The following is a 138,259-nucleotide window of genomic DNA, read 5'->3' on the forward strand; positions in this document are numbered from 1 at the left end:
ACAAGATACTGCAGAAATGAATCCAGAAAGAGAGGAAAATGTCAATATGGCAGCTTTGATGTCATTAATGATGCAGATGAACAAGACAATGGAAGAGAATACGAAAAAAATGGAACAAAAAATGGAAGAGAATTCAAAAGAAGTCAAAGAAGACATAAAAAAAATAAAACAGAAAATGGAAGAGAATTCAAAAGAAGTCAAAGAGGACATGAAAAAAATGGAACAGAAATTGGAAGAGAATTATAGAAAATTAGAAAAGAAAATAGAAGATAATAATAATAAAATTGTAAAGCAAATAGAAAAACTAATGAATAAAAAACTTGAAGCTGCAGAGAAAAAAGTAGCAAATGAAATAAAAAATATTCAGAATGACTACAAGAAAAGGATAGAAAATGAGAGGACAGAAGTAAAGAGGATTATTCAAGATAATAAGATAGATATAGAACAGAAAATAGAGTTGCAGAAATGTAACTTAGAAGTAAAAATTAACGAAGACAGGAGAAACACAGAAGAAAAATTAGACGATATACAACAAAATATCCAAATAAATAGTAATCAAATAAGAAATGTGGAACAGAGAATAGATCATATTTCACAAATGAGAGACATAGGGAGACCTTACTTAAATTTAACAAATGAGACTGGGATTAAATTCTCTGGTAATATAAAAAAATTGCATCCTAGAGTATACATAAATAGTTTAAAACATAAATTAAGATTTGTGAATAATATTAATGATATTAAAGATTATATTAGAGTGACATTAAATGACAATGCAGCAACTTGGTTTGCTAGTATTGAAAATGATTTAGATAACTTTCAAACATTTGAAAATAAATTTTTAAATTATTATTGGGGTGAATTAGAGCAAGCAAAGTTTAGAGAAATTCTATATTTTGGAAAGTATAATCAAAATTTAAAATCAAATATGGTAGATTATGCATTGAAATTGATAACAGTTGCAAAATATTTAGAACCACCACTTAGAGAGGATGAAACAGTCTTAAATGTATCTAGACATTTTGATGCTGATGTTGTGCAAACCGTAACTGTACAAAATATTCAAACAATAGATAGTTTTATTAATTTTATTCAAAGAATACAAAGAGGCAATATGACAAGTAATAATAACAACAGAAAAAACAATAATAACTTTCAATATAATAAAAATGATAATCAACAATATAGACAATCATATAATAATTATAGATATGGTAATAATTTACAAAATTTTAATAATAATAACAGTAATTATAATAGACAACATTTTAATAACAGTACTAATAATAATAGACAAGATTTTAACAATAGAAGAAATACAGATCGACCTAACTATAACAGACAGGTAAATTGTGTACGAAGGAATAGAAGCGGCGAAGACAGGGAACAAAATAGTACAAGGCAAGAAAATGTGAGTAGAAGTCATAGTAGGGAAAGACATAGGACATCAGATCCAAGTGGTCAGATACAATCTGACAATTCTAATAATCAAAATTTTGTTCAGTAAACTTTCTGAATTACAAGTTAGGCCATTGCTATTATGAAAAACCTTCTGAATTTATTTCTTTAGATGAAGATAAAATTATTGACTCTATTAATTTAATTTATATAAATGCTTTGGCCAAAAATAAAATGATTAAAATTATGATAGATACTGGTTCAGAAAGTACTTTAGTTTCGGAGAATTTTATTTTTAATACATTAAAACTATCAGATATAATAAAGATTCCAAAAATTAAAATTGATGGTGCAAATAATAAGAAGTTGGGTGAAATTGATAAACTAGCCAATTTTAAAATTAATATTCTTAATAAAGAAATTAATATGCAAGGATTTATTGTCAAGGATTTATGTGTTGATATATTAATGGGAAATGATGAATTGGAAAAGAAGAAAGTAAAGATAGATTTTGAAAAAAAAATGGTAACTTTGGAAGGGCAAATAATTAAATTTATGCAGAAAGATGAGGTGGAAGAAGGAATAAGAGTTGATAGGATATTATTAAAAGAAAATAATGATGTTTATGAAGAAGAAATGTATTTTGATGATAGGGAAATATCCCAAAAGAATGTAAAGAATAATTATTGTAGTGAATATTTAAGGAATGGAAATTTTAAGCAGATGGATGCCTACGAGGTGGAGTGCGTAAAATTGGAAGCAAGGAATAATGAGTACATAATGAAGAATAATGTTATTTGTAAAGAAGAAGATATGATGCAAGTTTTAAATTGCCCTGAAGAATATAAATCAATAGTCGTTTCCATATTGCAGCAACACAAGGGACTTGTCAATAAAGAAAATAGAATTGCACAAAATTATATCCATAGTATAAAAGTTAAAGAAGAAAAAGATTTTAAAACAAAATCATACCCAATACCATATAAATACAGAGAAGAAGTAAACAAAACAATTAATAATATGGTAGAAGATGGAATCATTGAGAAGGCAGACACACGTTTTATTAACCCCATAGTAGTAGTACAAAAAAGATCAGGTGAAATCAGGTTATGTTTGAATGCAAGGAATATTAACAAGATCACTGAAAAGCAATTTGAAGCACCAATGAGTATAGATGGAATATTAGGAAGAATTACAGGAATGTCATTTTTCACTAAAATCGATTTACAGCATAGTTTCTGGTTAATACCTCTAGAAAGAAAAAGTAGACAGTATACAGGATTTCAGATAGATGGAGTAGTATATCAATTCAAAGTAGTACCATTTGGACTTCAATCATCTTGCAGTGCTCTATGTAGATGTCTTCATGATATTTTGGATCAATATGAACATTTTGTAATTCACTACATTGATGATATATTAATTTTTTCTAAAACGGCTGAAGATCATGAGAAACACCTAAAAATTATAATAAATAGATTAGACAAAGTTGGACTAAAAATAAATCAAGAAAAATGTACATTTTTTCAAAAAGAAGTAATATATCTAGGTTATAAACTTAATACTAAGGGAATCGAAATGGATCCAGAACGGACACAAGTCATTCAGGAATATAAAACACCACACAATTTAAGACCTTTAAGAGGATTCATTGGAATAATTAATTATTATAAAAGGATGATACCAGATCTAACTATAAAAGAAATTTCATTACTTGAACTACTGAGAAAAGGTGTAAAATGGAGATGGGATCAGAGAAAAGAACTAGCATTCCAAGAGATTAAAAACATTTTTCTGTCAAATTTGAAAATATACTATCCTGACTACACACAGCCATTCATATTAAGAACAGATGCATCAATAGAGAGATTATCAGGGGTATTATTACAAATACATGATGGGGTCGAATACCCAATACAATTCATTTCAAGAATTACAAAGCCACATGAAAAGGGTTACTCAGTTTCAGAATTAGAACTAGCAAGTATAATACACTGTGTCACAAAATTAAGATTTTATTTGTTGGGTAATGAATTTACAATAGAAACAGATCACCAAGCTTTAACATCTATATTAAATAACAAATATGGAAACAGTAGAATACATCGGTGGAGTCTAATATTGAGTGAATACTCATTTCAAATCAAATACATTTCTGGAAAATCCAATATAGTGGCAGATGCTTTATCAAGGTTAGAAAATACATCACAAAAAGGGCAGCGAACAATAAAAATTGGATTAAATCAATTAGTAGAAAGTACTGGATTATATTCTAAAGAAGAAATTATAAGAGATCAGATCAATTTGAGTGAAAAACAAAAAGTCCTTAGGAAAGATGGGGTATATTATAAAATAATAAATGACATAGAAGTATATGTAATAACTAGAACTTTAGCAAAGAAAATATTGAAAAATTTACATAACAATTACATGCATATTGGTTCAAGAAAGCTATGGATGCTATTTAAGGACAATTATTTTGCAAAGAGTGACATAAGTATAGCAAAAGAAATTACTACCCAATGCCAAATATGTCAAATAAACAAAGAAAAGAATTTCAAAAACCAGAACACATATAGATCTAATGTTGTATATGAAAAACTAAATACAGTGTCCATGGATTTTATTTCAAATTTAGTTGCAAGTCCAACAGGAAAAAAGCATATACTAGTGATAATTGATTTATATACAAAATTTATTAAACTATATCCCTGCTCAAGAACAAATGTTAAAACATTGAAATTATATATTAATCAATTTTTCGAAGAAATAGGACCATTTAGAAATTGCATAATAGATAATGCTACATATTTTAACAACCAAAAATTTCAAGCATTTTGTGAGAAAAAGGGAATCAACATTCATTTTACAAGTATCAGACATCCTCAGGCAAATCCTGCAGAAAGATATATTAAAGAAGTTATAAAATATTTAAGAATAGTGTGCCAAGATCAACATGAAACGTGGCAGCAACATATACCACAAGTAGAATATTTTTTAAATAATACACATAATTTAAATACAGAGGAAGTACCAGAATATTTAATGTTTGGCCATATAGGAAACAGAAAATGGATTAGTGAATATAATCAGGATATGTTAGAACAAGTAATGCAGAAAGTGAATAACCGAATTAGGAGGAAAGCTGAAAAATATATCAGAAGACAAAATCGAAAAATAAAAAAACCAATCACATTTCAAAAGGGAGATAAAGTGTTAATTCGTTCACTTAGAAAAAGTAATGTTAAAGAAAACCGTTGTAAGAAATTGCAACCAATATATGAAGGTCCATACAGAATTGAAAATCAGAACGGACTAAATGGTTATGTGTTAATAGATGCAGAGAACAGACTAAGAGGCATGTTCCATATCAACGACATCTTTAAGTATTATGAAGAGAATGAATAATGTTTTTTATACTTTTAACATTAATAATAACAACTGTTACTGATATATCCATTTTATTCAATAGACTTGATTTGTTAAATAAATGGTAGATTTCATTATTGTGAATCAATTTGACATCATACTTGTAGTCTTGTACATATGGAAATTATTTTGTACCCTAAAAATCATAATTTGGGGTTAGATACAAAATTGATTTTATAAATGTCTTTCTAATATAATAAAGTGTAAAACTTACCAATTCATATGGATGAAAGCCTTTTGAATGGAAATAATTCCTAGATTTGTATCCTAACATCCATGGTAAAATGTAGTAAACACAAACATACAACACACAAACTTCTATTTGACATGACAGTTTGACATAGACAGCGAACAGAGTAGTACTTAATAGAACAAATGTTAAATAAGAAATTAAATTAGTGGACAAGAAAATTAATATTTAAAAAAATAATAAGTAAATTATTTATTTTATATATTATTTTGGGGTATTGATATGATATGGGAGGAATAAAAATGTTTAAAGAAAATAATTTATAAGTTATATACTAGATAATATTAGATATAACAAGTATTTGGTTATTTTAAGAAGTTATATACTAGAGAATTTAATAAAAATATATTTATGTGAGGGCATTTTTAAGAAATTAGCATATAAAAAGTATTTTTTTAGTAATTATAATGTTGTAGATATATTTAAGTGAGCCATGTGACTAGGCAACCAGATATACATACTCTGAAGTGACGTTTAAGAATAATTACGAATATAAAGTGGGGTTATAATGATAATATGTTTTTTAAAATGTGTAATTTATTAAATTAGAGTGTTATTTACTTATTCAAGTGTATATTCTGATCTGAAAAGCCTAAATGCCAACAAAACTCTCGATAGATAAGTAAGGAATTCTCTAGATCACCGGAGATGGCTTTGTTTGCGAAATGTATTGTTCCAGAAAATTCTTTAGATATAGATGGAACAAATCGAACATGATTTATTGCCAGATGATTCTAGAACAGAAAAAAAAGATATAAATACCCGGTGATTTGGATTAGAAACGATCAGTTATGAGTGACAGTTACTATGAGTCCAGTTTATTATGAAAGTTAGTAGACACATTTAGTTAGTGAAGTCAATTGTTCAGAATTTTCAAGATAGTCAGTCAGAAAGTTTAGTAAGAAAGTCCATTCAGTCCAATCAGTTAGAGTTCATTCAGTTAGTAAGAAGAATTCAAATCAGTTATAATTGTTTAATATAGTCAGTTAAATCAAAAGTAAGAAACAGTATAAAGAAAATATTGAAGATTAAAAATTTTGTTATGTATAAATGATAATTGAATAATATATTTAATTAAATAAAATTAAATAATATATTTGGTGATTGGATATTGGTATATAGAAAAGAAGAATAAATATAAATGCTGTTTGCTGGTTTGCTTGGTGGTTTATAAATGCTGTGAAGAAAAATATCTTAAATTGGTGGAAGCTGATAATTGGAAAAAGTAATTTCATAAAAACAAGGATAACCGAAGCTGAGAAGAAGACATTTGAGTGGTGATTATAATCTATATAGTGGAAAACAGTTCATTTAGGCATTCAGTGACAGAAAGGTACAAAATTTTGTTAATATAATTTAGTGAGTGTCATAACAATTTCAATTTTGAAGATAGTTTGTTTAAATTTTACATTGTCTATAGAATTTAATTAGTTTCATAAGAATTTCAATTTAAAGATAGTTTATTTTAAATTTACATTGGCTAGGTTAGATATATATGTGTTTCATAATAGATATAATAAAGATAATTAAAAAAAAATACTTACAAACTAATTCTTTGAGAACCGCGATAAAAACCCTATATATTATATTATTAAAAATACTCATTGCTCATCATTCAAACAAACAATACATCATAACAATATATATATATATATATATATATATATATATATATATATATATATATATATATATATATATATTATAATAGGTAATTACAGTTCTTGGTTGATATTGACTTTGAAGGTACTCGTAACACGACAGTTCGTAACCACACAAATGGTAACGAACAATTTGTAACGCCGTCAATATATAACAACGACACTTCGTAAATATGAATATTTGTAACTGAATAATTCGTAACGTCAAAATTGAATTAAGTATTCTGTTTATTTTTTTGTTAATATTTCGTGGAGAAATATTTTTTGATAATTCATTTATATTTTATATTTTTTATATTCTGGTGTTTTAAAATAAATATAATCTACCTGTAACCTGTAACAGCAAACGCAATTGTCAATAGAAGGGACAGTAAGTTGGTCCCTTCTAATATACCTTCAGTTTACATATAGGTAAGAGGTTTAAGCCTATAACTGAGAACTATTATAGCGCGCATGTTTAAATTATTATAATAAATGAATCAACATACTTTTAGAATTATATATCTTGATATACTTTCTCGTCGTTTATCGTCACTTTTAGCTTTCTGCATGTTCTAAAAGGTGGTTACGCCAATAAACCCTTAAACTTTTTATGTTTTTCAATGATAAAATTAAAACTGATAAAATTTATAGAAAAATAGTTATAAAATGTTTGAATAAGTATTATACATCAAAAAAACTTTTCAGTCCCTTGCTTTTTGAGTCTCACGAACATGGTATATTTTAGCCTAATATCGTGGTTTAATTCGACGCACTATTTAAGAATATGTTACTTTTATGTCTTTATGTAACTACTGAGTCTGTTCTCTTCAATCTAGAATGAATTTTTTTTAAATATTGCTTAGTAGTAGGAAGAAGGGGAAGCTCTATTTGACTTCTTTTGTCTATTAAATAAAACAGGCGAAAACAAAATATAAAAGGAAAATTGTATAGGGATATTTATGAAAAAAAAATTAAAAAATTTATTTAAATGATAATTTCTCGACTGTTCTAGTAACCATTCAAATTTCGTCATTTTGTGTCATGTGGAACAATTTCACCCAATCATGTCAACATTAGACTGATAATTGCATTCAGTGAAATTTTCACTCAGCCTTCGGCTTCGTGCTGTTACCAAGGAACGAGCTTTGGATTGTCATGAAATTATCTCGTCTGATATCAATGTCCCAGGGATATTACTACTGATAATAAAATTAATATAGTTTTTGTATGCTATTTTAGGTCCTCCGGGTTTACCAGGTTATCCAGGAATGAAAGGTGAACCTGGTATGCCAGGTTTAGTGGGAGCGAAAGGTGTTAAAGGTACAGTATTATTTTTAGTATGTTTTTATACATGGTTAGCAATATTTAAGTTAACCCATTTACGGCCAAAGTTGCGTAAGCGCAACCTTTATTGTTAATTTTTTTTTGGCCCGAAAATAATTTTTTTAATGTTCTCTTTTTATTGAAGTAACATTTCAATAGATTGAGGTATATAGTATCATTTTTCTTTTGATAAAAATATTACTTTTTAAATATTTTAAGATTATTATAATTTTGCATAATTTAATGATTTATGCACATCTTCATACAAAAAATTTTTCCGATACTAATTATAAACTTAATTCATATTTTGTATTCTATAATTATAAAAATATGTTGAAATTTTTATTATTCTAAAAACTTATTCATTCATACTTTAAAAATAAGGTCTATAATTGCATGTTTATACGATGGATTCGTATACGCACCTTTGGCCGAAACCATATTATATTTTTTTCGTAGACTAAACAATCTGAAATTACGATCTCGTCAATAGTCAATACTATTATATTTGCTTTTTTCTTGACTTAAATCAGTTTGAAAGTTTCCTTGTGTTTATTTGTTTTATATTCCATATAAGTTGAAATAAGGTAAGCTAAATTATTATCATATGAATGCGTGTATATAGTAGTAGTATATTTTTAGTAGGGCATGTTTTTGTTTATTTTAGTAAATTCTCGAAATAGGTAATGAAGAGGGCACTAATTACTAAAGAGTTAATGGCTTTGTTAGAAGAAGACTCAGACTGTGAAAATGCTGACTCACTTGATGTGGTTTATGTGCCGCCGGAAACAGATGAAATTTCCGATGTAGAAGACATTGATGATAATATTATTGGTACAGAAGGAATAAAAACAGATTTTTGCAGGTATATATGAAATACAAGTGAATGGGAATTCTGATGATGATATTCCTCTGAACCACAGATCAAAACGTCCAAAGAAAGAACCAGGCAAAAATAATAAATCCAAATTTGTCCCAAGTTGGGTAAAAACAGATACTTCTTCGTACTCGGCAGTAATTCAACATCAGTCTGATCGATATTTAGAAAATATAAAAGCCAACCATGGAGGCAAGTAACATTGAAGTTTTTTTACTCTTTTTTGATAAAGAAGTAAGTGAGAGCATTCGATATTTTACAAATATTTATGCATCGCAGAATAACCGCCACAGATTTAAAAAAATTTATTGGCATATGTATATTATCTGGTTATCACAGTCTGCCTCAACTTGATATGTATTGGTCGAAGGATGAGGATAAAGAAGCGAACATTGTAAGAGAAAGCATGAGCCGACATAGATTTCGTTCAATCAAACAGAACATACATTTGTCAGAAACACCTTACTGAATAAAAATGATAAATTTGCAAAATTGTCACCAATTTTTGAAATAATTAACCGAAAGTTTGCACAAAATTGGAGTCTTTGCAAAAAATCTTTCCATTGACGAGGAAATGGTTCCATATTTCGGGCGACATTCGTGCAAAATGGCCACATTGTAAAAAGAGACGATAATAGTGCAAGAAGAAAATGTCGGATGTGCAAAAGTAATACTATTTATTTATGTAAAAAGTGTACAGTGCATCTACACCCCGAATGTTTCGAAAATTTTTATCTTAAAATTTAATTTACAGTTAAGATACAATATGTTCCTTTTTTAAAAATTGTATGCGTATTCGGCCAAAGGTGCGTATACGCACCCACCTGTTTTTCCTTTCATGAGAAAAAAAAATTCTTTTTGGTTGTAAATTAGTCTTAATTTATGTGTTTTTAATCCAATCTAATAAATCAATTGTCAAATTTCTCTTTGTTTATTGTCTTGGCCCTTAATGGGTTAATAAATTTTGATTGTACATTCAGAAAACAAACCTATTAACCTTAAGCTTTAAAGGGGTTTTGTTACATACAGAAATAATCATTATTTATTTACAAAAGTCGTTACATAAAATTTTCTTTTTATATATATATATATCAGAATATTTATGTCAATACATCCACAATTCCACAAATCTCGTTCTTTCATTTGTTTTTACTCAGTCGAACCATACTGCACACCTCAAATTTTGTTATTTTAAATAAATATTTAGACTATTCAAGACTATTTTATGCTTGGAGTTTCCCAGTTATCTGATCTAATCTTAATCAGTTACAATAATATTATTACTCAACGCTATGCCCTAATGGAAATCTACATTAACATCTCCTTGTTTTCAACTTGATGCTTTATAATGTATCTGTTGCTGGTTTGCCTTGTATAAGTTTAAATTTATACAATAAATGTCCCTTTCTTTAGATATGCTTCTATCTTCTTTATATGCTTCTATCTATTAATTTAAACCATCTTTCCATAGTTTGGTATTATGTTTTCCACTAAGTAGTTTGGTATTATTTTTCATACGTTGTAAAATATTTTGTATAATATATGAAAAGAAAATTATCCTCAAACTATCACAGTTCAATTTTTTTGTACCTTTATGATAGTAACTGCTTTTGAGGTAACTAAATAAGTGTTTCTGCATAGTCAGCTCACCGTTTTATTAAATTAATTTATTTTTCCATTAATTAAAAGAAATTCGTAAAAATGTTTAAATCAATCATAACCCTAATAAACTATAATATAAACTGAATATTAACGTCTGTTATAGAAAAATTATAAATATCCCAAAAGTACGGTATTTGCCAAAATAATAGAGTCTAAATTTAGACAGCCGTGAAATATCGCACTCACCTACTTATTTAATTGGTCCTATTTCAAATTGGACAAAGACTAAACGTTGCAAACAAACGTTTAAGAGAAGTTTACTGTAGACGAGTGTAGAGTCTCGTATACGGAAATTCCGGTTTCTTAACAAAGGTATGGTTTGCAGACAAAAGTCACGTTCACCTTAACGGTTGTATTGTTAGAATATATACTCAACTTTTTGAATTTAAATGTCATTTTAGAGAAAACACTCCACAGTGAATGAGTTATCATTTGGTGTGCTGTATTTGGAAATTGTAACAAAAATTGTACAGATGGGTTTTTGTGGTAAGCACCAATTTAACAAGAATGGGGGGTTGGCGGATGCAGTTGCCAATATAACAAAGATGAAAGAGATGTGCTCACACGTCTCTTTGCTGTGCTAACACAATATTGTCAGACTTAGTGCCGCTTGGTTGGCAGGTTATGCCAGAGGATGACCAATTAAACTCAGGAAGAATTCGGCCAATTTGCATGCCTCTAAAAGAGAGTTGGCTGGAAATGAATATGAACAACTAAAGAACACTTAAATAAAGAATAAACTAAAAAAATGTGGGCGCCAGGAATTATCAAGGTTACTTCCCAAATATATTGCTGCAATAGTGGCTTTAAGTAAGTTATAAAAATAGTAGGAAAAAAATACTAATAAAACAAATATTATGTACAACCATTGATTGAATAACCCAAACGGGTTATTCAATCAACGGTACAACCCAATTTAATCCCTACTTTGTAATAAAAAATATACAATTTACGATTAATTTAACCTATATCACTACCCTTCACTTAGTATGTACATCCTAAGCCTAACTTTAAATATATTGACATCTTCAATTATAAATTATAAACCCTTGTATTTAAACCTTAGCAACAAATTATAATAAAATAAAAAAACTAAAACACTTTTAGTTTTTTAAGCTTTAAAAGTACAACCTACTCGCCTACAAAAAATATTTCTACACTTCTGGTGGGACACTTTCCGTGTTATCGAGCCCTAGGTGACTTGACATGCTGGAGTGTCTTCCAAAATTTTCGTACACATATTTACACATATTTATAAAATACATATTTGTTGGCATTCATTTACCCACCATTACATTACGACATCTAAATATTGGGATTTCTCCTTTGGCTAATCGAGCACTGGTTACCTCTACTGGATTTCCTATTCGACCTGCACATAGCGTACCAGTGCAATAAATTTTACGTGCTAGGAGATGGTTCGCCAACACAAAACTGTTATAAAAGTTGTCCATATAGGTAGGATGTTCAGAGTTAAAAAACTGTTTCGCAATTTCCAGAACAATTGTAACGGAATATCCTTTTAGCAGCCATTTTATTATTAAAAAAGTCTATGACTGTTCTTATTTTATAACGCCGATCTGTAGGAAAAACGTTAGGACATATTGGATTCCGAGCGAAATTTAAACATCTTAAAAATAAAGAAAAATGTATAAATACCTAGTATTTCGTATTTCTGAAATGACTTTTTGTTATTCAGCTATTATAAATGTGTTCCATAGGAGTGAAAATTTTGAGGTCGGTTAACATTTAGTACAAAAATTACCAGATCACTTTTTTATTTTAGTTATAGAGTACAGTGAAATTATAAACAAAAATTTTACAAAGTATTTTAGAAATAAATACAAAAAACAATAATGATTAAACATTTATTAAACTAACTTATATCATAATGAAATATATTTTTTTCGTTTTAGGTGAACCTGCAGCTTGTGCGTATGTTTAACCAAGAGGAAAAAATTAATTCGATTAAAAATTTACCTATATTTTGTTACATCTTACATTTAACTAAAATGAAATAAAACTTATGAAAAAGGTGTTTATTTTTAAATAAACCTATTGAATTACAAATAAAAAACAAAAGTGAAAGTTTAAAAAAACTAAACAACATTATCGCTATATCATATATATATATATATATATATATATATATATATATATATATATATATATATATATATATATATATATATATATATTATTTGGTGAGTTAACAAAAAAATGTTTTTCTTTATAGTTCAACTTTGTAAGATATTTTGTCTTTTTTAGCAGCTATTGATAAAAATTGTAAACACAATTGAAAGCTCGAGATATTAAATAGTTAACCAATAGCCCCTTTTATTGACTCCAACCCATCAAAAACATTTATATATTTTTTCCAAACGAGTCACAAGTACTTCTTTTTATTTACTCTTATATATATATATATATATATATATATATATATATATATATATATATATATATATATATATATATATATATATATATATATATATATATATAAGTATGTAGTCAAAATCAATGTAATACACCAAAATAATGAAGAGTTGCAATGATAAGAAATATTAGAAAAAGATTACACTGGAGTCAAAAAAACCCAGGCGCATAAATCGTTCGGTGTAACTTGTGCATGTCTGCCTCATTTGACGATTACTTTTACGTAAATTCAGTTATAAGCCGACTACGTTGATAGAGAGTCCATGTGCCACATAAGTTTGTTGCATAATTTGCTGTGACGATTTTAGTGGAGCTATGGGTACTTTAGACCCCAGTGTTCGTTTAAAGGTTGTTAAAATTTTGAAGTGATTCTTTGTTATTTACTAGTATGACAGATAATTCTTAAAGAAAATATCAGAGTCCACTGACAACAAAAACATTAAATTAGTAAATAAAACATTAGAATAAGAAGCTGAAAACTTGTGGGTTTCAACCTGAATGAAGATCCTATGAACCTTTTGAATGAGGATGAACCTGAGACCGTCGAATAGGTTTTTGGAGACTTATCAGATGAAGAAGAAAATATTGTGTTCCCAAACATCAGTCTGACACTGATAACGAACCAAGTGGTAATAATGAAAAAGAACAACGAAAACTCAGTACCTCACAAAGAAATATCGCGAGTATATTAAGAAAAATGGTCATAGTTGGACCACACAGGCACCAACATGACAGACAAGGACGTCCGATAAGGGATAATATCGTTTTACATTTGCCAGGTCTAAAAAATAAAGCAAGAAATGTTAGTTGCCCAATTGGATCTAAGAATTTCCTATTTTCTTAAGAAATTATGAAGATTATTGTGTTGCATGCAAATTAAGAAAATCTTAGGAAGTGTCACAACATGGAAGTAAAAGCATTTATTGGGTTGCTGTATCTTGCTGGTGCATTACGAGTCTTAAATTGTAATTTGATGAGCTTTAGTCCAAACATGGGACGTTTTTATAAATAATTGCAAACTATACAATTTATAAGCAGCTCGCGAGTTTTCGTGGAAAATGTCCAATCTGCATTGACAAAGTGATGATGATAAATGATTTAAATGCTGAATATTATGCATGGTTTATATGCTGAATGCTAGTCCATACGTTGGAACCATGGACGTATAAATAAAGAAGGACCGGGCTATTTACATCTTTACATGAAGTCATGAGATCGTCACAGTCATAGTCACAAATCCCTAATTTGACGTTGTCAAATTATTTTTTTTCCAAGTCAATCTTCGAAATGATTTTCGATTTTTAGTATAATTTATTTTTAATTTATAAATAAAAATGTATTATCTAGTTAGTATAAACTATTTTTAGATATACTCATTTCGCCACCAAGGAATTAACAGAAAAACATTAATTTTTTAATTTATTAAAAGAAAATATATTCTGATAATCTTAAATTTTTGTAAAATATCATCATCGGTAATATAAATCAATCATAGCGATTTGAGGAAAAGGAACATGGCGTTGTATTGTTTACCTTTGAGTTGATTATTTCCTTATTTGGACATTTTCTTTGAACTATATTTGAACTAATTTGAAAATAGTTAATAGTTAAGTGTAATAATGGTGCGTAACTGTGTTGTATGCAGGAAAACTGCATATTTACATCCAGAACTGTCATTTCATTCGTAAGTATTAAAAACATTGGAATTACGTCCATGGGCGTAGTACAGGGATGTGATATTACTTAATTCTTGACATGAATAATTGGAGAATACTATACACTATTGGAAGACACTATAATTGCTATAAATATATTAATTTCAATGAAATATCATATGCAGATTCCCAGTTAAGAATCGACAGATGCTGGATATGTGGTTGTCTGTGTTCGGCTTAAATAAAGAACAAATAACCAAAACTGCTATGGTCTGCTCAGAACACTTTAGAAAACATGATCTAATTATACAACTAAGTGAACGCGTTAATTTGAAGAAAGGAACTGTTCCAATAAATATTTATCATAAATCACCAGAACCAAGGTAACTATAACGAATTTCTATGTAATTTACCATACAGAGTATAATAAATATAATTCATACTCATAGCATATTCCATAATTCTAATAGCATGTCTTTTTTCTTTTTTTTTATTAATTCAATGTTTCAGTTCTACAAATGATATGTAAAATAAATAGCTTCGAGTAGTATTGATAAGGATGATTTTTATGGACCTTCAAAAAGGTGAGTTTGTATCGAATTTATTTATTAAATTTACAAATAAAATCTAAATGTGGATTTTGATTACTTATTTAATTTTAATATTAAAATTACTCACACTATTTTAGGTGTTTCATTGATACTGACGAATGTAATATGGAGACAGACTTGGGCTTTAATGTAAAATCTAATTCTCCTAAACTGTTAAAAAGGAGGTGAGTTTTGGCTTAATTTTGTATAAGATTATTTCAATCTTAAACCAATTTTAATATTTTTCTTTAATGTACATAAATTGAATATTGTAGATGTTTAAATGCCAATGAAGAAAACAAGGAATATATAGATATAGAAAACGCATCTTCGAGCATCATTACAGCATCAGAAACTGAAACTGTAGAGTTGTTACTTGGTGATAATACTTTTTCATATGTTCCACGTAATATTTATAAAAAGTGAGTTTTACGTTTAATTTATAAAAACAAGGATTATAACTATAAAAACCTAATTATATGTTTTAGAAATTAAACCGTTGAAGACATGTCTAGTAGCGATTTTTTAACACCTGAAAAGGCCAAGAAACATTTTAGAGTATTAAATAATACTGTTAAGAGTCAAAAAAGTAAAATAAAGTATTTACAACAATCTGTAAGAAGACTGAGATCAAAAATTATATCTCTAGAATCACTTTTAACATTATTGAAAAAATGGCTTTTGATTGTGTAAATCACGACATTTTGATAAAAAAACTAAATTTCTACGGAATTCGAGGTATTTCTTTGAATTGGTTCCAATCTTGCTTGAGAAATAGGAAACAAATAGTTAAAGCAAATGATACTGACTCTAGTCACAAAAGCATTGTATGTGGAGTACTGGGTCCTCTACTTTTCCTTATCTTTATAAATGACATCACTAACTTAAAAATCGATGGAAATTTTTTTCTTTTTGTTGATGATACCAGTATTACCTGGAAGAACTCTAATATTGTAACTCTTCATGCAATTATAACTTAAAATAAAAACCTGGTCCGACTCTAATTTACTCTCTATTAACGTGAATAAGACAGTAGCATTATCCTCTAAAGGAGCTCTTCAACTCTTGCCTCTCAATAACAGCCAGATCAGTATCGTTGATTCTATAAAATTTTATGGTATTTTTACAGACAGCAACCTTAAATAGTTCTTTTATATCGATTTGTTAAGTAGGAAACTAGTTTCAGCCTGCTATGCAATAAGATCTGTTTCGAAGGAAATCAATTTAGCATCTTCCAAAATAACATATTTTTCTTTGTTCGAGTCTCATCTTCGATATGACCTTCCTTTTTGCGGTTCTAGTAGAGCTGCCCAATTTAATGTTTTTAAATTACAAAAAAAAGCAATACGGTATCTTTTTGGCCTCAAAAGAATAACACATTGTAGAAGCTACCGCAAAAATCACGGGATTTTAACTCTTCCCCCTGTGTATATTCTAGAAATTGTTTTCGTAATTGGTAAACCCTATATGTTTTTCCAGCAAGATCCAATCATGACTTCTCCACCAGAAATTCAACCTTTGATGTGTATTTATCGATCTCGTCCACTGAGTCAGTAAAGAAATCTATATTATATTCGGCAAAAAAATTATATAATTATCTCCCTTTGCAACTTAAATCTACAACTTCCGTAAATTGACAAAAGCCTCACTATCTGAAAGACCATATTATTCAGTGGAAGAGTTTCTTAACGACAAACTAAGAAATTTAAGTATGTTTAGGTACAAGCAACTAAAGTATTTATATATGTATATATATATATATATATATATATATATATATATATATATATTGTTATGATGTGTTTTTTGTTTGAATGATGAGCAATGAGTATTTTTAATAATATAATATATAGGGTTTTTATCGCGGTTCTCAAAGAATTAGCTTGTAAGTACTTTTTTAAATTATCTTTATTATAACTATTATGAAACACACATATATATCTAACCTAGCCAATGTAAATTTAAAATAAACTATCTTTAAATTGATGTTCTTATAAAACTAATTAAATTCTATAGACAATGTTAAATTTAAACAAACTATCTTCAAAATTGAAATTGTTATAACACTAACTAAATTATATTAACAAAATTTTGTACCTTTCTTTCACTGAATGCCTAAATGAACTGTTTTCCACTATATAGATTCTAATCACCACTGAATGTCTTCGTACTTCGGTTATCCTTGTTTTTGTGAAATTACTTTTTCCAATTATCAGCTTCTACCAATTTAAGATATATTTTTCTTCACCAGCATTTATACACCACCAAGCAAACCAGCAAACACCATTTATATTTATTCTTCTTTTTAATATACCAATATCCAATTATTGTAAGTTGATTTATACTAATCTCCAATCATAATATAATTTTAATTCCTTCCAATGTCCATCCAATATTCTTCTAATATACTTTTATAATCTTCAATAATTATTTGTGTATAATTATAAATGTGCATTAAATATATGCATAATTTTTAATCTTCATTTAACTCACTATATTAAACAATTGGACTATTTGTACCTGATTCACTGACTCCAACTAACTTTCATATTTCTTACTAAACTTTTCTGACTGACTTCTTGAAAATTCTGAACAATTTACGTCACTAACTAAATGTGTCTACTAACTTTCATAATGAACTGGCCTGACTTCTGACTAAAAACTGCCATCTTGAATCCAAATCACGGGTATTTATATGTTTTTGGATATTCTAGAATCATCTGGTAAGAAATCATGTTCGATTTCGTTCTATTTCTTCGATATGGATGTTCTCGAAAAAAATATCTGTTCCATCCACCGACATAATCATTATTCCAGGATGTTCGACCGTAAACAATGGTCACACTCTGCACTCTGGAGAATTCGTTAATGTTCCATTGATAATTTTGTTGACATTTAGGCTTTTCAGATCAGAATAAACATTCAAATTAGTAAATAACACTCTAATTTAATAAAATACACATTTCAAACAATATATTATTATAACCCCACTTTATATTCCCAATTATTTCCTAAAATGTCACTTGGAGAGTAAGTATATCTGTCTATCACTCACTGTATAGTTGGTTGCCTATGCACATGACTCACTTAAATATATTTACAACATTAAAATACAACTTTTTACAATTATTATATGCTAATTTCTTAAAATGCCCTCACATAAATATATTTTTATAAAATTCTCTAGTATATAACTTATTTAAAACAACCAAATATCTTATATTATGTAGTATATAACTTATAAATTATTTTCTATAAACCCCAATCGTCACAATATATATATATATATATATATATATATATATATATATATATATATATATATATATATATATATATATATATATATATTTGGGTATCACATGCAGCAACTAAAACTTCTTCGTAAGGTTTTATTATGCAATTTGCAATTTAGTTAGAATTTGTATATTTTACTATGTTTTATTTTGTGATATTGGCAATTTTTGTAATTTTAGTAAATTTTAATTGTTATTGTTATTTTTTTTTACTTTTTGTAAGCTTTGTCCATAAAATTGTACAATTTTCAGTGACAATAAAGCATATTTCTATTTTAGAACCCTACCCGTTCCATAAGGTTTAATGTGTTTTATATTTTGTTATATATGTGGTTTGTTGATTATGTTTTGTTAAACAATAGTTTATGTTTTCTTATGTTTATTAATATTTTCTTTAATACATATTCCTGAACTTTTATCTTTCTTCTGTCTACTGCTATGTCTAACGTGACATACTAATGTTGCCAACTAACAATTAAGCTGGAGTTATACACCATAATTCACTATATTTTTTCAACGTATCACTCACTGGATAAGAGAAGAACATACTTAATACCCTAAACAGGTTCATGTTTGGGGAAGAATTTTTTAAACTTTTTATTGCTTGTGTATTATTTTAGTTTAAATAAAATATTATATAAAGTACTTCGCGATTTTATTTACTCCATCTTTATTCTTTTGTGTAAATCAATTTTTATAAATATATTTCTATACACTGAAAATTAAAATTATTTATCGTTCATTGTTTCTCACTTATTCAAAATATTTTATATGTTTACGATACTAAAAATAAAAACAATCAAACCAATAGTCATTATTTATTCAAATAAAAAAAGTGTTTCAAATACCTTTCAATTATTGGAAGGTACGCCGCTGACTGAACGGGAAATGTCACAGTCTATCACCTCGCCTCTTTACCAGAGCCTATAAACTTTTCGACTTCAAATTTAGGTGAACAGAGTGCAAGGCATGCCCAGTCCATCTTTATTTATACGTCCATGGTTGGAACAGTTGATGTTGATAATAATGAATCAGTTCCTACATATTATATCAGAAAATTTTTTGAACCAATATACGTTACTCACTGTAACATAACAATTTATAACTGGTTTACGTCAATACCTCTACATAAACAAATGATAGAATAGTATCAGCTGATAATCTTTAAAACGTTGCGAAAAAATAAAAAACCTATCTACGAAGAGTAGATGTACAACGTTTGGATCACTATAGAGATAGGGAAATCAAAGTGTTAGAGAGAGAAGTACCTTTTAGTGAGTAAGAGTGAGATAGATGACGCCACAGACATTATGTCGAAGGAATCTCCTACTACCATAATTCAACTATTTTCCGCTAGTTGGCGCTATTTTTAAATTAAAATATTAAATAAATAAATAAATTATTATAAAAATGAAATAACTAAAACAAATAAAGATTGTAGATATGTAGTGCCTAAGTACGCTCTTCTTCTTTTTGTCAACTGTTTATTTTTCTTTTTGTTCTTTCCGCAACTGCCAATTCTTCTTCTTTTTCCGTAGAGTCATGGACAATAAAGATTGTAGGTACGTAATGCCTAAACGGCTTAACGTAAAGAGATATGGGAGGTATCGTGTGACAAGTCGGCATCAGTAATTCGCCATTTTTACTTCAAATTAAATTTATAAAATATTTTTGTAGTTTAACTATTATTTAAATTAATAAAATTATAAATTTTCGGTCATAATGTATGAGGGATAGTTGGAAAGGAGCAAAGCCAATAGGTACAATCATGTAGAAGAATTAAACAAAGCCACGAACCATAAAGGCCTTAGATAGGTAGTGCCTAAAGAACTTAACGTACTGGAATATGCAAGGTATCATGTGATAGGGCTAAATAAATAGATTTAGATAGTATAGAAAAATTAAACATAACATCATGCCATAAAGGCTTTAAATATGTATCTACATGCTTATTGTATAGCATTTCTAAATTCTTTGGATATGTATTGAAATCCCATCGTATTTGTTAAAATATCAGTGAATAATTTTAGTGTATTTCATTTCCCATTCGTACCTATTAAAACACCGAATTCTTCCAACTCATCTTTACGTCGCCGAAGTTAATTTAAACTATTTTTAGAGTTGTTTATATTTCTTTGATATTTTTCTTTGATCGAAACCGCTAAATATTCTGCGTTTTAAATAAATATTTCAGTTTATATGTTTTATTTATGCTAAGTTAAGCGAATGAATTTAAAAGATTATTAGATCACTCTCAATGAGGCCGCTGTCAAAGGCAGTGGGTTTTGGTGTTAGTCCGAATTTTTCTTTTAATTCGTAATGTTTTTTTTTTTCGTTTTTCGTCTTTTGTCATAGGAAAATGTGCAGTATAGTAGCAGTGTGGAGTTTTAAGTGCAGTTACTGAGGTTGAAATCGGTAACTAGAGTGGGCAGACGTTTTAGTGTGTCGGTAAAAAGACCGGCAAAAATTTGTCGAAAATAGTAAAATGTACTCTATGTAATACGTCAGTTTAGAAAAGAGTCATCACTATTTCTAATTTTTTAAGTACCTAAGGGATTTGTGTTGCCTGAAATAATTCCGAAAGATAACCACATGTTGCCGTTGTGTCCAGTTTTATATATTCCTGTTTTTTAAGAAGCCCAGCCCAAAGTTTTTGTTCCAAACTTTCAATCTCAAGTTTTTATTTGTCCCAAGAAGCCGTCCCAGAGTATCCCTCACAATTTGGACATTAATTTGTTCGTGTGGCAGGGAGTTTAAATTGCAGTTCCCAACCCTCACAAATTTTAGTGCTTATTTTATGTGAAATCAACTATTTGTGCTTTCCTTTTAAAGTAACAACAGACATATTTTAAAAATTATAATAATAATTGCTTTCATAATTAAATAATAGATAATAAAAATAAAAGGTTTTAATAATTTATTGGTCATGTAAATCTTCGGGTGTGGCTATTCTGTCAATCTAATTGTTTTTTGTCATCAAAATGAAATGTTGACATATGACAGCTAGCCTTTAATTTGTTGTGACATTTTTTTTATTTTTTGTTTGTTTGTAGAAAACGTTAACCTTTCTGGGATTTTCATTTTAAAAACATATCTTTAATTTTGAAAATCTATTTCTGCCAGTTATAAATAACCTAATTACAGTTTTGTAAGTTTTGTAGCAATTCCCACTTGTGAGTTTGTAAACAGAGAGGATATATGTAAGTTTTGTTTTATTTTGGTATAAATCCATGTAATTATAAATATCGTACTTATCTGTATATGTAAGTGTTTGTTTGAGACAGAAATAAATGTTTATTTCATTTCTCTGAACTATTTTGTTGCTTTATTTTAGAATAAGCTTCTAACCCTTTGATGTTTTTTTTATTTTAAGGATATTTTTCCTAAATCCACCAAGTTTAGGATTCTTCGAAGCGGCGTCCTCCCTTTCAAATAGCTAGAAGTCTTTTTCTTGTTGTCCCTATTTGCCCAGTTGTCCAGGAGATTTATGTAAGTATCCCTTTGTTTCATTTTTTTGGAGTTGCCCCAATCCGACACTTCCGCATAAGTTTCGATTTGTTTTGCTTGCCCTTGTTTAGAGACAGAAAAATTAGTCTAAAAAGAAGGTCTGTAAGAGAAGAAATAACGCAAAATTTCAAAGCAAAAGTCTTTAGTGAAAGCAAAAATTTAGTTTATAATAATTCGACAGAGAAAATTACATATATAAGGGAAAGTAGCCTAATTTCGGATACCATTTACAATTAGTGTCATATTTTTCACCTAATAACACATTTTAAACTTTTATCTACTCAAGAGTACTTGCAGAGTAATATGAAAACTAATTTTATTATCATAGACAATTTATTGAAAATCTTTTTTACAAAAAATATTGTTCAATAAAATTAGTGCTTTTGTATGTCAAAAATTTTAGGGCTCCTAATTTCGGATACCCTATCCGAAATTAAGACACCATTTTGTTCATCATAAGAATAGTTACACATCTTGACAAAAGTCGCAAATATAGGTTTTCTTCTTATCAGCATTGGCGCACATCTCATGACACCACTTGAAGCACTTTATACACCTTATCCACTTCTCACCGTGTGTATCTTCGGAATATAAACTGTCACAAAACATACATTCTGTGTCTCCATCTTCATCGTCTACATCCATATCAGAATCATCATCCAAAATAAGGTCATCACCAGGATGTGAAGTGTCACTACTACTCGATTCAATTTTTTTCTTTTGCTTTTTTTGGCGTGGAGTTTTTTTTCTGTTGACTTGATTTAATTCGTTGCTTATTTTTGGTTTCTTTTCTTTCAAAGACTTTTTTCTTTCTTGTTCGGCTACACTTCGTTCAAGTTCATCTTTATAAGGTGTACTAGTTATTATCCAACTAGAACCTTTTCGAGGATTTTTTTGTTTGTTTGTTTGTGAGGTATAACTGCAAGAAGGCAGTGGACTAATATCCTCAGCTCTTATCATAGTTGCCGTAGTTTCAGTTGCATTTCCATTGGATGATTTATTTGTTAAGTTATGTTTTGGAGGTGTTCTTTCGATAATGCTTTGTGGTTCTGGTCTTGACTGACCTCTTGTTGGTAATACTTCCCCATGATTTTGATTTATGGGTGGTGGTGTTCTTTCTCTTTGTCTCTCCATTATAAAATCGTGATCAGAAAAGTTATTTTTATTAAAAGGATATATTCCAGATTTGCGAAAACCATTCGCGGAAATTTCTGCAGTAGCACTTTTCAAATATGCCGGGCACATAAGCTTACAAATTTGATACGAGTTTATGGTGCGTCCAGGATTTTGCCTTAACCACATCTCAATTTGTTGCGAATAATATGTTTTAAATGGTGACATAAAAGACAAATCTAGAGGTTGTAGTTTGTGTGAACTGTGCGGCGGGATACACAAAATTGTAACGAAATTTGCACGTCCTGCTTCTATCACATCTATATTTCTTGTGTGGCTGTAGTGACCATCAAGAATAAGCAGCACTGGGTCTTCACGGGATGGTTTCACGTGAGCTACGAAATGCTGTAGCCATTGGGAAAAAATGTGCTGCTGAATCCAACCTGATGGATGGCAAGCTGCAATAGAGCCAGGCGGCGATCCATCTAATAATTCCACTTTCATGTTCTTTCTTGGAAACACAAATAATGGAGGGACAAACCCACCAGCAGCATTCATACAAAATACAACAGTAACTAATGCGCCTCTTTCAGTCGCGGTAACAGATCCAACCTGTTTTTTTCCTTTTAATGTTATAACACGAGTATTCTTGGACTGAACCGTTGTTATGCCGCTTTCATCAACGTTATAAACTCTTGCGGGGTTGAAGTTAACTTTTTCCATTGACTTTTCTAAAAGATCATAGAATCTGCTGACATTTTCTGGGGTAAATCCCTTAATTCGGGCTTTCGAGATTCCTTGTGGTTTTCTAAGGGACAAAACTGCGTTTCGCCTCATAAATCCCCTTAACCATTTTTTACCGGCAGATTCGGCATGGGCAAATGGATGACGAAGACCATTTCGTAAAGCTATTTGATATGCAAGTCTCTTGATATCAGCGGTCCCAATTCCGTAAAATCGCCGGTCCATTGCTAGGCAATACGAGACTAAATCTGCTTCCATTTCTGCAGAAAGTACTGGTCTTCTTCCAATTTTAACAGCAACCAACTGCTCCGGAGTTTTATTTTCTTGCTTAACATAATCTTCCAGAGTTGATTTCGGAACAGCAAATAACTTCGAGGCTTTAAGATACCCCATTTCCTTTCCCCTGACGGCACGGATAGCACGTATCATTCGGTCTGGATCCCATTGTTTATGTTTTTTACTTGTTTTTGGCATTTTCTTCTGAAAAGAAACAAAAGTTTTTATGCTAACATGATCATCAATTTAAGGTTCCTAATTTCGGATATCCGAAATTATGGGACTTGTACTATCCGAAATTAGGAATTTTTTATTTTTAAGGTTAGGGCTCTCTAATTTATATGTGATTAAAATCTGCTTTAAATTAGTAGCAAAATCAAATAAAACAGGTTTCTAGCTTACCCCTGCCAAAAGATCAAACTTCAAACAGGAATAAAAACACGAAAAAATAGGCTTTGAAATACGACCGAAAAAAAACTGCACAATAACGTTTGGTGGTTTCGGCACTGCCATCTAACGGGGAGCAGCTCTACTACCTAAACAATTTAAGATAATGTTCTCTGTGGTATTCAGCGTAACATACGTATAGGTTTCTGTTCGCAAATAAAGAAACTTTTTTAGATACACCGCTATCCGAAATTAAGACACTATCCGAAATTAGGCTACTTTCCTCTACGTATAAACAAGTTACAAATATAAGCGAAAATGGAATGATATATGTACTAGAAAAGAACTAGTATTTATGAACTGAACTAAAAAAATATGTCTCTGTTGCGAGACTCTAACCTAATTCAACGGATAAAACACAAAGAAAAAATATCTAAAAAGGTGTGTACGAAAAACACAATCACAAAATTTCACAGCAAAAGTCTTTTAATTTAGAGTAATTCGACAGAGAAAATTTATACAAGTTAAGAATACACATAAGCAACAATAGAACGAAATAGTAGAAAAGAACTACTATGTATGAATAAAACAAAAAAAAATTGTCTCTTATGCGAGACTCTAACCAGATGCAATGTTACGATACTCTGAAACGAAAAAATCGACACATACAGACGTAAATACATCAAGAGCCAACTTAGAACCATAAATTATAACGTAAATATAAAGTAAAAGATATGATAAGATATAGTAAAGTAAAAGTAAAAATAAGATAAAGTAAAAAATAATTTATAAAGAGGCATTTACCTATATATTTTAACTGTAATAAATTTAACAGACTAGGAACTGGTTTTCTTGCTTTAAAACTGGAATACTGATATTTAAGTAATTCCCGAATTTCAAAATTTATATCAATGTCTAGTAGTAATAGTTTCTTAATATTCTACTAATAGATCATTAAATATTAGTTTTCTTGTGATTATTCACAATTATGAGGGAAAGTTTGTAGATAATATAAATAATTTGTATTTTATTAGTGTATACTTATTGTTCCAAATTGAATGTCTTAATATAACATTTGTACGTAACACTCATATTATTTTCGTATTGAAATTAATTTATATCCCAATAATTGACAATTAAAACGTATGCAGTTAAACATTAATTGATTAATTCATATTTCAATAAAACAGTTACAGACTTTAATTTATATCCAAATAATTGACAATTAAAACGTATGCAGTTAAACATTAATTGATTAAATCATATTTCAATAAAACAGTTACAGACTTTAATAATAACAAGGTAATATTCGACGAAAACTTTTTTAAATGCAAAAAAATTAATCATTTCACTTTATAACTTAAACAAACCATCGACGAACGATTTCCCGTTTTAACTTTAATGCTGAATAAATTCGACAATTAATATTTTAATATCATCGATTGAATCTTATTCTCTATATCAAATTAGATTTCAATCATAATCGATCGTAAAAAGTGGATCAAATAATACATCACAGATGATATTCTAATTAAAAGCCACCTGCGACGTATATGGGAAGATATATTAAATTGGTTTATTGTTAAAGGCATCCGTATACACGTAAATATTTCTGGTACTAGGACGATTTTTAACACTCTTAAACGTTTTTTTCATCGCTTTTCATGGCTTTTCTATGCCACTATATGTATTATGATATTAAATGCAAAAGATCTATCTTCCTGACTCGTTTGATGAATAAAATCCTATAAGAAAATCATTCTAATCCTATTTCAGGTCATTGAGGATTGAATCGTACATATAAGAGAATTAAAGAAAAAATACAAAATTACAACTAATGTCAAAAGAATAAACTATTACTGAAAAAAAAAATGATAGTATTAAATATCCGATAGAAATTATCACTTCTTCTTCAAGTGCCATCTTCGTTCCGAAGGTTGGCGATCATCAGGGCTATACGTATTTTCGAAACTGCTGACTGAAACAATTTGTTGCTGCTACAGCTATACCATTCCCGTAGATTCTTTAGCCAGGAGTTTCGTCTTCTTCCTATGGACCTTTTTCCTGCTATTTTCCCTTGCATAATTATTCGAAGCAGTTCATATCTTTTGCCTCTTGTAATGTGTCCCAAGTATTGCAGTTTTCGTTTTTTGATCGTAAATATGACTTCCTTTTCTTTATTCATTCTTCTCAAGACCTCGACATTTGTGACTCTCTCGGTCCATGATATTCTCAGGATTCTGCGATACATCCACAGTTATCACCACAAGTACATATCCAAATTATCACTACAAGTACATATTTCCTTTCGAAAAAATATTTCTAAACGTTGTAGGTCACTTAGTCATTTTCGAAAAAGGTAATGTTTTATCCTAACTCTTCAAGACGATCTTACAAAACTTTCTTGTGCATTTTCTATTCTGAACCATAAATCTGAGACTATAAGCCGAGGGTCCACAAAAAAATTCATTTGTACATTTAGTATTCCAGAATCTATCGTATCAGATCAAGGATCAGACTTTAGCTCCAATCTTTTCAAAAATGTAGCAAATCCCTTTTTAATATTTTAATATAATCGATTCAATAAATCGAATTAGATTTCAATCACCATTGATCTTAAAGTCGATCAATAACACATCACAGATGTTATTCTAATCAACAACTATCTGCGACGTATGTAGGAAGATATTAAATAAATATATTGTTAAAGATATCTGTATACATGTACATATCTCTGTTACTAGGACGATTTTAACACACTTAAAAGTTTTTTCTTAATCTCTTTTCATGGCTTTTCTCTGCCGGTATATGTATATTATGAAATTTAATGCAAAAGATCCATCTTCTAGACTTTTTCGATGTACAAAATCTTACAAACAAATCATATAAGGACATTTTTTAACACTTTTTAACGTTTTTCATTGCCTTTCATGGCTTTTCTCTCGAAGATTAATTTTCCATTTTAACTTTAATACTAAATGAATTCGAAAATTAATATTCTAATATTATCAATTCAATCTTATTCTCTAAATTCAACTAGATTTCAATCAACATTAATCTTGTTAATAATACATCCCAGATGTTACTCTAATCAGCATCCATCTATGACGTTTATAGGAAGATATATTAAATAGGTTTATCGTTAAAGTCATCTGTATGCACGCAAATATCTCTAATACTAGGATAATTTTTAAAATTCTTAAAAGTTTTTCATCTCTTTTCATGGCTTTTTTTTTCTGCCGCTATATGCATATGATATTTAATGCAAAAGATCCATCTTTCAGACTCTTTTGATGGATAAAATCCTACAAGAAAATCATTCTACTCCTGTTTTAGATAATTGAGAATATATAATCGTACAAATAAGAGAATTAAAGAAAATACACTAAATTGTAACTTATGTCATTATGTCAAAAGTATAAACCAGTAGGAAAAAAAAAATGATAAACATCCGATGAAAATTATCACTACAAGTTCATTCCCTTTTGAAAAAATATTTTTAAACATCGTAGGTCCCTTAGTCATCTTCAAAAAAGGTAATCTTTTATCCTAACTCTTCAAGACCATCTTACAAAATTTTCTTGTGCATTTCCTTGTCTGAACCACGAGTCTGAGACTTTAAGCCGAGGGTTAATAGAAAAATTCATTTGTACATTTAGTATTCCAGAATTAATCGAATTAGGTCAAAAATCAGATTTTATGTCCAATCTTTTTAAAAATGTAGCAAAACTCTTTAAAATATAGAAACTAAACTATAGCGTTTATCACCCACAGTCTAATGATGCACTGAAAAGATCTCATGCTACCTTAGTAGACTATCTAAAGCACTAATTCAAAGACAGTCAGACCAGTCGGGATGATTGGATTAATTGCGCAATTGGATTAATTCTTTTAATACGACAATACATTCGTTAACCAAATTCTCTCCATTTGAACTTCTCTTTGGTAACAAAGCTAATCTTCTAAGCTCTATCACCTAAAATCCTAAATTTATCTACAGCTATGACGATTATATAGATGCAGTTAATTCGAAATCACAAAAGTCACTCCAATTAGCAGGAGAGAATTTATTCAACTTTAAAGATATATAAAACAAAGAATAATATGGTAGAAAAGTTAAAGAAACAAAATACAATGTTGGTGATAATGTTTATCTCCTTAATAAACAAAAAACAGATAGGAAAATCTAGGAAAATTAAGTTTGAATCCCAAAGGACCGTATAAAGTAATAGATAAAATAGAAAAAAAAAAGCCGCAAAGTAGTTCATTTTAATCTCTGAAAATCAGCATTTGTGCCAGCTTAGTTGCTTCCATCCTTATCTTGGACACGTCTTTTTATACGTCAATACACCTATTGCGAAACCTCTAGGTATATATTATGAGTATTTACAACCTGTTTATTTCTATGAAAAATCATGGAATACAATAATTATTTAGACCTAATTATATTTGAAGAAAAAATTATCATTTCTCGAAAACACTTACAGAAAAATGGTTCAAAAAATCCTTCAGATACACATCCATCTATTTATAAAACTAACTTAAAACTTATAATTCAAATAATACTAGTTAGCTTGAAAGAAAGCTAAGTCTTCGCTCATTGGACATAACAGATTTCAAAAGAGGACTACTGAATATTATAAGCTCCGCTTTCAAAACATTATTGGGAAGACTGGATAATAATGATGCTAAATTTTATGACAAAGCAATCATAAAGGGAAATAATGAAGAAAAACAAATGATTGATCTTTTTTAAATAATAAATTCAAGCTGTTCAGTCAATAATCACTAATTTCAATAAAACAGTTACAGACTTAAATAATAATAGGGCAATATTTTACGAAACCTTCTCCAAATTGCAAACATATGTGGAACAATTCAAAATTTATGATTTTAAACCAGAACTTAAACAAACCATCGACGAACAATTTTTCGTCTTAATTTTAATACTAAATGAACTCGAAAACGAATATTCCAATATCATCGATTTAATCTTATTCTCTGAATCAAATTCGATTTCAATCAACATCGAATTTAAAGTCGATCAAATAATACATCACAGCAGATGTTATTCTAATCAACATCCATCTGGGTCGTATGTAGGAAGATAATATATTAAATAGGTATATTGTTAAAGGCATCTGTATACTCGCAAAATACTTCTGTTACTTAAGATGATTTTTAACCCTTTTTAACGTTTTTCATTGCTTTTCATGGCTTTTCTCTCGACGATCATTTTTCTATTTTAACTTTAATACTAAATGAACTCGAAAATTAATATTCTAATATCATCCATTCAATCTTATTTTCTAAATCAAAAACAGTTTGAACATAACATAACTCGAACATAAGTCGACGTTGATTTGACGCTGACATGACGCTGACTTGCCCCCAACTTCACGGTGCGCTTGAAGTTAGGCGCAAGCGTCGAAGACGCAAAACGAATTTATTAGTGAGCAGCAGCGGCGGCGTTTACCATAAAATCAATCAAAAAACGTCAATGAACAAAATGTGCGAAAAATGGCTCTTGATGGGTTTTGGGATGAGGACCAGTTTTTTCATGTAAATCGTCAAATAAAACACGTAATTCAGAAGTGCTGTTACAATTCATGAGCGAATATCACCATTCACCATTCGCTAATCATTTTACGTAAAGCTTTAGGTCAGATTATACCACAGACCTGTAATGCAAATTATGCTGTATTAAAAAACGAATATTTAAAAGTAAGGAAAATATTGGTTGTCTAAATAGTTTTTATTTTGAATTAGAGATTAACACCAGATGTGCTGCAGTTCCAATTTTGACCCATTTCAAAATTCATCTCTGTGAAGTAAATATTCTATACTTGTTATTGCCTTAAAATTTCATGACATTTTGCGAATTATCGGGTACATTACATACTCAAAACTATATGTGTACTGTGATAACTATTTTTTTGATTTTTTTACGAAAATATCTTAAAGCGCGGATGGGTAATCCTAGACCCAACTATCTATATTAGTAGAAATTATTTACATGAACCTCAAAAAAAGCGAATACGTTTTGAAATCAAATCACAGTGCTCTAAAAACAAATCATTTGTAAAATGCCACGCGTGTAAAAAACAGTCCATAAAAAATGCACTTCCGCGCAATATTTTTTATGTTCATTATTTAGGTAAAAGCACTATCTAGTAATGTTTTATATTGGTTTTTGAATTTTTTCCTTACCACCATTTATTATAAAATAAATGTATTATGATATTTTATTTAAAGTTTCCCTTTACATTTTCGATATATTAAAAATGACCCATCTTGAAAAATGTTCCATCTTGAACATAATTTTAAACCACCAGTGTCATGTTGTAGAAGTATATGACTGATTTTGCATTGTTTGTTACCGTAAGAAATGTGCAATCTTGAATGCCTATTTTAATTTCCTAATTAAGCCTCAAAGAGGACATCTATAATTAATTTTTCTGAAAAAATGGCTAAATCTCAGAAAATATTCGTAACTTGGCTATGTTTCTACCAATCACATTACATTATTTTTCTGTTTTTTCATCATTTAATTTTTGTTTCACCTAGTTTATAATTTCGTTACACGAAACTTTAGATTTTGGTTTTTCTCGGTCTGCTGGGAGTAATTTGAGAACGTGATGATAAAGGCACTGATGGCGGCCTGCTAGAGTCAATTGGACTGAGGCGAGACCAACTGGTTTTCTTCCTCTTAAATATGTTTTTATTTACATTAGGGATTTCGTAAGGGGGACTGGGAAAGATAAATTGTAAACCCTATTCATTCTACAAATTCGCAATCGTCAATAGAAGCACGTGTAAGCCAAACAGGGTTGTACTGATGTACGACCTATGTATCATATGATTTTTAAAAATATTTACTTTTGAAACTGTTAGTGTAAGAATTTCTTGAAATTTCATCATTATATCATAATTAAACTAAACTCTAAAAAATAACACGACCAGTAAATAACTTAACAATAACTATAACATAAATATAACACAATATTAACTTAAAAATCAACACGATACAATTTGAATTTAAAATGCTGGCGAGTTGGGATCTGTAACATGAGAATCTGTAAATTAATATTATATTTAATAAATTATATTTAATAGCCTCTTGACGAATGAGACGGCGAATATCAACACGTGCTCATGTTTACTGATGGGAATTTGGTAAACGAATAAACTTTAGTGTATATTTTGCAAGTCTTTAATTGATCTCAGTGAAGGTTTCCCAGTTTCCCACGACAAAAGAAGAATGGAAGTGCATTGCAAAGTATTTTGAAAACAAATGAAATTTCCCACATTGTTTAGGCGTGGTGGATGAAAAGCAGGTACAAATTATTCCACCAAAAAATAATGGCTCTTATTATTATAATTTTATTATAAATGACAACACAGCTTAGTTTAATGAAAATTTGCAATGCCAATTACGAGTTTGTATTATACGACTTCGGAACAAATGGCTGTATCTGACGGAGGAGTAATTGACGAAACTGTATTTTACAAAAAAATGAAAAATGGTTTTCTAAAGTTACCTTCACTTTTCAAAATTAATAATACTGACGCATTTTCACCATTTGGTTTTGTTGATGATAAAGCTTTTGCTGTATGAAGCGATTTTTAAAACCTTTCAACCGAAAGAAACTTGATAAAGACAAGTGAATAGGGATGGCGGTTTTTGACAAAACATTGGTTTTCAGTTATACCGGTTTTTTTGCTTACAGTTTAACCTGGCGGTTATAACCGGCCAAAAAAACCGGTTTTTCCAAAAGACGGTTTTCGGTTTTTTAATCCAATAGGTTACAAGTTATCTATAAATACAGAAGCACTTTCAGTTTGCTTCTGTATTTATAGAATAAACTAAAATTTGAATTATGGTTTTGTTTGGAATAATTACTTGAAAATAACAATTATAATTGGGATCCAATTATCGTCATCGTAAAAACCTAATAACCGGTTTTTACTTTAAAAATAAAAAGCCGGTAATAACCAAAACAAAAAAACAACCGATAAAACCGGTTATTGCGAAGTAAAAAAAAACAGTTTTCGGTTAAAACCGGTAGGTTTTTCCCATTCATACAAGTGAGTATTTAATTATAGACTATCGAGAAGCCGCCGTATTATAGAAAATATTTTTGGTATTTTAGTTGCACGATTCTGCATATTTCATAAGGCTATTAATACAAAATTGGAAAATGTTGAAAACGTAATAATGACATGTTGCATTTTACATAATTAATAAAAAATTTGGAATATTATACACCTGCTGTATGTTTTGATATTAAAAATCTAGACACCGGCAATATGGACATTGGTATGAGACCTGAACCAAATACATTTGCAAAATGGTCCAAAAAGACATGCTTCAGCACAAGTAAGCAGAGTCCGTGAACAATTCGTGATTTATTTTACCAGAGAAAGGTCGGTGTTGTGGCAAGATAACTCCATCTAAATAATTACTTACTATTTGTCCGCTTCCAATTTTGAGCAAAATAAAGAAAAATAATAAAAGCCTTTTGGTTTGTACACAACTTAACTATAGAAGGAGGTATATTTATAATACGTATATAATCAAATACTTACATTATTCTGGGATTAATCGTCGTCTTCCTGGGTATTATTCTCATTGCCATAATAAGAATCATCGTGATTCTCTACACTTGATATATTAGAACCTTCCACCAAGTTTCAATAATTACCATCCACGAAAACTGCATTTTGATCAGTGGTGTCCCTGGAGGACCCCCCGTAGTATTTTATGTTACGTATTTGGATATTATGTATTGTTTTTTAATTTTTGGCGCCAATTAAGGCTTTAAAGTACTATTATATACTTATCGAAAGGTCTAGTACATACGAGACTTATTTTTGAGTGACCTTGGCCTATTTATTAGATGCTTTTATTATTATATATATATATAATTATGTTGTTTTGTACTCGTTATTTAAAAGAATAGATGTACTAACAGTGCTACAAAAAACGTGTTATACGTTCACACTACGAAAATGTTCAAATGTTACCGAAAAACCCTTAACCCAAGCTGAGCTTGAGCAAATAATAAATAATTTGAGTAACATTGAAAATGACAATCAAAGCGATATAGAAATTAAAACTCTTGATGGCGATCGAGATCCCGATTTTGTGCTAGAAGAGAACAGTTCATCAGAAAATAAAGAACATATTAATGTAGATGTTGAGATATAAATTGACAAAACAAGAAAGGCGTAAAATAAATAAGTTATCGTATAACACGTTTTGTGTAGCACTGTTGGTACAATTTTGTCTTTTAAATAACAAGTACAAAATAACAAACACATAAATAAACAAAAAACTGTCGACTAACTCTGATTACTTCAGACTGAGTGCCTCGCCAAGCTGCCGGCACTGCCAGCTAATAATAAAACCATCGGATAATTAGAAATTAAAAAACAATACATAATATTCAAATATGTAACGGAAAATACTACGTGTGGTCCTCCAGGGACACCACTAATCAAAATGCAGTTTTCGTGGATGGTAATTATTGAAACTTGATGGAAGGTATTAAAAGTTGTGTAAAAGTCTTCAAAACTGAGCTATACAAAATTTCAGGGATACAATTGGCTATTATTTAACTAAAAGTTACAAAATATGGTTCTGAGGTCCCAAAAGAACCCCACGTCGTTAAAGTTGTTTATGGGTTAAACAAAATTCTCATTGGAATTGACAATAAATTTTTGTTGACGCTGTTTTTTCCTGTAGTATACTCGTACATCGTAAAGTTGCCTTTTATGAACGGTTAAGATACTCGAAGTAGGTTTTTGATTTGACGATATCAAAAACTTCTCAGAATTATTTTAATAGTTCTTATGATCTTACTATAAACTGTTTACTTCAAAATTATAGTTGCGAAAATGAAATAATTTTGTCTAATTATAAATCTTTACTTTTTGTTGTTGATATTTTATTATTCCTGGTTTATAACTTGCAGATTAGGATATATCGTCTTTTGAGCATATTTGTCTTATTACAAGATAAAACACACTTACCACTATTTAGTGTATTTCCTTTATAATAAGCAATCTAACTTTGAATTATATATGTAAGATAATAATTAAAATTGCCTTTAGTTTTACTGTTCTGTCGATGACCTTTGCAACCATTACACCATAAATTGTAATTTAGTATATTGGATAACAATAAATAAACAATAAAATTCTAAATATGATTCCAAATTTATCAAAAATTGAATAGTAAGGCGATAACCTCAACCTTTTATAAATATGGGTTAAAATAATTTAACATTAGTAAAATAATTTAGTGACAATGAGAATAACAATTTTATTTCTTGTCCTTTCTATAGCTGTAAGTATTCTTATATTTAATGTATCTTATCATTGTGTTGTCAATAATTACAGCCAGAGTCATAGCCAATATTCGAAACCAATAGGTACTAAAAGAAGAAAAAGAAGATCATTGTGTTGCCTACTTCAAACATACATACCTATTTGTAATATCATATTGTCTCTTCAGTCTTAACTCTCTGGAAGGTATGTAGTGGTCATCGCGACATAATGTAGGGTCAATTTCCATAGATGTCTGCCTCTGTCCATTTATTTTAGTCGTGTATTTCAGTAGCATAGGTTTTCCTTTTTACAATTGTCTTAGTGTTAAAAATTTACCTTACTGTAAGAAATTTTAATATCTCTGAATATTTGGTAGTTTTGTCTACAGCAATATTTGACATCTATGTTTTGTCTGCACGTGCAGTGATTAAGTTTGTATTAATTTACTAATACCAGATACAACTAGGAGTTTACAGCATCAAACCGGTCGTTCTTGATTATGTATGAATAATTGTTGTAGTGCCTGTCTATTATTCAACATATTTGACTTTCCAATTTAAATTTTTACTAATTACAGACCAAATATTTTATTTTCATTTTTCACTAGTCGTATGAGACTAACTACCTTTTTTTAAATATTCGCAAAAAAGTTCTCTCATTATATAATAAATAGTTTTGGAAACAATATAAATCCTTGCATAATACCTAATTTTGGGTGAAATTTATTTGACAATATGCTAAGCCCTTTTACTGATTTGGTATGTGTATGTGTATAGCCCACTTATAAGTATTTTAGTCCAGCAAACAAAAAATTAACTGTAAAGTAATTTGTTTCAGAACGAATCCTTGAAAAAATTGAAGTTTTGGTATGAAAATATGGATTTATGTAGAAGTATTAGTTTAAAATAACAACATCATTGTTTAAACATTAATTTTATAGCAAAAACCACCAAAAATTACTATTTTTCATTTTTTCATTGCTTCTTTTCTATTTAGAAGTTTTCATTTTGTTTATTTTTGAACGGTTATGAAAAAACAATTGATTAGAGACCTTCTAAATTACACGTGGTAAATAATTTATTTAAACATTTGCGAAAAACTGCAAAAACTTGTAGGAGCAATAAACAAAAAAAAAGCAAAAATAATAACAAAAGTATACACATAAATATTCTTACAACATTAAGGTATAGAACAGAAATCTCATGAAAAAGCTGCAGCGTGCAGAGAGAGAAAGTATTCGGTCAGAAAAGAATGGAATTTATCCGAACATTACAAAACATTGTACTCGGTAGATATTAAATGGTATTAAATTATTAAATTAAATAATAAATTTTACAATGTTGTCAATATGTGGATGATTACGGTAATATTGAGTATTTTTAGTATGTATTTACAGTTTGTCCCAAAAAATTTTATTAAAATAAAGAAAAAGTTTATCTTACATTGAAAAAAACTATTCTTAATAAAAAGCTTAGCATAGAATGAAAACAAAAATAATGATTTTGATTAACATATAATATTTACCAAATAATAGACAATTATGATGTCATTCCAATACGATTAAGAGACTTTAATTTTAAAAGATCTTACTTGGAAAACTTCATTGTTTCACTGCTAAGTGTTTAACGTTTCAAAATAAATATTTAAATAAGGCAATATTAATACTATTTTTATTATCATTTTAATATTTTAAATTATTTTAAAAATAACAGTAACACATTCAAAAACAAGCAGACAAAAGAATCGCACACAGACAGCCGATACCAAATATATCGTATTGCAACGATAAGTTAAGCATTAAGATTGCAAAAACTGTTTATATGTTTTAAATATTATTTTTGTCAATTGACCAAAAAACTTAAAAATTCCCACTTAGATACTAAATATTACCAAATTGTTTAATTTTTAACTATTAACAAAAATGTAAAATATTATGACAAGTCGTGGCATGCTAAATTTTTCTATTACTGGCCTGTATTTTTAATACTTTGTCTAGAGAGAATATTTATTTTTATCGCGTCGAATGCGTATAAGTGTTTAATATACCCTTGTTCTTAAAAGAACTTTTTTGTAATAAATTATGTTTTGGGCTATATTATTCCATAAACGAAAACGTTTTCTTTTAAACCACTCTATTCAAGTATTAGTTATATATAATACCTCTTTAAGTTTTATTGGTTTTTAGTTAAAAACGTTCTCAAGCGTACCATTTTTTTATATTTCGAACTAAAGTACACATCCCCTTTCCAATAATTAATTAGCTTATGCCTAATTTATAAAAATCCAAAGTCCCATTTTAGTTGTCAGTTGCCAGTTAATATGTAAATGTCAATATGCATTCAGGCATACATGTTTGTTGTTGTTAACATCTAGAGGAACTCACTATTTTGTGAGTCCCTCTGGCAATTCACTTGTTGCCGCTAATATTCATTCACAAGCTTATTTTGTCACATTGAGGCCAACCACCATTAGTAATATTTTTGCCAAAGAGGTAAAAATACCGTATTTTCACATCTTAAAGACCGTCTGTTTATCTCTAGGCCTACGCTCCTATCATCACAGTTCAACAAATAAATGTTATTTTGTAACGTTAATTTAGGTAAAACGAAACAATGGCTAATGATTTTCGTTCAGATTGTAGTCAAAGATTCATTTGATTTTAATTTTTTTTTAAAAGATAATAAAATTTTGATTAAAGTATTTCCATATTGTCTACTAATTATAGTATATAAATGACTGCAATTTTTTAAAGTATAAGATTTTTAATGACAGTATGTGTCAATTTGTTTTATTATTAATATGTTTTTATTAATAGACATTTTTAAGTATAAAATAAACTATGTTTATTGTTTATTTTTATTTTAAATTCATGTTTATTAAACATTTTTTTGTGACGTATTATGTTATTTTTGGGTTGATACGGTATAAATTAATTGAATTTGTTGGAATAGAAGATAATATAATAATTTTTCTAAAGTATTTTATTAAATATATAACCTTTTCTTGCAGTTTATGGTTAAATATGTCAATTTTTATAGTTTTTGTCGATAATTTTCTAATTCGTGTACTGACGTGCCTTTTTTATTGAGACAAATGTTTGTTGGGATTATTTATTCTAGAGTTCGTTCATAAATTTCAGGTTAAAACTTATTGGCGCCCATTTTATTTTACAGTTTAGCTGTATTTAGTATTTCTCTTTTTCAAACTTTTGTATTTTGTTATCTAATTAATTGTTATCGCTTATTTATCTATTTTGATCTACACTTTTTTACCATCTATTTCCTTACCCATCCCATTGAAACTCCCTGACTTGAGCAACGTGGTTATCGGTAAGTAATGTGAACGAAAAGCTATCAAGTTTTGTCAGCTTTTTCGTGACAAAGTATGAATTTTATAGTCATACAATCTTTACGGATATCGCAGGCCGCAGTACATATTTATTTGCCAAAAATAGTGTTTAGATAACATAAATTATTTTCAATAAGATGTGTGGATGAAACCTTATTCTTCTAATAACAATATGTTCTTGCAAAGGTATAACTTTAATTATTTGATTAACCTTTAAAGTCACAAAAAAATTAAATAAAAATCATTCAAACTTGTTTTTTAATAAATTCACTGTATGAATACTATACATTATATTTGGTAGGTCCTGTTTTAATAAAATAATAGATTGAAAACTGTTGAGCAGCGCTTCATCATTAAAAAAATCCCATTCCGAATCACCGTATCTTAAATTAATAATCCATAATATTTCCTATTGTTGCTTGTTGAACCAAAAATTCTTGCTCGCATTTTTTTTGCATGGTTGCATCCCCTTTGCCACTTAGTAATAGGGAAAGCGGCGAAGAATAAAATTGTTCGCATAACTCTTTTATATTATTGATACTAATTGTTATATTTTTTAAAGCTACATATGATTTAAAGCTGGCCCAGACCAGCTCACATGGATTAACATCTGAGTGATATGAAGGTTATTTTAAAATTTTATGTCCATGTTTTATTGCGATCTTATCTATTGCATAACGAACATATGTTGGTTTATGCATTTTTACTGAATCGTACAGTTCCGCCTTTAGCATACTATTGTTTCTTGGGATATTTCTGGCCTCTAACCATTTTTTTATTAATTCCTAATTATGATCTTAATTGTGATATTCAATTAGGATAGATTAATTTGTTTATTATGATAAGGTGCATTATCTATTACTACAACACTTTGTGGAGGAAGACTGGGTCCCAAAATTGACATTCTCAGTAAAATTTAGCTTGATAAAGTAAGACTTCGTAAGATTTTTAGAGGTCAAATCTCTGAAGACTGGAGTAGGCAGTTACGTAAAATTTAATTAGATCTTTTATACGATGATGAGGTATTGTGCTCATGCGGATAATTTTCTTTAAACTCCATGATATAATATTAAATAACACTAATTTAGATATAAACTATTTTTTATATCACAATTATTTTCTTACCTTTACAGTTTTTAATTTTAACACAGAGCTTTGAAAAGAACTTTTGCATAAAATAAGTTAAACTAAAACAATTAAAACAGAATACACAAATACAAAACGTAAAATTACAAAATTAAATTTAAATACCGCGAGTAAAAGAAACAATGCAACAGTGTAAAAATATTCAGCACATCACTGCATAACGTTTACTGCACGAATGGCTTTGCTCGACCCCCACTTTCCAATTTGTTTCTGCGAGTTGACTTTTTAATTTCACGAAATATTTTTTGTTAAAAAATTATTTATTTAAAAGTTATTCCAAGTGTTTAGTCGAAAGTTGTTTATTTGATAATTTTTCGACTGTTCTAACAACCATTCAAATTTCGTCATTTTGTGTCATGTGGAACAATTTCACCCAATCATGTCAACATTAGACTGATAATTGCATTCAGTGCAATTTTCAATCCCTATGACAACACGATCGAGTTTGACAACTTCATCCAAATAAATTTCAAAATGTCACGTTTCGGCAATGAGAATGTTCAAAGTATAAATGCGCTAATCAAAGAAAAAAATCCCAGAAATACAACCTACAGTCACAAATATATTTAGGGAATATTCATGGAATTTTGCTGAGGACGAGAATATAAGTTGAATGAACATAGAAGCTTAGAAGAATTGGCGTTGATACTAAAAGATTGGGCCGTCAATATGAGAAAGAAAAACGGGGACGAATTCAAAGAGGCAACGGTAAAGACAATGTGAAACGTTTCGTGCAAACTATTGCAAGAAAAGTACTATAATGATTGACCCGTTTAACAATACAGTGTTTAAACCAGCCCGAGCTGCCCGCGATGCAATCAGGAAGAAACTACAAGCAGATCCATGTAAACGTAAGGCCAGTTCAGTTTCGTTAAATGGGTCTGAAATTAACAAAATAATATTGCTTTGGGATGAAGATACCCCTGAAGGTCTTATGCGTAAATTTTACCATATTGCTGCTGTATAATTAGCGTGGCGAGGAGGAGAGGCAGTTGCTTGTCTGGTGGATTTTTTTCAAATCGAGAAAAATAACGATGACACTCCAACAAATCGCATTGAATACAATCCGGTATTCAGTAAAACGTGCCAAGGTGGTTCTAAAAGCTGTGCAAGTAGTAAATGGTTGGTTATCAATAGTGAAAGACAAAGATACCCTGTACGTCTTTTTCATAAACTGATATCAAAACGAGGCGACAATATTACCTCACCCCGACTGTTCTTAAAACCAAATCGACACTGGAAAAATGAAACTGACAAATGGTACGATAATGTACTTGTTGGAAGAAATACAATGAATGGATGGACTAAATCTTCTGATGAAGCAATTGGCTTGAATGTAAAGGAGAAAAAGATAACAAATCACTCGAATAAATCAACTGCTGTTAGCGAGTTAGCAAAAAGCGGTGTAGAAGAACAATAATTGCTAAAAATTACTGGTCATGGCAATCAGAATTCTATAAAACCATACTTGAATCTCTATCAGGAACAGCACAACAAGATTATAAATATTATGCGTGATAATAGATCTTCTATAGTACAGAACAGCAACGAATCTAATGTTAACGTAAATTTTATTAACTGTACTTTCAATAAATAAATGTTTCGTTACGTTGAGTTATGATTTTTTTTTTCGAAAAATTATCCACCAAATATCCCTCGGACATTGATGAATGCCTCATAATTTCATGACAAATTTCTCAAGCTCGTTGCTTGGTAACAGCACTCAGCCTTCAGCTTAGTGCTGTTACCAACGAACGAGCTTTCGATTGTTATGAAATGATCTCGTCTGTTATCAATGTCCTGGGAATATTACAACTGATAATAAAAAGGCGGTTGTTTTCGTCACTTTAGGACACCTTATAAAATCTAATTTTGTTCGTTTTTATTTATGTTTTCAAGATATGTAAGTAGTACTTCGGCAGTAAAAAGGTAGTAAACTTATTGGAGAAAATCTTTATAGTGCTACCTTCAAGTCAACTGAGTAAATGTTACGTGAGTACCAAAAATCACTTTATAGTATTTATATTAATATTAATATAACCTATAACGTTCCGAAGAAATAGAAACAAATCCAATTTTGGGTCAAAATCCACACCGGTTTTCGAACCGGTGATAGGGCCGGACTTATAATTAATCAACCATGACTTCGAATAAAACTATGAAGACTACTCACACTTCATCTCACGTCTCATATTCCAGTGTTGTCTACACATTTAAAGATGCAACAAAAGAACAAGCTATAATTCTTTCCAGTATTAAAGGAACTAAAGTTCATGACTATATCATCGCCGTTGGTTCACTAGTTGGTCCACGTAACGTATCCTTCGCTTCCAGAATTGCCAAAAATAGAATATGTCTATATCTATCATCTAAAAATGCAGTCGATTCACTACTACATTCCCACAAATATGTTAATATAAAAGAAACTCAAGTAGAAATAAGAAGACTTATCTCTCCAGCTCAAAGACTAGTCATATCAAATGTTTGTCCTACTGTTCCAAACTCGTTAATTGAACAAGAACTACATCAGATGGGTATAAACTTAGTCTCAAAAATAACTTTTCTTTCTAAGAGTAGGTATCATGTCGAGTTTTAGAAGGCAAATATTTATTACACATTTAGACAATATATCTATTCCTGATTCTTTCATTATCTCTTATGATAATACCAATTATCGTTTATACCTTTCTATAGAAGGATTTAACTGTACAAAATGCAAGATTATTGGTCATCAGGAAGCTGAATGCTCTAACCAAGCAAACCCCACTACTTCTAATGTATACTCAGAAACTTCTCGAAACATATTACCTACAGTAAATACATCTAATAACCAAACAGAACTACAAAGTTCTGACAAAGCTAATTCATCCACTGCTAGTGCATACCCAGAAACTTTTCAAAACACATTAATTACAATAAAATTCTTTAATAACCAAACAGAACAAATTATGGAAACTGACAATAACCTGACAGGATCCATAAGTAATAGAAGTGAAACATCTTCCTTAAAAACTCCAACATCATCAACCTCAAACAACATCAGAAATCCTAGTCCAGTAGAAATAACACCAAATCCAATTAATACAAACGTCCCTAATCAACTAAAAAGGTTCATCTCATCTTCTCAGACACTAACGAAAATACCCCACAGACCGATTCACAGATATTTACTTCTCCAGTAGTAAGCAAACCAAAAAAAAAGTCAAAAAAGTCAACCAGAAATTCCCGCGAAGAACTTTTACTTTCACTAGAGTCAATTAAAGACAAAATAGAAAACAGATCACCACCGTTTATCCTAAATTATAATGAAATATGTAACTTTCTAGAAAATACAATATATGCCAAACACCCTGAATTATTTTCAAAAGATTACTGGAATGAAACTACCGAGCTAATTGAGATCCTTAATTTTGTTCACGTTTATACCCACAATTCAAAATTAAAAAATAATATAACTAGATTTAAAAAGAAACTAAAGCCCAATAATATCTCTTCCACAGAAGAAACAAATGAACAATTATCTCAGGCAGAATTCTAACATGTTCAATTCCTTTATTTTACAGTGGAATCTTAATGGGTTTTATACCCATTTGGAACAGTTAAAACTATTAATAAATGAATTATGCCCAAAGACCTTATGTCTTCAAGAAACTCATTTTAAACAAGTTAATATAAATCTTCGAAATTATCAATGTTTTTCAAAACACAGAGTAGCACAACAGGCCAGTGGCGGAGTAGCTATCTTCATGCTCTAACCCACTGACTGTGAAAAACATCCTGCTTGATTGTCCACAATTCAAGGAAAAAAGAAGATCCCACGGATTCACAGATGATGATCTCAAGACAGTTCTCACCAAAAAAATTTCGACAGTGTTAAGCTATTTAAAAGACATCAAGTTATTCAATTTTATTTAATGTAATATTTCATGTATTTGTTATATCCACTAATAACCCTGCGCGGTTGATGTGGTTTTGTGTTTAAAGTAAAAAAAAATGACTAACCAAAATTAAGTTAAAATAATGGCCTATTTGTTGATATTTTCTTTAATAACTTTGCTAGAATCGAATATGAATTAATGCTATTTCGGTATTCGTTTAGCTGACATTTTTTGAAAGATAAAAAAAATATATTTTAAAACTTTTTTTAAACTATCTCGTACGGTTATTATATTTTTATTTTATAAATAACGAGATTTTTTAATCCGTTGTATATTATTATAATTGGCATAACAACTTTTATAAATTTTAAAAGTTTTAAGTTTATAATCTTAATAGTTATGTCACAATTTTATACTTAAAATCATTTCTTCGTTTACTAGAAGCAATAAATCTTGAAGCTGCTGCTTCACCAACGATGCGTGATGTCGCAGTGAGTTCTTTCTTGCAAATTAGTCAGATTTCCTCTCTACCGTCGTTAAATGAGCCAGGGCTCCCACATTCAGCAACATCCATAGTGAATAACGGCATGAAAAATATATTTATAAGATCGATTTATAACGTTTAAAATTAAAAATTGTTATAATAATTAAATGAAAAATTATTGAATTATAAACAGTGGTTAAAAATTTTTACCAAAAATGAAAATAAAAAGAACTTCGACACATTAGTGTTATCTGACGAATGCAATTTATAATATTAAAGAAGTAATTTCGTTTTTGTATTTAAAAACTTTTTTGAAAAACAAATTAAATAAAAAAAATATTTTCAATAAATTTAATCACGTATTATTGTAGTTTTATTTAATTGGGCATTTTAATGATTAAAAAATTCTTATAGTGCATGAGCATCATACAACTTTTTTCTCTACATAATTTACCAATTTTTTATTAAATCTATTATTTAAAAATAATACTTACATATAAATAATAGCTCTTTAGAAAAAATAATTATTTTTCGCTTGTGTAATTAATAATCGGTGACAAAAAAACATATATTCAATGATGTCACAATCCTTAAAGCTTTACCACAGGCAGCGATCATAGAATGGTAAGAGTCAAACTAACATTAGACTTAATAACAGAAAGATACAAAATGAATAGGAAGAAATCCAACCCGATATGGAACGACCCAACTAATTTAAATAAATACCAAGACAATATCAATTGAAATCCCACAACAAAATGAATGCATAAATAATGTAAATACGCTAAACGAAAATATAGTAAAAGCTATTCGAGAAGATATATATAGCTATCAATTAGCTATTATGACATGGGGAGCAGAAACTCTCACTCTCACAAAAACAACAACACTAAAAATGCGAGTGGCACAAAAGCGCATGGAAAGATCGATTCTCAGGGGAGACCTATGTTGAGCAGTGAACAGAAGGGGTTGCGTGATGATGATGAATACGCAAGTTAATTATTATAATAACAGTAATTATTATAAAATTATTAAAAATAAACTTTATAACATATTAATATGTGGAATAGCCGAACATATAATACGATGTTATACTAATAATAATTAATGTAAGGATTTTTAGGGTTTCTTGTACAATAAAAATTCCGATGATTTGAAAAAGCTATATAATAGTGTTTCTTTTACAAAAGCTCAACGTTAACTCACTAAATTAATATAATTCGAATACTGTCTTTTTGTATTCTATTCACATCTGTGTAAACCAAAATCTATACAAAACGGTTAGATCACTCAGGTCACTGATTCATCTTACTTAAATGGCCACATGTTGGGGTTTAAAAATCATATTACGGCTCCTCCAGAGACGCAGCATCAGAGGTTGGTTTGTTACAACTTCTTGTTTAGCGCGTATTAAATAATAATACACAATACAAAATAAACATCTCTATCCACGTGCACAGTGCACACTCTATATTCCAACGTCTACTTTTCAACTGTTTCTCAAGTGTGTCTACTACAAAACTGATTTATTTATAATTTTTCGAAATAGCCCATGTATACGGTGCGTATTTTTGGTGTTGTGTTGTTTATGTCTGTGTATTCTGTGAGTTTGCGCTTGGACACGGTTATGTGACTGTAATCTGTGATGGGTTGCAGATCCTCTTCCCATTCCCTTATGTTGGGAATAGGACCTGTTGTGTAGAGGATGGCTTGGTTTTCGGATGATTTAATTTCTAGGTTGAAAGGAATGTCTCCGAGAAGGTTGTGGTTATTAAGGATCATCATCATCTTTGGCTCGACAATCCTCTGTGGATCTTGGCCTGCTCTAAGATTCGTCGCCATTCTGTTCGGTTTCTGGCAACATGTTGCCATCTTCTGATTTTTAATATCCGTAAGTCGGTTTCAATTCAATCTAACCACCTAATTCGCGGTCGGCCTTTGCTTCTTCTTCCTAAAGGTGTTCCTGTAGTTAGCTTTTTAGCAATCGTAATTTCTGGCATTCGTATTATGTGTCCGGCCCATCTAAGTCGCTGTGTTTTAATAAACGTTATGGTATCTGGCTCATCAAAGAGCTGATACAATTTAAAATTATATCTTCTGCGCCACTGCCCTTGGTCGTTTATAGCTCCAAATATTTTGCGGAGTATTTTACGCTCAAATATTCCCAAAAGTCTTTTATCTTTCTGCGTTAGAGTCCATGTTTCTGCTCCATATGTAAGAACCGGCCTCAGCAATGTTTTGTATATAATAATTTTAGTTCTTCTTTGAATGTTTCTTGAGTGGAAATGCTTTTGGAGTCCATAGTACGCCCTATTTGTAAGATTTATTCGTCTTTTGATGTCTTCGCTTGTTTTATTGGTAGCAGTCAATAGCGACCCAAGGTATGTGAAGTTGTAAACACATCCAAAGCTATGACTTCCAAAGACTGTTTCTCGTTCCTCATTTGCTATCGGATCCTTTGTAACCAACATGTTCTTGGTTTTGTCTTCGTTAATGACTAGACCGACCTGTTTCGCAGCTGTTTCCAATTCTAGGAGATATTGCTCAACATCTCGCTTGCTACGCCCTATTATGTCAATGTCATCAGCATATGCTAAGACTTGTATCGATATATTGTAAATAGTACCGCCGTCCCTAATTCGTGTATCTCGGACTGCCTTTTCTAAGGCAATATTAAATAGGAGGCAAGCCAGAGCATCCCCTTGTCTGAGTCCAGCCTTTATCTCATAGGATCTAGAATTCTCTCCCTGTATTCTAACAGTGGCTTCTAAGTTAGACATTGTCATTCTCGTTAGTCAGATAAGTTTCTCTGGTATACCAAACTCATGCATTGATTGGTATAGCACTGTTCTCTTGACACTGTCGTATGCGGCCTTGAAGTCGACGAATAGGTGATGGGTTTCAATATTGAATTCTAATGTTTTCTCGAGAATCTGTCTTATTGAATTAATCTGGTCAATTTTTGATTTTTCTGGAGTGAATCCAGCTTGATATTTACCAACTATGCCCACTGGGTAAACTTGGTTATTAAGGATGCGGACAAATTTTCTCGGACTGGAAATTTTTTTGCGATTAGGGTGATGAAGTATTTGTTAGTGTGTTGTGTCTGTTTTGGAGTGATGTGTGTTGGTGTAGTATGTGTAGGTGTAATGTGGGTTGGTGTGTGTAATGTAATATGTTTTTGTTTGTGTAAGACTGAGTGATTTTGTTATTTGTGCTTGTATGTTTTGAATGCATGTGACGTGTTTGCTGGCCATTGCTTCGTGTCTATCTATAGTGATAGACACTTGTGATGTGTGTATCTGCTTATTTGTAACCTTTGTATACTTCCAAAGATCTATCTGTTGGCCAGAATCGGTATGGAAGGTTTCGGTGCGTCTGGGAAAAGTTTTTTGTATTCAGATGTTCGCAGATACAATGTAAGTTATTCCGGTGTTTTTTAATTTCAATAGCTGGTATATGTACTACAGAACAAAACCTTTTAAAAAAAGTCTATTATAGTTTTAGGTGACACCTCTACGAAATCGTAGTTCTCGAGTAAATAATGCTCAAATATAATAAACCTTACCCTACATAATCCGGGCAGTTGCACAGAACGTGTTCCGCTGTCTCGTTATCAGCCTGACAAAATTTGCAGTTCGCACTTTTTGTCGGTCCGAATATAATATTAGTAAATAAGTTATAAATAAATAGATACGAACGAATAAATTGAAAACATGACACTAAGAATACAGTTATGTGATTATCTGTAGATCATCTTATTAGTTAATTAAATGCATTACACAAATGAGATATAAAAAGGAACCAACACCCGCAAACATAGTCCTACATGTCCACTCAATAAACACACATAGACATAATGCAACATGCACGTCTACACCATACCGCATCTGTAAGCTGGATTAAAAATTATGCTTTATTGTTTTAGGGAACCTACGCCTTCACAGAGGATGAGACGAAACAAATTAGAAATATTTGTTTAAACAGAATTGGTATGAAAATCATAATAATTACATATAAGGCAACATAAGACAATATATCGTCGGTATACTGCGAAAACCAGGTAAATGTCGGAATACCGAAATCGAGAAAAAACGTTTTTAAACTTTAGTTTTTTATTGTGATTAAGCAGTCAGCTTGTTTTTGATATTAGGTATTCTAGTTAAAAATACATATATCTGAAATGATATTCTATCATTAGTTTGAAAAAGTTGAGACACCTATCTGACTAATCCTAAATTTAAGTTGGAAATGATATTACTTACCTGGTTTTACCTGTAAATCTAAATAAATCAATTACTCTTCAAATAACATATTTAACACAAATATAAGTATAATATTTTCCAGTTTTGTGATGGAGATATAAGGCTTTTACTAGGTAATAGCAATGTTTTAAGGTATTAGTCGATATTTATGACATTTAACTGGTTTTCCCTGAAAATTTTATTAACAGCTGTTTGTAGTTATAGTTATTATTTATATGAATGTGAATATTAAATATGTGGAATAAGGCACTGGAATTATGTAATGCAGATATTTGGGAGCAATGTGTCAGACCTAATGAAATTATCAAAAACCGGTATATCCGAGAGTATGGTGAATGTTGACATTCAAACAATTATAATAAATCCTGGTGATAGCTCAGATTCAGACCGTGAATCTGAGCTATCAGATTTTATTCAGTTTATTGTTATATAGTTACCCGATCTTTTATTTTAGTCTTGTTTGAAGGCATATTTGTTACTTTCTCTAAGAATATGCTATGGTATGGAGTGTTATCTATTATAATAATTGGGGATGGTTCAGACAAATTTTTTAATAGTTGGTTTGTAAACCACGATAAAAAATTTGCTTGATTCATTTCTTCATGGTAGTCCATTATAGCCGATTTAGAGGAAATATAGCCTGTGCACCCTTAATGAAGCCATTTTCATTACCAGCATGAAGAATAATATACCTACAAAAAAAATTATTTCAACACCTTCATGTTTTCAATATGATTACGGTTGTATATTATGGTGAATATAAATATATTACGGTTTTCCATCAGTTTTAATAAATTTTACACATATTTTATTCTCATCTTGCCATAAGCGACATATAGATCTATAGACCAAGTTTCATCTATAAAAACAGTTCTTCATGTTTACATTTTTTATATAATCTTAAAGTCTGCTCTTAGAGTCTGCTCTCTTCACAGCAATATGAGATTGTACCATCAGTTCTCGCCTTGAATCATATTTTAGCCATTTAAAACCAATGTCTTCCAGTACAATATTAAGTGGCATACGATAACCACTGAACAGATATTTTTCCTTCAATTGAATTCATAAATAGATCAAAGTCACATGAGTGACAAAAGAAAGAGTTGCAATTCTGACTTTTGGGTCACCAGAAAAAGACGAGTATTAGTAGGATTGTAGTTTTGATAACTCAATTTGTGAAAAATTTGGACTTGTGTCACTGTTTCACTAAAGTTGTGATATATTAAAAATATGAATTGTTTTTTATGTAATTCACTCGATAGTTTTGTATTTCTCAACAATAGGTAATATTAAATCTTCTTAACAATATTAACTTTGTTGTTGTGTCTTTTTTTAAATTTATTTATTCCCGTTCTATAATTATATTTATACTAGTAATATAAGTTCGGTATAAGGTTCAAGCTATTTAATGTTGAGTACATCAATCTTATCAATAGCGAAAAAGAATAAACAGTAATAAAAAAAAGAGTGTGTGTACTTAGTACACATGTAAGAATTTATACTTCTATTATATGATTTCAACGAAATAAATGTTTTAAACAGTTTTTTTTTTATTTAAATAATAAAGTAATTTTAATACTTACTATTTTCCAAAAAAGTCCTTAAAATAATACCAAAAATAAAAAAATAAAAAAGTAAGGCAACAACACGAGCTGTTCCATAGCTACGTGGTTCCATAGCCGTCACCCATCCAAATCTTAACCGCGTTCGACATTGCTGCTATGTGACAATAAAATAAAATTGATACAAAATTAATTATTTTAGCAGATTAATTTTTAATCTTCTTTTTATCATATTTTTATTAATCCTATTACCGACGAATACTAATCCAAATATACAAAAATTATAATAAATAATATATTTACTAAATTTAACTTTTATAAAATACATCCACCGGGATAATAACCATTTCGTAATTATTATATTGACAGTAGTAGGTGTCAGTGATAATTATCTACACATCGAAGTACGTTTCATTTAATATTTTGATTTAACTTGTGTGAAAGTGAATCATGGCGCACGGGAAAAGATAGAGTGGACGTACTATATAAGATACTTCGGGAGACAGTTGTAGTGTGCTGGATTAATGTTTTTTGTCCGTTTAAATTTGACTAAGGAACTCACCCTTTGTCTTAATCCATTAATGCCCACCGTATTTTATGTAATACGCGAGACACTGCTACATATTTCGCCATCTACTAGTCAGAAAAAAAAGTATAAATTAGCTGTTTTCCCAATATAGGTTACAGAGTAGATGATAGAAGGTAACTGTTAATCATAAAATGAGAAATTTATAACCGCTTGGCGGTGAAGAGTAATTAGTTTTGAGCCAAGATTTCTAAGGTTATATTATAGTACACCGTTTTCATTTTAGTAGAGTTTGTATGACTTTCTTGGCTTATTTTGAAAAATCTTTTGTACTGTTCAACTAAAAAGGCTTCTAAATATCGAATAGTGATATAAATAGTATTGAAATTTATACTGGTGAGTATTTTAAAGATCTTTTATTCTTGCGTATGATATATAATACGCTAGGCACTTGTGGTAACTAATCAATATTGTTTCTGTTTTAGAAAAAAATAACGAAAAAATATGATCCTAATAATCCCAAAGATGCAGAGGAATTGTTGAAAATATATGAGAGTTTAGAAGATGACGATACTTTGGCTAAGGAAATTGACCAGTGTGATGAAGTTCAACTCACGTTGTATTATCCAAATGATGGAAATGATTCTGACAGAGGTGATGCCGGAAGTGATGAGGAAAACCAGTTCAATTACACTTTTCAAAGTATTGGCCGAGGTACACTGTCTCAAAGCATGGATATTACAGCTGTTTCTAGAAAAAATACATCAATTAAGAAAACAGTGATGTCAAATACAACTGTGGCTAAAACTCACGAATCAGGTAAGAAAAGAAAAAGGGAGGTTGCAGAAATTTCACAAACTTCTGAAAACAGAAAAAAATCTATGAAAAGAATCGATCATAAGTGGGAAGAAAAAGAACTAGAGAAAGGAGCCATAAATGATGTTTTCAAAAATAATATAGAACCCCATATACTAAATGAATGGAGACAACAAAATTTGAAGCCAATCGATGTGTTTAAATTATTCTTTGATAAAAAATTTATGGACTATCTTTGCAAAGAAACGGTAAAGTATGCTTCACAAAAATCCTGCCCTTTCTCTTTGTCCGTTGATGATTTATATAAATACTTCGGCATCCTTATTCTCTCTAGATACCATCCACTGCCTTCTAGAAGAATGTATTGGGAATGTCGAGGGGACTCTCATTCACATCTAGTAAGTAATACTATGAGTCGAAACAGATTTGAACAAATTCATAGATTTTTACACTTTAACGATAATACGTTGTACCAACAAAGCAATAAAGCATTCAAAGTTCAACCCCTAATTGACCATCTAACTAAATAAACGTTTTCATCATTACCTCCAGCCAGTAACGGAAGTTTCTCAGTGGACGAAGCGATGGAGCCGTATTATGGGCATCATTCAATGAAGCAGTTTATCCGAGGAAAACCCATCCGTTACGGATATAAATTCTGGTGTGTTGCGACCAGTAAAGGTTACCTTGCAAAATTTCTTCCCTATACTGGAAGTGGAGATAAATTACAGAGCAACTCATTAGGAAGTTCCGTAACCAAAAAGCTGTGTATAGGGTTTTTACCACAAGAATCTGTTATCTATATTGATAATTTTTTTACATCTTTACCTTTACTGACAAGGTTGAGAGATGAAAAGATACACTGTATCGGCACAATTAGAAAAGACAGAATTGAAAAAGCCCCACTCAAAGAAGTAAAAAAAGAAATTCGTGGAACTTCCCACGCTCTATATAGCGAAGAACATCAGCTCACTCTTGTTCACTAGAATGACAATACTAAAGTTACTATGGCAACTAATATTTCAACTCCAGAAATATTTTACTATAGGAAACTGTAACAGATGATCCAGAAAAGACAGAAAAATTATAGCGGTCCCTCAACCAAACGTTGTGCAAATGTATAACAAGGGAATGGTTGGTGTAGACTTATTCGATAAGCTAAGAGGTTTCTATAGGATTCGAATTCGATCCAAAAAATTGTATTAGGCGATATTTAGATTTTACTTGAATAGAGCAATAGTCAACATGTGGCTTCTTCACCGCAACATTGAGGCAATTTCTTTTTAAGAATTTTACAGACGAATTTTGGAGGCCCTGCTGACAGCTCCAGATATTCCAACACCACGTGGAGTACGTCCAAAATCTTCAAAACAAGTTGCTGATGAAATTCGTTTGGATAATGTGGGTCATTTGGTGGACAAAATTGAAAAACAACGAGGGTGCGGCAAATGTGGCAAGTGTACCCAATATCGATGCATTAAATGTAATGTAGGACTTCATCCCGAGAAATGTTTTGTCAAATATCACACGTTGTAAATATTTTAAAATAAAACATATCTTATGAAATATTGTGTCCTTCATTGCCCAGCGTATGATATATCATACGTCAAAAAAAAAAGACAGTTACAAAGAAAAAAAACGTAAATTTTGCACATTTCTATTAAAAACAACCTCTTTTTATTTCATTCTGAAGTTTTGATTCAATTTTGATAATTTTTATAAAAATTTAATTTTGGGCATTAATGGGTTAATATCTTGTATATAAAATTTTAATAGAGGTGAAATAAGATATTATATTATATTAATTTTAAAGTGGCTCAGCACTACAAGTTTATTGGTTAATTTTTTTATTTATAATTGAACACTAATATATTAATCACTTTATGAACATGATTTTATCATTACAAATTTTTTAGTAGATTGATATAGTGTTTCAGTAAATCAGTAACTCGAAGTTGAAATCAGTAGATCTACTGAATGATCAATAGACCTTGTAACCCTGTGAGAGATAGTAATGGGCAACGTGTAGGCATCAAAACATGGCGGTCACATCTAAACTGGCTTCACTTTTCGAAGGTTTATTAAATGAGTGTTACCTGTCCTCTCTCTTTTCTTGTCTAAGAGGGCGAGTCATGCCAAGATTTGAATTTTTAAATAGTGAGTTTAGTGGGAGAGTAGGTTCTGTATAGTTTTGCCATCTGTAGCTTTTTCCTGATTCAGTACGATTATCTAAATTTCATCTAAATTCAATGCAAATTTTAATAATGCTATTGGTCCTATAAAACCTTTTTACAGAATATATTTTCAAAAACCGTCCACCTACTACGTTTACGACATTACTAACGCAAAATCAATGAGCATCAACCCGTATCGTATCTACTAAAAATAAATGCTTGCAGTTTCCACTATTAACATTTTAATGGTCGCTCTGTTACGTTTAGGATCACAGTCCAGTTATGCATGCGCTGATTGACACGTGTTTTATCTCTTTTCGTCCTGCATATCTTATACGCCTCCCAGGTATCGATATCGTTCCAAAAAGTTAACGATTTCACCATTCATTCACTATATGGACATCTATCTTAATAACCGAGTAATCAGCTTTTAAAATAAATAACCCACAATCTAGCATTTAAACTTAACATTTATTCATTTACAGTCTTGTAGATAGTAGGACATAGTTGTGCTTTAACTCTCAATTAGTATTTTTATATTACTCTTACAAATATGTAATATTTAAATATGTACTAGTAGGTAAGGAAGCCAATTTAAAGGGAAAACAAGGAGATCCAGGATATCCTGGTATACCGGGATTGCCAGCACCTCCAGGACCGCCAGGGCCAAAAGGAGAAAGAGCTAAAATTCCTAAATACGTGATGAGTGGTAAGAAATTTGGGTTTTTTAAATCAATCTTTTATTTCTTAAGCCTTAGTATAAGAATTTTTATTTATTTGCATTTTGTGTTTTATACTTGACTTTATGGAGTATACATTTCATCTATCTTGTACCAGTATATTGAATCTCATTCTTTGAAATGTCTCTCACTTTAGTCACTTCTTTTTTTATTTTTATTTTAACCTTTAAAATTTACGTTTAGGTTTTTTATTATTTGCATTTAATTAATATTTAGCTTTATAACTGCCAAAATAATTAAAAGTGATAATGCAATGGATATACACACAACCAAACTTATATGGAATCACCATGTATTTTAAACCAATATTTATTTCTTTCGAAGGAACTTGTTATTGTTGCGAAGAATAAAGGTTTTTACTAAAAATAAACAAACTAATAAAACAATCAGATTACACAGTCCGGCACGGTATAGATTATTTATTTTAGTTGTAAATTGAAAGAAAATAAATAAACTAACTTTTGCTTTTAAAAACGAAAATATGCCTTATGTGGGATTAACTGATGTGCAAATGGCAAAAGTTATTGGTCTTGTGGAGCAAGGAATGTCTCAGAGGGACATAAATGCAGTGGTAGGCGTAACACAAGGCGATGTGTCAAAAACCTATGCTAGGTATCAGGACTTAGGAGTAGCCAAAAAGTAACACGGCTTGCCACGATTATTTTATTGTCCAAGTAGCTGGAAGAAACTCAACAATTTCTCACCCGCAAATCCAAAAGCAGCTTTTAGAAGGTACAAGTGTGAGTGTTTGACGTGAAACGATAAGAAGAAGATTTCGTGCCCAAGGACTATACAGCAATAGATAGTGTTACGGGTTTCCGAGTTAACCATGCAGCACATGATTGATCGCCTAAATCGGTGTCTTCAGTACCAAAACTGGAAGATTGGAAATCGGTTCTTCTTCTTAGCCTTCTGTCGTCCATGTTTGGACATAGGCCTCTCCCAACTCCTTCCATCGGTCTCTATCCTGAGCAACATATTTCCAATTTGTTCCGGCTATTCTTTTAATATCATCAACCCATCTCATCTGTGGTCTTCCTCTTGGTCGTTTACTTTCGTAAGGTCTCCAATGTTGTATTGTAGTATTTCAACGTTGGTTTTTTGTCTAGCAGTGTAGCCCGCAAAGCTTCATTTAAGTTTGGCAATTTTTGTTGCTATGTCCTCGACTTTTGTTTTGGATCTTACCCAGTCGTTCCTCTTTTTATCTGACAGTCTTATATCTAACATTGCTCTTTCCATTGTTCTTTCTGTTGTGGCTAGTTTATTCACGTTTGCCTTGGTTAGGGTCCAGGTTTGACATCCATATGTCATGATAGGAAGGATGCATTGGTTGAACACTTTGCCCCTCAAGTATTGGGGTATTTTGTGGTTCTTAAGTATCCAACTTAGTTTTCCAAATCCTGCCCATGCTAGTCTTGCTCTTCTAGTAATTTCCGCACTTTGGTTCTCTTTGTCAAGTCTCAGGATTTGGCCTAGGTAGATATATTCCTGGATTTATTCTATCTCACTGCCATTTATAGTTATACGTCTGGGGTCATCTGTGTTTGTCATTGTTTTTGTTTTTTTCATATTGATTTTTAGACCGACGTATTGGGAGCTGGCTGCTAGTTTCCCCATCATAATTTGCAGTTCCTCGAATGTGATCGCTATAATCTCTACGTCGTCAGCGAATCTGAGGTGGTTTAACTTGTTATGCCATAGGTTGACCAATTTGTAGTTTTGAAGACGTCTTCTAGGGTTAGGTTGAAAAGCTTTGGCGATATTACGTCTCCTTGTCTCACTCCTCTCTTAATGGGGATGGAATTTGTATTTTCGTCTAGTTGTACGATCATAGTTACATTTTCATATATATTATGTATTAGTTGCCTATATCTCGAATCTATTCTACAATTATTAATAGCTTGTTCTATGGCCCACATCTCGATACTATCAAACGCCTTGTCATAGATGACGAAGGCAAGAAATACGGGTAGTTGGTATTCATTTGCCTTCTCTATCAATGTTCTCATTGTCAGCAGATGGTCTGATGTACTATATCCTTTGCGGAAGACAGCCTGTTCAACCCGTTGGTAATTGTCCATTTTGTAGGTTAACCGGTTGTTAACAATTCTCATAAATAGTTTGTATACTTGACTGAGCAACGATATAGGTCTATAATTATATAGATCACAGTTATCCCCTTTTTTGTGTAAGAGTATTACTAGACTCTCGTTTCAGTTTTTAGGGATCTTTCTATTATGGAGACATCTATTAAATAGCTCTGTTAGTACAGGGACTGTTAATGTCTTGTTTGTTTTCAAGAGCTCGGCAATTATACCGTCGTGTTCTCGAGCTTTATTATTTTTTAGCTCTTTTAAAGCTCTTTCTATTTCGAATCCTTTTATATGTGGTAGTACCTCTGATCCCACGTTTTTTATTTTTCTTTTGACGTTCTCCTTTGTTGTTTCATTAGGCTGGCCTTGCGAGCTGTACAAGGATGTGTAGAAGTCTTCGACAATATTTGTTATTTTATAACAAATATTGTCGAAGAACCAAATATGGTGTTTCTCTACCTTATTGTTAGCGTCTTTAATTTTGATGATTTTTTGAACTTCCAGTGCGGGTCTTAGACATTTGAAGCCTCTGTTGTTTTCAATGACTCGCTCTATTAAGTTCTCGTTCCATTTTTGTATGTCGCGTTTTAGTTCTTTTCTAATTGTTTCATTAAGTTCTCTGTATTCTTGAGTATGGCGTTTGTTTTGCGCTAGTAGTTGTCTTCTTTCCATCATTAGCTGTTTAGTTTCATTGCTTATTTTGTCTTCTTCAGTCCTTGTTTTCTTTGCGACCTGTAGTCCTGCTGCGAGAAGGTTTTTATTTAGGTTTTTATTAATCTCGTCAATTTGATCTTGATTATGTAAAGGATCAGATTTGAACTTATCCGCTAAGACCTCTAGCTCTAACTATACTATGGTCACTACCCGTTGTTACGTTGTTTATACGTTGTTTATTGTTGTGACGTCTTTAAATATTCCTTTGTTGTTTGAGAGAAAATAGTCTATTTCATTTTTGGTAGTTCCGTTAGATGCGACCCATGTCCACTTTCTGTTAGGTTTCTTTTTGTAGAAGGTATTCATAACATACATGTTTTCTTGTTCCAGGAATTTCATGAGTTTTTCTCCTCTTGTGTTTCTTGTGCCGAATCCAAAATTTTCAATCTTGTTTTCAGAGTCTTCAATCTTACTTCCAATTTTGGCGTTAAAGTCTCCCATTATTATTATTTTGGATTCTTTGTTGTTGTCTATAGCTATATATAGGAAATCGGCTAAATGTACTAATTTCAGACGAATCCAGGATTTGTGTAAAATCATATGGCCGATGAATTCGTGTACTTGGAAGGCAAGGAAGACAAGTAAAAATGAAAGCAGCCAGATCTGTTCACAGACATAAAGGAGCAAGTGTTATGTTCTGGGGAAGTAATATGGTCGGTGAAAAAACTCCTTTAATTTTCATTGAACATTTAATAATGTGATAGCTCGCAGGTATGTTGATTTGGTTCTAGAACATGTAGTTAGGCTCTGAAAAGTGCAGTGGGAAAAGAATTAATTTTCATGCATGATAATGCACCTCCACATACCAATAGAGTCACTACATACTTCCTTGAGGCACACGATATCACTATTCTGAAGTGGCCTGCTTAGCTCACCCTACCTTAATCGTATAGAGCATTTGTGGGATGTGCTTGAAAAAAGAATTGGACCTCGTCGGGATAATGCATAAAACACCGTACAGCTAATACAAGCTGCTCTTGAAGAAAGGAAACAGGCTACCACAATAAAATGTTGACAATTTGTTTAGGAGAATGTCCACGCGAATTCAAGCTTGCATAAGGTCTAGGGTTAGTAACACTGACTACTAAAAAAAAAAACATAAATAAATAAAAACAATTTGAACATCATTCCTTGTATTTTGTATGCTATTGACTTTAGAACAAATAATTTTAATTTTATTATTTAAGAATTGATGGGTTTCTTTAATTTTTATATATTGGTGATTAAATTACTTTACAATAAATATTCTTTGTCTTTGTAGGTTGTTTTTTTTTTAATTTGCTTAAAATAATAAGAAATATAAGATAATTCCATATAAGTTTGGTTGTGTGTATATTCTAATTTCAAGATATTATGAACATTTTATATTTTCTCATATAGTACTCTATTTTCCTGAATGCATACAAGACAGTTAAAAAAAAGGTTTTTTAAAACATAGTATAATATTTTGTCAACCTTGTTTTATCTTACAGGATAAATATTCATATTTGTTTCAGCCTTTCGTTTACTAAGGTTATTATTACGACGTGTTTACTTTAATTTGATTTTTAATTCTACAAGTATGTGCTTATAGATAATGGCGAATCTGTTTTGAGGTGGATATGGGAGGTGGCATTCGCAATTTTTGCAAAAATAGTTGATTCATAACTTCAGTAATAATATTTGACTGATCCTCCTTCTCATATAGGTCAGGAACATTAAAAAAAACTAAATAAGAACAGAAATAAAATAGCGACAATTAAAGTTTCTAGCTGTAAATATCGTTTTTTTAATCTGCCTGCAAAACAGCAATAAATACAAAAAGAGCAAACAAGCCTTTGCTTATCCATTATTTTACAACCACTTTCAAACCTTCATAATTCGTCTACATATAAAAACGCACGTACCCTAAAATTACTTTATGGAATTGAAATCGGACTGTTTGGACGGTCTTGCGAACGTTTTAAAATTCTAAACAATTTTATGTATGTTATTTAAATGTATTAAAATATGTTATTATATGTTATTATTTTAATTATGGCTTATAAAAAAATAGGATATTTCGGTAACTATTAGCTAACTATTAGAAAAAAATTTTTTTTGCAACATTTAAGATTTTGTTGTTATAAAGAAGTATATTTACCAAAGAATTTACAACAATTTTCTACCAATTAGGAAAATAAAAAAATAAGCCATATATGGCTTCCTATGCAATAAACCTAAAATGTACAAAAATAGACAGGTCCAAATATGGCTTCTTATAAACTTAAACTAGTTATGGTTTTTAGGAGTAAAATTATACAAAACAATTTCTATCTTTGTTTAAACAAAAAAATACGTTAGATTTAGTACATCTAACAAAAGATCTAAATTTACAGTCATTATAGCACAACAATCTTGTATCGTTCTACTGGGGAAAGTGGTCAATGGCGTCTATACGAACTTCCTTGCACTAACATTTGATAATGGTCGACTCCTTTTCTTTGGCAAACTATTCTTGCCGCCCTTGCATACATTTTCTGCAATATATTGTTTGAAGTCAAATAATGGCATATAATTTACACTCTTTTGGCGCCACAGAATCCATGCATTCGCAATGTACATGTCCAATAATGTAACTGAATCCTATAGAGTCCTAGCATGGAATCCAATAGATCACTCCTTCCATATGTATGTTATAAACATCTATTGATTTAGGACAAGGAATTTCACGATGTTCTTTGGCTTCTCGAAAATAGCGTTCTCTGGAAGTAATAGGAGAACTACCTAACTATGTTGAGAGCATGGTAACTAGTTTGTTGTCGTACCAACAAACACAAGATATTTCTACTGCATCTATAACAGCAGTTTTCTCTACCATAGTACCTCGACCATGTTTTTTTAACACTTTTGGTGTAGGCATTTGGCAGTTTGCTACTCTGTTAATTCTAGCTGTCCCTAAGGGCAGCAAACCATTTTGTGGAAAATAAACTTGTAGGTTAGGGCTGTTGAACCAATTATCAAAACATACTTTATAATTTTTGTACCGTAGGATTATACTAGTTAGTTTTGTAACTATAGTTCCACTTGCTCCAAGATTGGTGCACCATCAGGTATAACATTACTTTGCTTTTCAGCAAATATATCAAAATCGTAGCTGAATCCTAAAACTCCACTAAGTTCCAAATTTTTAAATCCCCATTTCTTGGGTTTCTTAGGCTTGTATTGTTTTAGACTGTGTCTTGTTTTAGTAGGTATGATTTGTTTATCAATAGAGAGATACTCTTCTTTAGGAACTAATAATAATTGTTCACGTATGTTCTCTACGAGATGTCTTATTTTAAAAAGTTTATCGTGATCGGATAAACCAGCTCGTATAAACTTATTTTTGTCATTGAAATGTAAACATTTTTTAATCTCTTCCCACCGATTACAACTCATAGTTTCGTATAAAAGTCGTTGGCCCAAACGTGAGTTCCAGTAGAGTCTACTAGAAGGTAATTTTAAAATTGACATAAATACGCTGATTCCAATAGATTGCTCAATTTCATACTTTGTAATATTGCCGGGTTTGTTGACGTATTCTTGCACTGATTTTAAATTTGACTCATTAACTATTAACTCCAATAAGTCGTCATTAAATAAGAATTTAAAAAAGTCTATACGACTCTCCAATCTCGGCATGCATTCTGGCCATTCAGATTCTCCCAAGAAAGCATAATCATTTTCATAATAACTCTTCAATTTTTATTCCTTCCATAATATTTTCCCTTTCTTGTTTTTAGATGTAGATATTGATTTATTTTTGTTTGCTGGTTTGAGTCCTATTAAGGTAGTTGCCCTTACATCGTCAACTTCTAATTCGGCATCAGATGTCTCTATGTCAGAATAATCAGTTTCAGATACTACTACGGACTGAAGACGTTGTTTTGTAGACGAAGAAGGTAAATATTCTTCGTCTGAATCAGTATAATCATCCTCGCTTAACCCTCCATCACTGGGAATACTGTTCACATATTTAGAACTACGACAAAATCTTTGAGGATCCATTTCTGAAAACGAATAATATCTACATAAATTACTCTTCACATGCATACAAAGCCATATATAGCTTCGACAAAATCTGTATATTTTTTACGATAATGCATAAGAAGCCATATATGGATGATCACTAAATGTCGTTTTCTCTGACAAGCCCAAGTAAATAATCATTAAATATCATCTAACTTATAAAGAACAAACACCAATTAGACATGAAATAATAAAAAAAAATTGATTACTTGTAAAACGCCGATTTTTGAAGATAAATTTTTCACTTGTTCTAAAAAATCACAATGCACAGCACATTGTAACTATATAAAATGATTGGGTTGACTTGTCTAGCAGAGTTGCCAGATTTTAAAAATTTATAGAGGTTTCCAAACAAATGTACGGTTCACGTTATGCTATACCTGCGTATGTGCTGAACTTTAAACTTACAAAAAAACTACCGCATCCATGTATGGATTTCCATGCGGTAGAGGGTTAAGGAACGGCGTTGAAAAAGACCTAAAAACCATCGGTATTGCGCGTAAAAAAGACCAAAAATATTGAGTTAAAAGAAATGATTTCAAATATCAAAATAGGTATTCTTAAACAATGTATTTTTTGACATTCAATAAAGCTATCTTCTTAATTTTTTTTAACTTAACGTAAATCGAATAGTGCCATCTAAAAGACGCCTTATCAAATGCAAAACACGCTTTAGTTTTGTTATCAATAAATTAATTTAGTTATACCTACTCCAGTCGTCAGAGATGAAAATGCCATTAAATCTTTTAAAATCATACGAACAAGCTCAATTTTTCTGAGAATGTTAGTTTTGGGATTTCAAAAAATATGCAAAAAAGTTTACTATTTCTACTCTGGGCTTTCTCCTAAAACCATCTCCCCTCGTAGGAAAAAATAATTAAATTTCGATTTAACCAGAATCTGTGCGTCACTTACCCAACCTTATATTATGTGGCGGTGTTGACCGGTTGATGTCTAAAACTTCTGCACTAGTACCTACTATTTTATTAGAAACCACCAAAAATCAAGTTTGATTTTGCAACTAAATATTAAATTTGTTATTACTTTTATTACTCAGGAAAAAAACGACTTTGATACCTTTCACAAGGAGACGTAAATACAATTTACAGGCTCCAACTATGAATGGCATCACATTAGACTATTCCAAGGAAGTAAAATATCTGGGGGTAACTCTAGATCAAAAACTCACCTGGAATAGTCATATTGAAAAAATTTTATCCAGAGCTTTGGTGGCAAGTTGACCGAAAATGACTCTCTGGTCATATAAAACAATAATTAGGCCCATGGTCACATACGCATCATTCGTATGGTGGCCAAAAACACAACAAACAACAGCTAACGCCAAGCTGCAAAAAGTGCAGCGGCTAGCTTGTCTGGGAATCACAGGGGCAATGTCAACATGCCCCACTGCAGCTCTAGAGGCGATGCTGAACCTCCCTTCCTTGCAGTTCTGCATAAGGAGGAAGGCAGTAATTACCGCCTTAAAACTGCGACAGACACAAATAATGAAACCTGGAGATCTAGTTGGCCACTTGAAAATCTTAGAAGAAGTTCCATTGGATTCTAAGGACATGCCGACAGATGCAATGCCAGTCTAATTCGACTTTAAAACACCCTTTAAAGTGGTCATAAAAAACCACCAAATGGGTGAAGAAATTAAACCAAAAGTGGAAGAAGGTTCACTTATATGGTATACGGATGGATCTAAGATAGATGAAAGGGCAGGAGTAGGAGTTACTGGGCCCAATTTCAGGCTATCTAAATCTCTTGGAAACGCCCCAACTATCTTCCAGGCAGAAATACATGCTATAGACATAAGTGCCCAAGAATGTCTCAACCGAGACACCCGTAGGGCAAAAGTCTTTATTTTATCAAACACCCAAGCCGCCTTAAAGGCTCTAAAGTCATTTACATGTTAGTCAAAGTTGGTTTGGGACTGCAAACAATCTCTCAAGAAGTTAGCGGAACGCAACAATGTAACTGTGATGTGGGTGCCAGGTCACAAGGGAATTGCAGGAAATGAGGAAGCTGACAGCCTCGCAAAAGAAGGAGCTAATACCCCATTTCAGAGTCCGGAACCCTTCTGTGGACTATCGAAAAGCCACATCAGAGAGGAACTCCGTACCTGGGAACTCAATCAAGTAAGAACATATTGGTCTAACACACCAAGACAAAGGCAAGCAAAAAGGCTCATAAAAGTGTCGCCTACTGCAACAAACCGCTTTCTCGAAATGAGTAAAAAAGATATCAAAATGGTCACTGGCCTTCTGACTGGTCACTGCCTTTTGAGATATCATCTCAAGAAGATGGGCAAATCAGATAGTGAGAACTGTCGTTTCTGTCACAATGAAAAAGAAACGGCAGACCATATACTATGCAACTGCGTAGCACTGTTCTGCAAAAGACTAAAATTCCTAGAAGAGGTCAGTCTGGCGTCCTCTGACATAGGAAACTAGTCACCTAGGAAGCTAATCAACTTCATCAGAAGTATTGGTATTCTAGAGTTTAACTAGATTAAGGTATGTACAAAAGATCTCTATAGGTCGAAGTGCGATGAGGCCGCATGGCCTTAACGACCTCACATAATCTAATCTAATCTAATCTACTCAGGACAAAACTTCCCCAACTGTCTCTCACTTGAAAGGTCAGAGTTTAATAAATGTAGGTACATAATTATAAGAGTAAACCATAAGTACAATTTGTTCAGCTTGATATCAGCTAAAGTTAATAAAGAAAATATTGAGAGAAGCAATATTGAAGAAAATCAAATATGAAAAAAGGTAAATATTAACCTTCATCGGACTGGCCGGGGTTTATTTTGACCCCAGTTCAGAATTTTTGGATGTTAGTTTATAGATCTTAATTTTTAATCGGCAGTCTTCCATTTATCTGTAGTTTATATATTGTATTGATAAAAAATTATGCCTACAAGAACATTTACTTAACGGTTATAATAAATTTAAACTTCAATTTTATAGGCTCTTCTAATACCCCTACCAGCCTTTTATGTCATGTAAAATGAATTTTAATAAAGTTGTAATAATGTGGGAGTCCCATAGATTTTACGGATTATTACCTACTATAAGTGTACTATCATTATTTTATGTAAGGGTTTTACATGTTGAAATGGGGAATTCCCCGAGCTGCGATAAAATTTAACGAAATAATATAGATATATTGAGTTCCAGTGTCAGTTGGTTTTTTGTCCTATTTGTAAATAGTGCATAAAATTCTGAACATGAGTAACGTTTCATTTATATCTAGTAGAAAGCAACTGAGTAAAGATAGACTTTTACGTTTATTTGAAAGTGGTGATCCAGAGCTTGATATCAATGAGGATACAGCAAGTGATTTAGAAGATGAAGACAATGTAACAGAGATAGAAGAAGAATATGACCTTAATATTGATCAAAGTATAGAGCAAAATGAACCAACAGTTACAAACTCCAAAGCCTTACCGGTATATTGTAACTAATTTATGTTGCTCCACTTTGGAGCATGTCCCTGATGTTATAAGATCTGTAGAGTAGTGTGAAGATAAGTTTGAAACTAAATTAAAATAAAAGTTGAAACTGAATGCAGTTCGGCTAGCTGGGTATGCTTGAGACTGGCCAGTTGATACTCAAGGTAGGGTTAAGCCTATTTGCATGCCCTGAGAAAACAGTAAAGAATAGAAAAGATGTATATTAACTAAGAAAATATAAGAATAACCAAAACGAACTAAGAGTAAGTACTGACAACAGGAATATAGGAGAGAAGAATGATTTGGGACCAGGGAAGATATTTACTGGACTCTTAGTCTAACAAACACTTCACCTAGTGACTTTATTGCTGCTGCTAACTATGTTTTCTGTAACTAAAAATAATCTTATTAAAAAAAAGAAGGTGGTTTAATAAAACAGATTATTACTTATGACCCAATTTAATAATAATAAAATAGAAAACCTGTAAACCGTAATGTGCAATTTAACTTAAATACCCTACATGAAAATCCCCTCAACAAAGTTGAGGGGATTGAGGGGTTGAATATATATATATATATATATATATATATATATATATATATATATATATATATATATATATATATATATATATATATATATATATATATATATATATATATATATATATATATATATATATATATATTATATATATATATATATATATATATATATATATATATATATATATATTGTTATGATGTGTTTTTTGTTTGAATGATGAGCAATGAGTATTTTTAATAATATAATATATAGGGTTTTTATCGCGGTTCTCAAAGAATTCCCACTTATATTCGTATTATGATTAATTTCTATCTGTCAATTACTTACTGTATAGTTGGTTGCCTAGGCACATGGCTCACTTAAATCTATTTACAACATTAAAATACAACTTTTTACAATTATTATATGATAATTTCTTAAAAATACCCTCACATAAATAATTTTTATTAAATTCTCTAGTATATAACTTATTTAAAACAACCAAATATCTAATATTATGTAGTATATAACTTATAAATTATTTTCTATAAACCCTAATCGTATCAATATATATATATATATATATATATATATATATATATATATATATCATCATCATCATCATCATCATGTGCAGCTTTATCAACCGTTTCCAATTACGGTGCAGCCTCCCTTATTTCAAAGTTATTCTATGTTCTTATTATTATTCGACGATGTCTTAGTTATACGTTGTTGTAATAATTTGCGCTCATTTGCGCCCATATTTTTCTATTTTGTGCTATTCGAGACCACGTTGTTCCTGTTAATTTTCTAATATCATAATCCCATCTGAGATTTGGGCGCCTCTTTGGTCTCTTAGCGTTCCTGGGGTACCACATAGTTGTTCTAGTGGTCCATCTGTTATCTGTTCTTCTTGCCATATGTCCTGCCCATTGCCATTTCAGGGATTTTATTCTTTGGATTACATCAGTCACCTGGGTTTGCCTCCGTATCCATTCAATTCTTTTACGATCCCTCTTTGTTATCCCTAGCATACATCTTTCCATTGCTCTTTGAGTTACTTGGAGTTTCGACGTTATTTCTCTCTTTAATATCCAAGTTTCACATCCATATGTCAAGACGGGTAATATGCATTAATCAAATACTCTCTTCTTGAGGTATAGTGGCATTTTGGACTTGAAGACTATGGAATTTCGTCCGAATGCTGACCACGCTTGTTTTATTCGTCTGTTGATTTCCGGAAGTAGTGATCCCGATTTATGTATGAGCTGTCCCAGGTATATGTATTCATCTACTACTTCTAGCGAGGTTTCATTAATTTTTATTTCCACGTTGGCGATCAGATCATTGCACATTATTTTAGTCTTTGCTAGGTTCATTTTTAGGCCTACCTCATTGCTGGCTGTATTAAGGTCATTAATTTGCAGTTGTAATTCTTCAGGACTTCTAGCAATTAGAATGATGTCATCAGCGAATCTAAGATGGTTTAGGTATTCTCCATCTATACATAGACCTTGGTTGTTCCAGTCTAATTTCCGGAAGATATTTTCTAAGGTTGCAGTGAAGAGCTTAGGGGATATGGTGTCTCCTTGTCGGACTCCTTTCTGAGTGGGAAATTCTGGGGTATTTTCATATATGCTTACTCTAGCTGTGGCCTCTTTGTATATATTTGCTAGCGTTTCGACATATGGTTTATCTACTCCTTGGTCGACAAGAGCTTCTATGACTGCTCTTGGGTATACGGAGTCAAATGCTTTCTCGAAGTCTATGAATGCTAGCGCCAGTGGTAGATCATATTCTTTTGTTCTGCTCATTACTTTCCTTAATGTTTGAATATGATCCATTGTGCTGAAGCCACTTCTAAAGCCTGCTTGCTCTCGGGGTTGTGCAGCGTCAAGTGTGTTTTGTATTCTGTTGTTAATGATTTTGGTGAATACCTTGTATATCTTTACCTTTATATACGAGAACATCTGGTACATCTTCTTGAACCGCAATTTCTTCTTCGCCTATTTCTTGTGCTTCCGGAGCTTTATATAGACCCTCATAGAATTCGGTTACATGTTTTATTATTTCATCCCTATTTGTGATCCTTCCGTTGTTGTTTCCCAATGCTATTATTTGCTTTCTACCGATTGCCAACTTCCTCTTGGTTTTCCTATAGCTTTTATGGTTTTCGATTGTATTTTGTACAAGTCGTTCATTGTAGGTTTTTATATCTTCTGCGATTTTTTTCCGTATTACTTTGCACAGTTCGGTATATTCAATTCTATTAATATTGGAGTTAATTTTCATTTCTCTTCGTTGTTTCAGGAGAGCTGTTGTTTCATCTGAAAGTTTTCTATTGCTGTTGTGTGCTTGTGATCCTCCAACTTCTTTGGCGCAATTTAAGATTGTTTCCATTAAGTGTGTGCTATTCGTTGGGTCTTGTAATTTTTCTTGAATTAAATTTTGATAGCGTTCCGAGTTGTTGCTTAGGTTAGTGATATTTACCCCTGCATTTGGTTTCTGGAGTAATTTCATTCTTTCTAGTTTAGTGTTTAGAACGACCCGAGATCTAATTAGTCTGTGATCGCTACCTGTTCGGAATTTGTTGAGCACACTTACATCCTTTATGGTTTTCAGCTTATTAGTTAGGATGAAATCTATTTCGTTCTTGGTAGTTGCATTGGGAGCTAACCATGTCCATTTCCTATTGAGGTTCTTCTTAAAATAGGTATTGGCGATTGAGAGGTTCTGGTAATGTGCGTATTGAACCAGTCTCTCTCCCCTTTCATTTCTTTCTCCAATGCCAAAGTTGCCGACACATTGTTCTTGATTTGATTGTTTACCCACTTTGGCATTAAAGTCCCCGACTAGATACTTAAATTGGCTTTTGTTCTTGTTAAGCACCTCAGTTATTTCATTGTAGAATTCCTCTATTTCCTCATTGGAGTGGGATATGGTTGGTGCATATACTTGCACAATTTGGATGGTGTATCTTCTGGATAGTCTTAGACTTAGACTAGCTACTCTGTCTGAGGTGCTTGATATGTCGACTATCCTATCCTTCCATTTCTTATTAATTAGGAACCCCACTCCACTTGTTCGTCCATTTTCTGTTCCTTTGTGATAGAGGATGTTGCCCGATTCAAGTTCTATTAACTCTTCGTCCTTTCGTCTTACTTCGCTTATTCCGATGACATCCCATTTAATATTGACTGCTTCATTTTCTAACTCTATGAGTCTTGCCTGGTTCGCTAACGACCTGCAGTTATAGGTCGCTACGTATAGTGTTGTTGATCTGGCTGGGTAGTGGTTTAGACTCCGCAGATTCTTAGCACCCTCTGCCCTCCTGACTGGTTCTCGAGAACTACCCATCTCGGGGTCAGTTGGGCCTACGGAGAATGAGGGCCGTGGCTTTCTTTTTCCTTTATTCATAAGGGGTCGCGAGGCATACCTTACCACGCTGCCTCAGGTCGGGTTGATAAGGGGCAAGTGTTGTCGTACAATGGCTTTTGCCAGTAACCATTGAGTTATATTATATTAATTAGATTTATAGTTCCATCGTTGATTAAAATCAGTTTCCCAGACATTATCTAAAAAATTGAATGTTTCACATTTTTCATCAAAATTATCATCATTGTTGTTGTATTTTGGATCAAAAGTCGTATTATTCATAAAAACTGTAACAAAATGAGATTTTCTGTTGCTATTTTATCCATTTACTTAACCAATTTTCAAATTTTAATATATATGAGATCTTAACGGAATTTTTAATATATTGTCATTTTGACAGTTTTGTTATATAAATAATCAACTGGATGCATTTTCATAAAAAAGGTACTTTGGGGTACCGTAAACAAACCCACAAACTGACACATATACAAAACGTGATTAAAATGTTCATAAGTAATTGTCAAAAACACTATAATTCCGGTTCTTATCTTACCGTTGATAATTAGTGTCATTGCGTGATATGTTTTTGACGTGGGAATAATTTCGTCTTCACTTAAATCAGTTGTATTGGAAATAAATTATTTAAACAGATTAGCAATAAAGTTTGTTGCACTACTAATTTCTACATCTGACTGCATCCAATTATGTGGTAACATCTTTTTGTAAATCTTTACAGAAATATCCAATTTATTCAGATCTTCTTCAGCTTGCTATTATTCATGATCTATTAAATAATGAAAAGTGATTTTCTGTTGCTATTTTGTTCATTTTTACCTTAAAAATTGGATATTTATAAGATCTTAACGGAAAATTTTGATATATATATATATATATATATATATATATATATATATATATATATATATATATATATATATATTTAATTTTAAATACCCTTATCATACAAAATCCTATTGACCCCTTTTTTTTATACAATATATTTACATTCCCTAATGTACTAGAGAAGTATGAACTTTTATTATGAAGTTTTATTCATTAATTAAAACAAAATTGACTGACAACCAACCTATTTATATATTCAAACAATTATAACCCCTTCCTATATTTAACACAATGTATCAGTTTTTAACACAATTTCCTTTGTGCACAAATGACCTTACAAAAGTGTATTAAAATCCACCCCTATCCTGTTATTACTAATACATATATATATTTAAAATATTTAGTGACAAAAAAATAAGCAATTGATGTTAAGAAAAAATTGAATGTTATATAGATAATGATACGCAAATATGAATTATGAAAATTGACTAAAATTATGATTAAGTTTTGGTTCGTTCACTCACTAAAAGTTTAAACAATATTTAAGTAACTTATTTTTAAAATAGTACGAAAACAATAAAAAAAAGAACCTGACTACTCTCAAACCGAGAAGGTTCTTCTTCCGGACGCCTTACGCCGCTGGGACTCGTCCGGGTGAAAGCTGTAAGCCCACTTTTCTAGCACCAAACTGAACAGCTACTCCAATACCCGGGAAAAAACCCAAAAAAAACTCCAACTAAACTAAACTGAAATCCATTACCCCAAATCGAAAATAATCTTTATTGTATTGACTTCTATATTCCTTTTTCCTCCAGCGACTAAAAATAAAATCAAAGAAAGCTCTCATTAGCTTTATTCTGAGTTGATAAACAAAAAGACGGTTAGGACAAGAAAAACTAGTCCGAATGATGATAATTATTGAAGGTTTCGTACACTTTTGTGACCTTGGAAAATTAATCGAAAACTATGTATTTATAAAAAAATGTTGGGATTTTACTATGATTATTTCAATGAAGAATTAAAATTTAACTTATCACGAATATATTATAGGCAAATAGTAATGAAGGATCTCCTTACATTACCGAATTGCTTGGATATTGATGAGAACGTGTACTTAGGAGAATTTCTAACAGAAAGAATTCTGAACGTGATTTGACTGATATAATTAGGGTAAAATTATTGAATAAATGATATTAATATGAAACTAATAATGGTTAACAAAATAATGATTTACTTTAATTAAAATGAAACTTACCCAACGCAACAATATTTCAACAATTAAACCAAAATCTTCTTTTCCCAAAACTTCTAATATTCAAAAAAAACGCCTTCTGTAACTTAAATTCACCTCTGTATAACTTAAAATTTTTTCTGATAACTTGAAAACCTCGTGGCGCTGGTCGCTGGAGTATCAACCAATCGTTCTCTGCCTCGTTCAATGGTTCGATATCAAGTGAGTTCTTACACTTTTAAAATCGTTGGCTTCCGTCAGTTCCCAGCTAAGCGGAAACGGCAGGTAAGCAGTTTGACCAATTGATAAACAATTGATAATACGATTACATGTATAGTTGGTTGCATACCTGACAGGCAGAATTAAGTTATTTTAAATTTCTCAGTAATGATAAAGTAATCTTATCGTTACAATATGTATCTAAAGATAGAACTGAGTAGTCAAGGTTGCCAAAAAACACAAAAGTGAAACGCACAAAGGCCAATATTCGTAGAGATGCTCTAGAACTTACAAATTACAGTGATTATATGTCAAGTATAAAAAACGCGTTCCTTCTGTTTTTTTTTAGACTAAATTCTAAATATAATTGTAATGGAAACTAATCGGAGGGCTCAAGCGTATTACGATACATGGAATAGTGAAAACCCAAATAAAACTAAAGTGTATGTTTGCGTTGATTCTGTAGAGATTCAAGCCTATATTGGAGTATTGCTTATAATTGGAGCTTTTCATGGATCAAAAGAGGCGATCGATATGTTTTGATGTGACGATATTGCTTACTGATGTCCTATAATACCAGTTGCTCTGTCTAGAGATAGGTTCAAACAAATAACTTTATTTATTAGTTTTGACAATTTTGAAACCAGACAAGAACGAAAATCAGTAGATAAACTGGCATCAATAAGAGATGTATGTAGTATTTTTTTTCCATTCCTAGTTTATATGAAGCGCAAACCTGACAAGTACGGATTAAAGATATGGGTCCTTGTGGACTGCACTACTTTTTTTATTGTAAACATTCAAATTAATTTGGGTGAGTTTTTGAATTGCCAACAAGAAAACAGGCAAATTTTTAAATCTATTAATTTTTAGAAAAACAACGTCCTAAGGAGGGTTTGGAATAACAACTGACATTTTTTTTATGAGTTTACAACTTGTAGAAAAGTTTTTTTTTAAATTGCCGTATTGCCAGATTCCAGTAAGAGCCTAAGAAGGTATCCATTGAATTTTGACAGGCAAAGGTGGGGGAAATCTTTTTTGGCACCCTGGCATCTTTAGGCCGAGTAGGACACTAGGTCAGGGTAGTGCTGGATTAGCCGTGTTCCGGCTAAAACCTTAACTACCGTTTCAGAGAAGTGGTCTTGCCACTCAATGAACAACTAAAATAAAAAACATAACCATGCCTATTATTACCGTAAATCAGAAAATGTTTCAGACGTTAGGCCATAGTAAATAATGTTAACCATAAATTTTAGATCCCTGGCTCAATTTCCTTCTCTATCCTCCTGCTCCTTTTTTTTTTCATCACTCCAGAAATCACACAGTGTACTTCTCTCCATTCTTTCTCTCCTCTCAACAATATGTTTACAACATTTCTCTTAACTAGCCCGAAACCCATTCGCCTTTCGAAATCTCCCCTCTCATTTGCCCATCTCTGGCAGTTAAAAATGTGGGCGGGAGCGTCCGCTACCTCACAAATAGTACAGTCTGCCGAGGCAAATTTGCCTATTCTATTTGTGAAGGTTCCAAAACTACCATGTCCGGTCAGAAACTGCGTCAGGAAGTAGTTTAGTCTGCCACTCTACTATCGTTCATTATCTCTTATTCTCATCTATATTTACATTAATCCTCCTTGCATACACCCTTGCTCGCTTGCTCGCTCTTTGTACAACAAAACGATCGGTATCACCGCTCCAATGACATATAGAGCCTCATTTGAAACTGTCCTAAATATGCTAGATACCCCAAGAGGCATTTGCATTTGCAAAGTCTCCATCAGCTTAGCGTATTTCGCAGTGTTTAGTACGCTACACCACACGGGGGCAGCGTAGGTTACCACCGACTGAAAAACTCAATTTATCACCTTTCTTTTGGTGCTACCTGAGCCTCCAATATTTGGCATCAGTCGTATCAACGCCTCCAGATTTAGGTTCGCCTTCTCTACCGTCTTTTAACCTATTTGCAACCTTTTTTTTTAACCTATTTGTGGATAAGTTATGGGAGAAGAATATAAGTCTATGTAAAACTTTTTGAAAAAATAAAACGTTTATTCTAAGAGAGCTTCTACCAGCATCATACAAAACAGATTATTCAAGTATGTTTGCTTTTAGAAAACTTCGAACGTTAGTTTCTTATGTTCCAGAACCAAGAACTGCAGTTATCTTACTTTCAAGTGAGCATATTGATTACAAAGTGGCGGGTGAGGAACACTCCTATAGACCTGGAATTATTCTAAATTACAACAAAACGAAAGGAGCCGTCGATACAACCAATAAGTTAGCTAAAGAATATACGGTACAAAGAAAAATAAACCGTTGGCCGATGAGTATATTCTCTCATCGTATTAATGTGGCAGGTATTAATTTCTATATATAGTGGCTACTAAAATATCCTGATTGGAAAAAGCACAATATGAGTAAGCGTAAAATGTAAATTTTTGCACTGGCCAAGGAACTGGGACAAAAATATGATTTCAGACGTTATAACAATAAACACATCGAAAAAAATAAAAAGCGTCATATGGCAGATGTATTCCCAGAAATTTTGAATATTACTGAGCCCAGAGTAGATCAAACAAAAAATAAAATGGGGCGGTGCCATGTGTGTTGTTTTGGCAAAGACAGAAAAACTAGTAAAATATGTGTAAAATGTAAAAATTTTGTATGTCTAGAGCAAAATCAGAGATAGTTTGTGTGCATTGTACAAATAGTCTGTTGTTGATATTTAGTCTATTAGCGTCAGCAGTAAAATGTATTTTTTAGTAATGTGCTCGCTTTAGTCTGATAAATGTTCAATACTATAAAAATAATGTGTTACCGGTATTTTTTTCGTATAAGCATAATTCACCCATTTAAGAATGGAGTCCGTTCAGCCCACGGCCCGTCTTTTGTGTAATATTTTGAGGCTCGTCCGATGAGGGTTAAAGGATATGACTGGGTATTGATATTAACTATAAAATTAAATTTTACTGAGGCAAACTATAAAGGCAAACTCGAAGCTGACAAAAACAAACAAAAACAATGAAATTAGATCATTATATTTAGAATAAAATTAAAATGATTAAATAATCTGAATAAAGCTATACTAACACTAAGAAAAATATATATGTTTAAAAAATTTAACAACATGGAAATTAGCATCATACCTATTAATATTAATTTATTTTATAGAAACTGGATTGCCTGGTCTAAGAGGAGAAAAAGGCGATCCTGGGTTCCCTGGACCAGTTGGTCTTCCAGGTATGTCTAATGTTCAATAATATTTTCTAAAATTACACACTTATTATCCACATTCCAATATGCTTATAAAAATATGCGTATTGTTATGCATAGTATATTTATTTTTTAAGTTACTTATAAATGTTCTAATTTATATGTAAATAATCAATAATCCAGCTACAAAACATAACTTAAAGCATAATTTTTAAATTACGAAGAAGCAAGTAACACCTTAATTTTTAAGAAGTCGCTACAAAAAATTACACCATACGTGGTTGACCTTTCTTTATTTTGAACTCCAAGTGCTTTTTCCACTCCTGACCACTATCTATGTAACATCCGGTCTAACTTCCTTTAATATATTAAGCAAGCTACGACGCTTGTAGTCATTGCTGGGCTTTGTCACGTAAAATTTATTTTGTACTTGCACTTTAGCTAGTTACTTGAGAAATATATTAAGTGACATTATGTCTCGATAATAATTTAAAATTTTAGCTGGTTTGACGTCAGTTATTGGCCTATAAGAGATAGTGTGCTGTTAAGAAATCCAAATAAGCTTACAGAAGATGAATTAGAAGCATGCTTGAAAAAATCACTGAAGAATGACTACCTGAGCAGTATTGATAAATCTGATTCCGACGAATTAATTTAATTTAATGACGAAAGACTTGTGCTCTTAACAGAAAGTTGATGGAGATGACGAAAACGTCCCTACTACTATTAATAAAATCCAAACAGTTGTTAAAATTGTTTGGCCACAATTTGAAATATTTTATATAAGCCATAAGATCGTGTGGTCATTGTTTTATGACAGACACTTCTACGTTATGGTAAATGGAAAGAAGAGCAGATGACAAACTTAGAAATATGGTCTACTCCAAGAAATCTTCCTTGTTTAATACGTACATGAAAGACCAGCCATTGCACTCCCAAACTAAGAGCTTTGTTTACGCTGACGATCTTGGTATCACTGTAAAAGGAAAAACCTTCGCAAAGATAGACTGTATAATAAAAGAGGCTTTAATCATGATATCTAAAAACAGAACTCACTAAAGCCAAATCCTCATAAAACCCAACTATATTCATTCCATCTCAACACTGTGAAAGACAACACTTAAAACATACTGACAAACCCATATATTTTAAAGTCGTCGTATTAGGCCGTTTACTAACAAGCAATTGTAAGAGTACAAGACAGGAGGTTGCTACGAGAAACAACCTTCCACGGAAACTTGTAAAAAGCAAATGATGTGCAAATCCACAGGTCTTAAAGTCAACTATTTAGGCCTTGTATTTATCGGCAGAAGAATATGGAGTAAATCTAGGAGCACTCAACGAGTCACCAATGCAATAAACGAAACATGTTAAATAACTAATGGCTATACAAAATCGACTCCTTTACCCCTACTGTATCGGGCAGCTGATTCGTATCAACAGATGACCATCAATACGCCTCCCAATATGTACAGGAGTTTAAGAAAGACACCAATTATAGGATTTTGACTAACTGTGGAGAACTATTCGGTTTAAATCAAGAAAAATGTTCATGAGAAGCGTTAGCGTCGAACCCCCCAAATTGTTTCCCTTACACCCAGAGCCACTACACGGAATGGATTTGAACTGAAGAACCTGGCGGACACTCAACGGCACACGCCCCGGCGTTGGCCGTGTATACCAAAACCTACTTAAATAGGGTATAAAGACTGATATTACGTACTTTGTGAATATAAGGAGATACAGAATGTGGAGCACCTGGGATTATGCAGAATTTGTCCATTACGGTGTATACTCAATGATTAATGGCTCGTAAATATAAAGGAAAAGTCGGATCCAGACTTGAAAAGGTTAAAGTAAACTAAGTTTGGGTAAGTTTGTTAACAACTGTCAAAAAATAATTGTCCAGGAGAAAATGAAACAAAAGATGAGATGCTGGTTCCGTCTCGTAGCAGATATAGCTTTACACTTCTTCTTCTTATTTTTATATAGACATGACTCTGTCTGTTTTTCAATGTGCCTCCAGTAAGTTGTCATTCCATCGTTTGCGTGGTCTTCCTACTGATCGTCTTCCTATTGGGGAACTGTCTCCTGCCATCTCTACTACTCTATTTATTGTCATTCGGCTTATATGATCGTTCCATTCTACTTTTCTATTTCTTACCCAGTTTTTGATGTTCTCCACCTTGCATATATGTCGTATATCTGTACTTTTAGCTCTGTCCCATAGTGTCCTACCATCAATTTTTCTAAGTGTTTTCATCTCTGCTGTTTCTAACATCATTTTTGTTCTTTCTGTATCAGGTCTTGTTTCTGCCGCGTATGTGATTATTGGTCTGATGACTATTTTGTAAATTCTGCCTGTCGTTTCTTTCCTGATATTTTTATTTGTCCATATTGTTTCGTTTAGGCAGCCTGCGGCTCTGATTGCTCTATTCACTTGATCTTCCACTTCGGTTTCGAGCTTTTGGTAGCTACATAATGTGATGCCTAGATATTTAAACTCCATCACTTGTTCTATTATCTGACCTTCCAGCTCCAGTTTACATCTTAGTAAATTTTCTGTTATAACCATGCATTTTGTCTTTGTTGGGGAAATTAACATGTTAAATTTTCTGGCGGTTATATTAAATTGGTGCAGCATACGTTGTAAATCATCTTCACTTTGAGAGAGTAGTATTGCGTCGTCTGCATAGCTTTATACTATATACACTAAAAGGATGTTCTATGTGTGCAACTATATGCTGTGATCAATATCCTTAGGGGAGATACGCCAGGACAAAATAAAACAAAAGATGAGATGCTGGTTCCGTCTCGTAGCAGATGTAGCTTTATACTATATATACTAAAAGGATGTTCTATGTGTGCAACTATATGCTGTGATAAATATCCTTAGGGGAGATACACAGTTTTATATTTTTCAATAGATGTAGTATTAAAATAAGTAAAGAACTTTGGGAATATACCTGGTATATTACCAGGTATATTCCCAAAATTATTATCAAATATTATCAAATATTATATTCAATGCAACTGAATAATGTGACGTTGCTTTTTATAAAACCGCATCTGAAAACTAAGGCACTGCAATACAATAAAGTACAAACTTCTGGTGGAGTTAGACTGTTTATAAAATTAATAAAATAATACTTACTTCACTTTACGTGTTTAGTTCAAACAATTGATTCTTGCCCATCAGAAAAGAGCAGTCTGAAAGGCCGTATCAGTTGCGTACAAGAGGTCCTGTTCAGTGCAAGTATTCTCCAACAGAGGACAAGAGATGATGCCTATACATGATGCCTACCACACAAAAGCTCCTTTTAATTATTCATATGGCGAGGAAAACTTTCTTTCTATTTGCCGAGATTAGTTATGTCTGGTGTATCTTGCAGATGTGTTGATCTGACAAGAAAACTTTTTCTCGATTTGAGTTGTTGTGTGGTAGGCTAGTAATCGTGGAGTAGATGTCGTAAATATAGGGTTTGTTAATTTTTTTTCACATCTCTAGCTTCTTCTCTTCGAATATCAGGTGAAGTAATAACTACAATAGGATAGAGCTTATGTATAGGTATGGGTCTCAAACATTTACTGATGATCCTTGATGACTCATTGATAGCTAAATCTACATGTCTAACGTGTAATGACGATTTCCATACCAGTAAAATATATTCAAAAGTAGAAATACAGAGGGCAAACGTCGATGTTATAAAAGTGGAAAAATAAGCGCCCAATTTTTGGTTTACAAGCTTGGAAAGAATATTTTTTCTGACAGTCAGTTTTCCTATTAGTTTCATACCCTCTTTTATAAACGGAAACGTACGATCTAAAGTAACTCCCAGATATTAAGAAGACATACAGTGTTCAAGGGTTTCATTATACCATTGAATGTTAAGTTTTCTTTAAGCGTCTCTGTTACCAAAGTGAAAGGACCGCACCCATATTTTTCCGGAATTTGGCTTAAGTTAGTTTGATTCTTCTAATCCTTCTAATTCTATAATCATTTTAAGGCTTATGTTAGTGTTGTGATACTTTCGGTCAGAATCATTACTCGTAAAACAATGCTTGTATCATCTGCATATTATATGAAGTCCAAGTATCTACTGGTATGGGTGGGTCTTTTGTGTAAATATTATACAGGGTCATTACGCGGCTCTGAGCAAGATCGTTCTTCTGTGTTCTTCATCTACTATTCTTGCCATTAAGTGATACGGTAAATATTTGATTCTGCACTAAAATAATGAAATTATTTAAAATGATTACAATTTTTATCAGAACGGTTTTCATCTTATCAAACCACCATCAGTAAAAACTTTTCTAGCATTTGCAACCAGCAGAAGGTGTAGAAATCTTTAAATTATATAATTAATATCGTAAAATTTAATTAAAATTAAAACGATATAGTGTTAATCTTTGTTAACCCGAGCCGGGTGCAGTTGAACCCTAGACATTAATTTGCAACATTTTCAAAACTAATTTGTTTTATTTAATTTACTTTCAGGTATGTTTCTTAGATATACTTATAATTTAGTGTAAAAAGTTTTAATTTATTTCTGTTTATTGCAACAAGTTATAGTAGCCAGTTTTGTTCCTTGGGGTTCAGCCACACCCCGCTTGGTAAGTAATGGCAGGTATATACACCCCAAATAAACCCCAAATTGTTTAAGCGACAGGGATTCCCAATTTATTTTATTTCTGCTACGCATACGTGTTTATCTTACTATCTCAGTACCGTTTTAGTTCTGGTGTGTTTAGTTACGTTTGTAGTGATTGTCGAGTACGTGTTTTATAAAAATGAGTGAAACACCAAAATTTCAAAATCCAAAAAAGCTAACTGATAAAGAACTATTGGCGATATTAAAACAGACGCTTAGGATAGGTATTTTAATGATTTGGTACTAGAAGACAGTTCAATTGATATCTTAGAGACTGATTTAGTGACAGAAATTTATGAGATAGATAAAGTATTGAAAGTTAGTGATGGTAAAATCAGTAAATTATACTTCGACCCAACTTATACGTCTAATATGGTAGTGTGGTGACAAAACTTTCACTACTACGATAAAAAGAAAAAGATATAATATACAATGGACGACTGCCGCGATCATTGGCATCCTTTCAACGGTACCAAATGAAAGTGCGCCCACACATCGATCTTTGTCGACCAACCAGTGGACCAGTTGCGTTTTGTGGACACTGCTCAAGCTACGTCGCTTTGTGTTGCTACGTAGTTCTGTGTTGTTCATTGTCATTTTGTATACTACATCTAACAAATCGTTGTAGATTAACAAACGTCATCAAATAAATTTCGTGTAGTGTGCGTGCAAAGCATCATTGATAAAAATTCGATCGAACTTTTATCAGCCGTCAAAATTCGATGTGTGTGCGCCTAGCCTTAGAATGTCCCAAGGAATATCCTAACCGCGTCATAAATCGTTCACGAAAGAAAACGTTGCGGCGTTTTTTAAATTATATGAGTAATTTTTAGAAAAAAAATTACAATCCAGTAATAATTTTTAATTGCAATAAAACTGTTGTCACCATTGTGCAACATAAACATCTGAGAATTGTGAAGAAAAAAGAAAAAAAACAAATTGCCGCAATCATCTTAGCCGAACGCGGATCTTTGTTAACCACAGTTATATGTTTTAGCGCAACAAACTAATGTATACCGCCCTTTTTAGTTTTTCCCTAGAACAATATGAAAATGGAACCAATAAATGGACTCCGCTTGGATTAAACCCTACAGGACAACACGTAAAAAATCCATTATATCACACATTAGGGCTAAGAGGCCTATGAATAACAAGTTTTAATTAACAATTATGCAGCAATACAACTAGTAGTTTAATATTATAAAATATCAGAAATACATCACAATATTAAATATTCCTTACTACAGTAGGATTATACTGGAAACTTAAAATGCTAAAATCATAACTTTTCGATAGAATAGAATAGAATTAGGAAGTCAGAGGTTTTCACTACAATTAGGACATACGTAATTGGCATGTTGCAAACAAATGCAACAGGCACATTTTTTAAAATAATATCTACTTTTTCTGTTCTTGCAAAATGTACAGTACTTCCTCTTAGTGGTTCAAGGCTTAGGGTTTTTCGCTTCTATTGGTCCCATTCTAGCAAATTTTCTTGGGTTTGGCGTGACAAATGTATGTTTTCAGCTCTTTCCATCAAATGGGTTTTCATCGACTGCATTGATAACTGTTCTAAAAATGTCGTCTAGAGAGAGTACCATTTTTGTTATGGGAATTATAAAGTATAAAAGCATTTACACCAGCTACATTTAGTATCCATAAAACATGACCATAAGCCAGCGTCGGGTATTTCTTGCACAATTAAATTTACCACATATCTGATCGACAGAATCTGCAGCTTCTTTGGCCACATTATAGAATGTTATCATCTTAGGTTTATTTAGTTCAACTGTTTGTTCATCAATGTTATCGTCGTGATGTCAAGTGAAAGCTACCAATACATATTTGTTTTTTTTTTTCGAATATATGAAGCAATAGTAACGTTTTCGGTAAAGCCAAATAATGTTGAATGTATGTCTCTATTTTTAGGTTGAATGAATGCCGGTGTTTCTGCCGGTGTTTCTGTTTCTTATTTTTCCGTACAGTTCCAACACTCTTAACTTATGATCTTTAAGCATCTTTTCCATTATTTCAATTCCAGTAAACCAATTTTCCATCGTAACATTTCTTCTGGAATTAAAAATAGGCTTACACAATCGTTCTACAATATCCTCAGTTTTGTTACCAATTTGATATGGACCATCCGGCTAAAGCTCTGCGTAAATCTACAAACATACGGAAACTGCATCTGCCGCGGAAGACCCACAATATCTCATACAGTGTCACATACTTACCAGCGATATATGATATTTGACAACTATTACTGAACAGTTAAAAAATGTTTCTAATAGCAGTGATCATGTCTGATTCTTTTCTTTCTTCTCTTGTGGTTAAATCATCCAGTCTTATGCATTTCAGAAGAAAACGAAAACGATTTATGCCCACTGCGGCCGAAAATATAGTCTTACTAGTTCTATCAGTGGTCCAAAATTTGGCAAGATTTAATCTGTTGCCATGTAATATGCTTGCTAGGTATATGATTCCGATAACAGCTTTAATTTCATTCAAAGTTGTTAGTTTTTTTTTGTAATCAGAAACTTCGTTATTTGTTATTTTGCGTATATAAATATTTGTATTGTATACTTGAATGAATATATTAGGCCTCTCAGGCCCACAGCACCCCCTATTCGAACTCTAAGTAACTAACAATTTTAACTGATACAGCAATGTATACTGCTTACATAGTTAGGAAGGTACATTGTACATTGAACATAAAAATTGTAGGTATAAACTGGTGCATTTTATCGCGAAAAATAAATCGTCATAGGCCTGATAGGCACAACGTATGCTCTGTAGGGTTAAGTGTGCATGTATTGTATTTGGCTGGATTCAAAAAAAAATTTTGTTGATCTGCTCCATACAAAAAATTTGGAGATAATAACTGTAGTGCGAGAAAACCATATACACAATATAATTTGCCTTCCACCGCATTCAACACATAAAATCTAGTAATGGACATGGCATTTATGTCACGGTTCAAAATTTATTACACGCAGGAGATCACAAATTGGCTTAGGCCTAATCCAGGAAGTGTTATAACAGGCTATCAATTAGGAGAACTTTTAAAAACGCTTATATAAAAACAGCGACCATGAATACAGCAATTAATGGGTTTAAGAAAACTAATATTAGCTGCTCCAACAGAAACGTATTTAACGAATGTAATTTTATTGCAGAAATGCAAGAAGTAGCTCTGAACAAAGAGTAAAAGAACAAACAGTTACTGGTTAATAAAGAAGCACTGGAAGAGGAAACAGTTAATGAAGAAATAATAGAAGGAGAAGCAGTAGAGGAAAGGCAATTTTATAAGGTTTTTCAAAAAAAAAAAAACTTACACAATAGGTAACTCCTGCAGATTTAACGCCTGTTTTACTTTAAAAAATATCCTAAAAAAAGAGTACATGTGTATACTGTGTCGTTTTACTAAATGCTTAAAAAGTGTCCACGAAAAACCTAAAATTTAAAAATAGTGCCTGAAATTAATTACGTTATTTTTAATAGTATTTTTGAAAAAGGTACCCCATATTAGGCAACTTTACTTTACCATATAGTATTATATAAAAATAAATAATTTCTTATTTTTTTGGCAATTTAATTTTATCAGTCTTTTTAGTATTCATTTTATTGTTTTTTTTTACATCTATAACTGTTTTTATATTTCAATATTTAAAGTTAGAGGGCATTTTTGATTCGGGTTTCTGTTTATTTTATATGATGAGTTAGGCTAGTGTTTGTTTTAAAAATGATTTAATATTTAGTCATTATTATTTTATTTATAGCACTTTTACTTTTCTCCATTTTAAATAAAACATCAATCGTTTTTATATATATTCTGTTTAAAACGTATTTTGTAGGACAAAAAGGCGACTGCCATTGTTTAAGGGGATATTCGCAACTCCAGTAGGCTTTAAGGACAAGGATTTAAAAGAAGCAAAATTGGTCCCACAGCAAGTTATTGAACATCCCTAGTTAATTAATTTTGTTGACTACTTAATACTGATATGTTTTTATATTTGTGTAATTATTAACAATAAAATATTTACATTTCATTTTATATTTTATTGTAAAGCCCTAAACATAGATTGACCCACTTTTTTACCTCTTAACTATTATATTCAGGAATTATTTTAAATTTTTATAACCCTCTATTTAGATAACCAACCAACATATTACTGGAATTATTTTTTTTTAATTTTATCATTACTTAAAGGAAATATAAGGAAAAGTGTTTTATTTAACGACAAAAAAATACTAAAATGTTCAATTTGTATAAGCTGTCAAAATACGTCATGTTTTTTTAAAAGGATACCAGTCAAAATCAGTATATTGTAACGAAATAGCCCATCTCCGATACGTCATAATTCTTAGAAGGACGAATCTAGAAAACGTAAGAAACGGCATGTCAATAGCGCCCGTCCTTCGGACGGGAGACAATTAGAGGTGGGACAACGCCAGAATGTTCTCGAAAAGTAACTTTATTATATATATGTAACGTTGTTAGGAGTGAGTTTAGTTGATAAGAGAGTACCGAACTGTAAAGTTATAAATAAATATATGTATATAAATTCGAACCGCTCGTTTTATTTAATCACGCTACAGTGGTGTTACGGTGTGAGATTTGCAAATAAATTCAGCAGTGATTTTTGAAAAAAAACTTTTGAACTTTTGAAAAGTATTATTCGTCGGGAACATCCGCGTAGTTCGGTTGTGATCTTCGTATAAAAGAACATTTAAAAAGTACGTGTGTACCTGACCAAAGATGCTGCTAGTAGAACTTTCAGTAAAACAGTTGCGTGAGCAGCCAGAAGAACGCGATGAAGACTGCAGTGGGTCCAAGAAGATACTCCAAGAACGACTGAAGACTGTGCTTAACAAGAATGGAGAAGACCCAGAGACATTTCAGTTTCAATCAGCAGAAGAAGCAGTTTTAACGAAAATAATTGATGGAAAATTTGAGAATGTCTCGCAAATGATTGAAGAGAGTTCTAGAAAGAATGATGAGAATGTTTCCAAAAGATTCGACGAGACTTCACAAATTATTAAAGAAGTAGCTAGACAAAACGACGAGAAATTCGAAAATATGTCTAGAAGATTCGACGAAGTATGTAATGAAAACAATGAGAAATTTGAAGAAGTCTCAAGAACATTCGATAAAGTAGAAGAGAAGATCAAAGAATTAGAGACCATGATAACTAACACAAAAGTGCTACCACCAGTTAATACAATAGCCTTAGATCCGGTAGTGAAAGAAGAATCACCTAGAGACGAAACGACACATAATATGAGATTCAAATTGCCACCATTTGATGGAAAGTCTTCTTGGTCCATATACCTTAGACAATTTGAAGCTATTGCGACAGCCAATCATTGGACAGAACAAGAAAAAGCTGTTTCCTTGACTGCTGCTTTACGAGGTGATGCTGCAGATATCCTAAGATCGATTCCTAAGGGTCAAGAAAAATGTTACCAGACCTTGTTTACCCGACTAGACAAACGTTATGGAGATGCCCATCTACAACAAGTCTACAAGGCGCAACTAAGAAGTAGAATTCAACGAGCAAGTGAAAATTTGCAAGAGTTTGAAGCAGATGTTGCTCGTATAGTGCGGTTGGCTTATCCGGAGGTACCAGACAACATTTTAGAAGAGATTGCTGTAGATACTTTCGTCAATGGGATAAAAGAAAGTGAATTACAGAAAGCTTTACGACTAGCAAGACCGAAAGTTCTAGATGAAGCGCTCGCTATTGCCTTGGAACATGAAACAGCTAGTCAAACTTCACGGAGTCATCGAGTAAGAACCATTGAAGAAGGCGACGAACCAAACGATGAACGTTTGGAAGAAATGGTACGAAAAGTAGTTCGTGCCACGATGCCGAAGAGACGCGAGCCCAGATGTTGGAATTGCGGTGACGTAGGTCATATTCGCCGTAATTGCAAGAAAATGATACAACAGTCGGAAAACTAGAACGGGTCGACAACAAGGGGCAACTGCCGACCTCGAGAAACACAGCCCCCATAGTAACTGTGAACATTACGTCCTCAGGTGGAATTCATAGCTTGTACATAGAGGGTCGTATCAATAATAAATGTAGATCGTTTTTGGTAGATACAGGTGCAACGAGAACTATTGCACGGCCAGAAATAATACGAGACCATCTTAAATTATTGCCTGCAACAGTAAAGCTTAGAACAGCAACTGGTGAGATAATTAATACATATGGCGAGGCTAATATGTCAGTATCCATTGGCCAGACCACAGTGAAACATACAGTATTAATTGCAGAGATCTCCGATGAGTTCATATTGGGGATGGATTTACTAAGGAAAGTTGGGGCTGTATTGAATGTCAAAGATGGAGTTCTCGAGATCAGTGGTGAAGAGTTGCCGTTTCATGAAGACAAAGAAGATGTTATCAGCTTAATAACTACTTGTGACGTAACAATACCCGGTAATAGTGAGAAAATTTTGATGACCAGACCTGATGGTTACTGCCGAGAGGGAAGTTTAAGGATGGTCGAAGATGTGAATAATGCCGAGTTCCTAACAGCAAAAGCTTTGGTGAGAATTCGAGATGTCGTTCCTGTAAGAGTTATGAATTTAAAGGGAACTGCTATTAAGTTAAGTAAAAGAACTTTGATTGGACAGTGTGTTCCCGTGGCTTCGATTTGTTCCATGAATACTAATGAGAAACCGTCGAAATCTAAGTATCCAAAGGAGCTTGTTGAGACGATGATTAAAACGTGCCAAGATCTTGATGATGAACGAACTAAAAAAGTGAAGTCTATGCTGATAGAATTTCAAGATGTTTTTGCCATGGATAAGAAGGATAATGGCAAAACAAGCATAGTAAAGCATAAAATTAATACCGGAGACGCTCAGCCAATCAGACAACAACCTAGACGACTTCCATTTGCGAAAAGAGATGAAGCCGAAGACATCATCAAAGATATGAACAAACAAGGGGTAATTGAACCATCAAACAGTCCATGGACATCACCAGTAGTCCTAGTAAAAAAGAAAGATGGTTCAACAAGTTTTTGTATTGACTACCGACAGCTCAATGCAGTAACTAAAAAAGATAGTTATCCTTTGCCCAGAATAGACGATACTTTGGATACACTTTCTGGTTCTCGTTGGTTCTCCACACTCGATCTGAAAAGTGGATATTGGCAAGTAGACATGGAGCCAGCCGATCGTGAAAAAACCGCATTCTCGATAGGATCAGGGCTTTGGCAGTTCACAGTTATGCCCTTTGGTTTATGTAATGCCCCGGCCACATTTGAAAGATTAATGGATGCAGTTTTAAGAGGTCTAACATGGAAAACATGCCTGGTTTATTTGGATGATGTAATTGTAGTTGGAAGATCCTTCGATGAACATGCCAATAACCTAACAGAAGTCTTTCAACGATTGCGGGCAGCGAATCTGAAGTTGAGTCCGAAGAAATGTCACTTGTTTCGACGAGAAGTGAAGTACTTGGGACATATTGTAGCAGGTAATGGTGTAACAGCTGATCCTGAAAAACTTGCAGCAATTAAGGATTGGCCAGTACCAAGAGATAAACACGAAATTAGAAGTTTTCTTGGCCTATGTACATATTACCGACGTTTTGTCAAAGGATTTGCCAACATCTCCAAGCCATTAACAAAGTTGACAGAAGAAGGCAAAGAATATACATGGAGCGAAGAGTGTCAAAGAGCTTTCGAACACTTACAAATGGCTCTGATCAGCGCACCGATTTTAAGCTACCCTAGACAGGCAGGAAAATTTGTGTTGGACACAGATGCAAGCAACAGTGCAATAGGAGCTGTTCTTTCCCAAATCCAAGATGGGCAGGAGAAGGTCATCGCTTACTTTAGCAAAGTCTTGTCAAAACCAGAAAGAAACTATTGCGTTACCAGGAGAGAATTGCTAGGCGTAGTGAAGGCTTGTGAGCATTTCCATAAATACTTGTATGGCAGAAAGTTTCTTCTTCGCACGGATCACGCTGCTCTAAAATGGCTCCTACAATTTCGTAATCCAGAGGGCCAGATGGCAAGATGGTTAGAACGATTACAAGAATATGATTACGAGATCGAACACAGGGCTGGCAGAGTTCATTCAAATGCTGATGCCCTTTCGAGACGGCCGTGCAGTGCAAATTGTAATCACTGTCTTAAATTAGAAGAACGACTTTGCCCCGTGAGACGAACCACCGTCATTAATGATCAATGGCAGCCTCAACAGCTACAAGACGCTCAAGCAGATGATCCATGTATAAAAAGAGTATTGGATTGGATGCGTCGAAGTGAAAGACCTTCTTGGCAAGACATTAGTGCATGTAGTCCAGAAGTCAAGTGTTACTGGAGCCAATGGAATTGCCTAATGCTGAAAGATGATCTTCTGTATAGAACCTTTGAGAACGATGATGGTACAGATACTAAGCTTCAGTTGATTGTACCTAAAAGTAAAGTGTCAGAAGTTTTGCGTCAGTTGCATGACGGTGCATCAGGTGGACACTTTGGTATCACGAAGACTCTGCAAAAGGTTCGAGAACGGTTCTATTGGGTGAACTGTAAAGATGATGTAAGAAGATGGTGCCGGAAATGTGAACTGTGTGCAACCAGTAATGGTCCAGCTGGTAAAAAGAGGGCACCCATGAGACAGTACAATGTTGGTAGTCCTATGGAAAGAGTAGCAATCGACATTGCAGGTCCACTTCCAGAGACAAATGATGGAAATAAATATATCCTGGTAGCCATGGATTATTTTACGAAATGGACTGAGGCTTATGCGATACCAAATCAAGAAGCTGCTACCGTTGCAGAGGTACTTGTTAAAGAATTCTTTAGCCGATTTGGTGTTCCCTTGGAGATCCACTCCGACCAAGGGCGAAACTTCGAGTCAACTCTTTTCCAAAACGTTTGTAAATTGATTGGTGTCAATAAGACCAGAACGACACCCCTGCATCCTCAATCAGATGGAATGGTCGAGAGAATGAACCGAACAATGGGTAAACACCTATCCAAGGTTGTATCAGAACATCAAAGAGATTGGGACCAGCATATTCATTTATTCCTAATGGCCTACCGCTCGGCCGTGAATGAAACTACAGGCCAGACTCCAACCTGCCTGATGTTGGGTCGTGAAGTTCGTTTACCCTGCGACCTAGAGTTTGGCTGCAGACCTTCCGAAGAACATGTTGCCAGCGAAGATTATGTCGACCGCCTGAAGTTAAGAATGAACAACATTCATGAACTTGCCCGACAACACATCCAGATAGCCAGTGACAGAATGAAAGATCAATATGATTCTCGATGCAAGAGTGAAAGCTATGAAGTAGGTGATCTTGTTTGGCTTTATAATCCACAACGTCGTCGAGGCTTGTCTCCCAAACTACAAAGACAATGGGAAGGTCCGTATGAAATTAAAAAAAAAATAAATGACGTAATATACCGAATTAAGAAGTTGCCGAAAAGTAAACCAAAAGTAGTTCACATAAATCGTCTTGCACCATATGCTGGCTCAAATGAAACAGAAGAAGCACGAACCCTTCAACATGAGATCAAAGATGACCGGCGACCAAGTTTTAATGAGTTTATGACAAATTACGCAGAGAGAAAGAGTGCTAGATTCGGCGTAACCACAGAAGTTCAGCAGGATCTTTTTAGTGTTCCGCATAACATCTCTCTAGCCCACTGTGTTGCTCAAGATCTTGAGATGACTAAAGGAATCTCATCCGTATTTTATAAGAAATTCGGTCGTTTGGACGAGTTAAAAAAACAGCAGCCTAAAGTTGGAAGAGTAATGAGATTAGAAGATGGTTCTCGATCTTTGCTGTATATGGTGACCAGGAAGTCGTATACAGACAGGGCAAGCTACGAGGACATATGGCGTGCTCTAACTAATTTGAAGAAAATTGTGTGCAATTACGACATCAAGAATTTGGCCTTACCCAAGATAGGCCATGCACTAGATAATCTGGACTGGAAGATTGTCAGAAGCATGCTTGAAGTGATCTTCCGAGAAACCGGTGTAAGAATTACTGTGTGTTGCATTAACCCGATGAAATCGTATCCTTCAAAGTCAGTAGACTGTTATTTCTTTCTAAAGGGTTCATGCAGAGCTGGAGAGTCCTGTAGATTCCGCCATCCTGTGCCTACATATAGAGTTGCTGATCGGGACGATCAGATTTAAGAGGGGAGCAGTGTAACGAAATAGCCCATCTCCGATACGTCATAATTCTTAGAAGGACGAATCTAGAAAACGTAAGAAACGGCATGTCAATAGCGCCCGTCCTTCGGACGGGAGACAATTAGAGGTGGGACAACGCCAGAATGTTCTCGAAAAGTAACTTTATTATATATATGTAACGTTGTTAGGAGTGAGTTTAGTTGATAAGAGAGTACCGAACTGTAAAGTTATAAATAAATATATGTATATAAATTCGAACCGCTCGTTTTATTTAATCACGCTACAATATATTAGAATAATTACTATTTAAATGGGAATAAGCCACAATTAAAGGTTAGAGTACTTTTATTGACGTTTCAATTTCCACTTCGGAAATCGTTCTCAAAATACAAAAACTAGTAAATTAAACAAATTTTGTTTTTTTGTTATTTGGTGAAACATTCTTCTAATAATTTAATTTTATCTGACTTATTTATATTGACAATACAGATATACATTATACATTTTAAAGTAGGCGACTTTAAAATGATATTGCCAATATTGTTGAGTTGCGTTCCTGGGACGACTTTTCTTGTAAGATACTTCATTCGATTACATGAAATCAACTTTAATTTAAGAATATCCGTCAGAAAAAATCATAGCATGTAACTCGTCTTTAAAAAGACAAACACATGCCATAATGACAGCAAAATTCTCCTGTTCGTGATTCCATAGTAAATTATGAAGGAAATACCAGAAAAAAAAAACTCATAATACTATCCCGACATGGTAAGTATTTGGTCGTACATTTAGTTTACTTTCAATAAACATCAAATAAATCAAAGAAGCGGCTCTAATTATGCTAAATGATACCAACTCTGTCGCAAATTCCTCGGCGGAATGTAGTAGGATCTGTAATATACCCATATTAAAAGAGGAAGTTATTAAAAGGAAAATACCAGTTTTGGTAAGTCAGTAACATATAGAGGATACATCATTTATGTTTTTCAAATAACAAACATATTAAATCAGAATTTGGTGTTTACTGAAAGTAAACTAAATGTACGACCAAATACTTACCATGTCAGGATAGCATTATGAGGTTTTTTTCCTGGTTTTTCCGTCATAATTTACTATGGAATCACTAACAGGAGTAATTTACTGTCACCATGGCATGTGTTTGTCTTTTTAAAGACGAATTACATGCTATAATTTTTTCTGACTGATATTCTCAAGTTAAAGTTGATTTCGTGTAATCGAATGAACTATCTTACAAGTAAAGTCGTCCAAGAAACGCAAATTACGATACATTAACCCCGATTTTCAGCAGTATTGCAGTTCAATAGTCCAGCCGATCAGCAGTTTCGACACATATTGCAGACAAGTTGTCATCAATTAATTTCATATAAATACTGTAAATTTTCATTTTAAAGTCAGTTGTAATTATATTAAATAAAGTGCTGTTACTCTGTCAGTTGTACCTTTAAAAGGGCCTTTTTAAAAAGTACCTTCGGGAGTAACAACCCTTAAGTGGCGCATTCAGTAGATTAGTGGGAGAGTCTCCAGAAGATCCTCGTCGTTCTCAAACGTTTACCCGCTACCGAACCCAAATCCAGGGAAAACTGCAGCTATTTAACCCACGGATTCCAGGCAAATTGGCACAGAAACATATTTATGAAGAAAGCTGAAAAGAAACTTAAAGAAGAAAAGAAACTTGTACCTAAAAGGAATGCATCCAAGCATCATCCTATTACTGTAAGCAAATTTCATCTTATTTCTAATTCTAATATCAATTCACAAGTATCATCCTTTAGAATAAGCGATTCTCTTTCAACAATTTTTGAATCTAATATAGAATCTAGTGAAAATATTAAACCAGATTTACATTTAGTTGATAATAATCATATTTTTAAAACCACAAATTTGTTTGAAATACCTTCTATAATTATTACACCAGCATCCATTTCAAATAATTCTAATATGGCACCCATTTTCGATGTTAATAAAGACCTTTCTATCGTACCAGAGTACGACGGCAATCCAAATGAACTCCACAATTTTATTGATGTTATTTCCATGCTTCTAAACCATTTCTGGGATCATACAAATCCCGAAAATTTTCAAAATCATATGCTTACCCGGGGAATTATGAACAAAATTAAAGGAAGAGCCAGAGAAATTATTTCTGTATACGGCTGTAAAGACTGGCCGTCAATAAAATCAATTCTTGTCCAAAATTTTGCAGACCAACGAAACGAAAACTCATTAACTAGAGATTTAGTTAACCTTCGGCAAGCTCCAAACGAAAACCCCCATCAATTTCATGAAAAAGTTATGAGTCTTTTAAATACCATTTTAAATCATATTGAATTACACACGGAAAACGAGGAAGTTAAAAGAAGTAAAAAAGAATTTTTCCAACAACAAGCTCTAACCACATTTTTGGCAGGCCTAAGAGAACCCCTAGGATCAACGATTCGATCCATGAGACCACCCAATCTCGCTCTTGCTATCCAATATATTCAGGAAGAAAATAACATTAGATATCTCCAAAAAACTCATAATTATTCCTTGCCATCTTCTAATAAACCATCTGCGACTTCACAAACACAGAGATCCAATTTAACTCATACACCTGCTCCTACACGATGGCAGCCTGAGGTGCCTAAGCCCCAATGGCCACAGCCATTCTTTAGACCAAATCAAATTCCTGTGCAACAACAATCATTCAATAATAGTCCAAGAGGGACATTTCAACCCCCTAGATTCCAACAAAATCATCAACTCACTCCATATGCACAAAATTCTAGGGCTAATCAACCCAATTTTCATAAACCAGTTCCATCTCAATCATATAAGCCAACACCTATGAGCGTATCTACACGCCAAACCGGCTTTAATAGACCCCAATCTCAAAGAAACTTCCGCTTTCAACAAACTGCCAGCCCCCGATTCACCGTAGAAGAACTCTTTAATATCGAACAAGAGGAAAATAATTACGATGAAGGTATAGACAATGACACATACCCAGATTACACTTATTATGAGCAAGAAAGCCAAGAATATGAGGAAGATGTAAATTTTCAAACGTTTCAAGACGAAAAAGAAGAAACGTAGTAGAATTGCATTCCTATGCCGACAAAAGAGAGCTTCCTTACATTAAAATTCAAAATCCCCATCTTAAACTTCTTATTGATACAGGAGCCACTAAATCTTTCCTTAATCCTGATATAGCCAATAAATTCTACAAGAATAATATTAAATATGAACCATTTATCGTTACATCAATTTTTCAAAATCTATCACAGGATTATTGTGTAGAAATCCCAATTTTTCCCGAATTTAACTCCGATATTAACCTAAAATTTTATCTTTTCAAATTTCACAAGACATTTGACGGTCTTATCGGCCTCGATAATCTTAAACTTCTAAAAGCAAATCTCGATTTTACCCAAGCTACTCTTACTACAGAGCATTCTATTCTTCCTATTAATTACTACGTCACAAACCTTTTCCGCCCATACCTTTTCGGATGAAAGTTCAAAATTTTATCTGACCATCGACCTCTACAATGGCTATTTTCACTTAAAGATCCAAACTCAAAGCTTGTCAGATGGAGATTAAAGCTGGAGGAATTTGATTACGAAGTAATATATAAAAAAGGCAAATCCAACACCAATGCAGATGCTTTATCCCGTGTCGAAATTCACACGAAAGAATTAAACAGTGTAGACGAGAATATGGAAGAAATAATGAAACTCCTCTCAAAAGATGACGATGATATCTCCATGATTAATCGCCCCAGTTCCTTATCCGATCTGGAAGAATTTCTAACCGACCCAGCCGAAGAGTCTCAAAAAACTTTGAATCCGTCAACCCCTTTAGGTGACTTAGATAAAATCATCCAAAAAAATCAAACTGCAACGTTAACTCCCGAAGAAATAAAGATAATAGACGAAATCCTACATGAAGACAGCAAACAGCAAAAATCTAAAGCTCAGCCATCAAACTCCCAATACTTACAAGAAGATAACGATACAGATGTAACCAAACATTCCACGGCAGAAAATCCAATAATGGGAATTCCAATTAGCGAGAAACCACTAAATTGTTACAATAATCAAATAATTCTCAAGATAGTAAACTATAGCCCGGCGAAACCAATCATAGAGCAGTGTTTTGTAACAAAGAAGAGAATGTATGTCCAATTGGGAAAAAATGATCTTCACAACGACATTTTCCAGTTTTTCAAGAACTATATAGATCCGAAAAAGAAGTACGCCATTCTGTTCGAAAATGATGAACTCTACAAATCCCTATGCAATATTCTACGAGAAACTTTTAAAAATTCCGCATTCGATCTTGTCAAATGCAACAGCCTCCTAGAAGATATAAACAGCACAGAGAGACAGAAAGAAATTATAGAGAACTACCATCAAGGGAAGACTAACCACAGAGGAATTAACGAAACCGAAGCTCAAATAAGAAAACGCTACTACTGGCCTACGCTAAAGAAAGACATCGAAGAAGTTATCAACCTTTGTGATACGTGCCAAGCTAACAAGTATGACAGAAATCCAATTAAGCCGAAATTTATGGTAACACCAACTCCAACAAAACCGTTAGAAATCATTCATATGGACACATTCCAAGCTAACGGACAAAAATTCCTTACAATAATTGATGCATTCTCGAAATATGGCCAAGCATATCCCATAGAAGGATCCAACGCAATAAATGTCCTTAATGCCTTCATGCTATTTATAACCCACCATGGACTCCCACACATGATAATCGCAGATAGTGGAACCGAATTCAAAAACGGCCTCGTTCAGGAATTTGTCGATACACACAAAATTTCGATTCACTACACAACACCAGATAATCCACAATCGAACGGAATGATAGAACGTTTTCACTCTACAATTTTGGAACACCTAAGAATATTTAGAGAAAAAAGGAAGACTCTGGGTATTAAAGAACATATGTTGTATGCTATTTTAGGATACAACAATTCCATTCATTCATCAACTAAACAAAAGCCAATCGAAATTCTAAATGGCCATATCGATCCCCAGGATCCATTTGACATCGATATTAACAGAACTCTAATAAATAACTATACACAGAGCCACAGATTAAAGACAAAAGAAATCTACAGTGAAATAAACAAAAAGCTACAAGAAACCAAACAGAAAAATATTGAAAAAATAAATCAAAAAAGACAAACACCAATAACTTATAAACCCAGCACAAAAGTTTACACTAGAAAAACAGTAAAAAGAAACAAACTTCTTCCGAGATTTTCTTCCCGCATTGTGAAAAATAATAATCCCGTAACAATAGACACTCAAGATACGTCAATACACAAAAAGAACATCAAACACCAGCCAAAGACTAATGCTAAAACTGCTTTACAGATGTACCTTAGTAGCAGCCCAACAAGTTCAAATTCAAAACCTGAAGGACAATCCAGGAATCCTCCCAGTTAAACTTGGACAAGCGAGGATACAGACCAGCACTCATGACTTCATCCACTATTTCCATCTAGAACCCATCGCAGAAGAGATTGAATCCATAGAATCTCAGTATATCACCACCAACAGAGCAATAGAAAATGGACTTAGTCAACCATATTTTGACAGCCTACAAAACTTTGATAAAACTGTACAGTACCTCCTCCAAACAGCAAAAGAGAAACTAGACACAATATATCCAAAATCCAGAAGCAAAAGAGGACTTATAAACGGATTGGGAAGTGTAATAAAATCTATTTCTGGTAATCTAGATCAAGAAGATGCTGAAAGATACAACGCTGCCATTAAATCACTTGAAAATAACCAACAGAACATTATTACTAACATCAATAGCCAACTCAGTCTCAATAAAAGAATAATGACAAATTTTAACCAAACAATTTCATTACTTACACACAACCAAGAAATCATAGCTGAAGAGACAAGCAAAATTAGCTTAGAGATGAACCAATTCGTTTTCGATTTTAATGATTATATGCAAGTTCGAAATATCCTTGACCAGATAAATCTAAATTTACAAACAATTATACAAATACTGGATGATCTACAAACAGCAATTACATTTGCAAGAATCAAAACTTTACACAACGGTCTCATTAAACCTGAAGAAATAAAATGGACCGTGCAAAAGATGCTTGAACACCACCCTGCATCACAGATTCCCTATATTCAGGAAGAAGACTTAACCAAATACTATGAAATCATAGACATTGATGGTTACTACACGAATCACACCCTTGTTTTTATTTTACATTTTCCTATTCTTCATTCCAAGTCGTTCACATACTTCCATTTATACTCCCTTCCAACTAATAATCACACAATAATCATTCCACCTGGTCCATACCTAGTCCACAACTCAGACCTTTTTCAATATATGGATGTACCATGCAAAAGAAGCGAATCCAAATCATTCATCTGTCCTGAGAAATTTCCACAAGAGAATGACCAGACTAATGACTGCATCATCCAAATTCTCCAGTTAATCAATGATGCTGCCCAATGCCAAAGTGTTCCCGTCACTGTCACTACAACGATCATTCAAAAAGTATCCGATGCACACTACATTGCCGTTTTTCCAAAGGCTACGAAAGTATCTACCCATTGCACCACCACTGAAATAGAAGTACTCGAAGGGACCTATCTAATTGAGTTACCGCCAGGATGTGAACTACGAACCAATAATGAAGTTTACATAAATTCCAAAACAACAATTAAAGAAGAACCACTAACATTACCAAAAGTCAAGACCACCACTATTCTGAAGAACCACCCAATAGTCAAACCCCTAAAATTGGACAGAATTCCTTTAGACGAACTACACAAGTTATCACAGGAAGAAGAAAGGTTCCAATCCATCCTTCCAACACAAATGGACCACAGCTACATATGGACACCACCGATATATATATACTGGTAGCAATCCTTTTAATTTTTGGTTTTCTCAAGCTACGCAAACTGAAAAAAGAAAAAGATGAGCAGAATCCAACCACAGCAGAAGACATCCCTGACCAAAGCCCAGAGTCCTCAGAAACAGTTCACAGAGTTTTGTTCATCCCTCACAAAACTTTCCCAGGGGATGGAGAAATTACGATACATTAACCCCGATTGTCAGCAGTATTGCAGTTCAATAGTCCAGCCGATCAGCAGTTTCGACACATATTGCAGACAAGTTGTCATCAATTAATTTCATATAAATACTGTAAATTTTCATTTTAAAGTCAGTTGTAATTATATTAAATAAAGTGCTGTTACTCTGTCAGTTGTACCTTTAAAAGGGCCTTTTTAAAAAGTACCTTCGGGAGTGACAACCCTTAAGCTGGCAACCCTTAACTCAACAATATTGGCAATATCACTTTAAAATCGTCTACTCTAAAATGGATAATGTATGTCTGTATTGTCAAAATAAATGAGTCAGATAAAATTAAATTATTAGAAGAATTTTTTACCAAGTAACAACAAAACAAAATTTGTTTAATTTACTAATGTTTGTATTTTGAGAACGATTTCCGCAGTGGAAAGTGAAACGTCAATAAACGTACTTTAACCTTTAATTGTGACTTATTCTCATTTAAATATAGTAATTACTTTAAAATGCCACAAGAAACTAACTTCAGAACAATATATATTTGAAAGTAAAGCTTTAATAATACAAAATTACAAAGTATGAAAATCCTTAAAATATTCTTTTGGGTATAGTGATATTACATTTTTTGCACAAAATTACTTAAACCTTTTTCTTGCAAACCTCGCACCGAATCTTCTTGATAAACAATTAAAATGGTTCATACCATTATATCTTGAATGTAAGATTATGTTGGGATTCCGCGTTTAGTATCTTTTTTGTAGGTTTCTTCCTCCGTCTTCTGGAAACAATTGTCACGCGTTTTAAATAGACATGTCAATTCCATGTACTATTAGCGGAAAGTACCATTTTCCCCTCGTGTATACATCCTGTAAACAATAATATTTTTGCCACAGCGGTCTATTCATAAAAGAATTGTATTGCTTTATAATATTTGGTTAAGAAACAAAAATGTGTCTGTTCTCCTCGTTTGACTAGATGATGTGGTTTTACTGAACAAAAATTAGATGCGATTATAACGACACTATCGTCGTGCCAACGAGAAATCTCTTATATTTAACTAATTTAGTATATACATGGATGAGAAGCCGTTACTAAAAAAAAAAGAGGTGGAATCTCGTTTTTGGCCAGCATGATTGAAGTGCATGGGCATAAGACAGAACAACCGACGAACCAATACCCATGTTTTTGTATGAGGCTGATATTTGCATTGAGTTGCACTGAAACGATGTAAACCATACAATATAACCAGAATACCCATTCAGAGCTTATAACCCCAGAGAATGGGTTTGTTTCTTATAAATTTTATCGTAGGATGTTTTCCAAAATATGGTACTAAAGCTTCATCTAGGCTATGTTCTTGTTTAAAAAAGGCGTGATTTAAAAAAATTCTATTCAATACATTATGAACATATCTTAGGCAAACTGTCTGTTTTGTCCAAACTATTATTATCACACACATGAAGAATATTTTCATTATATGGGAAAATCTATCTCTTGATAGAGCTCCAGGGACTTTTTCATTATGACTGTCATCACGATTTTTCCAATACATATATCTTTTTGGCAACACCACGTAGCCATTCAAAATAAATACAGCCACAAAACACCTAATTTCATTATCTGTTACATCACTAGTCAACTTTTTTTTTGTGCCGCGTATGTATTTGTATATGTTGTTATTATAAAAATAGCTTAAGCATACATCTGTTTCCAGTATACATTTTTAGGATGCTGGTACAGATAACCTACAAGCCATTTTGCAGATCCTAGTTTTCCGAGAATAATCGAAGGTTTTGTTTCTTGTTTGCGTAGTGTAGCAAGAGGTACGTCGTCGTCATTGGAATCTGACTCTTTTGCAGGCTGATCTTGATTGTCTAAAATAATCTCCACGTCAGTACTCAGCTGGTTTACTGGTAAATAACCTAGCGTTGCGACATCCTTGTCTTCTGAATGGCAATCTGTTATTTTATCATTTGCATTGTCTGGACGAGAAATAATTATACCATCAGAAGGCGTTCGAATTTCATCTGTCTTAAGTTTTGAAATTAACTCATGAAATTTTAATATTCTCCCAAAATATAATTATTTTATAGTGCTTATTACTACTGGCCTTTTAAAAGAACAAAATAAAAATGGCTATCCACAAGAAAGTAACAAAAAGCTTAAACAAATATTTCCACTATAATTACACGTAGTAAAGTATTGACTAGTAAATCATGTAAAACGCCCAAATTTTATCTGTAATTAAAAAAAAAACTTACCTCCAACTAGCAATATATATGCTTAATTGAAAAACAAAACAAAACAATGCTATGTCGGTATATAAACAAACTTTTAAAGCGGAAGACTGATGAAATATCTTAACCCATATATTTGACGGTAAATCCCACAGGCGCCATCTATCAACAGTAAGTTAAAGTTATCAATATAACGGAAATGGATCGATTGCCTTTTAAAAGGAAAGTAGTAGTATATGGGTTAAATATAATTCTATAGTTCTTTTTCGAGTCTTTAAAGCCAAAAGATAGAAAAACTAGTGAGAAGAGGAAGATATTGAACATAATAGCCATGAATATATTTTGCTGTCATTTAAATATAAATAATAAAAATGTATACAGATTTTAATAATGTACTGTAAATTTAGGAAAAAAAGGCCACCTTCAATCACAAACACACCAATTTGTAAGCAACAATTAAGGTTAAATGTTAATGTCTGTCCTAAACAAACAGGTTTGTGTACTGGCGACAGTTCTGTGTAGAAGTGAATTACAATTCAAATCATAGATAGGTGGGGAATACCAGAAAACTTAATAGAGATAAATAATTTCATATCGTTAAGTTTCATAAACTTTAATTCAACTTTTAATTAAACCAATTTTGATTTTACATAATCTAATTAGGAAAAAATAAAGTTTGAAGAGGCTTAACACTGGCGGACATCAGGCGTGGGTTGGCCCACCTAGTATTGAATTGAAAACAAGTAAGATAGGTGATTCAGAATGCAATATAAATTTAAATAAAACATTTGTTGAAAATAATGCTAATTCGGAGACTACTAATCAACACGTTATTAACAAAAATAAAAACAATATTCTTATTAGTATACCGATACCGGCCATTCTACGTTTATATGGAATCAAAAAACAATAATGTTGGAAACTTTAGTTTTTTGAGGTTAGCCCAATATATACATAATAAGAAATATGAAAATATTCAAAAAATTAGCAAATTGTTTTTTAAGTGAGAAAGTGCTAATAAATTTGTTTCATATATGGAGGTAAAAAATGATGGATATATTTCTCTTTATTCCTGCTAATAAAGTAACTTTTAGGGGTGTAGTAAACAATGTTGATAAAAGTATTTCCAATATTTAATTAACTAAATTTTGGATGCATCCTCAGCAAATACTAAGGGTTTGGATTTAGGATGATTCAAAATAAAGTCAAAATATGATTCAAGTAAAAACATAAATAACGGAGACAGTTGCATTTACCTTTTCAGGAAAAGAAATGCCATATATGGGATTTTCTTTAGGGTAAACGGTTCCAGTGGTTCAATGCTGTAACTTTTTTCGTTTTGGTCATACAAAAAATCAATGTAGAGGGAATGAAAACTGAAAATTATGCTGGTAAAGTATATGAAGGCGAATGTATGATGCAATTTTTCCATTATAATAGTACTTTTCATGTAAGTGCTTTTAAAGAATGTCCAGAATATATTAACAACCGGAATATTTAAGCCACTATGTCTTTATAGACACAGTGGTTCAAAGTGGCGGATTCTTTATACACAAAAGACTTGCAGATAACATAGTAATTACAAGAAATATATCCACAAGAGTAGCCTATTTAATCGTAAAGCTAAACCGAAGGTATAAAATAAAGATTATTCAGGTATACGCACCAACAACGGACCATCCGGATGAGGAGATTGAAGACTTCTACGATGACATCACTGCGGCACTGAAAGAAACACCAACACACTACACGATTATATGCGGCGACTTTAACGCAAAGATCGGTCTACAGCAGGATGAACAGGAAACAGCACTAGGTAAATTTGGATCCAAAGGCAGAAACGAACGTGGACAAACACTACTAGAATTTCTATTACAACAAAATCTATACCAGATGAATAATTTCTTCTCTAAAAAAGATCACAGAAGATGGACGTGAAAAAGCCCAGATGGTAAGACCAAAAACAAGATATACTACATAATTACTGACAAAAAATATATATTCAACGATGTCACAGTCCTTAATAGCTTTACCACAGGCAGCTATCATAGAATAGTAAGAGCCAAACTAAAATTAGACTTAATAACAGAAAGATCCAAAATGATTGGGAAGAAAGTCAACCCAATATGGAACGACCCAACGAATTTAAATGAATATCAAGGCAATATCAATAAAATCCTACAACAAAATAAATGCATAACTAATGTAAATGCCCTAAACGAAAATATTGTAGAAGCTATTCGAGAGGCTCAAGTAAAATGCTGCCCTAAAAGACGCCAAGACTGGACACTAAAAGAAAAATCAAAGGAAAAGAACGCATTGACGAAGAAGAACTGCAAAAAATAAACAAAGAAGTATCAAAAGCTATAAGGAATAATTTAAGGAAATTTAAGAATGAAAAAGTCCAGCGAACTATAGAAGGGTATAAAAGTCTGAAAGTCCTGAGAAGACGACTAAACAGTGGAAAGTGCGAAATACACAAACTAAAGAACAAAGAAGAAGTCCCCACATTAAATAGAGAAGAACTACTACACATAGTTGAAGACTTCTATCAAGAACTATACACAAGCCAAAAAGAAGACCAAAAGAACTAGCTAGTTGGAAACCGCCGCATCACGCAAAATTATCAACCAGGGTTCAGAGCTCATGCCAGAGATCACACTAAGCGAAATCCAGGACGCAATGAAAAAGATGAAAAACAACAAAGCGCCAGGAGAAGATGGAAGCGTAATAGAAGCTATAAAGATGGGCGGACATGCCCTTCTCAACCAAATAAAAATATTGTTTAACCTTTGTCTAACAGATTGTTGCATACCAAAAACATGGAACAATTCAGTAACAACTTTACTACACAAGAAGGGAGACAAGGCGCACCTAGAAAACTATAGACCAATCAGCTTATTAAACCGCATGTATAAAATGTTTACCAGAATAATTACGACAAGACTAGAGAAAAAGTGCCGCACTTGATAAAGTGCGGCATGATCACCTAATCAGACTCCTGACAGAAAAGAATTTAGATAAACGAGACATCCGACTAATAGCAAATATGTACTACAATCAGAAAGCAGTAGTGAGAGTAGATAATAATACCACTGAAAAAATTGAAATAAAGCGAGGTGTGAGACAAGGGTGTATACTGTCACAAACCCTGTTTAATCTCTATTCCGAAGACGTAATGAATAGAACACTCTTTGAGCAATCCGTAGGTATTAAAATAAATGGTGTTAGATTAAACAATCTGAGATTTGCCGACGACACCGTTCTGATCGCAGAAACACTTGAAGAGCTACAGACATTGGTGAATAAGATAGCAGACTGCAGCGAAGAATATGGACTATCTTTGAACATAAAGACAACTAAATTTATGGTAATATCTAAATCAACACAAAATGTCCAAAATTTATATTTACACAATGAAATTATCGATCGAGTTAGCAAATACAAATATTTAGGCACTTTTATAAATGAAGACAACGATAGCTCAGCAGAAATCAAAATAAGAATAGAAAAAGCCAGATCCATATTCACTAAAATAAAGAGAGTGTTCTGCGGAAGAGATTTGAGCCTTGAAATGAAACGTCGCCTGATGAGATGTTACGTACTTTCTGTGCTGTTCTACGGAATGGAGTCATGGACGTTGAAAAAGATTGATACCAAAAAATTAGAGGCATTTGAACTGTGGATGTATCGCAGAATCCTGAGAATATCATGGACCGAGAGAGTCACAAATGTCGAGGTCTTGAGAAGAATAAATAAAGAAAAGGAAGTAATATTTACGATCAAAAAACGAAAACTGCAATACTTGGGACACAATACAAGAGGCGAAAGATATGAACTGCTTCGAATAATTATGCAAGGAAAAATAGCAGGAAAAAGGTCCATAGGAAGAAGACGAAACTCCTGGCTAAAGAATCTACGGGAATGGTATAGCTGTAGCAGCAACGAATTGTTTCGGTCAGCAGTTTCGAAAATACGTATAGCCCTGATGATAGCCAAACTTCAAAACGAAGATGGCACTTGAAGAAGAAGAAGAAGAAGAGAAAAAGTTAGATTTCTACCAGCCCCGAGAAGAAGCTGGCTTCCGCTTAAAATTCGGAACAAACGATCACCTACAAACAGTAAAAACCTTAGTAGAAAAGTCGCTAGAATATAACAGACCACTGGTACTTATCTGCGTAGACTCTCACAAAGCCTTCGATACTGTGGAATTAGACAGCATTATAAATGCACTAAACAATAATAGAATAGATTACCGGCTCACAAAGTTAGTACAAACACTATACCAAAACGCCACAATGCATGTAAAACTACAAGATACAACCAGAGAAATTCATGTCAAGCGAGGTGTGAGACAGGGCGACACTCTCTCACCTAAATTATTTATAACGATCCTCGAATAAGCCTTTAAAATGCTAAAGTAGGAAAATAGAGGAATAAAAATAGATGAAGAAATGCTCAATCACCTGCGTTTGCCGACGACATAGTACTTATTACCGAAGATCTGGGTGAAGCACAACAAATGGTACAAGAACTAGATAACGTATCTTCAACAATAGGTCTAAAAATGAACATCAGTAAGACCAAATTTATGACAAATTTAGTTCCCAGCGAACACCTAATCATCCATAATCAAGTGGTAGAATTGACAGAAAAGTACATATATCTTGGTAATGAAATCAGAATAGGCAAGAACAACCAGACCTGCGAATTTCAACGACGAATAACACTTGCTTGGGCGGCGTATGGTTCACTAAGAGATATCTTTAAGAGCAACATCCCGATAGCTATGAAACGGAAGACATTTGACCAATGCGTTCTTCCTAATTATGACGTACGGGGCAGAAACTCTCACGCTTACAAAAACAACAGCACTAAAAATGCGAGTGGCACAAAGGCGCATGGAAAGATCAATTCTCGGCGTGACAAAAAAAGACAAAATAAGGAATCAAGACTTAAGGAAAAGAACAGGTATCAGTGATGTCGTCGAACGTATAGCCAAGCTGAAATGGAATTAGGCAGGTCACATAGCGAGACTGAAGGACACAAGATGGACCAGAAAACTAATTGACTGGCGCCCACGAGAAGACAAACGCAGCAGAGGACGACCACCAACACGCTGGATGGACGACATTAGACGAATATCCAAGAAATGGCAAAAAGAAGCACAGAACCGTAAAGAGTGGCGAAAAATGGGAGAGACCTATGTCCAGCAGTGGACAGAAGAGGTTGCATGATGATAATGATGATGTATTTATATAATCTCTCTTAGTATGAGGCAAGTTATTCATATTTCTTCAATAAAAATTATTTTATTTTTTTATATAAAAATGCATTTAGAGTATCCGTCGAAAAGGAGGACGTTACAAAAACAAAGCGCATCTGTAACTTAATATATATGTGGATAGTCATTTGAAGACCTACGAAAGGTAAATAATGGACCTACATAGTGCTTGAATCGCCAAGGCTATCATCACGCACAAAACTTATGTTACAAAGCCGCAAAATGAGTAAAATGCGGAGAGGATCACCTGAGCAAGGAGTGAAAAACGGCTCTAAAACAAAAAGCAAAATATACCAATTGTCAGGGGCAACATGCCGCAACTTTAAGAGAACCTCTCAGATGATGTATCTAGGAAAAACTCCAGAGGCAATAAGCATCAACAAGGAGGCCACAATAACAATTAACCATCTTATGCTCAGGCAACAAGGAAAAACCCAATAGGCGGAGATCAACACCATCTTGATCTCCAAACAAGAACAGGATGGGTTAGTGAACATAGTGAAAGAATTGGTCACTAAAATTGTCCACGAAGAAATAGCAAACATAAAGTTAGAGCTAAAGTAATGCAGACTAACAGGGAGTACTTGAGGATAGGCTACTGGAATCCAGGCGGTAGAATAACCAACCAAAATATTTTGGACAGTTGGTTAATAGGGACAAAATGGATGTCATAGCAATACAGGAAACTAAGCCTACGAACACTATCAACATGAAGTTTCTTGGTTACGACACCTTTAAAACGACGATACAGGAAGATTAGAAGGCAAAACAATTCTAGTAAATAAATGGATTAAACACATCAAAATCCTAACATCGCAGCCATACAAGATGAAAGCAACAATAGTCAGAGTACAAATGAGGCAACTAGAATTTAAAATCACCTCCGGCTACGTGAGACCTCAAGATCCACTAATAGATGACGATATGAACGCGTTCCTAAACATAGCCGAACCGTCAATTATTATAGAAAACCTAAATCTAAGATCCCCCTACTGTAATGATAGAGCTACGAATAGAAACGAAAGACAACTAAATAACTATATAGACAACAACCATTAAACCAATATACTACTCAGGAAACGGACTTCCCACCCACATCGACATTGTAGACGCTAGAAACTCAGAACTCCAAACAAAAATTCATACATTAAATTAAGGAACAGCGGAACATAACCCCATATTACTAGAAATATGAATATGGAAAAAGAAACGTACCAACACATGCATAAAAAAGAAATGAAAAAATGAACCAACTACGAGCGACTGACAAGTGAGCTTCAGAATAAATAACGTTCCAGTGATAAAAAACCCACAATACATAGAGGATAGAGTCTTAGTCTTTAAGATTATCATACATGAAGCACTCAGGAACAGCACTACAGAAAAGGAAGAAAAATACACATAAAAAGTTTAAAAAATATATCCCAGGATATAAAGGACAAGATAAGGACAAATTACAAAGCAAAACAGAAAGTCAAAAGACCAGAAATCAGTTGGATAAAAATAGGGTACACCGGCTAAATATATAGGTTGAACTAGTACTACAAAAACACAGTAGTTAAACCTGGAAAAAGACGTCCAAAATATAGAGGAGCAAGGCCCACATATGCAAAATATTTAAAAGATTTTAAAATACTCAGAAGAACATTCATTTTCTCAATACACGGCGAAAATTAAATTGTCTACTTCATTGAAGAAAAAGCCAAGGGGATAAGGACGACTCTCGAGAGAGGATGTATACTAAACTATCACTGCCAATATTTCAAGAATACCAGAAACTTTACTTGGTCTTTATGTTAATGGAAATGGAGTATACAATGGAAAATCGTAATAAACTTTAAAACGCTTAAGTGGTGCTCTTTAAAAAGAGTCATCATCAGCCAGATGAACAATTAACGGTGTAAAACAACCATATTGAATAAAAAAACAAAAAAATACCTGGGAGTCATAATGGATAAAGGACTCATATTCCAAAAATAAACAGACGTCAAAATACAAAAAGTCAAAATGTGGCAAAAGCGTCAATAAGAGCACTCACAGGTAGAAAAAGTAAATTAAGGACAAAAACAAAAATAAGATTAATAAATAGTATCATACTACCCATACAAACATATGCATCTCTCGCATGGGGACAAGTATGTAATACAACGAAGAAGAGGATACAAGCGGCCCCCAACAGTATCCTAAGAGAAGCAGTCAACGTTCCAAGATACGTCGCTAAACGATTTATATTCAGAGACTTGCAATAAATCAGGGTGACTAAAAAAATTGAAAGAAAAAGCAAGGATAAAATTCTTGGAACAGGAGAATCACCTAAATCCCATCCTGAGAGAGACCATGTGATACGACGCGTTCTATCGATGGAAACACAAAGGTCCAAAAGAACAAATAGTGAAATAAAATTAAAGGAAAACCGAGAGCTAGTAAAACTAAAATAAACTCTAGAGGAAGAATATAATAAAAATATACCTGGAGAGATTCTTCTTCTTCTTCATGTACCAGGTCCTTTCAGAACGTTGGTTACTATCATAGCTATCTTTAATTTTATTCACTGCCACCCTAAATAGCATGCTTGTATCAACACCATACCAATCTCGCAAGTTCTTCAACCATGAGGTTCTTCTTCGTCCTGGACTGCGTTTGCCTGCTATTTTTCCTTGCATGATATTTTGTAGCAACCTATATTTGGGACCTCTCATTACATGTCCGAAATACTCCAGCTTTCTTTGCTTGATGCTTTTTATGATCTCAGTAGTCTTGCTGAGACGTTCTAGTATTGTGGAGTTTCGAAACTTCTCCACCCAGGAAACTTTTAAAATTCTTCTATAGTACCACATTTCGAAAGCCTCAAGGCGATTTAGATCGATTTTATTTACAGTCCAGGACTAGACACGATAAAGTAAGACCGAGAACACGTAGCAGCGAAGTAAGCGGATCTTCAATGTCAATTTTAGGTCTCTGTTACATAACACCTTGGACATCATCTAAAGATGGAGAGATTACAGAAAATGAAAACAAATCCCAAAGAGAAAGTAAACAAAATAAATAAAAGAGAATCGTTAGTTTCGTATTAACATTGATAAGCGCAATAAAGGTGTGTAGGCCCCATTAATTAGGATTTTATTTTCAGGACATTCTACCAAAAAAATTGCAAAAAACATAAAAAACAGCTTTGGCCACCAAAAAATCAAAAATTACTGAGAGAAAACCGGCGCAAGCTACCAAAAAAATTACAAAACCTAAAAAACCCGGGTACTTAGGGCCCAACCCTTTGAGCACCAAGTCTTCGAACTGGGCACGCACAGAGCGGAGGCTTGAGGCGCAAGCAAACAATTTGTTTCGCGGACAAGCCACTAGAGGATAACAGAAACCATGTTGGAGTTCTATTACCGAGGACTCCCACATGAAGAGCATTTGGCTGGTAGTTGTACCCCTATCGCGCATCAGAGTGCTATATGGGGGAAAGAATAGTCTTGAGAATTGAAGTGCTGTGAAATTATTCCTGGTTACACACAAATTAATACACCTCGCTCCAATTAATTGTTAGACCTCAACGTAATTTCAAGGGGCGAACAAGTCTCTCAGGTTGGGTTCAATTAACCCTAGAATACTAACCATCGTAATTTTTACGACGCCAATGTCATTGTTGTAGGATATTGTGGAAGGGGTACACCAGTATCTCTCGCCCGCTCATCTATTCTTACATTAGTGTATATCGAAACGTTTTACAAGTACAGTGACGCCTACACTATTAGTGAAGTACCTGCAAATGAGCACAGCTTGGTAAATATTACGAAGGTAAGTGGTAACGTTATAATTGTCAAAAACAACGATATTGTCAGTTTTTATTTTTTTTATTGTCAGTTTTTATTTTTTTATTATCAGTTATTTTTTTATTATCAGTTTTTATTTTTTTTTAGTGTGAAATATGAATATGAAACAGAGAGACATGCACAGGCCCCTCACGCAGCGGGAGTTGAAAGCTGAGTTGCAATTGTGCCTGGAAGAAATTTGGCCAGATGAATCAGATAACAATTCTGATAAATCGGAAAGTGGATCTGAAACAGAAGATATCGTTTTAGAAGCATTCAGTCCATCTGAATCAGAGTTCGAACCATCAAGCGAAAACGACTCAGATTCCGACCATGACTTGCCATCCACTAGTAAGAAAAGAAAAAGAAGTTCTAAAAAGAGTAATGAGTTGGAAAAACAGTTTACTTCAGTGTTTCCAAGAAAAGAAAGTAATGGCTCTAAAATCGACAAGGAAAATAAATGTCCTGCTCAGCAAACTCTACCAAAAGAAGAAAAATCTCCAGAAATTGCAGCTAAAGAGAAGCAAATTCGGTTGCCGTCGAGTCTAAAAGGTAAAAATGGACACAGATGGTCCTCTCAACCAAAGGCCGCAACTAAAACTCCAAAACGTAATTTCGTACATTTTGTTCAAGGCCCCACTAATAAAACCAAGGAAGCACAAACTCCCTTAGATGCTTTTCATTGTTTTATGAGTCCAAATTCACTGGAAACAATTCTAGAATATACAAATGCCGAAATTTCTGTTAGGGCACAAAAATATAAAGTCGAAAAACTTACAAACTCGAAAGTAAATATTGACGAATTGCATGCACTCCTAGGACTACTTATTTTTGCTGCTGCCCAAAAAGACAATCATTTAGCGACAAGACAAATGTTTGATGACAAAATTTCTGGTGCGATATATAAAGCAAGTATGGGCCGGGAAAGATTTGAATTTCTTGTAGAATGTTTACGTTTTGATGATAAAATATCTAGACCACACAGAAAGGAAACAGACCTATTAGCAGCCATTCGTGAAATATGGGATGATCTTATACAGAACTGCAAAACGTCCTATAAGCCCGGATCATACCTAACAATCGATGAGCAGCTACTGGCTTTTAGGGGAAGATGTCCTTTCTGGATGTATATCCCAAACAAGCCAGCCAAATATGGACTGAAAATAGTAATGCTGTGTGACGTAGGTACCAAATATATGTTCGATGCAGAATTGTATTTAGGAAAGGGAACTAAAACCAATGGACAGCCTCTAGGAGAATATTATGTAAAACAATTAACTCAGGGTGTATACGGAAGTAAGCGTAACATAACCATGGATAATTGGTTTACGTCAGTACCACTAGCAACGGAGCTCTTAAAACCTCCTTATGATTTAACTATTGTTGGTACCCTACGGCAAAATAAAAGAGAAATACCTCCCGAGATGATAAATCTCAAAAATCGTGAAATTGGTTATTCCTTATTTTGCTTTGATGGTGAAAAAACAATGGTATCCTATAAGACAAAAGTAAATAAGTCTGTGCTTCTTCTGTCGACAATCCACAATGGTCCAGTAGAATGTGATCGAACAGGAAAGCCAGATATCATTAAGTTTTATAATGCAACCAAGTACGGAGTAGACACATTTGACCAAATGTGCGGAAACATGAATATTTCCAGAAAAACACGAAGATGGCCTCTTTGCCTGTTCTATGGCATGTTAAATATAGCTTGCATAAACTCTTGGATAATTTATAATCATAACCAACAACGACAGCAGAAAAAAACCATCACCAGAAAAAAATTTATGGCCATTTTGTCTGAACAACTGACTAAACCTTGGCTACAGCATCGTGTAAATTGGCCAACTTTGAACCGCTCGGTAAAGTTACTTATTAAAAATATTTTAAATCTGGAGCCGCAGCAAGAACGAATATGCCCTACTGTGTCAAAACGTGCCATGTGTCAATTTTGTCCGTCTAAAAAACGTCGAATGACAACTCATCATTGCGAACACTGCCTACGTCCATTTTGTGGTGAACATCGCGCCCTTTGTTGACAGCAGTGTAGTTCTATAATTTAGAATTTATATTTTTTTGTGATTTTCAGGTTTTAGAAACATCTCTTTGTTCAAAATAATTTGTAAAATTACGTTAAATAAAATACTTTTTCAGTGATCACATTTTTTTTCTCAGCGTAGTAAATTTTACGATGGTTAGTATAAATGAAGGTAAAAATAAGGTTAGTATTCTAGGGTTAAATTGCTTGCTTGTATTTTAGTTAACAGTTGTTTTATGGTTTATTATGATAACATCTAGGAGATTTTTTTAATGCCTGTATTTATAATAAAGCATTGAGAGCACAATAACGTAATATATCACATTATCACAATATTTGATCAAACTCGATATTACTTAAAGCAACTAAATAATAAAGCAACCAGTGAGAGATATCATTTAACTGTAAAAAGATCTAGTTAAAGATATCAGAAAAATACATTTTTGTTTAAAATTTCAAAACAATTTGAATCTGGTGCTACCCTTAAAATTCATGCATATTTTGCCTTTGTTATATTTGCGGCAAGCAGTACGCCAAATTGCAGTATTTGAATTTTAATTTATACCCGCCTCTGCGGTAAAACGTAGAGCATGGATTTTTTTATTAGCACTTAGCGTTTCCATTGAAGTTATAAATTAGTTAATTTATCAGGGGCTGATGATAAATTTTATTAATACGTTTTTAAACTTAAATTTAAATATCTGAAAACTATAGTAATTAAAAATACTTGAATTTCTATTTAGTAAGCTATGTGTCTGCTTACGAATAAATACAAAAACTATTTAATAATTACATAAGTATTGTTTGTTTAAATTTAATTGAAGAAGAAAAGTGAAATTATAAGACTACACTACGATACTACGATAAAATTTTATTGCTTCAGATCAGCCATAACTGTCATAATACAAAACTAACATTTCTTGAGTTAAATTGTTAGGAGAATTAAATTAAACAAGTTAAAATCTTTGTTTAAGTTTATTTTTGCCAACAATCGTATACAAATTTCGGTGGTTTAAGGTTGATAAAGGATCTTGGAGGCAGTATGGATTAACGATGCTCATACTGTAACAAAAACTCCGAGTAATGTCCATTGATTCCGACGAAAGAGTCGGAGGTTCTAGAAGTAGAACTCAGCTTCTGCAAAACAAATCCTACTCTCATGTCTCCGAAGGCTTTTGCCGCTTAGCCATTGTGTGCATGGCATACATCATTATACGCATTGGTTGCGTTATGTAGCAGTCGTGAGGGGGTGAAAGGCTAGTTTCTGGCGCCTAAAAAGCGAAACATATCGGCTAAGGGAATAAACCCTGACAGAAAATTCTGGTCTTTTAGGTTGGGGTTGGGCAACGGGCTGGTAACCCGGTAACGTAAAAAGTACAAAACCACGAAAACTTTAAATTAGCCCCGGATAAATTGGTCTTATCATCGCCTCATCGACGACGACTTAAGCAAAGAAATATGGACTACACGCTCGGTACCTGAAATGTCCTAATATTGAATAAACCAGGAGCACAGGCATCACTCTAACGAGTCAGAAAATGTAAAATGGGACTAGCAGCAATGCAAGAAACTAATTGGTTAGGGCACGAAATAAAAGACTGAAAACCACATAGAATAGTATATAGCGGAAAAGATAGCGATAGATAGAAAAGATTGAAGTAGCCTTTATAGTTGACAATGGGATGAAACATGCCAAATTAGATTTTAAAGCAGTGAATAAGAAAATATGTAAACTAAGAATAAAAACAAAATTCTTTAACCCTTAACAAAAGAACATAGCATATAAAATAAAGATTTTTATGAACAGCTAGAGGAAGTATATGAAAAAAGAACTTTTTTTTTAGAACTATTGCTAAGCAATCACTCCATCAAATCACCAATGAAAATCGAGACACACCGCGATATACACAAAGCGATATGGATTATGCCTGGTGGAACAACCGCCAATCAAATTGATTATTGATTAAAAGGGCTGCAAACAGCATACAAGATGTGAAGAGCCGAAGAGGAGCATGCTGCGGATCTTACCATCTCCTACTACAGATAAAATAAAAATGTAGAATTCAAAGAAACACGAGGGACAGACAGAAACAAACAACAAAACAACTAGATATACAAAAATTGAGACAACAAGATATCAAACAGAACTATGAGACAGAAATAATAAAAACACTAACAAATATAGGCAGTCTAGGCACCGAAAAACATTGAGAAAAAATTAAAATATAAGTAATTGCGTTAAGCAAGAAAGATCACAGGCAACAAAAGAAACAAACAAAAAGAGAATAGTTTAATGACAAGTATAAGAACGACATACAGACAAAGAATAAAGAACACAAGAATGATATGGAAAAAGGAACCAGAGAAAGAAGAATAAGTTACCAATATTTAAGATAGAGGACCGATAAAATATGCCAAACAGAGAAAAGAAAATACGAGAACGATAATATACAGAAAATAAAAGATAATCTCTAAAACACCAATATAAGGAAGGCGTATAGATATCTACGCAATTTAAGTGGAGGATACACACCCCGAACAAATGTATGCACAAATTAAGAAGGGCAAATAACTAGTGATAAAAAGGAAATAAAATCAATCTAAAAAACCTATTTTAAAACTCATAAAATAAAGACCATATTGACATGCATCACATTAAGGAAGACACAAACAATATAGAATCCCCGACGATATAAGAGGTAAAACCAGCAATATGAGCACAGAAGAATAACAAGGCTCCAGGTATTGACAACTTCCCTTCTGAGCTTGTAACGATGAGACTACCAAAGAGAATTGAAATACTATTGTAAAAATAATACCTCAATCAACCATGGGAGCTTATCGTCTATACCTTGCCTAGCTCAGTATCTCAAGGGTGAGTTCGTCTTGTCTTAAACTAGGGATTGAACCTGAGTTCTCAGTTGATAGTAAATAAGACAAATTTTAACCGAACATATTTATTTAAATGAATAAAAAAAAAACAATAATTAACCCTGCCAAAGCTTAACAGTTAATAAGTGTTACTTACTGCTTCGATGGGCGGCTTGTGTGTTCTAGCCGTTGGGTCCTCCAATTAGAAGTTGTGGAATTAGAAGTTGTGGCTTCTGGAGAGCTGCAGTTACACGTGGCTGTATGTCCAAATATGCCAATAAAACAAATAAAATTTTCGATATGTCCAGTAAACCAATAAATTGTCCAGTAAACTGTCCAGTGAACCAATAAAGTTTTGATATCTCCAATAAAAATAAAATGTCCAGTAAGGTTTTGATATGTCCAATAAACCCAAGAGAATTTGTAGACTATAAAAATGAGTCTTATAATAATTTTTGCCTTCTTTTATAAATTTCAAAAAGAGGTAAAAAAATAATCCCACTACAGAAAAGTTGTTTTGATAGAAAGTGGGAGACTGAATGAAGTTAGCACAGATGTCATAGGATGTTGCTATAGATATCATGAAACTAGCTTGTCAGTCAACACAGAACAGAATAGTCTGCCGAACAAAAGTGAGTAGGCGAATATTTATTCTATGGGACAGAAAGAGAGAAAAAAAATAAAGACAGAGGAAGAAGAGAAAAACAGGGGGCGCCAACTATTTTTATAAATAAAAAAATAGTAAAAATTAAACTGAAGAAAAAGAAATTAATAAATTAATAAAGAAATTAAAATGAAATAATTATTAAAATATAAATTAATAGAGATGTGACGTTTATAACGTTACACACTCCTACCACCCATCAGAAAAATTTCGAACGCAACTGAGAAATTTTTCTCAAAGAAAACAAGAACACAATGTTCTACCTAGGAATAAATATATGCAGTAGTAATCTGTAGTAACAAATCAAAAATAAATACTTTATAACAAAGCAATCAAGTTAATGAATATAATAACAAAAGAATGATCATAAAAAAAATTTAGAGTATTACTCAGGGAAATTGAATACTTCCCAACGAATTGTAGTATCCGTCAAACTAAAATTTGTTATATGTTATTTAAAAAATTTATATAACAAAATAATTAAATTAATGAATATAAGTAATTAGTATACATTACTATTCATAAAAAATTTAAAGTATAACTCAAATTTGCTATATTTAAAAAAAAAATAACAAAATAATTTTCAGATGTTAATCTGGGAAAAATAAAAAAAATTACCCAATGAATTGTAGTATTCATCACACTAAAATTATTAATCTAATATTAATAAATTACTACAGAGAATATCTCTGGAAAAATAAAAAATTACTCAATGAATTTCAGTATTCATTAAACTGAAATTAAATAGGTACTGTTATAAAGTAAGCAGTAAGATGGTGTCGCATAAAGTTTATAATAAAAATTTAATAATTATAATATACAGTTTCTGAGGGGGATGCTCAGGGGAATATAAATGCATATTACCCAATGAATTTTAGTATTCATCAGACTAAAAATGAATAGAGAATATTAATTTAAACTAATCAGGTGTCTGTAGACTTTGGTACTGTACATGGACCCTACCAAAGGATCAATTGAAACCATGTTGGTATGAACGCAGTAGCCCATAGCCCACGGTTAAACCACGACAGCGCTCCTCGGAGACGACAGCCCTATGTGCCATGAACCCCCCGACGCCATACCCTGGAGACAACCCACCATTTAAGGAAGATCCAGTGGTACGAATGTACATCTGCATCAAAGCTCAGGCCCACAATAACAAAAATAATAATAACAAAGGAGCAATGCATCTGATATATTCAGATATACATTGTTGAAGAATTCTGTCTTCAGAAATTCTTCTTCGGAAGTACAACAACTTCCTTTGCAAAATAGCATTCTATACACATAGTATAAAGTCTAGTTAATAACAAAAAAAGGTAAGTATACAAAAATAAAGACAAATAAGTAAAGTCAGGTAAATACATAATATAGAGATTATATCTCACAAAAATGAATAGTTAATGGATACTGCTAATGAATGAACCTCAAAAAAAAATTAGTACTCAGGATAACTGAGTACCTAAAGTAAGGTAACAATAATATCAAAATTATAAAATGAGTAAAAGCATGTAGACATTGATATGCAAATGTAATTATTGATAAACAACTCAAAAATACATATAAACTTTACTTGATATGTCAAATAAGACAAAGTTCTACACAAAAGAGATATAGTAACTGCATAAAACAAGTCTTAGAAGACTAAGAGTAAGTTAATAATGAAAATAAGATAATGATACATAAGAAATGTTATTCTCACTAAATATAAACCAGGGATCTACACAAAAGAATAAAGTACTGCATAAATATAGTTTACAAAAATAGAAGAAAACAAGTGAAAGTAGGTATACTACAATCAAACTTCAAAGCGCCATAATTCTACACCAGATTTCTAAAAGTAGATGCATAGAATTATTTTAACTCCAAAAGAAATAAAAAAAAAAAACACATCATCCAAAAAATATATATATACCTACTACGGTATATTAATTGTCTCTAAAAGACCAAAAAGGAACACAGATTCATATAATCTGGCCCAAAATCTCCTTAGGATATATGTATCCTAGGAAAACTAAAACACCATGTATGCAACTAACCATGTTGTCATACATAAAGTGCTGGATGAGGCTTTTAATTGTATCAAAATCAAAAACAATTACCCAAAGTAAAATAATAGGAATATATAAATAGTTAGGGTAATGTCAAATAAATAAGATTAGTATGTTTATCATAACTACAGAAATATCAAAATATAAAGAGATAAAAGATAATGCTTTACTATATTATACAACATTATTGAGACTCATCATCACTAGAATCAGTAACATCTAACTTAATATCTTGCACATGAAAATTACCAAGATCTTTACCATCTAGATCCTTAAGATTATATACTAAAGGAGATAAAACTTGATGTATAATACAGGGAATAAATTTGGGAGCTAATTTAGCAGAAAAATCATCCACAGCTTTTGAAAGGATGTTATTTTTCTTCCGGACTTTAGCACTTACATGAAATTTTACATCATGTCTACGTAAATTGTAGCAATTAGTGTTGGTATTGTAAGAGTGACCTATTCTCTTCTGAACTTCATTAAAGACAGGAGAAATATTCTCTTAAGGCTTGCAAGAAGCACAAACTTTACATTTATGAACATAGTTCACAACAAAAGATCTCATTTTAGGCCAGTAATACAATTCTGAAATCCTAGAAAGGGTTTTAAAGACACCTAAATGAGCAGCTGTAGGATCATCATGATAAATTTGCAAAATTTCCTTCCTATGTGGAGAAGGAACAAAAATTTTCCATTTTGGAGAAGAATCAGAAAACTTTGAGCTAGAAAAAACATATTTATAAAGAACATCATCCTGAACCTTAAAAGCAGGATATAAGTTAGGGTTTACTGTAACTTTCCCTATCATATTCCTATACCAAGCATCTGTTTTTAAATTAGATAAATTCAAGAGAGAAACTTGAGATACTTCAGGAATTCTTGAAAGAGAGTCAGTTACTACATTTACAGAATCACTACGATGAACAGAGTTAAGTTGTGACTGCTGAATGTCAGAAAGATTTTCAGCACTGCTAACAGTATTTACTACACAAGTAGATAAATCTGTAGCCTTAAATGAAAAATTTGACAAATCCAAACAAAGTTGAAACAAACGAATAAAATCCATACCTAATATCATCTTATGTGAAATAGAAGGAACTATTAACACTTTAAGCGATTAAGTTTTACTCAATAAAGTAACAGGTAACCAAACATATCCTAAAATACTCTGAATATTTCCATCAGAAGTAGTGAGTTGACTTGAAACATCATAATTAAGTGCTAATTTGAGTTTTTTAAGTAAAAATAAAGAAGGAAAACCAATAATACTAACATTACTGCCAGTATCAAGAAGTGCAGAGATTGTTTCACTACCTACAGAAATAGAAATATATGGTCTATTATCATTAGTATGAACATCTAATAATGAAGTAGAATTTAAATGTACCTTAGAATTTAAAGGACCACTAGAAAGAACAGAAGTACTAGAAGAAGGTAAAGTTTCAGATTGTACTGAAGAAAAAGTGCTTAAATTATCATTAGATATAAAAGAAGTAGTTTTAGGTATAACTTTCTTAGACACATTCACTGACTTGGGTTGTTTAAATGTCTTCGAAAAGTTTTCCCTGGAATGTTCTTTCAAACCGTTTTTTGAACATCTGCTACATACATTTGTGGTGATATTCTTAAACCCACAACCATGACAAAACTTTCTCTTGGGTTTATTACATACTTGAAAAGTATGGCCTGTCATGTTGCAGTTCCAACATGTAGCAGAAGAAGAAAGAGACTCAGCAGAAAATTTACTGCGGGACGAAATAGTAAGGGCGGCTTCAAATCTCTTACAATACTTTGTAAGGTCTGCAACTGATTTTACATCCTGAAAAGCAAGAGCCTTGACATAATCAGGAAGAAGACCATTAATAATTTCATCTACTTTTTCACACTCAGGAATAGATTTTGAAGACCGGAGCATCAAAGACTCCATATAAGAAATATATGCAGAGACAGGTTGTTTGAAAGACTGTTTTGTAGAACGTATTTGTTCCCACAAATTTCTTTCATAATTGTAAGGTAAATAAGTTTCCTTTAAGGAAGCAACTAATTCAGACCAAGAATTAAAAGATTTTTTTGTAAAGTGATTATGCGACTAAGTAAAAGCAGCACCTTCAAATAGGTCTCCTGCAGAGATGAATAAATCTGCATCAGTGCAGTTCCTAGAAAACTTTAAAGTTTCAATCTGTTCGAGAAATGGAATTAGAGGTTCTTTACCAGAAAATTTTTTAATACCCCATTTATAAACAGGATCAGACTTAACAGGTGAGACTGAAGATTAAGAATAATTGAGGTTTACTCTATCAGGAGTAGAAGCAACAGGTTGGTCTATCATATCAGGTTGATCTACAATGTCAGACAAAGTACCTTCTAATTTCAACAAATCATAGCGGATAGCTTTTTTTAATTTTTCTTCGTCTACAGAAGTTGGCTGTAGACTGGAGATTCTACCAGACAAATGAGTTAAACGAGAACTAAAAGCTTTGAATTTACTATCAGATTTTGTACCTGAATAATCAGATATAAGACTTAATAGGTCAGAATAGGAAGCTAAAGCTTGTTGGTAATCAACGTCAAAAGATAGATTAACAGAAACATCAGAAAAACTACGGTTACTGGCTTCCTGAGAAAGAAGTCCAGCAAGGATCTTTCGTTTTTCCTCTACTGTATTTGGGACAGAGACATTCCTAATAAGAATTTCATATGATAATTCATCTGTCTTTAAATGTTTAGGTAGCATCTTGAAGAAATAATTTAAAAAAATTAAGAAAGTAATTAAAATACACTATCCACAAAAACTGGTTAAGTTAAAAAAACAAACCACTTAAAACAGTATAAAAGTACCTACCATCAAAAAAAACATATAAAAATATCTGAGTATAAAATATATATGCTGAAATATATAGATTAGATTATTAAAAATATATAAAAATGGTAATACTTTTTAACCCAACATTTGAAAATATATAAAAACAGTCAAAAATATGGAAATATTAAAATTAACTGCAAATAATGATAATATGAACACACAAAAAAAAATAAATAATAAAGTATTTATTAAAGTTTGTTATTTGCCACCAAACCAAAAACCCAGAGCACAATTCCCTGAATAAAACAAATACGGTTGGGCGCCAATGTGTAACGATGAGACTACCAAAGAGAATTGAAATACTATTGTAAAAATAATACCTCAATCAACCATGGGAGCTTATCGTCTATACCTTGCCTAGCTCAGTATCTTAAGGGTGAGTTCGTCTTGTCTTAAACTAGGGATTGAACCTGAGTTCTCAGTTGATAGCAAATAAGACAAATTTTAACCAAACATATTTATTTAAATGAATAAAAAAAAAACAATAATTAACCCTGCCAAAGCTTAACAGTTAATAAGTGTTACTTATTGCTTCGATGGGCGGCTTGTGTGTTCTAGCCGTTGGGTCCTCCAATTAGAAGTTGTGGAATTAGAAGTTGTGGCTTCTGGAGAGCTGCAGTTACACGTGGCTGTATGTCCAAATATGCCAAAAAAACAAATAAAATTTTCGATATGTCCAGTAAACCAATAAATTGTCCAGTAAACTATCCAGTGAACCAATAAAGTTTTGATATCTCCAATAAAAATAAAATGTCCAGTAAGGTTTTGATAAGTCCAATAAACCCAATAGAATTTGTAGACTATAAAAATGAGTCTTATAATAATTTTTGCCTTCTTTTATAAATTTCAAAAAGAGGCAAAAAAATAATCCCACTACAGAAAAGTTGTTTTGATAGAAAGTGGGAGACTGAATGAAGTTAGCACATATGTCATAGGATGTTGCTATAGATATCATGAAACTAGCTTGTCAGTCAACACGAAACAGAATAGTCTGCCGAACAAAAGTGAGAGGACGAATATTTATTCTATGGGACAGAAAGAGAGAAAAAAAATAAAGACAGAGGAAGAAGAGAAAAACAGGGGGCGCCAACTATTTTTATAAATAAAAAAATAGTAAAAATTAAACTGAAGATAAAGAAATTAATAAATTAATAAAGAAATTAAAATGAAATTATTAATAAAATATAATTTAATAGAGATGTGACGTTTATAACGTTACAAGCTATATAAATTATGTGATGAACACCTAGGTAGTAGGACAAATGCATATGCTTTTGAAATAAGGAAAAGATCCCTAGCGACTGGAAAACCGAGATTATATGCCCAATTTATAAAAAGTGTATAAACTTAAATGCGAAAATTATAGCTGTATAACTCTTTTGTGCACAGCGTACAAAGTTTTTAGTTAAATACTAAATAAATGACTGAACAACTAACTGAAAATATGGTCGAGGAATATTAAACCCGTTTACGATAAGAAAGATCTACAACTGACCAGCTATTCACAGTGAAACAAATTCTAAACAAATCGTGGGAATACGACAGTCGCGTCCACAACATATTTATAGTACAAAATGAGCTCGCTGAGAACGTTTCAATAGTCAAAGGAATAAAACAAGAAGACGGGCTGGCACCGACACTATTCAACCTGTCTCTTAAGTATGTGATAAGACTAAATATAGGAAGAGGTAATCTCCTAACAAATCAATACGACATTAGCATCATATCTCGCAGAACAGAAGAGGCGGCAGAAATATATTCACTATTAAAAACAGTGATAGAAGAGACCGGACTACAAAAAAATATTTAAAAGGCAAAAAAACTAACACAATCAAGAGCTCGTGGAAAAAAAGGGGCACAGTTGAATTAGAGAACGATAGTAAAACTGTAGAAAGTTTTACATATCTTGGAGTTACATTAACCCATGAAGGACGAAGTTTTCGAAAATCTTTATTTTACATAAATAATACAAATAACTCTTATGAATGGACAAAACTTACTTAGAAAAAGACAAAAATAATTATTAAATATATTAAAACCTAAAAATATTGCCTGTTGCCAAATGGCAACGCTAGGTTCCTATGGCTACATTAACCGAATGAAATAAAAGTAAAAAATATTCTATGAAATTGAGAGATAATCGGCAAAAAACTTTCTATAGCTGTGTATGAAATTTAACATTACACTTTGTGCACAAACCTACTTCACATTTGGCGCATCTTGTTCTCATGATCGACCTGCATTCTTCACCTGCACACCTAATTTTCTTTTTATTTGGTACTGGTTCCAGTAAATGTCCAACTCCATCGTATCTAATATCATCAGATACTCTATGAAAGGAACGACTTGAGAGTGAACTAGACGGTCGGCCACCTTGTTTTGCAGGCACTCCGTATTTGGTCAGATAGGCTTGCACAATTTCACGCCTAAACTCTAACTGTGTCAACTTGTTGCCGGATTTTTTATGTAGCACCCCCGCATTTTGTATAGTCGCATCTAGCATCGAGGTAATCAAGCTCCAGTACCATTTTTTTGCCCTCATTCCTATTCTAAAGCGGTTTATATTTTCGTCCATTAGGTCGGTGCCCCCCATTGCATTATTATATTTACCAATCAGGCATGGACTTTGAACCTGGATGATTTTCTTTTCAGCTTGTGAATATCTTTTCACGAGCGATTGTGGTTCCACCCCATAACATGTTGACGCTACACTTACGACGCTGTTATCCAACCATCTTACAACTATAATACCAGTTTCTCTCTCGAGAATCGACTCTACATCACCCCTTTTGCGTTTCTGCATATTAGCTTTCGATTCTATAGGGCAGTTTTTGGGAATGCGATTTTCCCGTATTGTTCCGGTAAGTCTATAGCCACGATCCTTTATATGTTTCAAAAGGTGGAGGCTCGTAAATAAATTGTCGCAGAAAAATTTGTAGGGTAATCTTGATTTATCATTGGGCAGTTCACCGAGCATTGTGACGAATGGAGCCGCACATGCTCCAAAAACTTTATAATAATGATTATTTGCTTTGGGATCGGTTCCTTGGTACATGTTGAAGCTTACAAGATACCCACTTTTAATGTTGAGGCACCAAACTTTGTATCCGAAACGAATCGGCTTTCCTTTTATGAACTGTTTACATGAGTGGCGTCCAAAGTATTTCACCATAGATTCGTCAAAATTTAATTCGCCTTCAGGGACGTAATATTCTTTATATTTTTTTCTGTAAATAGTCAGCTAAGGGTCTGATCTTGTAATATTTGTCCCTTTCATCGATGACTTCATTATTTGCAAGGTGGAAAAAACGCCAAATTGTAAGGAACCGATCTCTTCGCATAGCGTTCATGACCATTGCATTACCCATATCGCCTTTCGTATCCCAGTAAAATTTTTTTTCCGGGAGCCAATTATACCCCGATAGAATAAAAATGGCAAAGAAACACCTCATTTCTCCTGCGGAAATTTTGGGGTCGGGAAAGTTCTTCTGTAGTGCATAACTCGTGCATTGGTTGAGAATGTAACTAATTATATCCTCGTCGAAAACTAATTCGAACATCTCGACAGGTGTCAACGTATTGAATGGTTCGTAGCTATATTCTGGGAAACTAGCGGCATTGTCGACCAAATCACCCGTTATCCAAATTAGGGACTCGTATTTAATTTTCTTCACTTGAGAGGTAGTTTGTGGGGAGAAACTTCCGCTGCTTTCCTGGGAAATATCCATCGCTTGAACTGCATCTTCTTCGATGTCGTCATCCTCCTTGTCTGCTTCTTCGCCATACATTTGCACCTCAACATTTGCTTTCAGCTGTTTTCTAGACAGATTGTCGATGAATCCTCCCCCATCTTTCTCGCCAGAATCTTCATCAGTGAGGTCTCCAATATTTGGGGGCTCAACATAAATATTTCTAACGTTGACGTCATCTTCGTAAACCATGTTCAAAGCTTCTTGTAGAGAGAAACTTCGCCTGAAAAAACAAGATGCCTGTAGATACTAGCGTTGCCATATGGCAACGCGATGAATAAAAACAAGATCGCTTTTTTTCAAGGGCTGTCAAATATTCACAGAGGGAAAATAACCTTTCTATTAGAGCATAATTGTTACTTAACCACTTAGATGTAATAGTTATTCAGAAGTAATTGACAAAAAACGGTGACTATAAAATCTCACAAACACCAACGAATTAAGTTTTTGTTAGGTGTATATCTTTAAATCACTTATTTTCTGCAAACCGGCACGTTCTTGGAAACAAAACAAACTAACATAACCTCAAAATAATAAGATTCGTACGTCAATACCAGTGTTGCCATATGCCAACTCCAGTCCTTCATGGGTTAAACACGGATGGGACAGAAAAACTAGAAATTCAAAGAAAAAGGGAAACAAAGCTTACTTTTCACTCGCCTATGTGATCCGCTCCAAAAACACACACTGGAGATCAAAAACCATGATCTTCAAACTTATTAACAGACTAATAGTATGTTATGAATGCAAGACATGGGTAATGACAGAAGACACAAAACGAGAGCTGGAAGTCTTCGAACAAAAAGTCCTAAGAAAAAATGTTAAACCTATTAACGAAAACGAAGTATGGAGATCCAGGTACAACCATGAACTCTACCAACTGTTCAAAGAGGCACCGATCTCAGAATTCGTTAAACTTTAGAGACTTCAATGCGCTGGTCATGTAGTGAATATATACATCAGAAGATTGGCAAAAATAGCCATAGAAAGTAAAATGCAGGGAGCACGACTAAAAGGAAGGCCACGGAAAAGGTGAGAGGATGAAGTAGCAGCGGACGCGCAAGATTTGATGTAATCATGCAGAAAATTATTTACCAGAATTTAAATCACATCACAATGAAATTATTGAATAACAGTCTGACGATCAAGCTGAAGAGCAGCTAATCGAACACCAACTATTTGAGAATTTATTTTTTGACGCAATGGCGGCAGCAAAACATATTTTAGAATGGTACTCCGATGGTAACTAAATAGACAAAACAAAGTCTACGCGTTCGGAAACTTCTCTTCCTCCAACATTTTATCAACAGAATGGATTAAATTACCGGACATTTCTTTACCTAAATTTAACGGCAAATGTGAACTGGTTAGAGTTTCGGGACACATATAAATCTCTTATTCATAACAATAACCGATTAAACAATATGTAAAAGTGCCACGATTTACGGAGATAGTTAGAGGAAACTGCGCTACCTTCTATTTCTAAAATAAAATATTCGGCAAATAATTATGACGTTGCATGGGACACTTTTACAAGTAGGTTCGATAATAAGAAAAAACTTATTTACGAACACATTAAAGTAATTTTTTCTATCGAAAATATTCATAAACCAACGGCAGCAAAAGTCCAGAGTTTTGTAGACGATATTCATAAACACATGGGAGTAACTGAACAATTAGGGCAAGATATCACCAATTGGGATCCTCTATTAATCTTTTGGTTCACGAATAAATTAGATTCGGGTTCAAATTTGGAATGGAAAAGACAAACTTGTAAACTAGACGATTTGCCCACTTTAACACAATTTTTAGAGTGTTTACGGGGACGTACTAATTTTTGTGATACATTAGAATCAAAAAATAATTTTGCAATTAATAAAACAGACTCTAGGAGCAATTATACTCGCAATAAACAAAGGTTGCCATAGAGTACGGATAGGTCTTTAGTTGCTTCTAATTTTAATACTAACCAACTATGAGATTATTGCAAGAAGGATCACACAATTTATACTTGTCCTGATTTTTACATTTGAGTTTAGTGCACAAAAGGGACTTCATAAGAAAATCAAATCTATGTAACAATTGTTTAAGATCTGGACATTCTACAAGCAAATGTAAGCTAGGGCCATGCAAAAATGCAAAAAATGGCACAATACAATTTTGCATGATAAAAACGATACAGCTAAATCTAGCTCTGATATTGCAGATTCTGTAACATTAAAAACAGAGAGTGTTTCTTTAAATAGTAGTACATTAACCTTTTCACTGCGGGAACCGGATATACATGTAAAATAATTTCGTGTCCGTACAACGGGAACCGGCTAAATACGCGTACCCTTTTTCGGCATTCGCTGCGAAAACCGTATGAATCAGATACTGCTTACGTATTGTATGTTGCCTATAGAAAAGAGTTAAGCATGTTATATCAAAATTTACAATATATTTAAAAAATTTCTGCTTCACTGCGGAGCCGTACAAATCCGCACCTTTTTACACAGGCACGCACCACAGGGATTTACTTGTAAAATCTTAGGATTCTCTTTCGCCGTATTTATGTACGATCGTTTTTAACAGCGTATTTTAATTTATTTTCTTTATGAATTTAATTGTGTGAATTACAGCTGCTGATATACCTATTTGAAAAATAGGAAACAAAACTGTCGAATTATGAGTTTTAGTAAATACAATAGAATTGTTATCAAATTTCCCAGAATGGTTAACAGGTAAGAAATATTCAAATTGAAATAATTTTATTACTTATTGCATTAATTAGCTAATAGCAAAGACGGTTCGAGACAGCTTGTCATATTGTAGGGTATTGTTAAAAGATTTTTATTTACTACCTGAAATTTACGATATAAATATTTTAATATTATATAAGTTGGTCAGAAATAAAAGACTTATTGTTGTCAAAACATATTTTTTGGATTAGTTCTATAATGTAAAGAATTTATAATTTACTTGACCATTTGAAAAACCTTTTAGGATAATAATATTTTATGAATATTCAAAGAAGACGTAAACTACAGACTTGATAATGTTAAGATTATTTCTTTTAAGCCATAAATGAATTCTGCATCTCTCCTCCGGGTTGCGTGCAGCGTCTAGTTTTATTATGATCATAGTGTTGTACACCATTCTGTACTAATAGTAGTGTATTTTTTTACAAAAATAAGTGGGTGATTCTTAAATTTAGATTTCTTATACGTTATTGACTAATAAAAACAATTGCTGAGTGAAACGGCTCGTATACGCAAATATCTTAGCGAAAGTGAACTATATGAAATTTTAATGGAAAGTGACAGTGAGAATGAGTGTATTCTTGAAGAATCTGATGCAGAAAGTGATGAATATGGAGAAGAAAATGATAATGAAGAGACTCTACCATCATCAACACAGGTTAGTGAAAATAGTGCTTTAACTTTGGAATCTACTTCTCTTCAACAAGCTAAACATCGTAAACGTGAAAAGATTCCGTTATATAAATGGGAAAAGGGAGATCTACAACCAACAGTTCATAATTTTAACGACAATACATCATAGTGTTTGAATGAAAATTTTAAAAGTAGTCCAAGTGTTTTAAGTAGTTTCAAAACATTTTTTTCTTTGACTTTTATGAAAGCAATGGTTGTTGAAATTAACAATTTTACAAATTCGTTGTGTAACATAGTGCTATTGAACAAAATTCTCGTGTCGCAACAAATTGGAAAGACACTGATGTAGATGAAGAGTATTGTTTTCTAGCTTTGTCGTTCCTTACATTGTCGTTGTTACGTTTTCAGATAACAATACCGTTGACAAAGAAGACTCCCTTTTTAAGCTGCGAATCGTTATACACCATTTAAAGACCGTTTTTCGTCGATTTCTGTATCCATTCAGAAACATTTGTATCGACGAAAGTTTGATGCTTTATAAGGGAAGACTAGCATTTAAACAGTATATACCCTCTAAAAGGCACAGATTTGGAATTAAATTCCACGTTTTATGTAACTGCGAGACAGGCTACAATTTGGACTTTATCATTTATACTGGGTCTAATACTGACATTAAAATCTTTGATACAGACCTAAAAAAAAGGCATAGCCTGTAATGTGCCTCTATGCATTACGCCATGTTTTAAAAAATACAATTGTATAACAACTTTTAAATTTTCCTTTTAATGTAGTCAAAACTTTTATTTATATTTTGCATTTGAATGTTTTGTGTACCATTTGTTTGTAGTTTTTTACCTTGTTGCTACAATTACTAATGATAAATAAAATAATGATAATTTTTCAGTATATTTAATTTTTTTTATTTTTCAAAAATCTAACAGCAACAAATTTATATTTACTTGTTACTTCTACTAAATTTTAAATACAGTCCTGAATAGACTGTATTGATACACTGCGCGAACCGTATTTATACGCCATAGTACTTCATCGACTGACTGCGGCAACCATGTTGATCAGCACGGGCATGAAACAGCCGTACCAGAAACCATACTACTTTTATAACTAGCCGCAGTGAAAAGGTTAAGCTCAGTAGCCAATGAAGTAATTTTATCTACTGCCTATGTATTAGTAACTGATAAATTAAACAAGCTTCATAAAGTTCGGGCACTCTTGGACTGTGGTTCGCAGACATCCTTTACAACAGACTAGTTTGCAAGAGAGTTTAGGTATTAATACTGAAGAAACAGACTTATCTATTTGTGGCATATCAAAAATATTTTAAATGTCAATAAAAAATGTAAAATATCAATAAGATCAACGCATAGCAGCTTTGAAACTGATTTGGATTGTTACGTTTTAAATCAAATTACAGGAATATTACCAGGACACCAAATTAATGTACAAGCTTATTTAATTCCAAGTAATATTATTTTGGCAGATGCTTGTTTCAATACACCGGCCCCAATCGATATACTAATTGGAGCTGATCTGTTTTGGTCAATTTTGGGAACAAAAAAGCAGTCACTTGGAAAAAATATGCTGCTATTATTTGAAACGTCATTGGGATATCTCAGGACCCTTTGGAGTTAATGAATCTATAAAAAAACTTGTCTTGCAATTTAAGCATAAATCAGAAACTATTGGATAAACTAGCTCGATTCTGAGAAGTAGAGGAACTTACAACCTTCAAACCATTGTCCGAAACTGAACTATTTTGTGAAAGCTTTTCAAGGATACTTGAATCTCTCAGAGATTTTTCAGGTCGATTTATAGTACGCATGCCTTTAATGCAAAGCCCGTCAGTTTTAGGAAATTCTAAATTCAAGCAAAAAATTATTTTTGTGCTCTAGAGCGCAAATTCAAACGAGACTCTATACTACACTAACGATACAAGGAATTCATGTTATAGTACAATGATTTGCATCATATGACAATTAATAAAGAAGCGAAGGGTCATAAATTCGAATTTATTCTCCCTCATTACAACGTTACAAAGGAATCTAGTGTAACGACAAAATTAAGAGTAGTTTTTAATGCTTCAGTACCCACAACAAGTGGTCTTTCATTAAATAATATACAAGCTATTGGACCTGTTTTACAAGTTAATTTGTTATCAATAACACTGAGATTCCGAAAATACAATTACGTCATATCTTTGGATATAGCAAAAAAATATAGCCAGGTGCTAATTGTTCAAGGGCAAAGGCAATTGCAAAAGGTACTTTGGCGCGAAAATCCCAATGACAATCTGAAAACATCTACACTAAACACTGTTACTTATCCACTGGGCAATCTGCAGCAAGCTATCTTGCTATTAGTCGTTTATTCAGTCTTGCACAGGAAATTCAGGATAAGAAGCCGGAAATAGCAGATATCATTAAACCAGACTTCTATTTAGACGATCTTTTGATTGGAGCTTCTACAGTAGCAGAAGCGCAATATATTTGTTAATCTATATCTGAAACTTTAGAATCAGGCGAATATTCACTCAGAAAATGGTGCTCAAATAATCCCGATTGTTTATGTAACATATTATCTGAGGAATTCAAACACGAAATATTTACTTTTCCTGACGACAATAGAATTAATATTTTAGGTTTTAATTGGTCTTGCCGAGACGATCTACTTTTATACTGCATCAATGCTAATCCCAGACAAGCAGCTTTTAAGGTAAAGTACTTATTCAAGGGCTTTGGGCAGACAAAATGTCATGGAATGCAGCAATTACAGGTAAAATACTTGAGACCTGGAAAAAATTCGAATCAGAAATTCCAGCATTAACCCTTAACCCGAAACATAGTACTTGTGGGGGCCTTGTAACTGGCTCCCTATATGAGAGGGTTGGAAATCTTTTGATTCCAAGCCTTACTTCAAAGGACTTGTGAGTGGATGTATCTCCATAGGTTTGGTTCTTCAGTGACCGTTGAAGGATAAGAATTGTTAATGTGAGCAAATATAACTCCAGAGAAATAAAATTACTTTTAGTTTATCGACTTATAATTAACTATTTTTAGAGTAAAGAAGCCTCAATACGGCCGTAGCTGACAGTACAATATCAAATATTTGTTTCTTTATCACACGTAAAAGAGAAAACCGTATTTATGAGAAAAATGCCCGATTTCGGCGTAGAGAAATATTTTATATATGAATTGAGAGTGTTTTAAAATGCACATGCCTCAAGGGCGTGTGAGAATGAACTAATAAAATACTACTTGATGCGTAAAAGTGAAGATTACGCCTCTTGTATTTAGGTGTGAAAACTATTTAAGAGGCTGTGGCGCCAATGAGTCGGCTATCCCGAGCAAACTTGATATTAGTATATATTTTACTTATTCTACACTAAGAAAAGTGTAAAGAACTATATTTTTATTTTATATTTTAAAATGATATGTTCATTTCTGGAACAGTACTTTTATTGCTAATGCGAAGCATATGGTCTATTGGACCAGTATAGGTAAAAATTGAAATAAATCAAAAACAAATGTAGCATTTGAAGGGAAAAGCACAATATTAAAGGGTTTATTAGGTATAAACGAGCAAAAAAAACTTATTCATACATAATACTTACATAAAATAAAATGTGTAATATAGAAAACAACATTATTAGTCGTAATTAAGTAAACAAACATATACATTTCTAGATAAAACTAAAAATATACTACAGCTACCTACTAATTTTGAAGACAGGTAACGCAAACCTTTCTACTACACTCCAAACAAATAGCATTTGAGCAACGCACACATTTATAATTTGTCTTCCTCATTTGACCACAATTTTCTATTGGGAAGCTTATCATCTGGAACATTGTCGCCGATGTGGTCGACAGGCACTTCGGGATTTATTCCCAAAAAAATCTCTATCTGCTTTCTAAGGTCTCGGGGAAAATTTGTTTTGAGTCTTTGCCTTAGATGAGATGAATTAGTTCAAAGGCCAAATATTTTACAAATTTAAAACGTGGAATTAATTTATTATATTTGTAACAAAGATAAAGGATATAACTGTTGACTGAACTTATATTTATAAGTGTATAAAATACGGCTAAGGGCCAACGCCTTGTCCGGCGGTTTGCACTATAATTGGCACACTTCATGTCTAAAACATCAACTCCCGATTTTGTACTGTTATAGTATCGAATTATTTCTGATTTTCCTAATTCATTGTCTTTGTTGTGATGCATAGAGGATAATAAAAGAACAGCTCTATTTTTTTCGGTACATATGATATCAAGGTTATATCATTGGAGAAACCATAGAGTTTTGTACCAATTTCCCTACTTTTATTAGCCTGGAATTCCAAAGGAACTTCTCGCTTATTTGTTTACTGTACCCACATACGTGAGGTGGTGTTTTTGCAACTCTGTGACTAACTCTATTGAAGAAAAATAGTTGTCAGCAGTAATATTTCGGTTAGAGCCCTCTATTGGTTTGGATAGTCGAATGACACATTGAGCAAGCTTGGAAAGCTTCAGTTCTTCTTCTGAAAGTCCAACACCATCCGAATCTTTCCCTGAGTATACATATCCATTATAGAAATACAAGCTCTTAGCATCTGTCATGCATATTACTTTTATGCCGTATTTCGCAGGTTTACTGGGCATGTAAATTCGAAAACCACAGTGACCTCTAAATGGAAGTAGCATCTCATTCACAGTTACACACTCTGACAACGTATATAGCCTCTGGCAATTAGTCACAAAATTATTAAAAATACTTGAAATAGCCTCTGTTTTATCAGTTCTCTTCCGCTCTTCGCGATCCATGCTACTGTCAAATCTAAGACACGAAAAAGTATTTCAAATCTTTTTAAAGACATCGTCATTCTGAATATTGGCCGACCCACAACATCTTTAGAAAACAGTTGAAGCATATCTTTATGAGAAGATTTTATAATTGAAGATAGCATAAAAAGCCCAAGCAAGGCCTTTAACTCAAGTATATTTGTGCTTCTGTAGTTTGATGTATTAGTCAAATCAGATAACTTTTCTCTCATTATAATAATTTTTTGGTTTGTCCATGTTACAATTTGTTAACGGTACTGACAGATTAAAATAATTAGGATTCATAATCTCAAAAAATGGAACCACCGAGCAAGAGATAATCAGCAGATTAGCACAGACAAGAACATGTATTAAACAAATGAACGGGGTACTGTGGGATAGACAGATTACCATAAATACACAGAAGAGAATTTATAACACCTTGGTACGCAGTATAATGACCTATGGAGCAGAGAAGTGGGTAATAAATAAACGAAACAGGTCCAAAATCACAGCAACTGAAATGGAGTTCATGAGAAGAAGCTGCAGAGTGACAAAAATGCATCGCATCAGAAATGAGGAGATAAATTGAAGAATGGCAGTGGAACAAGACATACTTAGTTACATCGAAGAAAAATGTTCAATTTGGTATGGACATGTGAGAAAAACACATCATACAAGGTGGATAGCAAAGATTTCGGATTGGAGCCCAATAGGAAGGAGGAAAAGAGGTAGACCCCGAAGATCATGGAGGGATGAAGTGGACGAGGCCGATATAATTTGTTCCAACATTTCACCAGTAATCAACAACTTCCAAATATCTTGTAATTCTCTGACAATGTTATGGGTTCGTGTCCTTGTATTTTCGGAGGTTCCGTTCCCTGCCACTGAAAACCATTTTTTCCTTTGAATATGTTCACATCCCCCTCTACTTGTAAAAAGTCGGTTCTGGATTGTAAATCATTCGACGGTTCATCTAGTTTCAAAAGTTCGTGATCTAAATTCGATTATTCGCTGCTAGAGGGTTCACTTTGCCGAATTACATAGTCGGGATCTTCATCCGAATCATCTATAACATCTCTCATGTCCTCGTCACTCCCTTGCTCTGATAAATATAAATCTTGATCGTCGGCAAGTAGTAATCTTTGTATATTCTTTTCAAAATCTGGGTCAGCCAGATTAACTTTTTTATTACAGCCAGTTCCGCTAGGTGCTGCTCTATCCATTATTAATATAAAATTAAAATTTTTTAGAGTAATCATACAATATATGAAAATATATTGTATAATTACTCTAAAAAATACAAAAATTATGAAATACCTTATTGTTTATCAGTACACAATCTGTAACAAGTGGCCTCCTAGACCTATCATAAAAACACTGCAATTCGAAACACCTGGCTTACTAGATCTACACGTTTTGAAAACTACTGTTACTACGACGTAAACACTAAAGCGACCACAACAATACTGCAAAACTATGCTTGTTTTACACTATTAACGGACCACTTTTGCTGTGGTCCGTTAGACCAATGTTTTGGGTTAAGGGTTAAATATATTGAAGTTGAATAGGCAAGATATTTGAAAGGATGCTATTTCTGTGTAGATACATGATTTTGCTGACACGTCCTAAAAGGCTTACGGTGCTTGCATCTATTTGCGAAGTGTAAATGCAACTGGTGATGTACGTGTTTAATTATTGTGTGCAAAATCAAAGGTGGCTCCCTTAAAAACGTTAACAATTCCACGTCTAGAGTTAAGCTCCATGTTATTACTGGCACGCTTGTTTGACAAGGTTAACAAGTCGATGCAAATCAAATTCGAGTCTTTTACTTAACGGTCGGACTCAACTATAGCTTTAGCGTTAATACGAATCAGTCCCAATCTGCTAAAAACCTTTACAAGTAACAGAGTTTCGGAAATACAATCTTTATCAGAAAATTCAAAATGGAGAAATATTTCAACTCACGATAACCCAGCCGACATTGTTTCTAGGGGTTTATATCCTAGAGATATTTTAGATTTAGAGCTTTGGTGGCATGGATCATCTTGGCTGACAAGTGAACAATGTTTTGGGCCAAAAGATTCAGGCGAAAATATTGCAGATTTGCCAGAGATAAAATCTATAGTTTTTTTTAGTATATCAAACGCTTCATTTTCATTTCCCTTTCAGCGCTTTTCTAAATTTTCTAGAATGCAAAGATCAGTAGTTTACATTTTTCGTTTTAAATACAATTGCTAAAATAAAGTAAAAAAAGAACACAGACTTCTGGAGGTACAAGAACTTACGATTCCTTTAGAAACTTTAATTAGACTTTGCTAACATGATTCTTTTGAAAATTGAATAGAGGCTATAACAATCAACAAAGTTGTAAACATTAGTAATTTACTATTAGATCTTGCTACTTTCTTGGATATACACAATATTCTTTGAGTTGGAAGTAGGTTATAACACTCTGAATTTGTCTTCAACAAAAAACATCCTAAATTGCTACATTCAAGGCATTATGTTACTAAACGACTGTTTTCTTTAGAGCATGAACGTCTCTTTCAACGCAGGACTTCAACTTCTTTTGAGTAGTATAAGAGAGGAGTACTGGCCCATAGCACGCAGGAATCTTGAGCGAATAACTGTAAAAAATTGCATTAAATGTTTTAAGTTTAACGCTAAGATTATTGAGCCCCTTATGTCTGATTTACCCCGAGAACGCGTAAATCCTTCTAACGTATTCACCATAGTGGAGGTGGATTATGCCGGCCCTTTACAACATAAAGAAAGAAAAGGAAGGGGATGCTATATATCAAAATATTATATCAGTTTGTACATCTGTTTAGCCACGAAGGCGGTGCATTTAGAATTAATCTGTAACCTTATTTCAGAGGCCTTTATTCAAACTCTGCGTCGTTTCGTCTCTAGGCGAGGGAGATCTTCAAAAATATTTTCAGATAACGGATCAAATTTTATAGGCGCGCAACGCGAATTAAAATAATTTTTCAATAAGGTAAAGAGCCTAAAGGATCACTTAAAACGAGTTTTAACAAACGTTAATTTACTTTTCGAGGAATTCAATACTAATATCTCGCAGATAGGGGCAATTTTAAATTCTCGTCCCCTCTGCCCTCTAAGTGTCGATCCTAATGACCTTACTCCATTAACCCCAGCTCATTTTCTTATTGGAAGACCTATAGTAGCTATTTTTGATCAAGATGTGACCGATTATTCTGAATAGACTGAATAGATACCAACTTCTACAACAAGTGACCCAACATTTTTGGAACCGCTGGAAGATGGACTATATTACCGAGTTACAACGTCGCACCAAGTGGAGAGTCAACAAGGGGGAACTATTGGAAAATTCGCCTAGTATTATTCAAAGACAAGCGTACCTCACCGACACGATGGCCACTAGGTAGAATTCTGAAACTACACAAGGATGCAGATGGAATATCCAGAGTGGCAACCATCAAAACTGCCACGGTTATTATCAAGATGAGTTTCCAGAGCATTTGTCCTCTTCCTATCAGTGTTTAAAAGGCACAACTTTCAAAGGTGGGAAAACGTTTACGCCACAAATCATACTCAACGTAATACACAGATAGTGTGCAACGACATTTATTCAACAAGACATGTTAATATAATATTATTATACGAAAGCATGTACCATTTTGTAAGGTTATTTTTACCTTTTTTAATTAAATACTTTACAGTTTGAGTTTATAAGTTCGTTTGCTATCCTACAATAAAAACCTACTAATTTGCAGTGACGTAGAAGAGAAAAAGTAAGCTCAAGTAGGGGTAATATGCATGATAAAGAAAAATATCATATGTTTGTTATTATGCAATAAGCGTATGCTTATAAGTTAATATAGAAATGAGTATAAAGGAAGCAATTGCAAACCTAATTATACACTATGGACCTGATAAATATACTACAAAAAAACAAAAAAGATGACTTTTGTGGAAAAAGAAACACTAAATGAATGTACAACTAATAAAGTAATTATAGAAGATATGAATGCTAGAGTGAGAAAAGGAAAAAAAAATGGAACAATGTTATAGGATCATACGGAGAGCGTAAAATCAACAATTTGGAAAACTATTACTTGAATTTTGTTTAGAGAATAACATGATGATCATGAACACACATTTCCAATACAAAAACATACTTAAGATCACGGGGAAATATAAAGAAACGAACAATCAATTATTTACTATACAACAGAGAGGAGCTGAATAGGCAGAGATTACTACTTGCTGAAAGTTATATTTAACAGCAAAGGAATAGAAATAAAAAGCACAGAACACTAGAGTGAGAAATACAAGGAAATAATTCAAATAAACTAAGGAAAGAAACAACGAAAATAATATATAAAAAGAAGTTAGATAAGGAACTGGACAAAGAAGGAGAAACAACAGAAATAGTAGAAGATTGGAAAAATTTAGAGATGCTATAATAAATACAGAAAAACAAGTATGTGAGACCACAATAAATAACAGAAGAGAGAAACGGCCACCTTGGTGAAATAATAAGGTAAAAACCGAAATAAAAGAAAACAGTAAAGAAAATGTTAAATTATTTTTTAGAGTACCTACGAACCTACGAACTAACAAATAAATAAAACTAAAACAAATAATGACCAAAAACGAAACAATATTAACCAATCACAGGAATATAATGACAACATGGAGAGAATATTTCGAACAACGGAGAGCAGCGAAAAGCAAAGAAAAATAAAAACAACGCAAAAGACGTATACGCGGAAAACGCAGAATAAACAGAAGCTATACAAGAAGAAGAACTAGAGGAAGCAATGAAAAAGATAAAGACTGGAAAAGCTCCTGGTAAAGGTGAAGTTAGTCCAGAGATGTTAAAAGATATTGGGAAAAAGCAAAGAAAAGATTATTTTACATTATAAATCTAATATAAAAAAAATAATACTGCCGAGAGAATGGTCAAATGCAGTAATTGTACCGGTGTACAAAAAGGGAAACACAAGATACTGTCACAACTCGAAAGGTTATCACACCCTATTATGGGTAGCAGCAAAACTATAGAAAATAGTAATAGAAAGTAAAATCAGAGTTGAATTAGAACATAAAATAAAGGACGTAAAAAGCGGATTCAGAAAAGGGCATAACACACAAAATCATATATCGACTTTGCAACAGGTCAAAGGAAAAAATAAAGAAGTAAGTTTTAAATAAGAAGTAAGTTCTGTGTTGCTCTGTCTAGCATTTCCTTGTATTTATTTATTTTAGTTCTACGTTCTACGAAAACGTTGTATGTTCATAAGTCTTGTGCAGCCATTCTTAGAATATCTCCAAGGGTTATCCCTCCAAGGAATGTTCTCAGTGGTTGCTGTTTATTGGCATAAACATTACATTGGAAAATACAGTGCTTAGCATCGTCTCTAACTCCACATGTGTGGCATAGGTCGCCTATTGTTTTATTTATTTTATACGTGTATGACCTAAAAGACTTATGTTCTGCCAGGAATTAGATGAAAAAATAGTTTGTTCCAATAAATGCAGACGATACCACGCTTTTATAAGAAATTAACGTATTTGTCCATTGCTACTTTGTTGCCTCTACGCTTAATTTTTGTTGTAACAATTCAAACTGTTCATTGGTCACCTTATGTATTTAGTGGCCATTATCATCTTCATGCAAATTTCTTCTTTCTTCTGGTAGTAACCCAGAGGCTAAAACCACAAGTTACACTGTTTATCCGGTAGGGTAACTAAAAACCTAGGAAGGAAATCTAAATTACCTACGTCTGAGATTTTAATCATATTTTGTTCTTGAAACAATATGATTTATTACTAATTATTTATTCTACAAATTAAATATTCAAACATCCTTATTGGGAAATTTTATTGATTCATCAGTAATTAATTTTTACGCAAAATTTGCTAAAAATATAGAATACCGTAACTGTACGGTAAGATTTACATACATTTACACATTTATACACTTATTATAATAAGAAAATGACGTTTTGCCAAACAAACAAACGTCAATGTATTACCAAAATTTAATTTTCGTAAAACCAAGTTTTGTTGCTTAATTTCTGAACCATATAGATTAAAAACGACACAACGTTTAGTTTAAGTTATTAAAAACAGAACTAAGTCAGTTTTATAAAAGTAAAAAAAAGTTCATAGAAGAGAAATGTTTAAAACTAGTGTAAGAAACAGGGCAAACCATTTTGTCCAAGATGGAAGACAAACAAAGTTTTAATTTAGCACTTGATATTACTTAATAATAGACATTATTGTGGTTTATATTTAACTTTAGGTAACATTATTTAATGGTCTTGTTATAAGCAATAAGTATCAAAGTGGAATTACGTCTTCAATAAAAGGATGAAATAGCTGATATCCTTTCTTTTATCCTCCAACTTTTGACCGAGACCAAATAAATAAGATTGAGTAATGGTTTTTCTAAGCTATGATAGAGCAGGTAGATATCGATAATATAGCAATAGTCGGTTTTTAATAAACAATTATATCAAAGGCACATGTACAGGAATTATTTGAATACCAAATAGGACTCTTTTGTACACAGAATTTTAAAAGAAGCTTTTAGTAAAAGATTAGGGTATATAATAGTCTTGATGTTTAGTTATATTGTTATATCGAGACTTGTAAACAAAAAGAAATGAATCATTAATAAAATTGGAAATACCAAAGGATATTACGACAGCGAGTTTGTTTACTGAGAAAGTATGGAATGTGATTGGTTGTAATTTAAGGTGTGGAGTGAATGATGCTGGAATTTGATTGGTAGACTCGAAAGGTAGATGAAAAAGACGCCAAGCCGATTTTGCGATGCCAGAGGAGAGAAAACAGTGTTCTGAAGTTCTGGAGAAGCTGGTTGTTTTGTTGCTCCATAGCCTGCAGTAAAAGTGAGCAGAGTTGCTTGTAAATAAAAATTGTTTATAGTGTTTGATGTGTCTGTGAAACAAGCCAAAGGAGTAGTAGCAGTTCAAAGCGGAATTTACATCCTATAGTAAGGAAAACATATGTAGCATATATGTATTGCTAATTGGTGAAGTAAAAATGCTTTCAATTAGTAAGAAAGTGTCTTCCTGTGGGATATATGTTTATCCAGGAGGTGTTTTAGGGAAACTGAAACGGCGTTAGTGTGTGTGAGAGACTTTCACCAGCTGAGAAGAACAGGGGTGTATAAAGCGTCCAAGAATACGAGCAGTAGATGGTCAGAGCACAGTCGGAAGAGACAAGGAGCCAATAGAAAAATTGTGTAAATAAAAGGTGATTTTGATATAAAATAAAAAAGGACTTTTAGTCACTCTCGTAACGATATCATAACTAATTTGACATTTTGTTTGGCTATTCGCTTTCATAATAAATATAAAATTTAATTAAGAGATCTTCTTTTTGAGTACAAGTCATAATATGTATTGATAATTTGTGTATGAATACTAGAGAATTTTTAAGTTTAACTATACGTATCAAAGCATAGGTTATATGTTTGGTTTATTAACTTATAAATTTATTCGATTTAATAAATTTTAAGTAATTTTTAAAAATTTCTTGATAATTTATTATCACAAATTTATTTATTTTCATTTATTTTCCCATTGTTCATTTCCCCCTCAAAGGCAATAGTATAGATATTTCTTGGAAGGAACGTAGAAAAATTAACGATAAAAAATAACCCTGAGATTAAAATTTAATTAAGATGAAACTTATTTGTTTTGCAAAATTAAGCCTAAGCAAAATTAAAGTTTAAAAATAATCACAAGAGTCATAATTTGCAATTCATAATAATAATAATAATAATCGAATGGGAGATTCATAACCAAGAGCTAGTTGTGGATCAAGTCCATAATGAAATCGCTAATGAGCAGATTCCTAGGCCCCTTATACAAGAAAATCAACCTGTTAATACGCAGGAGGATAACAACGAGTGGCACGATAGCCTGTTAAGAGAAATGGCACGTGTCGTACAAGAGTTTAATGGTACAAATCCACTTAGCAGACTACCGCTACGAAAAATAAACTTTTGTAAGAAACTAGGGGCGCTGTTACAAATTATGAAGTCCTACCCAATTATAACAGCAATTGCTAATGTTATGAGCATTAAGATCAGAACACGATGGGGAACTAATATTGGAAGGACTGAAAACAGAATTGCACCCTACGAAAAAGACTGCTGAGAAAAATTGAATTATTGCGCAGGGATATTGGACAAATTACGGAACATATTCGAGGAGTAAGACGTCGAAAAGTAATTAAAAGTGCTGAAGAAATAAATCTGAACACTCCAAGATACTCACGATATGATCCAGAAAACAACACAGCTCAACACTGCTTAGATACTAAAACATTAACATTAAAACAAAAACTTTCCATTCATTCAGGTCGCCTAAAGAGATACAAAGTTAATAACAACCGTAAATGCGACAATATACTTTTTGAGCACGCAGAGAAGACTTTCTATAGAAAACTGAATTCCACTGTAGAAATGTAGATAAATCCTACCCAAGCCAAGAAGAAATTCATGAGTTTTGGGGAAACCAACTTTCGAACTATCAAAGAGCTTCATAACGGGAAATCTCCTGGACCAGGCTAAGTTCAAAACTTCTGACAAAAGAAGTTTTGGAGTGTTCATGAGCTTTTAACAGTATTTATTAATAATATTATTTCTAATTTACAGGAAATACCATCATTTCTTAATCAGGAAACCACTTATTTAATACCCAAGGATAAAAATAACACCCAAGATACAGCCAAGTACCGCCCAATTACTTATCTTACAACTTTGTACAAATTGGTCACATCCTGTGTGGCCCGGCGTATCTACCAACACTGTGCTTTGAAAAATATCATAGAGCCTCAACAGAAAGGATGCGCTAAGGGCTCCACGGGCTGCAAAGAACAACTTATTATAGACTAAGTAATTTCTAACCAGGCATACACCAAAAAAGAAACCTTTTTACTGCCTTCATTGACTACAAGAAGGCTTTTGATTC

The 138,259-nt window shown here is 32.6% G+C and overlaps 2 protein-coding genes and 1 long non-coding RNA gene across 3 annotated transcripts in view; 2 read left to right on the forward strand and 1 right to left on the reverse strand.

Moving 5' to 3' along the window:
* Window positions 1-12,618, forward strand: part of LOC140440633 (uncharacterized) — a 35,469-nt gene extending 22,851 nt beyond the window's left edge. Inside the window, exons 4-5 of the long non-coding RNA XR_011950893.1 lie at window positions 7,960-8,040; window positions 12,499-12,618. This is a non-coding gene — a long non-coding RNA (uncharacterized lncRNA). The remainder of the gene's footprint in view (window positions 1-7,959; window positions 8,041-12,498) is intronic.
* A 9,767-nt stretch (window positions 12,619-22,385) lies between these two features.
* Window positions 22,386-24,797, reverse strand: LOC140440634 (uncharacterized). Its single transcript, XM_072531004.1, has 2 exons — window positions 24,605-24,797; window positions 22,386-24,406 (listed from the first exon to the last, which is right to left on the reverse strand). Exons 1-2 carry the CDS (start codon window positions 24,713-24,715, stop codon window positions 22,535-22,537), a joined length of 1,983 nt encoding a protein of 660 aa, XP_072387105.1. The 5' UTR covers window positions 24,716-24,797; the 3' UTR covers window positions 22,386-22,534.
* Window positions 24,798-34,810: 10,013 nt separating this feature from the next.
* On the forward strand, window positions 34,811-82,266 carry LOC140440635 (uncharacterized). The gene is made up of 5 exons (XM_072531005.1): window positions 34,811-34,940; window positions 47,706-47,769; window positions 53,701-53,829; window positions 73,524-73,592; window positions 82,072-82,266. Exons 1-5 carry the CDS (start codon window positions 34,902-34,904, stop codon window positions 82,119-82,121), a joined length of 351 nt encoding a protein of 116 aa, XP_072387106.1. The 5' UTR covers window positions 34,811-34,901; the 3' UTR covers window positions 82,122-82,266.
* Window positions 82,267-138,259: the final 55,993 nt, after the last annotated feature.

This window comes from Diabrotica undecimpunctata, chromosome 5, assembly GCF_040954645.1.
Source record: "Diabrotica undecimpunctata isolate CICGRU chromosome 5, icDiaUnde3, whole genome shotgun sequence".
Classification (NCBI taxonomy): domain Eukaryota; kingdom Metazoa; phylum Arthropoda; class Insecta; order Coleoptera; family Chrysomelidae; genus Diabrotica; species Diabrotica undecimpunctata.

Bases quoted from the DNA above. Each gene is read 5' to 3' on its own strand.
- LOC140440634 (XM_072531004.1), bottom strand. From the start codon at position 24,715: ATGGCAGTGCCGAAACCACCAAACGTTATTGTGCAGTTTTTTTTCGGT. The intron at 24,407-24,604 runs GTAAGCTAGAAA...GTTTCTTTTCAG, and splicing joins AGTTTGATCTTTTGGCAGGG to AAGAAAATGCCAAAAACAAG.
- LOC140440635 (XM_072531005.1), top strand. From the start codon at position 34,902: ATGAGAATAACAATTTTATTTCTTGTCCTTTCTATAGCT. The intron at 34,941-47,705 runs GTAAGTATTCTT...TTATTGTTTTAG, and splicing joins TTCTTGTCCTTTCTATAGCT to GGAACCTACGCCTTCACAGA. The intron at 47,770-53,700 runs GTATGAAAATCA...ATGTACTAGTAG, and splicing joins TATTTGTTTAAACAGAATTG to GTAAGGAAGCCAATTTAAAG.